We start from the raw sequence: 108,391 nt of genomic DNA on the forward strand, positions 1-108,391 counted from the left end.
TGGGGGCAATACAAAAATCTAACGACATACTTCTAGTTGAATTCCCTCAAATTCCAGGAGCTAATGGATGCGTACTGTGTTTTACAAATATTCCACCATTCATCTTGTTATTTTATCTCCTTTTTCCATTTTCTTTTAACATGTCAGGGACGGGAAAACTGGTCAGTAGGCGGGACTGGAGAGCAAAAATGTGGTCAGGGTCGGAAACGAGTCGTAAGCCAGAATGGGAAAGTAGACGTGGTTGGGATTGAAAACGGGTCGTAAGTCGGGACGGGAGAGCATACATGGTCGAGATGAAAAAAGGTCGTATCCGGAGACAAACGGGAGCAAAAACGGGACAGGCAGGAGTTAGGGGTCGAAAAAAGGGTTGCCTTGAAAAACAGAGGTTCGCAGACGGACTGAAGACCGGGCATTGACAGGACAGGGTTTAAATAGTGGAGAAGCCAATCTGTCAACAAGCTGCAGCTTGCGCCACACAGGCGGGGCCATTTGGGCGCCATGGTAACCGTGACATGAATTCTAATCTGTGGTCTAATTTGTGCAGCGTAAAAGTATTCCTCTAGGCTTAATTTCTTCAATTTTGTATAGATGACATCAAAAAACTCTTCCAAATGATACGGTATCTCTCTTTTAGTCCCTGAGATGGAACATAATTAATTGGAAGAACCTATGTTGTCATGACATAAATTTTGTCGCCCGAGTATGTCCCATAGATCTTTAGGAGTTCCATCAATCTCTGAAAAGTTTTGTCGGGTTGAGTTAAATACATCAATATGTCATCTGCAAACAACGCTATTTTATATTTTTCTCTTCTTATGACTACTATCTTTATACCTTCATCTTGTCTAATTAATTGTGCTAACGGTTCAATAAATAATGCCAAAAGGCTTGGAGAGAGTCCACACCCTTGCCTGGTCCCCCTTTCCAAATTAATTTGTCCAGTTAGACCATCACTTGATTTTCATCCTTATATGTAGGTCCTGGTATAGTGAATTGATGTATTTCACTGCTTCCTCACTGAAACCAAATCTTCTTACTGTCGTATAGAGAAATGTCCAGTTCAAACGATCGAAAGCCTTTTCTGCGTCTATACTGACGAAAATTGCACTCTCACCTGTGTTATGTAGTCTGTCAATGATGTACATGCTGCGTCTTATGTTGCCATGTATTTGTCTTTCTTTGATGAAGCTTGTCTGGTCCTCATCAATTAATTCCTGCACGTGTTTCTCCAACCTTTTGGCAATAATGGGCGTACAGCTTGTAGCCTACATTTGCAAGGAAAATTGGTATATAATTACTGCAATATTCGTTGTCTTTTACTTCCTTCGGGATAATGGTAATACTAGTTTCTTTCCGCGAGGGAGGAATCTTTCCAAATTTAAGAGTGTAGTTAGATGAATTCATCAGGAATTGTACTGGTTCACTTGCATTTTTGAATGTAAAATGATGCTCCAGACCAATCCATTCCTTGAGATTTTGTTCGCTTGATAGCTTCCTTTATGTCTTCGATAGAGATCTGCGTTCTGTTGGAGACTAAGCTTCGCGGGTCAAGGCTTTCTAAAAATATTGTAGTACTTTTTTCGTCTATAGAGGGGGGTTGTATAAATCACAATAATACTTCTGGAACGCTTTCTCAATTTCCAGCTCCTGGAACAAAATTTCCTTGGTTGCCAGGTCCTTTATTTCGTGTATGGCAGTTGGCGCCTGTTGACTCCTTTTATGTTTCGCTAAAGCTTTGGTATCTCTAAATCCCCCTTCGTAGTATGTTTGCTTTATAAATCTAATATTTTATCCACTCCTTCCAGAAAAAAAGCCATTGGTATTTTTCTAACTTTCTGGATTTTTGTAAGAGTTCTAGAGTTCTGGGACTGTTTGTGCCGCTGTTCAAGTTTTCTCAATATACTGTAACTTGTTTCTGGTTTTTTGTTTTGAACAATTTTATTGACACTATTAACAGCAAATAAACAATGTGAGGTTTGAACAATTTTTCTCGACAATCTTAACAGCAATTAAGCATATTCACAATTTCGTTATATCTGACAATATATTGTTTTAACAATTTTTTCGACATTTTCAACAGCAAATAAACACACAATTTCATTATATCATATTCTAACAATATGAGCTTTGAACAATTTTTATCGACACTTTTAACCGCAGTTAACCAATGTGTAAAGGGCAATACTATTGTGCAAGCGCATAGCTCTGTCTTCTCAAGTGGGATTCCATCCCACCCTCCCAAGCAGCATCCTCCAGTCCTCTGCCCGGGATACCCAGATGGGTCCTCTCCCTTCTTACTTCTACCATCCACCACCCGAATAACCAGGTAAAAGTGGAGCTACGGTTCCCTCCTCCGGGTGGGTGCAGATGATTCTTCTTTATGGCTGCGTCCTAGGCTTGCCGCTTGCAGATTGTATGGTATCTGCAGCCATGGGGGGGATCTGTTTGTTGTTTTTATTTTATTTGCAAACATAGTGCATGAAATCAGTTTGCCTCTAATCACTGCCTTGAGAGCACCCTATACAATTGTTGGGTTAGACTCCCCATAGTCGTTGTCCTCTTAATATTTTAGTTTGTCATAGTTTCACTCTTTGACCAATTTATCAACATTCAAAATGCCTTTGTTAAGCCTCCATGTAGTTGTTTTCTTTGTTGTATTTAGGTGAAGTTTTAGGTCAGTTGCATTATGGTCCGCCACGTCTGCAACCCCTATTTTACAATCCCTTACCCCATGTAATTCGCTTTTAGACATCAGGAAATAATCAATCCTTGACTATGCTGCAGCTATCTCCGGGCAGTGGGCACAGGACACCCTAAAACTACTTGCCAGCCAGTTGCAGGGCACAAAGAGACAGACAACTCACTTGTTCATTCACACCTAGGGACAATTTGGACCGGCCAATTAACGTGATATGCATGTTTTTGGAATGTGGGAGGAAACCAGAGTCTTTCTATCTATCTACCTTGGTCACATCCCTCAAGAGGGGCGACCGACAGCAAGACAAACACACACAATAACAAAGAAAGTAAAAGGGAAAAAATAGCAAAAAAAAAGTAAAAAACACACACAACCATGGCCAACCCAAATGCCCAAACACCTAAATAAGAAACCAGAGTGCCCGGAAAAAAACAACGCAAGCACGGGAAGAACATGCAAACAATGCACAGGGAAGCTGGTAGCAGGATTTGATCCGATGACCTCAGAACTGTGCCGCAGACACACTAACCACTCAGCCGCCGTGCTGCCCATTGTGGTCAACCATTTACATCAAATGAAAGGTATAACATATTTTGGGGCAGGATTAGAGCCTTAGTAATACGAATAAACTATACAATAATATGTACCCCCCTTAATGTCAGAAAAATAAATACATTAATCAATAAATTAAAAGAGAGGATTTCTTCCAATAACCCCCATCTATGCTCAGTCTTCAACTTAAATATGGGCACAACGAACCTTTACTGATTCACCGTGCTTCTCACCGTGTGCCAATCTTGTAACTGTGGCCCTGCTCCTCTTCTGAATTAGTGCAGTTTTTTCCCGTGGAGTTTGCAGCGTCCCGGGTTGGGTTCTCCGCGCCAATCCTGCGCCTCGGGCCAACTTTTTTCCATCCTGAAGTGCTGACCAGTTCCTCGAGTGATGGGTCGCCAACACTGGGCACTTTGTCCTGTCTGCCGATCTCCAGTCCTTTCCTCTTCGTGCCTCGGCTTGAATCGCCCGCGCTGTCATAGATTTGGCCAATGAATCCGGATTCTGGTCATCGCTGTTTGGTAAAGTATTTTCTTCTCTTTCACAAGTCTTTATTCTCAGAGAAGGATTTGCATTTTCTCAGCACTTGGGTTGAATAGTCATGGTCAAAGAAAATCGGCCTCCCTTCAATTTGTATCCTATTTTTCTATGCATTGATAAGAAAGTCTTCTTTGGTCTCGTATTTGAGAAAATTGACAATGATCGACGTCGGGGTGCACCTGGCAGGGGTTTCTCTCCCAAACTTTAGTGTGCTCTTTGGATGTTTCATTTTGTGTCGCCGGTTAGTTCGGGGCAGAGGAGTCTTTTCACCACCCATTTTCGTGTTCCACCACACCATACATTCTTAAATTGAACACCGACCATGTCCCTCAACTTTACTCAGGTTTTCTCGCTGTTTTTCTTGCCGTTTCAACAAAAGGGTGGATTCTTTTGTGTCACAGTGACACTCTTTCAGCTGAGCGAGTCGCGTGTGTGCTTCAGCCATATCCTTGCGCTGCACCCTCCCGTTAATTTCTCTCAAGAATTGAAATAATTCTCTTCTCATCTCATTTTAGAGTTCATTTTTGAAAGCTGATAGCACTTCTTCTATTTCCTTTTTCTGGTCGCGGATTTATTTATTATTGCTGGCGAATTCCGCAAGCATTAGGTGTTGTATATGCCCGCCGCCTCAATTGGCACCTGCCGACACACCATCTTCAATTTTGTCTTCTTTTCGGTCTCATCTTCAAACTTCTTTGCCCTTAAGCCCCACAAATTTTCTTGTTATTATTTTACGATTCATGTTTAAACATCATCGTAGTTTTGGGGGGGGGTGATTACTCGGTTAACTCGTGAGCTCAGCGTCTATGCTGCCAGTGCTCCAGAAGCATGTGAAGATCTTATGTCAATTTGTACTGTATAAAATTTGGGACTCCTGATTAAATGTTAAATTTTGCATTCACTAACAAACAAACAATTGCATCATCATAAAAGTTATTGTCCTTTAATAATGTTGAAATGCTAACTTGATAGCATGCTTTGAGTACCACACTTGTACAGTCCAGAACTCAGGTTCAAACCCAAAATGCCAGAACAATACAACATGTGTTCTCTCCACTTTTCTACTGCTTTTACATCCTTATTGAGTGTACTGAGAGACTGTCCCAAAAAACAGAAGTTTACTTTGTTAACTTCATGGTACCGGGCATGTCGTTATGACCTTGGTGCAGGATGCTCAAGGTCAGAGGAAGTGAGTTTTGTTTTGCAAAAAGGGAAGTACTAGATGCCTCCATGGCTATTTAAAGGAGCTTCGACATGTCGTGGTCACAACACAGAGCATCCTTCACACAGGTAAGATCCAGAACATTTGTGGACAATTGGTCCAGGACGAAAGCCACCTTGAATATTATCAAACAGAGGTATAGAAAAGTTCTTGTGTCTGTTTGTTTTGTCTCAGTTTGTGATTATCCACGCATCTTTCATTTTGGGCTGTTATGGACACCACAGGACGGTACAAAAACAAGGTGAGTGTGAAGTTCACACACTTTAAACTCAACAATTCGTATCTACCAAAGCTTCACACCAGCTAAAAACAAACAAAAATGTGAACGCAGCCCTCCGTCAGTAACCTGGGGAACGACGAAGATGATTTACCATTATTCGAAGCGTTCCAAGACCCACCTGAGGAATTTGACGACGAATTGGACCCGCGGAGCTGGTCGGGGTCACTGACTGTGGAGGACGTGAACATGTGCAAGGAAATCAACATGCCTAAGCACCGAACCCATGCCTACGAGATCGACCACTTGGTGATCCGCCGAGGGCAAGAGTTTGTCTTACACATCACTTTTTCCCGGCCTATCACCCCAAGGGACAGGTTCAGGCTGGAGTTTCTGATTGGTAGGTTGCGGGGCTGAACACTTTTGCTGAAGTCACCTAATTTTAAATCAGTCAAACTACAGTCACAAAATCTAAGCTTGCCAGTAAATGTTTTTTCATCTTTCTTCAATTTTCAGGTTCCAACCCATCAGTCCGTCTGCGTACTCTGGAGTATGCAACATTCGGAACGCGCCACAGGGGGCGCTGGCCAGCTCGTATCGTGGACTCGCAAGGTTCATGGCTGCTAGTGGGAATCACGCCACCAGCCGACACCATTGTGGGGAAGTTCCGTATGTACGTTGCTGCCGTGACCGGAAGAGGTTTGTATCGCACTCCGAGACGCCCTGCAAATGACTTCTACATCCTCTTCAACTGTTGGAATGCTGGTGGGTTAGCCTGACACACCAAACATTTGCCACGTTGTTCCTCGTTGTTGATTTTTTGGGTTGTCTGCAGAGGATATTGTGTATTATCCCGACGAACAAGGGCGACAAGAGTACATTCTAAATGAAACTGGTGCCATTTACATGGGCTCCAAGGAGACTTTGCTTAGTCGTGATTGGGTTTATGGACAGGTGCGTTACCGGATGAATCAAGTTTCACAAGCGAATAACACCTTGCATCATTACAGTTTGACCGGGGTGTCTTAGATGCGTGCATTTACCTCCTGGACGCCTGCCGCATGCCCATCAAAAACCGTGGCGACCCCATCAAAATGGTGCGGAAAGGTTCCGCTTTGGTGAGTTCCAACTCTCCAGCGAAATTGGCAATAATGACCGCCAGCTAGTTTAAGTTGCTGTATTTTGCAGTTGTATTTGTTCTGTCTGTCTGGAGTTAACGGATTTGCGCATGGCCTTTTGCAGTGTTTTTCTTCCATCAGTCCCTCTGCTATCAGCATTATGCTCCTGTGTCACAAGTCCTCTTGTTGATTGCTGGCGAATGCTAAGAATTCAATGTCTTGTCTCTTCACCCTGTTCTCAACCACAGATTAACTCCCAGGATGAAGACGGCGTCCTGGTGGGTAACTGGAGCGAGAACTTTTCAGGAGGCACAGCGCCAACCCTGTGGACGGGCAGCTCAAACATCCTGCTGCAGTATGCCAACACGGGACGGTCTGTGCGCTATGGCCAGTGCTGGGTGTTTGCTGGTGTCTTCAATACCTGTGAGGGCACTACTTTCAATACATTATTGTACTATTCCATTTTGTTGTTATCCCTGTTTTTCAGTCATGTAGGGCTCTATGATCTCAAGGCAGTCAAACTCTTGACTCTGTTGGTCACTGTAGCAATGACAAATATTGTCCTTTGGCAGTTCTGCGTTGCTTAGGCATCGCAGCCAGAATCATCTCCAATTTTAATTCGGCCCATGACAACAACGGCAACCTGAAAATAGAACTCATCTTCAAAGAAGATGGATCTGCAGATGAGCGCAACACACATGACTCCATCTGGTGGGTCCATGCACGTTCAAACTGCCATGTCAGAAATAGACCATCCCACTTAATGAGAAGTCTATCCATTGTCAATGGTCTGGGATATTTGTACAGGAACTACCATTGCTGGAATGAGGTATTCATGAAGCGGCGTGACCTGCCCCCCCGAATGAGTGGGTGGCAGGTGGTGGACGCCACCCCCCAGGAGACCAGCGACGGTATGTGGGGTGTGCATCAGTTTGGCAGGCCAGAACAAGATGTTTACACGCCAAGTCACAATCAGTTTAAGTAGGACTTTCGTTTGGTATTCAAGAGTCACATCTCAATTTCAACTCCATGACTTTCCATGTCTTCCCTATTCACAATGAAACAAGTTTTTCTGTGAGTAGTTCTGACCAAGTATCTGTGCACTTCCCGTCTTTATGATACTGTCCCATTCTGTGTAGGTCTTTACCGCTGCGGGCCTGCCTCAGTAATTGCCATCAAGGAGGGTTTGGTGGGTCACTCCTACGACGGCGGCTTCATTTATGCTGAGGTTTGCAACCAAATCTGGGCACATCTATTACCATGTCTTCTGCAATTAACATCTGTCTGTGCCTCTTTCAGGTGAACAGCGATGTCATTTACTTGACCCAGGACAAATACGGCAATGTGATTTCCACCTTTGTGGACAAGAGACTGGTTGGAAGGGGACTCTTCACCAAGCACATCTTGGCAGATGCCCCAGATGACGTTACCTACACGTACAAGTACCCTGAAGGTGAAATCGTCTAGATTTTGACCGAGACCGCCTTCTGAGCTCTACTCAAATAAATGTGTGCCTGCTTGAGTAGGGAGCCCTGATGAGGCCAAGGCCATGGTGACTGCCCAAGGCTTTGGTATGACAAGAGATGACGGCGATCCCGTCCCAGAAAATCCGATCACTTGCGCACTCTTAACTCAACAGGTCAAGTGCCTCTGTCGTATCCTTGTGCCTTTATATTTCAAAAAAGTCTTGATTGACTCTTAATCTGGGTCTTGACAACATCCATAGGACCAGCTTGAGCTAGGCAAGGATGTGGACCTGGTGGTGGAGTTCCAGAACAACACAGACACGGACCAAACGATCAAAGCATTGCTGACATGCGCTGTGGTGTTTTACACGGGCGTGATGTCAAATCGCTTTAAGGCTGAGCCCATCGAGATCACTCTGCCAGCTCACACAAGTGAGTCTCTAACTGGCCATGGACAAAGGGTACCGCTCTAGCCATTCGCAGTTCACAGAGTTTTATGGGATCATTTGACTTATATATATCAACCAGGCTAATTGCCCTCTAATGAAAGAACATTTTTTTTCGAAGGCAAGATAGGCCTACTTTTATCTCTTTATCACTTCCAGCTGAGCGTGTGGTAGTGAAGACAAAGGCTCAGGAGTACTTGAAGAACCTGGGCTTCCAGCGCTTCCTATGTTTTATTCTGGGTGGTCGTGGTGAGACAACATACCTCAGCACCATGAAAGTGGTCTACCTGAAGGCCCCCAAGCTCCAGCTCAAGGTAGGGAAGTTCAAGATTTCAGCAAGACATCTGGGCAAGACAGGAAGTCCAAGCCACAGTGGTGTTGCCTCACAGGTGAGCGGGATTCAAGCGGTTGGACAGGACATGTTCGTCAACGTCTCTTTCGTCAACACGTTCAGCTTCCCCATCTACAATGTTGCTTTGGCCATAGAGGGTCCTCGGGTCATGTCAAACCGGACACGGTTTTACAAGTATGTCGTTTAGCTGGTAAAATAGCTCTTCTGTATCTTCTCGTTCATGTGTGCTTTTGCGTGTGCTTCAGCATTCTCCAACCACAAAGTTCCTTTAACTGGAAGGAGTCCTTCATCCCACAAATAACAGGAACGCGCACCCTGGTAGCCGTGATGTCCAGTGCCAATCTGTGTGAGGTAAAATGTTTTCCTTCAGCGACTACAGCTACATTTTAACTTCACTTTGTTCTTCTGAAATTTATTTTACTGCATTCATCACTTCTGAATACACATCTTATGTCTTTTCTTGTTTTTTTTTCCTTACACAATTTGTATCATTAAATGGGTAAACTGGAGATGTCTTTTTCTTTGTTGTATGTGTTTTTCCATGTGATTCTTTGGCAGATTTGGGGAAAGATTGACTTCATAGTTGAGGACAAGCTTGAGGATCCAGATATTTGAGGCTGAGGTGGATGCAGACAACATTTTGCTTATTATGTGGATCACATGCTTTTCTCAAACACGAATCATTCATAATAAAAACATGAACAAAGATCAAAACATTTTTAATAATCAAGGTAGCAACATGATTAAGTCAGCCCAAAATTTGAGTTTGTTAAAATACAGTGTGGAACTCTGATGATTTTCTGAAAATTCAATATTCGGCTAAAAAAGCCTTTTCATGAATTGCTGGAAGCAATTCGCAATTGTTTGTCTCCAAAGTTCTTGTCCAACAACATATTTCAAGTTTCATCATCTACAGTACTTGTTTTTTTACTTCAAAAATGCATAAACCGTTTCATTTGTTAAAATTAATTTCAAAGTCCTTTGAGTGAAAACGTGATTTTTTAATGATAATTCCACAGACACGACATGTCATGTTGCAAATCCATTTGATTGTTTCTATTTTGATTTGTGTTCTGTAATGCATCACTTGATTATCTACTAATAATAAAGCAAAGTAAAAAGCACTCAAATGGTCTCTAAATATGATAATTTTGCTGATACCGATGTTGTATCAAGATGAATTTTAATTTTGGAAAACAACACTTTACAATTAATACACGATCCCGGTACATAAAAATGACTCTACAACATATTTTATTTTATTCATCTGTGTGGGTATTTTTTTTATTTACAGAGCAGTCGGAAAGCCAAACCCACATTTATAAAAACGACCAAAGCAATAAAATACTGTACAGTATGTGCCAAAATAAGCACATGGTGTAGGTCTCATTTTAGCCACTAGAGAGCACAACAATAATTTTTTCACCAGTGTCCACCCGTGTGTAGTAAGTTTTTACACAAACACATTAGTAAGTGGGTGTTATTTTGTGATTGTCTGTATAACAGAGCGAGAGATCAAGTATGAGAGTGTGAAGTTTAGAGATAGAGAATGGAATGGAGGGTATAAAGTGTCAAATTTTACAAGGAACTCAATTTTCCTTGTCCCTTAAAGAAAGCGTCACCAAGCTGCCCCCCAGACCCCAGGGCAAGCAGGTTGTCATGACAACTGTAACTAATGCACCAGCATCACAAAACCGGTTGATCCAGATAGCACACGGATGGGACAACCGCACAAATCCTTAAACATATAACATTGTGAGGACACCCATTAACATTTTCTTGCCATAACCACAATAATTGATTTAAAACCCAACTCCTTAAACAGTTCCTCACAATGCAGTAAGTAAAAGAAAACACCATTACACACTTTAGTGTAGTTGACAAATGATGTGTTGTTGCAGCATGTCAGTGTGGTCCCAGTCTGAAATGCAGTTTCAAAGATACGGTGAAAAATGGGACATCCTGTGTGGAGGTTAGCACTTAGCGTATTTCTTCTCAGATTGGCATGTGTCACTGGAGACTATAGTTGGAAAACAAACACCAACAAGTGGTCTTATCTATGACTGTTTCATTGACCGGTCCATAGTTTGTCTCATTTTGCATTGTCATTGAATGGGGACCAGTGTGTTGGTTGTTGTTAAGTGCTCCGCCATGGAATTGTTGCTAGTTCTTTGTTCTTTGTATTTGCCTGGTAACTAGTGCCTGGTTTGTTTATATGTAGCTTGACATTAATTACAAACAACACCAATATCTGACTTCAAGTACTGTAATCCCTTGCTTAATTGCGGTTTACTTTTGAAAGTTTCACTACTTCTCAGATTTTCATTGTGCATTGTGTTCTGCATTCTGATTGGCTAAATCTGTTGGAACACAAACTACACAATGAATAGATTAACACAGTATGTATTTCCTTCTCTATAAGGCCCATTTATGGCTTTTAAGTTTTTGCCTCGAAAGTAAGTTTTCCATAACGTATACATGATGGCGACAAGTATCATGTGCAGTAAAAACGTGGTCTCCTGAAATCAAAAGATTATTTTGAAAACTATAATTTGAAGATACAGAAGTGGTTTGAAAACATTTATAAAATAAAGTACTTTTATTTGTTAAACAAATGCTTGAGCATGTAAATAAGGTTTGTTCTTTGGTTTCAAAGTATAATAGAGTATTTGAAAAATGAATTTACTTTGCAGGTTTTGACTATTGCGGGACCTTTTTAAAACACAAGCCGTGCGAAAAAAACTGGTTTTCAATGAATGGGGCCGGCCCTCCTGGGGGGGGATCCGAGGCTACGTCAAGGGGGGGCGAGGGTGTGTTTGACATTGGGAAACTTTTTTAAAATCTTTGCTAGAATCAAGTGCAATTGCAACTCCACTACACTAGAGTGCAGTAGCGTTCTCATTGGCAGAGTGTTTTGTTTACACTTAGCCTACATGCAGTGCATTAAGCACTTAGTATAAGGATTAAGTATGAGGTGTAGACACAAACTGTAGCAGATCCTCAAGTGTCCCTACAAAAGAAAATGAACACGGATGTGGAGACAGGCGGTCGGAGCCTGGGTAAAGAGTCAAACAAAAGTCTCCTTCCGAAAGCGAAGAGGAGGAAGTTTATGATGGGTATATGGTACTTGTGACAGAAAATACTTTATTTTCGCGAACATAAGATGCACATAAAAGTCTCACATTTTCTTCAAATTATGAGGCGCGCCCTTCTTTGTGATGTAAAGCAGCGGACGTAAACCAGCTCGGTGGCCTTAGAGTTGGGCGCCCAACTGCGAGACAGGTTCGAGCCTTGGCCAAGTCACTGACTTACAACATTTTTTGGCTGAAATCCAATGTTTTTGTGATATTGTTCACATTTCCAACAAAATGGGACTTTTATGCCATCGCCTGTGACTTTTATACATCTCCTGTGTTCCGCTTGTGCAGAAGAGGACATGTGACGTCACACGAAATTTGCAGAAATACTTGTGGACGCTAACGCCATAGCAATTTTAGAGTTATTATTATCGTCTTGGCGCATTTGTTTCATAAAACTGTGTTATTGTTCCATCCGGACCAGGAATACAACTTCCAGCAGACTATAAGGTTTCTTCATTTTCCTCTTGGTGAGGTTTTTGAGTTTTTCCTTGCCCTCATGTTGGTTTCAGATCAGGGGATGGTGTAATAATAGTTTCTAATAATAGTCTGTGCAATAATCTGTGCAGTCCTTTGAGACTTTTTGTGATTAAGGGCTATACAAATAAAAATTACTTGACTATAATGAAAAGAATGGTTCGGCGACGCTTTGGCTAACGTGTCTGCCCGGACTGTTGTTTGCAAAAACTGGCATAATTTCCAAAGAGCTGCACGGCACGGAAAGCGACTCTGAAAGTAAAGAAAGTCAAACTTTTATTGGAGATTTAATTCAGCTGTTCTGGTCTGTTCTGGAACCGAGGACAAGGATTTTGAACCAATTTGTTGGTATTTGATTACCAGTAAAAAATGTTAGTTTAGCACCAGCTTTTTTTAAAATATTGTTTTACTTTGTAATCAAAACTTAAATAAACCACAACGAAGCTCAGTTTTGCTCATGTTGAGGTTTTTGAATATTTCCTTGCCCTCATGTAGGTTTTAGATCAGGGGTTGGTGTAATAATAATCTGTAGTTCGCAATAGTCTGTGGTCTGTGCAGCCCTTTGAGACTCCTTGTGATAAAGGGCAATACAAATAAACATGACTTGACTTAAATATGCGCACTTGTACACTTGTCTGTGTTGTTGTAACACGCCGCAAGCAAAGTGCTCTTGCGCCCTATTGTGCCCTATGTAGTGTTAAATACAGAAATAGAAGAAGCTACGGAGACTGCGCCTTTTAACATGGTGCACCCTAAAGTCGTGAAAATAAGGTGATTGAGAAGCACTGCTTAACTCTAAGACTAAGCGTTGGATGTAAAGTAACTTTTGGATGCAACTCAATGTTCCCTTGGCGCTCCACATGTCACTACATTCAGTTTTTATCCACGTTAGTCACTTTAAGTTAGACTCACTTCAAGCTGTGATGCAAAATGATTATCTTGCTCTAAATGAGGGTAATGCAGCAGAGGTTTCATTTTATGCGCAACTGGGGCGAAAGTCAAGACACCCTTGTCCGATACTGTTCCTTTAAGGAAAGCACAAGTGTCGACTGGCAGGCACACAACTGTTAGCTGCAAATCATCCGTCACTATTGGAAACCGGTTTTGCGGGGCCCTCCCCCTCTCGCTTGCTGCATCTTCTGACTGTGCTGGCGTGGCGCAGCTGGAGATGTTTTTTGCGGGGCTCAATTCCGTCATACCGATGCTGCCAACAGGTGTCGCTCTCATGTGACCTCTGTGCGCCAAGGTAAGCCAAGGAGAAGGAGCTGAGGGAGTGAACAGGGTTTTATTTCCACTTTTGTCAACTTTTCAATAGTAGGCAAAGTTACTTTATGGTCCGTAACCATATCACCGATATTTTAAATCTAAATGTTTTCCAAATGTTGCAACTGCTTGTTTGAAAGATAAAAGTCCGTCGTCATGCTTTTTCCTCCACTTGACGACAATTAAACCAGAAAGCTGGGGCCCTCAGACGTCAAGGTGGCTCCGGAGCCATTCCCAAAAGCAACAAGCTTCTCCATCCTAACCACGGTGTGAATGGATGAATCCAATCCATTGTGGCCGATGCTTGGCTCCTCGGCAACATCTCCATGGCGACTGGCCAATAAATAACATCACACACTTTGTGCTGTCCGAGACGCAACTCTGAGTCCCTGCCACTCCTTCCCAGATGCTTTCAGGATTTCACCTTCTTGTTCCAGAGGCCTTGTGGTATGGGGATGGAGAAGGAGTGGAGCAGAAGACTCAATATTTTACTGACCTTCTTATAAGCTGCACAACATAATCAAACTTTGCTGGTTTGCAAAGAGTCTGCTAAGCATTAGCGTTGTCGGGCCTGAAGAAGTTTTAGTACATCTTCCGTTTAATTGAATCCTTTGGAGTTGTTTTGTCAGGATGAATTATTTAAGGTTTTTAGTGGCTTCCATAATTAATTGCATGTTCTAACTTATGTGCACTGCTTGCACTGACAACAAGGCTGCGTAGAGACAAGAACAAAAAAGGGCACTGACAGTCATTGAAGTTCAGGACTTTTCTGACCGTTAAAAAAGAAAGAAAAAAATGAACCCAGGAAAAATAGTGAGGAAGTTTTTGCTTTGGTTTGCTGGATGGCAATCATATAAAATATTTCAAAGGTGTTACAATAATTGCAAATTGTATGTTAAGTTCAGCAATCTTGCCATATGAGTTTTTAAAAATAAAGTTGCCTAAATTTTATTGATGGGCAATTAAGTCTCAGCTTGCTTTTGTGATGGAAGTGCCATGTGACCTGACGTGTTGATACATTCGCCTCTCAGAGGAGCGGTTAGTATAGAAAAGCAAAGTGATGAGATTAGCAGCGTCAAACGGTTCCAAAGGTCGCAACAATGGCCTCATCACAATCAAATAGCTTAAGTGCTAGCACTTCAAAGCAAACGTATGCCAGGCAACTTTTCATGTTTGGAAATCAAATCCTACCTGATCATCATTGAATATAATATTTTACACAGTGTGTTGTACTACATATTTGAGATGTGTGTCCAACAAAAATAAAGGTGGAGGTGCCACAATTCAACAATTAATCAACACGTTATCATCGATTAAAAGAAACTATTTCAATTATCAAGGCATTTTGTGCAGCACAGCAGCTGAGTAGTTAGTGTGTCCAGTTCTGAGGTCATTGGTTCAAATCCAGCTACCCGACTTCCTGAGCAGAGTTTGTATGTTTTCCCTATGGTTGCGTGGGTTTCCACCGTTTTCCTCCCACATTCCCAAGGTTAATTGGCCGGTCCAAAAGGTCCCCAGGTGTGAATGAGGGAGTGAGTTGTCTGTTTCTGGATGCTAACAACCAGTTCAGGGTGTACCCTGCCCACTACCTGAAGAGAGCTGGGATGGGCTCCAGCACCTGTTTCATAAATTTGATCAAATCATTAAACGTCACACAGTGAAATAACAGTTGTGGAAAAATTTCCTTTTGTCAGGAGAGCGGGTTCGTCATTTTGTAGAATTTTGTCGTAAAATATTTGGTGTGGCTCTCTCAAAAAAAAAAAATCAAAATCTTTTTCTATTATGTCTCTTTGGATCGAAAAGGGTCTCGACAACTGGTCATTGTTAAGCCACAAGTTGTCCCGAAAAACTTGATTTCTACCCCCCTATAGGAATAATTATTCTTAGATTCTCATTATTGTCCAGTAATTCTGGGAAAAAAAAAAATCTAATTAGACTGCTGATTACAGTCTTAGTCAATTATATGGGGATTTTACATATTCATGAGCTGGCTCAATCTTTGTGTACAGCAAATAGAAGGGGTTCATTGTATTGCCAATGGAACCCCATGATGCATTGTTCTGTAGTTTTCGGGATGCACCGACAGAAGAAAAACAAGGGGATAAATACAAATCAATCTTAAAAAAATGGCCAACTCGCTTTTTTAAGAACCATGAATATAGAGTGACTGATATTAGCACTAAACTTTGACAAGAGCCACTTACCTTGACCATCATGGTCACTGTGGTATTCGTCAGCAGCAGCAGCAGTCGGTTATGATAAAGGGGCCGGGTCGGTGATGGACGCCTGGAGGGAAAGCGAAAGGGAACATGGCAACAGTGGACGTTTAAATTTAGCTGTCAGATATTTGTATCTCAAACATTCACACTGCAGTTTACACGAGACCACTGCCCCAGTGGCTAGGCTGGGAAATGCAAGTAAGAATACTATATTTTTTACTGAATTTATTCACTATTGTTCCCAAGGGTTACATTGATGCTAAAGGATAAATCAAAAGCATAATAACCTATAAAACAAAGCTTGTGATTATCAAAAAATGCGAAGAAGTTGTATTGCCTTAACCAATTGACACTTGGAGCTATTATGAAAAATAAGGAGGCAATTGCAGCAAGAAAATCTTCTAAGGGCATAATAATCATCGTTTTTTATTTGAATCCGCCATCTCCTCCCTCCTCCACATCCACCTACTAACTCCAGTGTAGCAGCTTGAGTCACAAAACACTTAAATAAAGTAACATTTTTCCTTTACATGTACACTTATTTATTAGAATCACATTTATTATCATTGTGTTTCTATAACAACATTACAGTTGAACTCCAGTTGGCAGAAAAATAAACAATACTAAAGACTGATGCATAGGGAAAAATGCATATATGTGTTCACCTTTAGTATAAAGTATTTACATCTGAAAAAAAGAACTTTCCACAAACGGGATATTTTATTGAACTAGGTGAAATTGCACTGAAAACTCTAACATTTAATCATATGCACATATATTAAACATAAATAAATATCTCATTGTATAGTATTTTATTATTTTAAATGGACACAGTGTAATATTTGACCACTAGATTTTGCTGTATTGTGTTGTGCAACTTAAAAGCACAACGAATACAAACTATGGACACTCAAACCAAAACTCACCATTTTTCTTCCCATTTTTTTAACCAGCCTTTCACAAGGTTTTTTTTTTATGGGGTACCTGTAGCAGCAACATGGGGGATAATCATATCAGCCCCCTATAGGTGGGTAAAATATGTAATAATAATAACATTTAAAACTATTTAATTACAATAATCATAATATGTAAAATGAATATAAATAAATTTTACTCATTGCATGAGTATATGATAATTCATGCATTTTTGCTTGTTATTCAAATCAATATTGTATTTTGTTTTTTTAACGAAATTACATTTTTTTACCAGTCGGAGGCACTAGATAATACACCCAAGTCCCTAAAAGGAATTGATCAGGGGAACTAGGGGTTCAGAAGGACTAAGGTAATTATCATAGGTTTTCGATTCCCGGCTAGTCAACAATTTCACTTTGCAACCCCCGCCTTAGTAGAGATTTATGTCGTATACTGAATATCCACTGTACAGGTGGCTTCCTAGTTGTCTTCATTCCATTACCATTAAGGTTAACAAAGTCACCACAATGCAATTTGTAAATATTTAAAACGTTTCACTTCATATTGATGGCCCAACTTGTTTTGAACCCGATAAATTCCATACAGGGTTCAGATCATTGATTTTCCTTCCCAACAACACAAATGACACAATATATGTAATGCAGTCTTGATTGGAAAAGACAAAAATAAAACGATTTTCTTAAATAGACTGTGTTATTTCATTAGTGCCTCTTTGTAGTAAAAAACCTAACTTATTAAAAAAAATATTTTTTTAAATATTCGTAGGTGGAGAAATGCTGTTATATTAGTCTTATTGCTAAGGGTACACAAAACACAGACACTCTGCAAGAGGCTGGGCAAAGAAATATGAAGACAAATGGTTTGGTCACTTTGAATCTCCTAAGTTTGAATTCTTCCTTGTGCTTTTTAGCGCTCGTTTTCAGTTGCACTACACCAGGAGTCAGTAACAAGTGGCTCTGGAGCCAGATGCGGCTCTTTGACCGTCCCTAGGGGCTCTCTGGCGCTTTTTCAAAAAGTGTTTCATAATGGAAAAGTATATGGCTTCTGTAGGGGACAACGAAATGACACAAATATTCTTAAAGCCACATTTGCCCACTACATGGCACTGTATTGTCTAATTCGAACAAAAACCAGTGCCAAGGGTACAGAGTAGCAGGAAGATGCCAAAACACATGGCGGTGACTTAAAGCTAGGGATTCCCTTAGGTAAAATAAATAATTTCCCAACCTATTATTTTTTTAATGAAAATTCACATTTTTGCCTAATATTCAAATAAATGTTTTTGTTACTGAAGGAAAGTTTTTTGTACCACAAGGGAAACTTAATATTACACACTACATTACTACTATCAGTATCAGAAATTATTTTCCCCCCATTTTATTAACACTCCACTTATTGAAACATGAATATTTTGTTTGTTTGTTTGTTTGTTTGTACATGATTCAATTGTTTGTTTGTTTGTACATGATTCAAATTGAATCTTTTCTTCCGGCGCCGTCACGAATGGCAGCCACTCCAGCAGCTCCCGTGTTATTTTCGATTGTTCTTCTCAGCTCAGGGATGCTGCTGGAAATGTGAATTTCCCTTCGGGGATGAACAAAGTATCTATCTATCTATCTATCTATCTATCTATCTATCTACTATACAGTATATACATATACAGGACATGTTTCCTTCCTTGTAAGGCTTATGGTAAATGGTCTGTATTTATAGAGCGCATTTCATGTCACTTAAGACCTTCCAAAATACTTTTTTTAATGTGCTTCACACTTACCCATTGGCATACACACTCACACGCCGATAGCAGCGACAGCCATGCAAGGTGTCTAGTCTACCTGCTCATTGGGGTCAAATCATGCACACTGTGCCTTTGAAACGGGGATGTCAAACTGGCTCTGGGGAGAAAATGAGACTTACTGTTCTGAGGAGGGATGGATCAGTAAAAGAATGTCAACTCAAAACTAACTTTGTTTTTCAGTATTATGTTTTATAATTCAGCCTACATTAGCAGCCTACCCTACATATAATCAAGGGATGTTCTTCTATCCCAAACACATTTATTCACAAACAATGGGGAAAAAAAGGTTTTATGTTTGGCATTGAATGAGTTCACTGGTTTATTCTAACAGTTAAGTTAATGCAGTTTTACACCTGTACCAATTCACCACGCTACCCATAATCAACACTGCCCTTTAACGGCCGGTGAGGATTTACACGTACAGACGCTGCCCGACCTACGAACGAGGTTCTGGAAGATCGTTTGGAAGTTGAATTTGTTCATAAGTTGCTCCAGTGCTATATTTTGTATGTTTATGGTTTATATATATATATATATATATATATATATATATATATATATATATATATATATATATATATATATATACTGGACTGTCTCAGAAAATTAGAATATTGTGATAAAGTTCTTTATTTTCTGTAATGCAATTGAAAAAACAAAAATGTCATACATTCTGGATTCATTACACATCAACTGAACTATTTCAAGCCTTTTAGCTTTTATTATTTGAATATTGCTGAATTTGGCTTACAGCTTAAGAAAACTCAAAAATCCTATCTCAAAATATTAGAATATCATGAAAAAGTATACAAGTAGGCTATTCAACTAATCACCTGAATCGTCTAATTAACTCGAAACACCTTGCGAGGGTTTCCTGAGCCTTAAAAACACTCAGCTTGGTTCAGTAAACTAAATCACAAGTATGGAGAAGACTGCTGATCTGTCTGCTGTAAAGAGGACCATCATTGATACCCTCCATCAGGAGGGTAAGACACAAAAAGAAATTTCTCAAAGAGCAGGCTGTTCACAGAGTGCAGTTTCAAAGCATATCCACAAAAAGTCTGTTGGAAGGGAAAAATGTGGCCGGAAACGCTGCACAACCAAGAGAGATGACCGCAGCCTTAACAAAATTGTGAAGAAGAGCCGCTTCCAGAATTTGGGGGAGCTTCAAAGACAGTGGGCTGAAGCTGGAGTCCAGGTATCAAAAGCCACAGTTCACAGACGTGTCCGGGAAATGGGCTACAATAGCCGTATTCCCATGGTCAAGCCACTTCTGAACTCAAGACAACGGAAGAAGCGTCTGACTTGGGCTATGGAGAAGAAGCACTGGACAGTTGCAGAGTGGTCCAAAGTCCTCTTTTCAGACGAAAGCAAGTTTTGCATTTCATTTGGAAGTCAAGGTGCCAGAGTCTGGAGAAAGGCTGGAGAGGAGCGAAATCCAAGTTGCTTGAATTCCAGTGTGAAGTTCCCACAGTCAGCAATGGTTTGGGGAGCCATGTCAGCTGCTGGTGTTGGTCCACTGTGTTTCATCAAGTCCAGAGTAAATGCAACTGTGTACCAAGAGATTTTAGAGCACTACATGCTTCCATCTGCTGAAAAGCTCCATGGAGATGAGGATTTCATTTTCCAGCATGATCTGGCACCTGCCCACAGTGCCAAAACCACCAGTAACTGGTGCACTGACCATGGCATCACTGTCCTTGATTGGCCTGCTAATTCCCCTGACCTGAACCCCATTGAGAATTTGTGGGGTATAGTTAAGAAGAAGATGAAAGACACCAGACCTACAAATGCAAATGAGCTGAAGGCCGCTATCGAAGCATCCTGGGCATCAATAACACCTCAGCAATGCCACAGGCTGATTGCCTCCATGCCACGCCGGATTGATGCAGTAATCCGTGCAAAAGGATTCCCAACCAAGTACTGAGTGCATCAATGGACATTTTCAAATGTTTGATTTAGTTTTGCTGTCATAAAATTATTTTTTTACTTGGTCTGAGGAAGTATTCTAATATTTTGAGATAGGATTTTTGAGTTTTTTTCAGCTGTAGGCCAAAATCAGCAATATTCAAATAATAAAAGGCTTGAAATAGTTCAGTTGATGTGTAATGAATCCAGAATGTATGACATTTTTGTTTTTTTAATTGCATTACAGAAAATAAAGAACTTTATCACAATATTCTAATTTTCTGAGACAGTCCAGTATATATAAGTATGTTTAAGGCTTGTATAGGTAACCTGTAGTGTTTTGTACTAAAAAAATAAACATTTGATAAAATAATACGCTCCATTAAGATAAATAAAGTGAGGTTTTACTTACTTTTGTGAATTCCGCGACGAGAGGTCCTCCATGGTAAAAAGTGGCTGAAAAAAAAGGTGCGCACAATACAAAATTTAACTTACAGCAATGTCCGGATATTTTTCGTCATCCCGAAAAAAATGATCGTAGCTACTGTTTTGCCTAAGTCGAATGTTCGTAAGTCGGGGAGCGTCTGTATTAAAAAAAATCATAACATTTGATAGAAATTACCTAAAGATTCGCTTTTTTCACACTTAAGCCACATGTTTGACATGCCTGCTTTAACGCCTACTGAAAAGGATTCTCTTTGATATTTGAAAATACTGAATTTTACAGTGGTTTGCTACAGTTTTATCATGAAATATTGTCTCTTTTGAGAACAGCAGAGACCCCTCGCTACTTTGCCCTTCATATATCACCAGTTCACTCCTTAGTGGAATTGTGGTCATTTATATAATCGTATCCTTTATTATGGTCGGACTTAGCACAGACTGCACGGGGCAGATCGCGTGTGTGTGTATTGGGTGGGCATGACTCTGATAGGCTGGTGTATGCTGTCATTCAAACAGCCAGGGTTGGCATGTGCAGTCTACGTCTCCGAATCAAAACAAGCCGGGAAGGGCCTCTAGCTTTAAGCGGCTTATTACAATGAAAATAAATTCATCAAATAAATCTGACTCAAAGAAAACTCAGAAAAACGCAAAGAAATGCTGATCACCAGGGGGTTCTTTGTGGGATTATTATCGGGTTCCAGAAGATACTAGTGCGGTGTCTAGGAGAAAGCAAGAGCAGTGCTGCTGGTTGGGCCTCCTGCTAGCAGCTAGGCTAGCAATTCTTCAAAGGCTACTCTGCAAACCCTGCATCTTGCCAAAGCCAGGTCCATTAGCCATGAAACAGACGACCAAGAGCAACAACACGGGTGAAACTGCTACATTAGGAACAATTTTATTTTAACCATCGCGGAGATCTGTCTCCGTTCGAGCAGCCCTGATGCTAGCGCGCAGCCCTCTCAATTGCTTTTGTACTCTGAAAGAGGAAACCCTCCAATTTCATTTTAGTTTTGTTTACAATAAAACCATGGGTCCAAGTGTTTGAATTTCTGCCCGGGGGTAAAGGGCTGATAAAGCCAGGACCACACAGGGGTGAACAGGGCGTGTGTGTTGAAGTAAGTGGGTGCTCTTCGCTCATACCTGAATAAATAAAACCCTTTGTTCAACTGCTATTACACGTTGTTATTATTTTTAGATCTAGAATTGTTTTTAGTTACAGTTTTATGCACTCAGTCAGTAATGGAATCTTCTCGAGGTAAGTTTAACACTTTGGGGGATTTAATGATGGTGTGACGCTACTTCGCGGATTTTCACTATTTGTGGGTGGTTCTTGTCCCCATTAACCACGAAAACCGAGGAATCTATATATTTCAAGTTACACAAGTTATTTTTAAAAGAAGAATTACTCTATGGGAAAGTCTGATGGGGCCCAAAAAGAGTGAAATATCAGTGTTCGTATCAAAGGACATTTCACCTATGTGTTTAATATTTCAAGTTTAAACTTATTTAACTTGTCCAAATACATCAAACACACAAATACAAAGTTGTTTTTTTAAACAGAAAAATGCATACAAAAAACCCACTAAGCTTGCAAAAGTCAACATTTTTTCAATTGAATGTTGATTTAAATTACTCACAGGTGCGAGAAACTCGCCAAACAGGAGAGGCTGGGCAATTTGTAGCTACTAGCCTTTAGCATCCTCCTTGCCCTCTCCTGTCGCGCGTATTCTCGCGAGATTTGCCATTCTTCGGATGCTGCGCTCGGCCGTTTGGGGGAAAAGTTACTCGACGAAAAGAAACAAGAGCCGGTGGGGGCGAGGCAACGCGCCGGGAGTCGGGTGGGGGAAGCCGCGAAGGTGTTTGACGAGGTTTCAAACTTTTTAGAAAGTTGCTCGGTTAAAGGAGGGAGAAGCTTCCCGTTTGTGGATGCGCGTGCACAGAGATGCTTGATGGCCACGTCCCCTTGGAGACTCACACACACACACAACACGTGATGGGCTTTAGTACGCGGCTTTAGAAACACACACGGAGGAGGAAGAGGAGAAGGAGGAGAGGCCGACAACTCAACTACACAAGTCTTCGAGTCTTTTTTGACTTGCGAGAGACTTCGAAAGAGAGTGAGAGAGAGAGAGGGAGGAAGAGGAGGGGAGGAAACAGAGGAGGAGGGGGAGGGAGGAGAAGCCGGAGTAAAGTTTGTCCAAGTTTGCACATCCCTTTCGGAAACGCCATTTTGATTCGTCTCCTCTTCGGATCAACTTTGCAGCCTCTCCGTCGTCACTGCTTTCATCCTCATCACCTTCGTCATCATCGGCCCGCCACGATGTCTCGGCCCGAACAACCCAACCCCGATAAAGTCCACCGTAAGTGTTGTTTTTATCGAAGTTGCGGAGTGAGGGTGTTTAATGTTCGATGGGTGTTTTATTTGTGACTTGTGGTTTGCTTGTTGACTTGTTGCCGTGAGTCGAAGTCAACTTTAAGATGGCGAGCGGGGAGTTTTGCTCCCTCCCCGTGTTGCTTCCTAGTTTGATGCGCATCCAAGCGGTGGAATTCAGAGCCTCTTACCCCCCTTCCTCTTTCCATTACAGCAATTTAAAGCGCATTCGATTGTTTTAGAAACTTTGCGTCGGATGGGAAGTCGTCGTGGTACGTTTTTAGCCTCAGGGGAAACCGTGCGGGTGGGGTCAAAGTGTGTTGGCTGCCGGAGGCGAGCATCCATATCTCGAGTGCACTTTGGTCGGAGCCTCGCTTGTTCGTCAGTTAGTTAGTGGCCATGTGTAAAGCTAGCATACGCCACCGTCAGGCCAGCGGCATGCAGAGCACCGGTTTCCTGTGGGCGCTTTCACAGTTAAACCACCTGTTGAGTTCGGTTCTGGATGATGAAACGAACCGGTTCTAGTTATTTATTTTTTTCGTGACTCTAATAGATCATTTTACACATTGTCGTTCTCGACGTTTGCGAAAGTGACTCGTGATGGTTGCTCATCGTTTGGCTTGAATGTGTGATGTGTCGATGGGTTACTATTCCCGCACATCATTATGCATCTACTGTAACCTAATTACAAATACTCGTTACTTATACAACACAATGACACAAGACACTTACTTTAAACCAGGTACAATTTCTCTATATATATTAACAACCGCAATGCCTCTTTCATGTGTTGTAATTTGGAGGGCAGTAGTCTTAATTTCCGGTTTCAGCACGGCTAACAGCTGTGAGCTGCACAGTGGTGCTGTGACCTTGCCCAGACAAATTTATGAAGAAAATGAGCCTTGTTGTTGTGTAAAATTCGCCGTTGCGTCGATCAACCGTCGAACATCTCAGACTGGGCGAAACATATCGGTTTTTATTATGTTTTTGCAACTTTTTCGACGACTCTTCGACACTTTTCCGTCACTCCGTTGACGTGACGCCTGTTGCATCCCCCCTCCCCCTGTCTCCCACTACCAACTTACTCGCGCGCACAACCTCCCACTTTGACTTTCCACGTTGATTCGCGCGTGCATGTCGCCCTTTAAAGCATCTTGGCTGTGGCAAGCCCGTTAGCCGCTTAGCTTAGCCCCGCGCGGAGGATGATGCGAGACGTTGTGACGTCACCAACGTGTCTTATCTGCCCGGGTCAATGATTGCGAGCTGGTAAAATTTGAGCACTTTTTTTTGCGATTGCCTTAGGTAACTTTGTTTCTTCAACTTGTTAGTACACGACACCGAAATGATGCTTGTGCTAGTGTGACGTCACGCGTTGTTTGAAAAACTTGCAAAAAGTTTTGTAATGAGTTTTATTGCGCAGCAGTAGCGAAAGGTTGCATGAACATTGTGTATCAGTGTGACTATTTTCTTGTGTCAAAGATGATTGTTGATCGGGATGATGTGTCCAGGTGAAGGTCAAATGACAATAAAAGGGATGTTTCAAAAAGCACATGACATCGAATAATCAATGTAATGGCCATACCTCCAGTTATTGTCCCTGTAGATTGTTGATTTTCCTTATGTGAAGAGACAAACAAAAATTGAATTATAACGTTGACAGCTCACCCACTGAGCCAATCATAGAAACCATTGGTTACGGTATTTGTTTTTCGGATGCTAACAGCATCCTCCGAGCCATGCTTCAAGAGTTGTTGTTTTTTTCCTTGATTTTGAGCACAAAAAACCCAACTCCATCAAGTATTCATCAAAATCACAAAATCTAAAGAAAATACACTTTTAGCAGTTTTTAACTTATATTAATACACATTAAAGCACTAGAGCAGGAGTGAGCAAACATAACATTTGGATTTACAGGCCACACTAGGTTGAAAAAAAAATGTCAGAAAGGGAACCTAATATATATATATATATATATATATATATATATATATATATATATATATATATATAATATTGTGTCTACCAGTACATTTTGCAATCCAATACCTCAGCTATACAGGAAAAAGATAATATAGGTGTATCAAGTTTGTCTCACATTCTCGCTACTCTTTTAAAACATTCATCTCATTTTTGGCCTTGTTCTGTAAACATTCTATTACTGCAAAAAATAATAAATGTCCAAAAGTAATTATTTTTAGAATAACTGCAAAAAATAAACACTCAGATATATACATCTTCATTTGGCCTCATTCTTTAATCATAGACAGTTTAGTCAAATTGTTTTCAAAACTCACAATCAAAGCAAAGTAATGTTATGTCCCTTTTTTAAGCACTCAGTTTGAAATAGTTGCATTTGAAAGTCAACATGCAATACAGCTAGCTCAGAAGTGTTTTTTTAAAGAAAATTATAAATATCTTAAAAGATAACATAAGTCTTCCGCCACTGATAAAAAAAAAAAGTATCTGTAGGAATTAATGAATAGTGAAGAAAGCTATTTGAATATGAGTGACACTGGGGACAAGAGTGGCACTAAATAAATAATAGTTGATCTTTTTTAAAATTCCATCCCCATTACTCAATTTAGTGTGTCATGTTGAAAGGTTCAAATGTCAATGAATTATTTTAAATTCAATTGTCTTAATTGTCATTGCAGTCAACTTTGTGAAACATTGTATACAATAAAAATAGACCTGGTACTCTAGGGTAAACAAGTAAAAAAGCCTTTAAAGTGAGAAAAAAGGTACAAGACTACCAGGATAGATGGACAAAATATTTACAACATAGTTAGAGACTGGTTTTAAGTTATAATAAATGTACAATAAAAGAATAGTGCATGGTAACAGTAGTAAAATTAAAAGTAGTGCAATTACATTTAGCCGCAACAAACATTTCCAAATAAGTCGCAAGATATATATTTTCAGTTTTTCGCATTGGTTTTGGGTGGCGATGGGCCTGAAGGAGAAACCGTCTCTGAGCCTGTTTATCCTCGTTTTAAGGGGCTTGTAGCAGACCAGAGGGCATCAGGTCAAAAAGGGGCTGGCCAGGGTAGAAAGAGTCCTTTTAATATTGATGGTTCTGCTGCAGTATCAAAAGCCAGCAGTGTCCACCAGACTGGGAAGAGAGCAGCCAATGCTCTTCTGTGCGGTGTTAATTACTATCTGTTTTTTTCTGTTCACTGCTATGCTCTCATATATGACAGAATTCTCTGAACTGAGGCGTTGTATGAGTTTGTCAAATGAATAAGTTTTGGATTATTTTAATTTAATCAATTACCTGTTGTTTGTTGCCCTTTTTCACGACTAGGTTTTGTTTTAAGCACAATGGGTCTTAATTTTGAAAATATATTCTGATACTGAAACCTATGGTCGTATAATTTTTATAGTAAAAAATGTCTCATAATATCTTAGTTTAAAGATTAAGGAGTCAGAAAAGATGAGAGATTCCTAAATCCTACTTTTTGTATCCTTATAAAAATGCATTTAACGATTAGCTGTCAATTAATTTTGAAATGAAAGTACACTCCACTAGGGCCCTCCTTGTGAGGAGTGGCTTGAAAGATTTAATATTCAACAGGAATGAAGATCCAACAAGCATTGTCATGATGATACATTGCCTCCTCTGGAGCTGTGGACTTCATTTAATTTACACTCCATTATTTATTTGTTACACTTCTTTGTATTGTGTGTGTGTGTGTCTGTGTGTGTGTGTCTGTGTGTGTGTGTGTGTGTGTTAATAAGAGTTCCAGTGGGATGTGTTTGTTTCAGTAGGGACTAAAGTCAAGCAGCTAATTAAGAGCTTTCATAGTCCCTTTGAGACGCTCGCTATCTCCACATTAACCTCATGTTAACACAACGCACTCACATACGCATTGATCCGTTTTGGGTCACGTGCCCTTGCAATGGCTTGCTCAACTTTTGCAGATCTTCTTTGAAAAGCTGTGACAAACAAACATAGGATGCAAGCCGCTGCTGGTGTCTTGTTGTGCGCGTGACGCTATTTATAGGGGAGCCTTTTTTAGATAAGATTAGGTTCCTTCCCACCCACTCTCCATGCCCCCAATGGGTGAGGGATGGTGAGGAGAGAGGGGGAGGAGAAAATGCAAGGTGCAGGCCAAAGTTGAAGAAATCAAAAATTGCTTTGTGACACTTGCCAGCCTGTGTGTAGACAACAAGCATTGGACACTGATGGGGTTAGGGTGTAAGGGAGACATATGTGGATAGGTAAAAAACCCACCCCACCACCCCGCGATGTTGACGCCTCGGAGCAAATGGCTCGGCAGCAGCATGCATTTTTTGGTTCAGTGTTTATTTCTTCTCTGACCCGTTGTGTTAGTCCCACATCATGGCAAAAGGTGATGCCATCATCCACTTGGAACACTCTAGAACAGGACTCTCTAACCCTTATCAAGCTGAGAGCTACATTTTGTTACTAATTAGTGCAAACGGTACCCAGTTTGATATGCTTTTTTTGAAATGACGTATTACCATGTTGTTACTATGTTGTTACCAGGTTAATTATTGGAAGTAGGGTTGCAAAGACTCAACCACTAAAATAATAACTTTCCCCTTAAATCACAGTGACCCAGCACTGGTAAGCTATTTTCAGAACAGGTCCGCGGGCACCTCAGCTGTCCTTAGACTGCACCCTAGTGCCGCATGCACCACGTCCAAGAGCGCTGCTCTAGAAGTCTAAAAGTCATCCTCTGTTGTAAATCAGATTCTAAACCTTTGTGCAAGTCAAAGAACAAATGTTTTGAAAACCTCTGAATGGTTGTGTTGCTATTAAGACTTATAAAAAACGTTTAAAAGTTCATTTGAGTGATCATAAATTGAGATGTTTTGTTTAAAAGATGTAGTCGAGTTATGTTTATTTGTATAGCCCCTAATCACAAAAAGTCTCAAAAGGCTGAATAGACCAGGGCAAGGAAAAACTCAAAGACCTCTATATAGTGACACTCTGGCACCAAGAAAAAAAAAACTAGAGAATTGAATGTACCTCAAGGCTGAAAAAAAACACATTTAATTTTTGTTACTGGCACATATTTTTTGTCTCAACTTTGATTGGTCCCAACACGAAGGAAAAAAAAAACACTAGCTCGGTAGCCTAGATGGTAGGGCGCCCGCTCCGAGACTGGGAGGTGCTGGTTCAAGCCTCGGCCAAGTCATACCTAAGACTTACAACATTGGTACCCATTGCCTCCCTGCTTGGCGCTCGGCATTAAGGGTTGGAATTGGGGGGGGGTTGTCACCTAATGACTCCCAACACAGCAGTTGGGTCTAAAAACCCGGCGCCGACCGAAGGCGACGAGTCACGTCGATAGCTTCGCGTGACAAAATGATTTCCGGTAGATATCATGTTGATGGTTGATACTGGCTGAATAATATTAAAATACAAATACAAATACAATCATGAAAGTTCAACCTTTAAATGCAAGCATAGTCTCTTCCCACCGCTGACCAATCATGGTTAACCTTGTGAGCATCACCTGACTTAACTCTCGGAAAAGGCTCGTCATGATTGGCCCTTACAACTGTGCATCTGTTGCTACTCAAGAGTAGGAGATAACATAGCCAACCCCTGACATGATTCAAACAAAGATTGATGCTCACTCCCTGATCCACTAATATAATTTAATTTAGGATGCTGTGTTTATTCTAACGTACACATTCATGTATGTTAATACACATCAAACAACAGCACTCATTCTTCTTTCCACACTCCTTAATCACTACAACGAGTCACTCTTTAAATGCTACAATAGTGTTGGGAAAGATTGCCTCAGGTAAATCTGAAATTGGCCATTATGGCAGCCATCCATAAAACAAACTAGGGTTGTCCCCCTCCCCCAAACATCCCTGCACTCCATCCACTCTGACATTCTTTCACAGCTCGGACTTTGTCCCGGTGGTAAATACATTTCGATTTGCCGCGCCGGGAGGCGGGCGGTCCTCTATTCGCGCTTATCAGCACCACTCTGGGACCACGCCCGAGTGCAGCGGGGCGAGCCACTGGCTCGCCAGGCATCCTGCGCAACAGGTCCAACCTCCACGCGGTGCCGCAACATGCCCGTTTCGGCATAGGGGGAAGATCCGCGCTGGTCGGCTGGGCTGCATAAGCAAAGAGTTAAAGCGCTGCTCAAGTAGCAGCCGGGCCTCCCTGCTCCTCCCCCGCCAGCCGCTGCTGACTAAACACTTTTGGCAGCTGGCTGCTGACGGACGAGGAGGAGGAGACGGGGAGACAAGTGAGATGGTTACTTGATTCCGAGTCAAGTTGTCCCAGCGGCAACATCGGCACACAAACACAACTGCAACATTTTGTCAAGTGAAACAGCATCCAATTGTGCAACAGGAGTTTGGGGTCTACCGTAAATTCCAGACTACAGAGCACCCCTGATCAAAAGCTGCATGCTCAAATTTTTAAAACTAAACTCAATTTTGTCGTTGCGCAAACCACCTGGATATAAAGCTGCAGGCTTTAACAGCCATAAAAATGAACTCATTCGAGTGCATTTCTGTTTTTCTAAGACCGGTACACACATGTTTTCAGATCATGTGACCATTAAAGATGGTGACCAGATATATACTGCTGTGCAAAAAGAAAACGCGAATGAGGGCTGCGTCATGTAAAATGTGAGCCTTTTATTTCTAGATAACAGCGCCAGTGCCACCATACTGTGGAGAACAGTGGCAGATTGCAACACAGACATGTCTTTTTGTGTTGTAGTCCCAGTAATGGACCAAATTGCTTTTGCTTTTTCCTCAAGGGTTGACGAAAACTTTAGATGACGCTGATGATACAGAAAGAGAACAGTTAACTTCCACTGCTGTTCAATTTGGATATATACATTAAGGACTTGATTTGTGGGTGCAAAAGATGAAATATATTGAATATACTGAATTAAGTTCGGTCAAACCTCCAATTTTTTTCATTTTATGTTTTACATGAAATAATTTGAGCCAAAACAGACTAATTTCTTTCGAAAGACATCATGAATGTTTTCAGACGTCACCAATATGTTTTTTATTCAGAGCGCATGCACTGCTTCAAAGAGCAACTCGCTGTTTTCCTGGGTGCCGCCACGAAGGAAAAAGATACGTTTTTCCGTATTTAAAGCCACAGTGTTTAAAATGTCATAGTGTTTAAAAAGTTGTGGTCTGAAATTTTCAAAATGTAAGTAGCTTTTTACTTGATTTTTCTTTAAATTTTCCAAGTTTTGTAAAAAAAATTAAATCAAAAGTGTCCAATATTTTTTTAAAAAAAGCTACTACAGTGTATAAAACATTTTTAAAGAGTAAGTATCCTTGTGAATACAAAAATAGTCAAATAGTTAAGATTAGCATTTTTAGCAGCCAAACTGAGATAAAACTGCTCGGACAATCAAGAGAATTGATGCAGGGAAATGTTGCTTCGTGTTATGACAAAAACGCTTTTACGATCAATTTTTCCAGCGATCTATTTTTTTTGTTTATTTTTGCACATGATAGTAAAGCGCCTATCACTTGTTGATTGCGTCGTCGTTTTCAGGTAGCCTAATCCTTATGCTAATCTGTCTTCACGTATGCAAGTGACGTCACAGATTAACGCTCACACAAGCACACAGGAGGAATGCATGTACATGCAGCCCCTCCCTCCAGTCAAAAGGTACCTTTTGTTTGCTCTACAAACACAGAACACACCTTGTTACCATGGAAACCTCAGTGAGGCACCAGCATGCCCCCACACTAGAAGCTGAGAATCATTATACAGCAGGACTAGTGAAAGAAGAAAAAGTTGTGCTCCAAACCAGTAAGTTGGGGCTGGGTGAGCAGTTATAATGACAACTAATTGATTTTGAATAAAAGATTGAATCAGAGTAAAAAAGATTGACAGGTGATGAGAACAAAACCAAAAGTTCACCATTTGAGTTGCGTTTCTATCGGTAAAAATCAGTAAACTAAGACGACATGGCAAATCGTGATTTAAAAAATATATAAAAATTAAGATCTAGATCAGAGGTCTCCAACCTTTTCCAGCTGAGCTCTACTTTTTGTTACTAATTAGCACAATGTGCACCTAGTTTGATTTGCACTTCTAAAATATCAACTCATCATGTGATCACTATGTTGCTACTTAGTTATTACCAGGTTAATTATTTCATTTCAGTTAATTATTGGAAGTAGGGTTAAATAGACTCAGTCAAACGCTAAAACTAAACATTTACAAAAAAATCACAATGACCCAGCACTGGTGAGCTTTTTTCAGAACAGGTCTGCGGGCACCTACGCGGGCAACTGGAGAAAATTGCAGTTAAATAGAACATTTCTGACCATCATCCTTTCATATTTGCTAAAAAAAAGAAAAATAGACTTTTAAGAAATGTTTCTACTTCCTGGAAAGTGTTAAATCTAAATGTTGCAATCTTTTGATCCAAATTTGCTCGATCTAACATTGAGTAATAATGCAGAGACATTAGCATTGGCCACGAGCAGTTGTGCCCACAATGTTGCATGTACAATAATAGTTAAGGTCTTTCAAACTGGCGTTAGCTGCTAAATTATTTAGCATTTACTATTTAAGTAGTTACTTTAGGAAATGTATCTTTTCTGGACATGATTTATTTACAATGTTTTAATTTTATAAAATCCTTATTTGCATGGTTTAATATTGAGCAGTAATGCAGAGATATTAGCATTAATAGCTAGAAGTTGTGTCCACAATGCTAGCATTACCATTTATAGTTGTGGCTGATTTATTTTGCATTAACTCTAAAAGTGATGCTAGCGGATAGAGAAAAACTAGTTGTCAGGGTTGCAATCTGCTAATGTGGCCCTGGACTTCTGGAACAAGAGAGTAAACTGACAATCTTTCAGCTTTTTTATATCATGATTTTGTTAAAGCCTTTTACGGTCTAATCTGTTTTCATCGTTCACCCTTGTTGCAAAGTAGAATGCACAATGATGTCCATCACCACGCACTCGTCTCATAATGACAAGCACACTTGCTGACATCGCCTCTTTCAAGCAAGTCATGTCACAAAGTCCGTGGAGATCTGTACATTCCCTTCCCCCTCCATAAACTTCTCAGCAAAATAACACCCCATTAGGGCTCTGCATAATTTCAATTTTAAAGAAAAGTACATTTTCTGTGCTAGTTTTGTTTTTGAGTAGAACTTAAACATAGTGACATGTAAACTTACCTCGAGATGACAATATTACAGACTAAGAGAATACAAATGTAACTAAATAACAACTATAAATCTACTAATAAAAACAGAATTTCAGTTGAATAAATGGTCTTTATTGTCATTATACAAAAGTACAACCGGAGAGCTTTTCCTTACAGTGTAAGGCAGCGATCTCAAGAGCAGCTGGCTAGCTACACGCTAGCGGCAAGTAACCGCAGTATAAGGTCTTTGTAATGATTAAAATACAAGAGTCACGAATGTAGCGGTTTTCCACGGTTATGGATTTGCCGTTGGTGACTAGACTGTTCGGCAGTGATGGCTTAAGTGGTGTTAGCTGTTAGCTTTCCCTTTCGACGCAGGCTCAGTTGATTCCCGGACGCGATAATAGTCCAGGGAGCACCCTCTGGTGATCAGCATTTCTTTGCGCTCTTCTGACTTTCCTCAGAGTCCAATATAATTGATGAATTTATTTTTAATGTAAAGAACCACTAAATCTATAAGCTGTCACATTTGTTTTGGTGGCCATTTGTGCAAGGGCTGTTTGATTGACAGCTTACACAAGCCTATCACAGTTACGCACACACTGCTTGCAAACTTTGCTTCACCTTTAAGTCTGATTGGCCGGAGCTTTTAAAATCCAAACTGTGACAACTCTTGTTGGCCAAACACTCCATCACTCAAATAACAAACTGGTACTATAAATCCTTGAAAAACGCAGTGTCTTGCGGTTACACTATCAAACTACATCACATTGTGATATTGATTAGATTTTGGTTAATTGTGTAGCCCTTCTGTGCATCTTGTGGAACCAAACTTATTGATTTCTTCCAGATCATGAATACATAAATCTCCCCATTGGCATAAGTAGGACAAAGGGGGTCATAATTTTTTGCCCGTGTCGAAGTAGGCGTGGCCTCAGGTGTGTATTGCTTCAGGTGGGGCCATCAAACCCTATTCAACTTTAACAATAAAGCTCCCCCAGGAAAGTCACGCAAACGCATGCAAACTTGACGTGTTGCCCGGGGGCGCAGACACAAAGAGGCTTTTACACTTAACTGAAACCTGGTCCGCGACCACGCCCGTGCATATACACACAAATTGAGGCCAGTTTCAATCGGCTCTTTTAAGATGGAGTCATCCTTCTTGGTAACTTCTTTTGAGCATCCTTTAGCAGCAAGGCATTGTGAAAGATGTAGTTGTTTTTTTTGTGACAGTGAGGTGAGGAAAGAGAATAAGAAAGCTCAATCCACAAAGAGACCCCTGGCCACATCCTGCTTTCTCTCCAGACAGGAAGTGATGGATCCGAGCTTGTTGTTTCAGCATCTCTGCTGTGCCGATAAGCAACGTCATCACTCTGACTTGGTCAACGTTTTTGCTTGTAAATTATACTTGTGCCCCCCCCCCCCCCCCCCCCTTTTTTTTTTTTTTTTTTTTTTTTTTTCTTTTTTTTTTCTTGTGGCTTATCCAGTCTTATATAGTCTAAGACCGAAGTTCTTAACTGGTCTGACTTCAGGATCCAGCATCCGACAAACTAATGACCAGTGATATGATAAGAGCGAATATATCAGTCTCAACCTGAAGTTGCCTCCCTAAAACAAAGTTAACTACACTTTTTACACTATGTCTTTGACATGGGCTTTTCTATCACGGCCATTTTCATTTTCAGCGTTCCTGATTCACAGGCATGTCCGGACGAGTTAGCAGAGCTGCCGCTCTAATGTTACTCTTCCTGTTTCAGTGGCTCTGCCCACAGTCGCTTAGCCAATCAGAAGGTGAGGATGGGTAGTATCAGAGTAGAGAGGAGCATGAGAGAGGAAGTGCAATGCTCGGCTGCATCTGAGCCTAAATAAGCCAGTTTTAAATATATTTAGCGGGCCCGTCGAATTAATAAAAAATGCCAATATCGATATCCGTCAAATTCCCAAATATTAGTGTGATGATCGGTCCACCTGATAATTAGACAAATTCGACTGTATATATTCATGTAGTTGTTGATTAATTGTTGCACAAATGAGATGGAAACATTGTTGCTTTTTCGTGAACCTTTTGGTCAACTTTAGAATAATCCATGTCCAGTTATTTAAGTGTTGGTAAATGATTGCTCTGCAATCAATCATTCACTGAATCTCGACACGTCCACTTTACAATTGGATAATTTTTTCGATTCACTACATAACCATCGCGGTGAAGGAATGAGTGAATGATTTGCAGTGGTGCCCCACACACACTTGCAGTGGCCTGATACGGGATGGGAGTGTAGCAGGAATCGGCTACGCGATTGGCCGATGGCGCAGCCTTGTACTTTGGCCTCTCGCTGGCTACTGAATTAAAAGACGGCGATCTGGTAGGGAAAAGTAAGAGAAGACGATGAAGTTGATGTCAGACCAATGATGCGTCCTCCATCTTGTTTTCACTTTTCAGTTAACACGTGCCGTTGTTGTGTGTTAGCAAATGTATGGCCGTGCGCACACTTGCCAATTGTGCTTGCAAATTCGCAGGCGGCGTGTTTTCTGGCAGCTGTTAAATGTGAATGTGTGCCTTGTTGTGCAGCTGTGCTGCGAGTGTGTTGCTTTGAATCATAAATTGGAGAGATGTCTTTGTCTTGGAGTTTGAAGATAATGGTGATGGAGATACTAGAGGTCAATTGATTACTGCGCAGGCTGATTATCAGCATATTTGGGAATTTGGGGAATATCGGTATAAGAGTTTTTTTTTTATTTGACGGGCTGCTTATTTAGGCTCAGATACAGCCAAGCCTTTTCTCTCCATTTCTCCTGCTTTCTGTCTCAGACGCTAACCGCCTTCTGATTGGATAAGTGATTTGGGGCACTAACTCCTGTGTTCCTACATGCCTGTGAGTCAAGACTGCTGGTAATATAGAGATTTTTCATTCAGTGTTAGAAAAGCTTGATTAAGAGATACTGTAAAAAGTGTAGTTAACTTGTTTTAGGGAAGCATGATCGAATGGAGACTGATATATTAGCTTTTATCATAACATAAGTTCGTCAATCAAGCGTGTGTGTTTGTGATTGAGAGAGAATAAAAAGCACCCTAAAGTGGAAGGGTGAGTGATTAGCTGTTACCATAACATTATTTCGTCAATCTGCCTCTAAAACAAGGGTGGCCACACCTTTCAATTTGCCATTTCCAATGAAATTTTGATGCAATTTTTGTTTTAAGTCAATTTAGGTCATCTTGGTTGTATTGATATTTTCATTTATTTATTGTAAAAAAAATGTGTATTTTAGGTTTTTATGTTGCCTACCTTTATTCAAGTAGCTGCTAAGCCTAATTTTATTTCCTGCATTGTTTGTTTTTGTTTTAATCAAATGATTAATCATGTTAGTTGTGTTGAAACTAAAGTAGAAGGCTTCAGAGAGCTACTTAATTTGTATTTGAATTTATAACAAATTATATATATATATATATATATATACTGCGATTGGCTGGCAACCAGTTCAGGGTGTCCCCTGCCCACTGCCCGATGATTGCTGGGATGGGCTCCAGCACCCCCCGCGACCCTACTGAGGATAAGCGGTGCAGCTAATGCATATATATATATATATATATATATATATATATATATAATAGAGTGATTATTAGCTGATGAAGAGTTCTAATTAAATATATTTTGATATTGTTTTTGTCTTTATATTTAAAATTCATTTCTTTCTTGTAAAATGTATGAAAGAGTTTACAAATGCATAAATTAAAAGACTAAGGACATTGTATAATATTTTTAAAATATATTGGAATTTCAATGCACAAATGTATCTGCATAATAAGTACTGGAAATTTAGAAGACTTATACTATTTTTAATTTTTTTTTATTTTTTTTTTGCAAAGCTTCAAAAAAAGGTTTATGTGTACCAAGCAAGATGGCTGACAATTATGTCAGCTCCCTCAAAGTGATGCTCATGTTATGGAGAATAAATGTACATATCTCAACATACGAATTTTTTTTTAAATGCACTTTTATATTATAGTTTATCATTGCTTATTATCCAAATCTTTTTTTTTTCCCGATGATGACTTTTTTTTTTAACCACTAGGAGGCGCTAAACAATACACCCTGGCCCTGTAAGCTTTTTCAATTCACCAAATTGCAGTTCCCTTGCAATTGCATCATTGGGCAAAAATAATGGCATGGAGAAAAGGACTGACTTAAATTGGGTCACAGTTTCGACACGTATTGCATTACGTACTTTTATTTTGATTAAAGGAACTCAATTGAGAAATATTGTCAATTAAATAAATCACAAAGTTGTTTTTTTTTATTGCTAGACTGTCCTTGAATCTTCATTCATTTTTTGACTGTACAAAGAATCTTAAAAACATTTGATAAAGTATGTTCTGCTTTTTTCGTGGCAATAGATCATTTTGACCTTTTGTAAGTTCACAGTTCACGGGTCGTTGGGGAACAACTTCCTGTGGTGTGCCTTGGGCAAGTACAGCCTGGTGGCGCCCCATCCCTCTCCAGGCTTGTTTTAAGGGTTGTGGTTTGTCCCCACATGAAACGGATTGTACCGGTTTCCATGGTTACCAGTAGCAGGAAAAGCCTCCGGATTTGATTTAGATACAGCACCTTCATCATCTCGTCGCTGTTTTTTTCTGTGAAAAGCGTACTCCTTTTCTTCAGAAATGTTCTGGGCCTCGGAATTGACTGGCGGCAGACCGAGCGAGTTCATGTTGGAGCCTATCATAGCACACACATTGCACTTAAAAGCCTTCTGATACAAGTTATACTAGAGCCTTAATCAAAACCTTTTTTTTTATAACATGTCAAGAAAAATATGCTGGATTCTGTTCAAAATTTCTAAGTAGGCCTGTTTTGTTCACATTCTTATAGTAATAGTAGTATGTGCAGCCATTTGAGACTGTTTGTGATTAAGCGATACACAAATAAATATAACTTGCACATCGGCTACGCAAATAAATGACTTGTGAATGTCTTTTTTTTGGTTGAAAACAAAATCTATGGTTATGTTTTTCAACCAATGTGCTGGGGTACACTAGTGTGCCGTGTGACCTTGTCTAGTGTGCCGTAGGAATTGGCCCTATTTTATCTTTGCAAAAGCATGCCGTTTGTCACTATCTTTGCTTTCATCCTATGATCAGCTGGGTAACTAAAATTAATCCATATCAGTAGGTGGCAGAAGACCAATCTTACTCTCTCTACATACAAATGATCTGCTCTTTAAGATTGCTCTGAAAAAAATATATATATAGTTAAGTAAAGATTTTAATGTTATTTTTACTTTTAAAAAAGTTGTAATGTAGTAAAGAAAATGTGCGTTTGTGGACCGTTTGTTCTTATAACAAATAACATAATAAAAAAAGATACAACTTATACTATATTTAATCTTACTTAATAAAACTTCCAAAACGGGTTATAAAACAGTCAAATCCAAGATTACAGCAAAAATAAGGCTAATTTAATAACATGTATTACCTCCTGAGCCGCGGTGACAACAAATTGTATAAAAAAAATATCCCTCATCAATTTAAGCAACATGATTATTTAAGTTTTTAAAAACGAACTTGAATTTTATTACTTAAATTTCTTTAAACATTTGCGCTCGGTGGTGTGCCTCTCGATTTTTTTTTTGATTTTTTTTTGATGAAAATAGTGTGCCTCGGCTCCAAAAAGTTTGGGAAACACTTCTCTTGGGGATATCTTTGCGTCCTTTGTTTTGTGACAGATTAAAGGCACTTTGTCCAGTAAAGGATTTTGTGTTTCAAATATTTTTGTATCTTTAGTCAAACTATATGTATCCATTACAGTAGCTCACATGGAAAAAGTGAGAGCAGCCCTGGAATAGGTTTATTTCAAATTTGATGGAGGGGGACCTGTTAGCATCCATTTACATCTGTTGGCCAGCTTTGTGCCTGTCCACGGCACCTGTCGGCGAGTGTGAGATGGTGACAGCTGCTCTGCATGTTGACGTTCCCCAAAACCCCCACACAAAACCTCTCTGGCGTCCAACCGCCTCGCCATGAGTGCAATGACAGAAAGCCGCACGGCGTCATACAGAAAGCGACACGTCTGCCGCTCCTTCATGATGCCGGGGCCGACATCATCGCTTGGTCTTTAATGACCAACAATTTGAGATGGCCTTTATCCGTTGGCCTACTTGAAAAGTTGACTTTGTGTGCACGGTGGCTTTGTTAGGGAAAGATGCATTGTGGGTAAGTGATCTTCACTGGTTTATAGAAAGCTGCATTTGAAAAGTTTAAAGCAGGGGTCCCCAGTTTTTTTCCTGTGAGGGCCACATAACCTTTACCTTGTCTGATGAGGGGGCCGTAGTCCATTTGTGACAAAAAAAATGGGTGACGATTGTAGGAGTGCCTAAATGTAAAAATGAATTGTCTTCCAGAAAAGCCACAAGCAAATAACCCTTTCTGGATTCTTCACAGAACTAATGTCAGAAAATAGATATTTACACGATTTATGGACAAAGTAACGACCAAATAACTCTCAGTAGGTTCTTCAGAGAAAAACAGTCTAGGAAACACAACTTTCTGTTATGCCATGTCTTGAAGGAGCTGTACGTAATTTAAAAAGATTTTTTTCACTGCCTCCGTCTCCCGGTCTGTGTCCTCATTGCATCCTTATTCAGCTCGTTATGATGCATGTGCAGGCGCTGGAATAAACTAACTTTGTCTATGCTTTTCCACTCTACTTGAAGCAGTCCTTTTCCTACTTTCATCATTTCCTACTCCAGCAATAGCCCTAATCCCCACTCCTCCTACGTGTCCCGCCCTGAACAGCTTTGCTAAAAGTGAGAAAACCAGATAGGTGCAGTGGGAAATACAGCATCAAGACTCTTTAAACTCAGTTTGGCATTGTTGAACCCTACTTAATGGAGAAAATATTTCACATTCAACTTTTATAAGGACACCTCAAACAACGCACCCCACCACGTTCAGCTTATTTGTCAGTGCACTGGACCAGCATTGGAATGGATGAAAAAGCAGTCGATTTTATGTCATTATCACACTATTTTTACTCTCGGTACCAGACATGAATGGTAACTTTGTTGTGATAATGAGATAAATGCCAATGCCCTCTAATATGTCATCTATATCAATAGCAGTCCAGTGGTAAGAGTTTGGCGCTCTCACCGCTGCGAACCAAGTTCGATTTCTGTTACAACCTGAAGTCACACCCAGACTTACTGTAAATTCCGGACTATAAGCCGCTACTTTTTTCCCAAACCTTCAACCCTGCGGCTTATTCAGTGATGCGGACAATTTATGCTCGAGTACGAAAGGTAAGATTTAGGCCGGTGGAATATATGCGCAGAGGAAGACTGCAACTTAGCTTGTGCACAAATTAAATTAGCGTAGACATATCCTCATCATGCAAATTGCAAAAAGGCACATGACGTAGCTTTCAAGCTAAAAGCAAACGAGCAGTCCGATAAAGAAGGAAATGGAGCTATTGCATGTATACTTTGTGAGCGTGTTGCTAGCGTGTTTTTGAATAAGGGAGCGTAGGACGAAGGAAGATGAGGACAGTTTACCATGGTTTCTACAAGTACGGTATGTTTTTTTTAACAGACCCGTTTACTGCGTTGCGAGCGTGTTGCTAGTAGGGTTTTGCTAATCTTCACAGGCACGGTTTGGGATGAAAGTTATAATATTATAATTAAAGCTTTGAAAACCCTCTCGGTGTACCGTCTTTCTTTGTAAATATGTGTAACAGATGTATAATATGTATTTGCACCTGTATATTTTTGTAATGTATTTATTTGAGACACTTATTCTGATATGTTTTGCGAATTAAAAAGGGGCGGAGCAAACGCGGGCTAACGGGAAGTGGGGTAAAGGTGAGTGAGACCTGTTGTCGCGGCGGACAATAGTGGATATATATTTTTCCCACCCTTACCTTTGGAAATATAGACGTTTTTTCCTTGGATTAGTTTCAACGGGTACCCGGACTCTGCAGGTCTGCATCAAACCTTAAGTATCGGTACCATTTTCTAATCATTTTGCCGGCTGTGGTTTTTGGACTGCATCGGTCCGGTATTGCAGTACCTCCGGGACCGGTGTACTCGCATTGATCGCTTCTTGGCCTTTTGGCTAGGATCTTGGCTTAGCCTCTTGGCTAGGAGCAAGTGTCTCGGTCTGTTGGCCTTGAAGCGTATCATGATTTGACTGATAATGGATAATGAAAAATGGATAATAAACTTATTAAAAATACCCCCGCCGCTTCCCCCCAGTTACAATCGCGGGACTCATGCCGGGTTTGGGCTAATTTTGTGATTGTGTTACATGTTTTAATGTGGGCGCATGCGGCTTATATACAGGTGCGGCTTGTGTAAGTACAAAAGCGTTTTTCCTCTTAAAATGTGGGTGCGGTTTATAATCAGGTGCGCTCTATAGTCCGGAATTTACGGTAGTTATTTTTTGAAAAAAATATCCGCATCAAAATGCTCTAATATTGTTCAGGGAGCAGGTTAAAAGGTTAAGTGCGTCCTAGTGATGCAAAAACATTCAGTAAAAAAATTCATTTAGATAGATAACAGGCAAAAATACATAAACTATCATAGAAATGTTATTTTCTTTGAATATTCATAGGTGAAGAAATGTGTATTTCTTTTACATAGCGGAATCCATACTTAGTGTTTGTCTGGCATGTTGATGCTTCGCTGTGCTCATTTGGTTTTCGTTTGCATTAGATAATACAGTGCCATCTAGTGGTCAAATATTACACATTGTTCCTTTATAGTGAGTTATACTGACAGGAAGGAATGCATTTTGTGCTAGTTTGTGCTATTAAGTGTAGGATGATCGGACATGTGGTTGCCAGCATCACCCACGGTTGTCAGCATTGCCGTGGGTGATGCCAAGACGTGCATGGGCCAATCACAGATTGGGTTGTGTTAGGCAGGGCGTCGTATCAGCCAACGGCTCCTGTGCTGCTCTTCTGGTTCAACTGGATTCTTTTTGTCAATTGTGGCGCTCTGCTCTACCCACCCATGATTCAGTCCACACTTGCAGCAAAAGATGATAATGATGAAGTGGAAAGGTTAAAAATTGCTTGTTTGATAACAAGTATTCTTGTTTTTTTTTTTTTATATCTTTTCTCCTTTACTCTCTACTAAGTTGGATGCCTGCCACACTTCTTGCGCCTCAACCCTGAAAAAAAAAATGAAATGTTAATTATTGGTCTTTCTCAATGCCGTGACTTGTATTCAAACGCTGCTCTGAACTTTGACAAATGTAATATCACCCAGAGTGACTCAGTTAAAAGGTGTCACATTTGACCTTAATCTGCTCTTTCAGTTACACATTAAGAATATTACCAGAACAGTTTTTTTTCCATCTCCATCTCCAAAATTCGCCCTATAATAATAATAATAATAATAATAATTTCCTTTGTATTGTCATTCTTTGTAACAATGTACACAGAACGAAATGTCGATACACCTGACCCGTTGTAGCGAGTCGATGCAGCCGCAGCCAACAGAGGGCACCGCCATTATATGCTGACCCAGTCTGATTCTGAGTTTATAATTTGTGTATTTACCTCTAGCCTCGATAACTGCAATGTACTACCATCAAAATCCTGTAGCTGGTACAAAATGCTGCAGCGAGGCTTTTAACTAAGACAAGAAAGTTTAAACACATTACCCAAATTTTGGCTGACCTGGACTGGCTCCCTGTCCGAATTTAAGGTGATTTTGGTATTATACAAAATTATGCATGGATTTGCCCCCTCATATCTTTCAGATTTAATATCCTCTTATTTTCCTGCTCAAAGTGTTCGCTCGGAAAACGCTGCTCTAATAGTGATCCCAATAGACAAGAAGTAATCTGCAGGTTCGAGAGCATTCTCCATTCGGGCCCCGGTGCTGTGGAATGCTCTGCACTCTGAGATTAGATCTGCAAAAGTCAGTGGAAGTGTTTGAATCTAGGCTTAAAACACAATTATATTCAATAGCTTCTAAATTATGTTGACCTCAGGAAGATGTCAACCAGACATTCTGTTTTTACCAATATTTCGTGTTGATGATGTATGTGTATTATCTGTTTATGCCCCTGCTACATCCTTGTAATCCTTGAAGGTGGGTAACTTCTTGTGTAGCTCCTTCTCAAGGTTTTTTTCATTACCTCATGCTAATGTTTTTGAATTTTTCCCTGCCCTCATGTAGGTTTTAGATCGGTGGATGGTGTAATAGTATTCTGTAGTCTGTACAACCCTCTGAGGGCTATACAAATAAACATGACTTGACCTTTTGTTTTTTCCTTGTCTTTGTTCTCTCTGTCATCATTATTCCCTATTTTTTCTTTATTTTTGTCTTTAATGCTTTTATCCTTCCTATCCTCTCTTTTTGTTTTGCCAACATTCTTCAATCCTTTTTTTGCACTTTCTTGCCAACACTTTGGATGCTCCCTTCCTTATCCCTGTGTTTAATTTATTTCCTCGGTCCTCTTTCCTCTGGTGCTTCCCGTCATTTGTGGCATGTCCGTGCTGGCCTTGTGAATCCTGAAAACATTCCTTATGTCATCCTGGTACTTCTTTCTTGTATCATCATCATGTGACCTGTGAGCATCTGAACACTCAGCAGAAGAACTGCAGGGGCCTCGTTTGGGCTTGGGGGGAGGGAGCTTTTCTACTCCTCATCAGACTTTTCCTTATTACAACTCTTGTAATTTTAAATGTCTGTTTTGCTGTTGGTGTCACATGCTGTGCAGTTTTAATAGTTGGGTAGCAAGAAGAATTCATTCTTTTTTGTTTTAGTAGCTCCGCTGCCACTTTGAATCAAGTTGAAACTTGTTACCAGCAATGGACTCTTTGCTGGCGGCAAGCTGCTTAGCTTACCGTACATACTCGAAGCATCACATTTCTTCAGCTAGCGGCTAGCCACTTACTTGAGCGTAAAGATGCTGCCTGTTTTTTTTTTTGTCCATCTTGACGTTCTGTAATTAGCCCAGCGCTAAGCTCTTAATCTAGCTCTCCTCCCCAAAGCCATCCTCTCCACTTGCCTTCATCCCTCCATCTTCCATCCCTCCATCCAGATTATCGTCTTTGGGTTGTCTCGACTGTCTCCTGTCTCCCATTTTCATGGATGCGGCTCTCATGCAGTTTTACTGTGCACAAGAAAATCATTCAAAACATCTTAGTATAAATATAGCCTGCATATAAAATAAGAATTTGCTGTTACTATTACTAATACTATTCCAAAAATTAAAATAAAATTTTAGACTGTTGTCAATACATAAAACATCATTCTTATGGAAACTGGTGTTAGGTATACTTATTAAATCAAATAAAATTTGATTTTAAAGCATTTTTCAGGTCCCCTCAAAGTGCTGTAGAAAATAAAGCATACAACAAGATAAATAAAATCCCCACTAATATAAAAATCAAGCCTAATCTACTCATTGGCTGGAACACTGATGATAAAAGTAAAATAACAGTATATAGGCGTGCTGATTTATTTATTTTTTTCATAAAGGCTCGCTGAACTCAGTTGGGCATTGTTAACACATACTTGAAAGAGAAAATATCAAATTTTTAAGTTTTTTATGGACATCTCAAACTACGCAACCCACCGTTAACTATATTTAATGTTGATGATGTCTGTATGTTGTTCTATGATGCCCTTGCATCACCCATTGCAGCCTGGTCATCCTGAAAGAGGGATTACCTAATGTGTGGCCCCTTCTCAAGGTTTCTTTATTTTCCTCATGCTGGGGTTTTTGAGTTTTTCTTTGCCCTCATGTAGGTTTTAGGGGATGGCGTAATGGGGGTCTGTGCAGCCCTTTAAGACTTTTTGTGATTAATGAGCGTCACAAATAAACATGACTCGACTTCATTCGGTTGTACTGACAAACTTGTGTGTTTTTCTTGCAGTTTGAGCAGCAGCTGCTGGCGCACATCTTTAAGAAGCAAGTGAGCATTCCTAAGCAGGTAATCCTTTTTTTTTTTTTAAATTGCGATATTTCCTTTGTAGTCTGCTGCTGAACTATTACTTGGAGATGCAATGAGAGTAAAATATCAGGATGGAAGGATGCGGCAATGGATTACTTGCTTTAAATTTGAATTTCTACTGTATTTTTTTTCTTGTATCTCCATCAGTCAGTGCTTTTCAAACTTTTTGTGGAAAAGCACTGTATTATGTCCTTTTATGGTGCGATAAATATAACAAAAGATGACAAAATGTACGCACACCGTTCCTTTTACAATAAATTGTAAGAAAAGCTGTCAGCGTCATGCGGTAGAAGTGAGACACTGTTTAAAGAGACAGGATGAGTGTGTGTGTGTGCAAAGTGAAGGAATCTGCGAGCTGATTGGCTGAAAGCTGGCAGACATTTTCCACACTGGTTGGCTTAATACCCCCATCCTTCTGGACCACCCCCTCACCCCTAATGTGGCACTGCCTAGTGGAGCTGACACACGTCTGATAATATCTCAACACTTAATCACAGCAGTTCCAAACTCCACCGCACACACTCAAATGTGAAACTTAGAAAAGAAAATGGAGGCAGAGAGGGAGGTGATGCAACGGGGAGGAGGGAAGGAGGAGTTGCAGAAGTTGAGAATGAGATGGTGCAAAAAAGATGAGCGTGCAGTTTGTGTTCTTACCAGTTTGTGTGTCAAGAGAGTGCGAGTGTGGAGGATGGTGACTTGCAGCTGAGTGTTAGGTGGAAGAAGCAAAACGATCTCCTGTGACTCCTCTTAGTGTCCACTTCCTGTTGCCAGGAGACACCAGCACTTTCATACATGTCCTCCGTTTACTCTTCTTACCACCTTTTTTAACTTAACCATCCTGGACTGGTTACCTCTAAGAGTCATTATTTTGAGTTTGTCTTTGTTGAAGATGAGCAAAATAAGTCTCTTTAGAAACTGACCACTGACGTTCATCCATTGCCAAGTGGGATAAAGAGCTTGCTGACCACTAAAAACGATCCAAAAATTAATTCACTTTTCTATCACTAAAGAGTTCATTTTAGAACATGGACATATTATATCCCTTAAAGCCCGAGTGTGTAATATTTGAACACAAGATGGCACTGTATTTACTAATACGACAGAAACCAGTGCCAAGAGCACAACATAGCAGCATGATGGTATAATAGTACATGTATTTCTGCCTAGTATTTAAATCAATGCCTTTTATACTGGGTGTACGTTTTTTGTAACACCATGAGGCACTAAATATTACACACTGTTCTCGGTGTGCATGTAATGCCCTTAGCAGCAAAATGCTGGCTGCCAGCTGACACGAGGTGAGCCTTGTGTTATGTAAAATAAATACAAATTTCTCCATCTACGATTTAAAAAAAGCGTGTTTATATGATTGGTCATTTATTTTTGCTTAGCTTACTATTCAAATCAATATTTTTTTCTTTTTTTTTTTCTTTTTTCAATTTTAGTATTTTACCCTTTAGGTGAAGCTTAATAATACACACTGTTTCCTTTAAACGTTTTCATTTCAATGAACTGCAGTACGGTGTTAGTTTTTGCAACTGCATCACAGGACAAACATATTGTCTAAGGAAATCAAATTTTGTTTCAATATTGTTTTTTTTTTAATGAAGTTTCAAGCTCTAGAAGGCACTTAATAATTCACATTGTCCCTTTAAGTCAGGAGTCTCCAATCTTTTTCAAGCTGAGAGCTACTTTTCTTTATTAAATAGTGCAAAGGGCGCCCAGTTGGATATTAATTTCTAAAATAAAAACTTAGTTATATGGCCTGCTAAATAGCTAGAAATGTAGCTTGATAGTTAGTTTGAAAGGTACCCAGGTAAGACACTTAAAAGGAGCTAGATAACTATATAAACTGAGTAAGAAAAAAATAATAAAGAAAGCAGATAGCTAACTAGAAAAGAGTCCTACATTTGGCTTGATAACTGGCAAAAAACTTAAAAAGCTAGCTAGATAGCTGTAAAGGTAAGACGATATCTATCTACAAAGCTAAAAAGGTACCAGTTAAGCTGGCTAAAAAAACTGCACATTTTTTGCTCATTAGTCAAGTCAAGTCAAGTCATTTTTATTTGTATAGCCCTAAATCACGAAGAGTCTCAAAGGGCTTCACAGATTGTTATCAAACAATGTTATATTGAACAGAGATGCTCCAAGTCCAATGGAGCTGTGCAAACAGTTGGAACCAGGCACTCTCCATGCTTCATCCCAGCCCGGGTGTTAACACTAGCGATACGAAAACAAAAATTTTAAAATTGGCTATTGACATTTAATTCTCAAAAGTCCAGGTAATTCGACCTTCAATAACAAAACATTGGGAGGGCTGCTGACATCTACACTGACATCACATATTTCACACAGCAGTCCCATCAGAAAAACAGGGATATGGTGTAAAAGGGCCCTGAAATTTGATAGAACATTTGAAAGTTTAAAATCTGATTCATCCCATTAAAACGGTGCTTGTGGTACTAGCTTGAAACCAAACACTAACTTGGGAACTGAAATTGTGCTGGGATTCTGATAAGCCATCTTGTAAAGCTTCTATGAACAAAGAGGGGGAGCTTTGACAAGGGAGAAAAAAAACAAACAAAAACAGATTCAACACAGCCCCCCAAAAAAAAAAAACAAGGACAGCAATGGCTCTAATCTCCAGTATTTCCTTACAAACCTTATAAAACCTATAAAGTGGCATTAAGTTTTTTTATTTCCTGTAAAATAAATCAATAAAAAATCCATAAATACATGAATAGATTGCCGTCACGCTTAGCTGAGTGGTTAGCACGTCCGCGGCACAGTTCTGAGGTCATGGGTTCAAATTCAGCTACTAGCTTTCCTGTGCGGAGTTTGCATGTCCTCTCTGTGGCTGTTTGGGTTCCCTCTAGGTACTCTGTTTTTCCTCCCACATTCCAAAAACACTCTTGTCAGGTCAATTGGGCAATCCAAATTGTCCCTTGTCGTGGATGATCGTATGAGTTGTCTGCCTCTGTGTGCCCTGCGACTGCCTTTCAACCAGTTTAGGGTGTCTCCTGCCCACTGCCTGAAGTCGGCTGGGATGGGCTCCAGCACCCACGCGACCCTACTGAGTATAAGTTGTGCAAAAAATGGATGGGTGGACATGAATATATTCTAATTCTATTCTCTTATTTAATTCCTTAAAATAATTATCAAATATATTTTTTCCATGAAGCCCATGAACTGGAATTTATATAATATTTGAAGTTCTAAACTACAGAGGCTGCCCTATTTATGAACGAGATACGTTTCGGACGATCGTTCGTAAGTTAAATTTGTTCGTTAAGTTGCTTCATATCTATATTTTGTATTGAATGTATGTTTAAGGTTTATATAACTGTTTAATGCTTGTATAAGTAACCTGTATTATTTTGTCCTAAACAAAAACATTTAATAAAATATGCTCTATAAAGATAGATAAAGTTAAGTTTAACTTACTTTTGGAAGATGAGCTTCAAGAGTTAGGCAACTTCCTCCTCCGTGGTCGAAAGTGGCCGAAAAAAAGCAATGCAACTTTTTTTAACCGCATCAAGCTTTCTTATTCCATGCCTCTTCTTTACACTTTCCACCAACCATATTAGATGGATGCACGAGGTATTAAACATTAAAAATGTCGAAATTCTTAGCACAGTGGAGATACAGTATCGTATGTTTACTCACAGCGCCACATGCCGGTAGCGGCGGAAAGAAGCACTACAGTACTCCCCTGTACTTGGAAAAGGTGCGCAATACAAAATCTAACTTACAGCAATGTCCAAGTATTTTTCGACATCCCGAAAAAACTGTTCGTATCTACCATTTTTTGTTACTCGAATGTTCATAAATAGGGGAGGGTATCAACTTATCATGTTATTACTATGTTGTTGATATGTTATTGCCCGGTTAATTATTTAAAATACGGGTTAAATAGACACTGTCAACCAATAGAATAATAATTGTATTAGAAAATCACAATGGCCCAGCATTGGTGAGATATTTTCATTAAATGTCCGTGGGTACATTAACTGTCCTCAGGGGGCACCACATTGGAGACCCCTGCTCTAAGTTGCATTTGTTCCTGCTAAACTTTGCTTGGGACCCCTATCAAATGAGCATCATATGTTCATGTGGTCAACCTGTTGCTGATGTGGTGCCTGACAACAGGAAGCTGAGCGTAAGCTACTCAGATTTGATGGAATACTTCAATGTGGAGCGCCGTGAGGCCCACAAGGCAGTTTTCCGGAATTCATGTGTGTTGAGGGTTGCCATGTTACCAAAGATGTGGTGCAAAAAAGGAGGAGGACAGTTAGGCAGTCATAAATAGTCAACATATGGTCACCGGATCCTCCCCTCCCCCACGTCTGATGCTAAACTCTGGCTGTTAGCTGACACCCAACATCACGCCCTGCACAGGCAACTCTTTTACATTGAGAAAAAATAAAAATAAAAATGCCGATACAGATATCCGTCAAATTCCCCAATATAGGTTCCTATAATCGGTCGACCTCTAATTTGAACTCAAATTGTGCAGCAACACGTGTAGACTGATGCATCACGTATATTCCTTGAGAATGACTAAAATTAAACAACACCTTTTTTCTATTTTAGGTCTTTTTTACGTGTTTATCCTGAAGTGCCACATCTAATCTGGTTGGAAACAATGTTTAATACGTTTTTATGAGTTACATTAAGAAAATTCTAATTTAATTATAAGATTACTGCTGCACTGATGACATGAGAAGGGTTGATAAACACTACCGTATTCTGGACTATCGGTCATACCAGCCAAAAAAAATGCATAATTAAGAACAATAAAATATATATGTGTCACACATGAGTATAAGTTTCATCCCGGCCAAAATTTGAGAACAGTTATGACTTATTGTCTGGAAAATATGGTATTAAAGACTTTAAAGAGAAAAAATATAAGACTATCAGGATCAATAGGTAAAAAATATTGTTACATGGTAGTGCTTAGAAAATTGTCCTAAGGTATAATAATAATAATGCAATGATAAAGATTAGTGCGTCGTAACTTTAGTGCAATTTAATTTAGCAGCAACAATTAAAAAAAAAAAAAAAATAAGTCACAAGGTCCCGTATTTTCCATACAATAAATCGCTCTGGATTATAAATTGCACCAGCCAAAAAATGCATAATTAAGAACGTAAAAACATATATGTATGTCGCACTAGCCAAAAATCACATAATTAAGAACATAAAAACGTATACAAGTTGCACCAGCCAAAAAATGCATAATTAAGAACATTAAAACATATGTAAGTCGCACCAGCCAAAAAAATGCAAAATTAAGAATGTAAAAAAATGAATATAAGTCGCACCCGAGCAATGTTCCCTGTAATTTTCCACGGGTCTGAGCGTTCACACAAAGTCGGTGAACAACGCTTGAAACAACAGTGAGCAACAGCAATCCCAAGTGTGGCAACTAAGTCATTATCAAACATGTCCAAAACTTGACATCACGTTACATTATGCTGAGTTTCCGGCAATGCTAAAATAAATTTCACTTTTGAATGAATTCAGTAATGTACGATTGCAAAGGTTGTGCGGCCTACAAGCGTCATTTGTTTTTACAACAATTCTTTCACAAGATTTCCATTTCTTTCTTTTTTTTCCTGGTATCTTTTGTCGCATAATACTAACATTTTTGGGGGGTTTTTTAGTCGGTTGCACGATACTCAACTGTATTTAATCACATTTTTTGTGGAAGTACAATGTTGGCAACAAGATTGACTTGGTATAATTGGAAATTATTTGAATGCAACACAAACTTTTTCTTTTTCCGTTTTTTTCTATTTTTTAAATTCCTTTAAAAAAAATCTCGTGTTTATTTCTTCCTAGCTGTTACTTTTTTCTTTTTGTTCTCTATTTACTTTTTTCTTTTGTTTCTCTTTTCTTTTTTTTCTGTTTTTTTTCCTTCTTTTTCTCTTGTTTTTTTTTTCAGCTTTTCACTACTTTTTCATTTTGGTATTTTTTTTCTTTTTTGTTCTATTCCCCCTTCCTTTAAGTCATTTTGTGCATAATTTTACATAATATTTGGTCATATAGGGATGAAAGAAGCAAAAACAACCTGAAGAGCCGTTTAGGACCCTTTTAGTGAGCCGAGCCGAAGAAGCCGGTTCTCGAAAAATTCTACTGACTTTACTCAACTTCGTTCTACTTCGACCTTAACTTCAAAATACCGCGTTTAGAACAATGTCAGGAGAACCCTTGTATTTTTACCTTCATGCACTGTAACTTTGACTTAATTCGCTTCTTAATTAGCAATTTCGAGCCCTGATTTTTGTGAACTAGCTAGATTTTCTTGTGCGCAGAAAAGCTCTGGGTAGTGCGCAATTGCACACACACGCAGCCTAGAGGGAACATTGCGCTGGATAGATTTTCTTGTGCGCTGAGAATGTGCGGGCAGTGCGCGATTGCGCGCGCGCAGCTTAAAGGGAACTTTGCACCAGAGTTTAAGTCGCACCGCTGGCCAAACTATAAAAGAAGAGGTAACTTGGAGTCCAGAAAATAGAGTACTTTCTATTACTGCCCTCATGTGGCAAAGTAAGTCACTACAGAAGGAGCTGCTCCCGATTGATTCAGCGTAGAGGTAAGATTTTGGGGCTAGGGCCCAGACCCGACCTAAAATGTCAATCATTAAATCATACCAAACCGGACCAGGCTTCTCTCTCTCTCGCAAGTTTTTTCCCCTTTTGTGGAGGATCTGCACAGCATACACATACTTACCCTTACTTACAAGCTTTACAAACTTTCTTTCTCCCTTTGGGCCAAATATTCCACTATTTGCATCTAGTAATCTGAAGAATATGATATTCTCTCTGGTGCCATTTCATTTAGTTTTATTTTCCTGCACTTCGCCGAAATGCGCACTTGGCCGCTAAACTGTTCATTTCGGAGCTGCACTTCGAAGTCCACACTTCGAAGTCCACACTTGATTTGAGGTGCTCAGTCCGGAATAAACTCCCTGGCACATCAGCTGAAACACGCACTTCGGCCGAAACGCGCTCTCCGGGTTAACTTCAGGCTCGGTCCCTCAAATCAAGTTCATCGGCCGGATTTGGGTTTATATGCCCGGGAAGGATTTTTTTTAGGCCCAATCTTACCTCTAATACAAGGTGACAAAGATTTTAGAATTCATTTCATATTCTTTTACTTTACTATATTATTATTAGCATCGGCTCGCTACAGTTTAACTGTACGGGTCAGGTGTACCGACATTTCGTTCTGTGGCAATGGTTACAAAGAATGACAATAAAAGTAAATTCTATTCTATTCTATTATTAAGGTATGTTTTATGGTTTCTCGTTTTGTTTTTGTTTTTGCTAAATAAAAAATAACAACCATTTTTTTTCCAACAACTTTTTGTACTGTAACACTTATGCAATGATGAATAATCAGGCTGCTAAATGCTAATAATTGTGATTAAAGGATGGGCTCCTTGAAAAAGGCGAACCCTCCTGGTGTAAAATCATTTAATTTGTTTAAATAAAACACTTGATTGAAAAAAAGCAAAAACTCTTGTACATAAACCTGATTTTAGGGGTTTGGGGATTTGTAACGATATCACAAAACCTGAAGAAGCTGAAGTATTTGGCTAATATCTTACTACTCTGGAAGCTCGGATGACCATTTAGAGAAGGTCGCTTCCTCCAGGGGTCCTTTTAGCACTTAGCAGCACCCAGCTGAGCCCTACATAGGAAGGTTAACATCTATGACTTTTTTCCACAGTTTCCTTATCTAGCCACTCATGTTAGCCACTTGGCTGCGGGCTCCAGTTTCTATAACCTCTAGTGGTGATTTATTACTCAATTTCAATTTAATGATGCTCCAAAATCCGTTTTTGTGAGTGACAGCTCATCTTCCACTTGATTGATTGCGGCACATGGACAAAAACATCCCGCATGCCTTCACCGTGTAAGCGCGTGAGCATCCTATTGCCTTTTAGTGCTTCTTCTCTAGTCTGCTCTCCATCCTTCTCCCCCTCTTTATCCTCCTCCTCCTCCTCTTGCAACCATCTGTTGCTGCTCGTTTTCCAAACTGCTGCCCGAGCACTTCATCAGCCAATAGTGACACTTTCGTGTGTGTGTGTGTGTGTGTGTGTGTGTGTGTGTGTCAGAAGATGAATGATGCTTATGTAAAAAACAATCCAGGGATGCTGATTTGTGTGTGCGTGTGTGCATGCGCACCTGTTACTGCCTTATCATGACAGAAAACAGGTCAGTGGAAATGCAACACTGACACACACACACATGCACACACACACGCACACACGCACACGGTTGTTGTAGTCGTCCTGATTCCACTTTCTAACTCTTAAAACATGAAGGCATCACCATAAATGCTTCAATTTTCTGTGTTTTTGTCTTTTTCACTATTTTGTGTTTGGGAAAACCTCAACTTTCGAGGTCATTGGTATAAAGCAGAGGTTGGGAGCCTAGGGCTCGTGAGTCACATATGGTTATTTTCATAGAATAGAAAGAATATAATGCCTCTATTGTCATTACTTAGTGTCATGAAAACCAACTGCCCCATATAGTGCACAAATGCACATAAAAAATCAAAGTATGTACAATCACCAATGTGCAAAGAAAAATATGTTTATGGTTACACAAGACAACAAAATATAAAAAACCAAATGTGAAAAGGTTGATCAATGACAAATATTGATTATTTACAGATTATCGGTTATTTACAGTGTGAATACAGTACATATGGCTCAGATAAAAAAATTCTGGACATGCAAGGTTTTTCTACAGGGTTCCAATTCTGATGAGTTCAGAGTTGAGATCGGTGCATCCACAGCTGACATAACACTAGTACAGGGGTGGCTAACCTGGTCCTGGAGAGCCGCACGTCCTGCATGTTTTGGAGGTTTCTCTGCTCCAATACAGGTGATTCCAATCACCTGGATTGTTACCAAGCTCACACATAAAGGGCACAATCCCAACTACAGTTTACAGTCAAGGTGTCACCAACAGAACCCATTTTCACGGTTCATCGCTAATGAATCCTTTATACTGAAGCTCACTAATCAATGTATGTTCACTGTTGAGACACTTTATGATAAACTCACAGAACCAACTTTATACGCCAAAAACACCAGCCAAGAGCACAGAGCAATCTGATTGGGTGAGCCGTTGGGGTTGGTGGAGCTATGCATAAAGCGCCGTCTACACTGAGGATAAATACGCCAGTATTCTTGTTTGCGGTATTTTGTTTGATTTTTCAAAAAAATAACTGTTTGATCCTTATTTTGAAACCATTATTAAGCCTCAATGATTTTAAGTAACTTTATGTAAGTTTAAAGTAGTATATTTGTTGATATGGGTTACAGGCTATGGCATTATTCTTATGTAATATTTCCTTTCAAATCATCTAATGTCACACAATAAAATTAATTGCGCTGGAAAATTAGATTTTGTTTGAAAAGAGGGTTTGATGGTTTTGCTGAAATTTGTCCTAAAATATATGGTACAGCTCTCTCAGAAAAAAAATTAAATATTTTGCTATGAAGGCTCTTTGGGTCAAAAAGGTTACCAAACCCTGGTATAAAGAATGCTCACGTGCACACTTAAACACAGAAGCAGAGCTGGAAGAGGAAGTGGCCGACTCTGGAGCGCGTCTTCCTGTGGGGGAAGCCAAACAGGAAATGGTCATCATTTCTTCTCCATTGCCTCCTCTTGTCTCTGAACTCTAAAAGTGAAGCCAGCCTGTGAGAGTTTTTATCCAACAGGTGTGCCAGGGGTCCGCTTGTAACTTTTCCCCTTTGGTCCAGTAGGCTCGGAGCCAAGCAACCATTTGCAGGGCTGCGAAAAAAAAGACTTCTTAATTGTTCTTGGTAACCTTTAATAACTTTTTTAAGGTCATCATCACCTGCTAGCCTGGAACAGACGGAATTTTTGTCAGTACTATTGGTTTCATGTGACGCGATTTTATGCGTGTGTTTGTTTTCAGACATGGAGAACTCCACAGAGAAGCAAGAAGTGGGAGGAGCCAACTCAGTGATGAACGGCGTAGAGGCGGAGCCAATGGAGGAGATTTTGCCCGATAACATTAAAGGTATTTTACATTTTGCCTTTTCATCAAAGAGAGGTTTTTTTGAAACTGCCATTGACAGTTTAACCATTAACCAATGCAACCATGCCCACCAGCCACACCTGAGAGTGCCAAAAACGAGGACGGTACGCCACAAAGTCTTCCAAACGGCGATCGAGGTGGCAGTGCTGGAGATTTGTCCTCCATCAATGCTATGATGTCCGCTGTGATGTCAGCAGCCGACAACATTAATGGCGACGGGGGAGATGCAGGAAGTGATGTTACTCCGGGACCTTCACCAAGGTTCATGCAGTCTTTGAACTTTATCTAGGTCGTTTTATTTATCTTTTCTTACACAGAGCCCCTAATTTCATAACCTCTTGGTTTAGATTTGTGGTGAGGGGGAAGAACATTTTAATTCCAATTTGGGAGGCAGACATTTTTTCCCCTTTTCCATTAACAGCTAGTGGTAAAATGGGACCCCTTGCAAAGCATTTTAGTACTTAATTCATATTGCATGTATGCAATTTTAATCAGAAAGATTTTCAAAGACGCATTCCACAAATATTTGGGTTTGAATCTAATCACATACAATTTGGTAATTCTTAGGCGTACCCGGGTCTTGACGGTAAGAGCACTAGACACTTATACAGATGATATATATATCATTATCACACTATTTTTACTTACAGTGCCAGAGACAAATGTTAGAGAATGGAGAAAACAAAGTCGTCCTGAAAGATATAAATAAACGCAAAAAAGCACAACGAGGGAAACAACTCTTTGGTGTATCTAATGATGAATCTGACGTTGTGTTTATTTACATCTACTGTTTTTTTCATCTGTATCCCTGCCTTTTTGTATATCTGTATTCCTTGCGGTCTAGTAGAGTATTTTTCAACCACTATGCTGTGGCACACTACCGTGCTGCAGGATATTTTACAAATTTGCAAAAAGAATGCCATTATTCTGTATATTTGCTTTCTTCCACCGATCAGCCTACTGTAACATGTCTGTTTTAGTAGATGGCAGCAAAATACTATTATTTTTTCTTTATGTATATATTCAGGATCTGCTCATAACATATTTGGAAATTGTTTAAGACTGTCCTTAAAAAAATAAATCAAATAAAACCTTGCACATTAATTAGCTGTTTTAAATTAACAGAAAAAGTTGGAACCTAGTAAAACATTTTTTGCACCATCCATCCATCCATTATCCTCAGTAGGGTCAAGGGGATGCTGGAGCACATCCCAGCCATCCTTGGGCAGTGGGCAGAGGACACCCTGAACTGGTTGCCAGCCAGTCGCAGGTTTTTGTACCACTTGAAGATATTTTTTGCTTATTTCAGTATTCTGTTGGCTATTTTTTCTAGAAAAACAAGACGAGATGAAAATTTAGTAAAACTTGAAAAACAGATTAGGAATATACTAAAATCCCATATTATAGAAAGATGTCTGAAACAAAATGAAAAACCTTTACTACCGTAAAATTCAGACTACAGGGTGCACCTGATTATAAGCTGCACCCAGTACTGTTTAAAGGAAAAAACATTTTGTACATATATAAGCCAGTGGGCTTTCGGACCTTTGACAAATTTACGATGTCACCAGTCACTGAAATACATCATACCAAATATAAATGGAAACCTTAAACTGTCGGGATTGAAGATATGAAAATTTTAAAATATTCTCATCAGAGAAACATCACGATTAGTCTGAAACAAGATACCCTCAAACTCACCTGTTCGTCCCCTGGCCATCTTCAGCTTCTTGGAAAATGGCTTTGTTACATTAAGAATCCAACAGAGTAAAATCTTTACTTCATAACACACAATAATGCCGACAGATAAATAGGAATCCGCCTTAAATATTTCTGCTTCGTTTACAAATAAACAGACTTGTCAAATTATTCCCCATGTGGTAGGAAGCGTGCCTTTTCGATTGACACCTTTTACATGATGAGGGTCTTTTCATGCTAGTTTTATTCATGCACAAAACGCGACGTTACATTAAACTTGCATCTTCCTCGACACATATATTCCACCTGTTTCACTCTTCCCTTTACTGCTCGGGCGCCTCTGGTGGCCGTTAGAAAGAATGCATAAATTAGCCGCATATTTGCATAAGCAGCAGGGTCGAAAGCTTGGGGGGGCGGGTTTTCTCTGCTCATAGTCCAAATTTTACAGTACTTATTTAGCAATCGTGACCACAACAACTTCACACTGTCAATTTAACGATCGTTTAAGCTTTAAAAACATGAAATAATTTTGAAAGAAAGTGTGCCATGAGATTTTTTTTGTGGGAAAAAGTGTGTTTTGGCTCAAAAAAGGTTGGGAAACCCTGCTCTGGTGGTTAAGTTCCGGCGCTTTCACTGCCGTGACTGGCGTCCCATTCTCGTTGCATACAATGTGTGGCGACTTTGATCAGCATTGTTTTTCAAATGATCAATCATTGCACAGATTCGTCAGTATTTAGTAGAAGCTCAAAATTCAATTTTATCCACCTGTATCTCTAAATATATAGCGTGCAACAGGTTATAAGGCCCCCCTTCAAATCTCTTGCCAATTTTAGGTTTTATGGTGTGCTTTATATTCCAGAAAATACGATAATCGGCCAAATTTTAATTGTGACTCATTTGCTTTACTTGAAGCCCCTCCCCAAACAAAACACCCGTGTCAGCTATGGCTTCGAGGGCGCCACCCAGCCGCAATGTACGACGCAGCCAGGTAAGCGCAAGTAGTGCCGCCATCTTGAGTGTAAGACTGACCTCTGTTGACCTTTTTGTTGTGCCCCTACCGCCAGGATGCTAAAGACGACCACGTGTGCCCGCTTTGCGACAAGAGCTGCCAGTCGCAGCATCAACTCACCATGCACATAAGACAGGTAAGCGCTTCCGCCTTCCCTAGCCGCTCTTGATTTAACCCTCACCGGGATGCTTTTACGGCAGCACAACGCGGACGCGGGCGCAACAGATCACTCGTGCAGCATTTGCGGCAAATGCTTGAGTTCGGCGTCCTCCTTGGATCGCCACATGTTGGTGCACAGCGGCGAAAGGCCCTACAAATGTAGCGTGTGCTCGCAGACCTTCACCACTAATGGCAACATGCACAGGTAGGCGGCAAGTAGGCCAACATGGGCGCCAGGAAGTTGCCCATTAACCCGTTCCACAGTTCTACTTCACTGCTGTGTGCACATTCAGGAAGTTTGACTTTAAACCATCCTCCCCCATTTTGCACACACACCCAGCAACGCCCATCATTTATCAGTCAAGTCCAGCCTTAAACACATCCCTGCAGCAATCTTGGCCTGTGGGGGGATGGTAGCGTCTTCAACACGTGCTTGAGAAAGTTGAGCTCAACTGTAGCTATGAATCGAAGAGAAAAAGGTTAAAAAGGACAAAGATGTTTTAAATTGGATTCTATGAGACAACAAGTTAGATGAAAGTTGTGGTAAACTTTTTATCCATCAGAAGTTTCATTCATTCAAGTCAAATTTCATTTTTTACTTTCAGTCCATCTGCATGTTTAACCTAGAAATCCTTTGCGTGTATGTGTTTTGTTTTTTTAACTAATAGTCACCAGTGTTGGGAATAACATTGTTATTATTTCTTCAGTGATGAAATAATCCAACTCATTTCCGTCACAACGCCGTTACCGTTACTGACGGTCAAAAGAGGTGCGTTATATACGTTTTTGGGCGTGTCTATACGTTTTTTGTTTTTAACGTAAGTTTTTGTGGGTGCATTTATGTACGTTTTGTGTGTGTTTACTTATATAAATGCAGACCATTTACATTTACAACGCTTTTCAGGCTAATGAAGACCTCCCAAAGCGCTTTACAATGTGCTTCACACATTCCCTTTTACACACACTAACTAACCGATAGCAGCGTCAGCCAAGGCGCAACTACCTGCTCATCGCGGGCATTAGGGATTTTGTGTCTTGCCCAAGGACACTTTGACATATAACACAGAGGAGCCAGTTACGTTTTATGTGTTTTTACGTACATTTTTGGCGTGCGTGTACGTACGTTTTGTCTTTGTTCACGTTGTTTTTCGTACGTATTTACGTATGCTTTTGTGCATGATTATCTACATGCTGATTGCTATGATATTGTGTACTTTGATTTTTGTTGCACTTCAAGTGTAGGATAAATCTCTTGCTGGTAAGGTGCAATACACATTACATGGTTCTATAACTGTTCTTCTCAATTCAACTGACTCAAACGCTGCTCAGAAAATGTTGAATTATTTGACATGCAATTTTTTTAAAGGAACAAAAATACTTACTTTCCCTGGTAAATAATTACTTTTACTAGCTCAGTAACTTTTTGCAAAAAGTATTTAGTAACTAGAACTAATTACCTTTTTAGAGTAACGAGCTGAACACTGCTAGTCGCACACCACAATCACACTTCCATCTCATTGGTAGATGGAGTCAATCTTCGAAATTTGGGGGAGTGCTCTCCTCCTCTTTCCATCCTCACACCTCATTGGTGGATAACGTTCTTCCTGTAAGCTGTGCTCTCAGGACCTCTTAAGGGTGTCAGGCTCACTGTCTGCCTGTCTCTTCCTATTAATAGAGCTTTTTTTGAAGCACCTTTTTTGCCATTTGTGCTTAACCTCTCTTGCCTTTTTCATCTGAACTCTTTTTTGTGTGTTTTTTAAAAGGACAGTGTGTAAGATTTAGTGCCTCTTAGTGGTACAAAAAACTTCTGTAAAAAACAATGATTTGAATACTAGGCAAAACACATGAACCATCTTAGCAATGGTAATTTTCGTAAGAGAATGGGTCGAAAAAATTACATTACAAATTTTACATAGTGGAATTCATACTTATAGTCGCAGCCATGTCTGTCTGATGCCTTTTGCTGCTACGCTGTGCTCCCTGCACTGGATTTCATTTGCTTTAGACAAGAGTGCCATCTTGTGTTCAAATATTACACACTGGGGATTTAACCATATATGCAACTAAAGCTGGGGTCGGGAACCTTTTTTGCTGAAAGAGCCGATAAAAACCCAAATTTTAAAATCTAATCCTAGGAGAGCCATATGTATATTTTAATATCAAAAACAGCTAAATGGAAGAGGAAAATCAACGAGTTTATAGTATAATAAGACAGAATTTATTTTGAACAACATTGTAAGTTAATAACAAAAACTAACAATTATTTATAATTATAACAATCAACTGGTCTGCAGGCTGAGGTTTTATTCATATCCGTCCATGTTTACTTGCCCGCTCTGCTTGTTCACCGCTGTCTGAGTCCCTCAGGTCAGCAATTTCTTATCTAAATCGAAGAAGACCAACAATATATATATTATAATAAGTCTCTGTTATAACATGTTGTTCAAAATAAAAGGTATTTATTAATAAGAAAAGTACTTCTGACTTACTATTAATGCGACTTTTGGTGTTGCATGGTTTTGCTGATGGCTTTGTAGTCCGGTTGATAGGTGGTGAGGTTCAGCTTCATGCAGGCGTTTAGGCTTCCATCTTTTAAACGTGATCGCAGGTTGGTTTTGATGTGTTTTAGGTGTGAGAACGACTGTTCGCATGCATACGTAGATCCAAACATGGTCAATACAGCAAGACTCACGCGCTGCAGTGTTTTGTACGTGACAGGAAGCGCGTTCCAGGTTTTGACAATCAGCTGGTCTGCGCGCTGAAGTCTGTCCATTTGTGTTTGCCTGCCAGCTCTGCTTGTTCTCGTGGAAGGTTTTCCAAATCTTCATTCAGTGACTTGAACTTATTGCCCCACATGTCTGTGGCCTTCAGGTCAGCAACTTGTACTTCAAAATCTCTGACAGAGACATTGGGGATGAAACTCAGGTTTACTTTGTCCAAATCACACTCGTGCGGATGAGTGATGAATTGAAAAAGACTAGTGTGCTCACGAAAGTCCCCAAAGCGTGCTTTGAATGACGTCAGTAGAGAAGATGTGAAAACTGCGAGCTGATGGAGATCAAAATGTTCAGGGGAGTCACTTGCTGTGCACTCATCTTTAAATACTTTCAGTTTTTCAAAGTGTAGTAAACGACCAGTCTCAATATCCGCAGTAAAGATTTCCAGCTTGTTTTGAAATGCAAAGACTGCCTGTTGAAGGGATAAGACTGTATTTCCAATGCCTTGCATTTTCACATTGAGATGGTTCAGATGTCCAGTCGTGTCCACAAGATAATAAAACTTGAGGAGCCACTCAGTGTCCGCTAGCTGGGGATACTCAATGCCTTTCATTTGAAGAAAAGTCCGTATTTCAAGCTGCAAAACGGCTAAGCACCTTCCCTCTTGACAGCCAACGCACATTACTGTGCAAAACAAGACCGGGATAATTATTCTCCACTTCATCCAACAGTGCTTTAAACTGGCGATCGTTTAAAGCTCGGGCAACAATAAAGTTGACCACCCGAATGACCAGTGACATCACGTCATCAAGCTGCTTGTCACACATTTGCGCACAAAGTGCCTCCTGATGTAGAATACAGTGGAAGCTGAGGATGGGTCTGTTCTCCTGCTCACGAAGCAGCGCTACAAATCCTCTGTTTTTCCCCACCATGCACGGAGCACCATCGGTACACACAGAAATAAGTTTATCCATTGGTAGATTCTTTTCATTTGCAAACTCCATGAAATACTTGAATAAATCCTCTCCTCTTGTTGTCCCTTTTAGTGGCAAAAGGGCAAGACTTTCCTCACGCAGCGAGTCACCGTCAACACAGCGTGCAATAATACTGAACTGGGATAAATGACTGACATCTGTTGATTCATCCAAAGCGAGGGAAAAAAACTCCGCTGCATTTATGTCATTCACTTGTTTTTTCTCCACTTGATTCGACATCGTGATGGCACGATCGTGCACAGTTCTTGCTGAAAGAGGCATATCTTTTATCCGTTTGATCATTTTATCTTTATCCTTAAAGTCGTCAAAAAGCTCGTTGGCCACATCAAGCATGAATGATTTGGCATAATCGCCATCTGTAAACGGCTTCCCGCTCCTCACAATTGCTAAAGAACCAGCAAAGCTAGCAGAGTTAAAATCACCTTGTTTGGCCCATACACGGAGCTGCTGCTGACTAGCCTGGACTGTGGAAAGTAGTTCTTGACAGGCCTTCTTTCTGTTGTCTCCCACTGGATATTTCGCTGAAAATGTGGCATGGCGTGTGTCGAAGTGTCTCTTTATACTTGACCGTTTCATCGAGGAAATTTTATCATTGCATATAAGACACATTGCACAACCTGCTCTCTCAATAAAGGCAAATTGGTCTGTCCATTCCTGCTGAAACGTACGGTAATCTTCATCTTTTTTCCTTTTCGTCATCTTCTTGATTAGAAGGGTTCACTCTGCATAAAAAAGCTAACCAAAAATGAGAAATTATTACTTCTTTGCTTCAAAATGACTTGTGCAGATTGTTGTAAATTATCCATTAAAATTAGACTTTCCGGGTAGCGGAACCTCCTGCTCACCGGAGAACAGATTGGCTCTTAGCTACGTGCCTGAACGAAAAGTTGCAGGTGAAAATATATATAAGTTAAAATGTGTGTATTTATTTATTTTTTTTATATGTTTTTTTCTGACATTATTATTTATTTTGCTAAAGTAAAATTATTAGTAAAATTATTGATTGATTTGTTTCGTTCAGAAATTTTCAGAGAGCCAGATGCGGTCATCAAAAAAGCCATATATGGCTCCCGAGCCATAGGCAGCAAGTAAAATGTGTGAACATTATACACATGACCTCCTGACATCTAATGGAATCAAAATTAGTTCTTCTGCTTATTGTAAAGAAATTTAAAACTGGAGTTTCACATGGATTCAAAGAGCCAGTTAAGAAATTGAAATTGTAAAAAGTTTTTGATAAATTATAGATATTGCATTTTTTGTCTCTTATACAAGGGAAGCAGTTTTTACTCATGATTTTATAACTTAGCCATTATTCTAGTTATGATATACAAAAGTCTTTTTTGTTGTGTTATGTTTAAGAAAAACATATTTGTTCAGTTGATTTACTTTTTTTACAGCTGTTTCACACATAAGTACTGAACCTTTGAATAGTCATCAATCCTGATGCCGATACAATATTGAAAATAGTTAAATTCAGTCCAAGTAGTGTTTTCTTTTTCAAATCTCACCTTTTTTTCCATCGTTGTGAGAAAAAAGCTTAACACAAATATTGCTACCACAAAAGTTAGGTTAGCGAAAGTAACGCACTTCCTTATATGCAGACACATGAAGATTCATGAAAAGGACCCCGCCAGCGGCCTCCTCCCTGTGAGCCCGCCCTCACCTTCCAAGCGGCGGCGTCCCTCCGTCAAGCGGCGCCAAGGCCTGGAGGATGAGGGTGTAGAAGAGCCACCCGCTAAGAAGGTAAGTGCGTTTTTCCGGTCCGGTAAACGCAGTGTGGGACTAAGTGGTTAGGTCATGCAGGTGTCCGAGGACTCCGCTTCCGAGGAGGCGGCGGCACCTGTACCGATGGCAAATACGGCGGCGGTCGGGTTGCGGGCTTCTGACGACCGTGCGCTTCCTTGCCCCATTTGCTTCAAGACATGCAGCGGTAGACTGGAGCTGGATGCACACATGGACACGCATCCTGACACCACACTCAGGTACCAAAATCATTGATGTATGCACTTATAATCCATAGCTAGCCATATTGATATCACATCAGAGTAGAGATAAGATCAGACCTAGAGGTAAGATCGGGGCTTGGTAAAATGCGGCTAAGGAGCCGCGTTTGGCTTTTTATCACTGCCGAGTGGCTCCCTGGCGCTTTCCCAAAATTTCTTTCACATTGAAAAAAATTGGGAATTTTTTTTTTTAAATTTTAATATGGTTTCTGATTAACAAGACACAAGCAATTTTAACATTTTCCAGTGATGTAAAAATGTGTGGAATACATATTACATTTCAACAAGGAGCTGATATGAGTTCATGAGTGGCACTCTGCTTTACTCTCCCCACTGTGCTGAGCTGTGTGGCCCAAACTCTGCCCCTTTTAAAGTGAAAGCATCACCAGGCAAGGCTGGTGGCTGTTTTCAACAAATCATCCACAGACCCCAAAGGTATAAAGAGAAATATAACAGAGGAAAACGGATAATTTAACATCGCTTGGACCAAATTATTTGCATTAATTGCCTGTGTGAATGCATTCCCCTACTGTTTGCTTTGTAGAGAAACGTGATCAAATAACAAAAAGAGTAATGTGGAAAGAAATTTCCTGGGAAAGGATGCTACATTTGTGACAGAGTACAAAGTTGGAAGTGAGAGAAAAAGTGTGATTACATAACTTCTGGAGAAAAAAGATTAGCGCAAAAAAAGACTACACTATTGCCCTGGGTTTTGTTGCAAAGCAGATGATAATAAAGCAGGGAAAAACATTTACAGGTGGTGACTAAATCAAGGAGTCATTCATCAAGGTATCAAAACACATTTTTCAGACTTCTAGAACAAAAGTGAAATAATGCAAAAAAAAATTAAGATATGCTTCCCTCCACTAAGACAGTAAAGGAAAAGGCCTTTAAAATAGCAAAAAACCTCACCGAATAGCATATCAAGGAATACTCAATTGCCTGTGATGTGGTGGATTTTTTTTTTCATTTTGTATTTTTTGTCAAAGCAGTAAAACATACTGTAATGTGATGGTAAAACCTGAGGCGGTATCCAACTACAGAGTAGTCACGTGGTGGATCATTCTCCAGAGAATGCGCTGCATCCAACATAGTCATTTTGATAATAGGGTAACATAGCTAATATAGATACATACAGCATGCGTTGCATTCATTACAAGGCTTATAAAAGGCTTTTAATGTTTTGCCGCTACAGACAAGTGTTTTTTGTTTGTTTTTTTGGGGGGGGGTTTTGTTTTGTTTTTTGGTCCAATATGGCTCTTCCATCATTTTGGGTTGCCTACCCCGGGGCAAGATTTTAAGACGGAGCCCAAACAGAAACTCGGGTTGGGCCTAAAATGTCAATCATAACTTTGGATTGGCGTCGGGCGGCGCCTCTCTCGTGACTCTTTTTAACTATCCGCGCTTAGCACATGTCAGTAATTGTTTTAAGTTTATTTTTCACAGTGGAGGATCCGTGTAGTGGCTTACGTCCCCCTTTCGCCCTTGTCCACGGGCTTTGGACGTGTCAATCATAGTTCTTAGTTTATTTTTTCCTGTGGAGGATCTGTGCGGTGGATTCTGTCCTGCTTTTGCATAATGCACCTCTCATTTGATTTGCACACTTGCCTCGGAAGCTATGCGGGCTTGGTGCGTCCCCATCTGCGGGCTGCGTTGCGCAAAACTGGGACGGAATCCATCCTGCAGATCCTAAACTAGTAACACTTATGTGTGGATGATTTAAAAAACGCAGCGGGAGAGATGCCCTCCTCACAAAATCAAAAGTCTTCACAAATAAGATATGAAAAATCAGGTTTACTCTTTGGGCTTGGTCCCTCTTATCAAATTCATTTGGCGGGCTTTGGCTGGGCTGGGCTTTAATACCTGGTGGGCCTGGTTGGGTTTGGCTAGATTTTTTTAGGCCTTATCTTGACCTGGCCCTGATCCGGACCGCGGGTATTGAAGCCCAAACCAGCCCGAGCCTGACAAATTAACTTGATTTTAGGGACCAAACCTGAAGGAAACCGGAATTATCCTGTTTTATTTTTGAGGACTTTTCTTGTTTGTGAGAAGAAAGAGGATTTCTCTCTCGCTGATGGCCGTGTGGATCCTCCACAAAGAAAAATAAACTAAGAAAAATGACTCGTGCCTGCCAAGAGCTAGCGCGGGCCACGTCGCGCTAACGGGTGATGGAATCCATCACATGATAAAGGTTGTATAATTCTTTAAAAGTCAGCGAGAAGCCCGGCCTGGCCTGTACCCTAGATAATGATTGTCATTTTAGGCTCGACCGGAAATTTTGGTTCAGCCTCGGATCACGTTTGGGCTTGGGCTTAAGATCGTCTACGTCATTTTCAAATGTTGTCGGGTCACTTTTTTGCGTACAGGTGCGACTTGTGTTGCCTTTCGTTCCGTACCCACCGCGGCTTGTTGCGTCACAATGCCGGTGTCCACAAGCTCCTCCCCACTGACCCTGACGGGCAACCGTTTATCCAGACCAATCCTTCCATACCGGCCGGCTTCAACGACCTTGCTTTCATGGACTTTTCCTGCAAGAAGTTTGCTCACGTGGCACAGGTAAGCTCATCCGGCCGCCATTTTGTCCGAGCTGCGTCTGACAATTGGTAATGATGCCCCAGGTGTGGTGCGAGACCAACCTCCGGCGCTGCATCAGCAGCTTTCACCGCTTTGTGTGCGAACGCTGCGACAAGGCTTTCCCACTGAGCTCTGCCTTAAAGCTCCACAAGGACGTCGCCCACCTGGAAGTGTCGGACAAGGAAGTGGCGTGCGCCACACAAAATGGCAAGCTGGGTGATACTGAGGACGTCCCTTTTTCACCGCAGTCCAACTTCATGGAGACCCTAGGACTGCGGCATGTTTCCAAGGTAACAGCCAAATGTGGATGGATTTCTCGTGTGCAATTTTGTTAACTTTCAGTGTCAGACGTTTAAATGTGAAGTGCCAGTGCCAGCAATTTTTGCCATTTTGACTCATTTTTGGAGTTCTACATAAAATTTAGCGTTGTAGCTATATAGGCACAGGACACATCAAAAGAAAGTTTGAATCTTCATCCTTCATTAAAAAACATTTTTTAGCTTTTACCATTGTTTCTTGTAAATACTTGTTTCCAAGAAAACTGAGAAAACGGCTCTTTATGAAAGGATGCATTTCAAGCAGAACTAAATTTCGGTCCCTTTTTTAATATAATTTTTGATATCTACAATATTTAAACAATGCTTTCCGTAAACAAAAGGGCACTTTGCTTGTAAAATAACATTTTATTTCAAGAACACTGAACTTATGCATGAACTTTTCAGCCCCCCTTATGTTTCCGTTGACGTGATCACATGATTTGGATAGTCATGGAGCCGCGGAGGTGCACGAAACGTAATACTCTCTGTCCTGGCAATTACGAAGGCACTTCGTCATATTTAAAAAAAAAAGACTAAAGCTTTGAAGCATTAACATTCTGTACTCATATCTTTGATTTTATCACCACACTGAGCTGACTTGGCATATGGGCCGGCGCCTACAAACTTCCATATGGTGTCATACGGTGGCTTATCAAGATCTGATCAAAGCCACTCCTGCTATCTAGAGGTGATTTATCATACTGATATAAATGCCAAAGGCTTTAAACCAAACTGAAAAGCTGTGCTAACGCCTTTAAAATATTATTTTTGAATATAGATTATATATACATAATATATAATGTGTATATATATATATCTATATCAGTGAGACCTCGGTTATCGCGGTTAATGAGGACCAAAACCACCCGCGATGAGTGAAAATCCGCGAAGTAGCGGCGCACCTTCAAAAAAAAACAATTTTTTTTTTTTAACCATTACAGACCGCGAAGCTCTGAAGCCGCGAACGTCGAACCGCGAAGTAGCGAGGTCCCACTGTATATGTTAATAAATTGTTTTATGTTCTGGCACGAGGAGACAATGCTTCTGAAAACGTATGGCACTTAAATGTGTTAAATCAGGTAAGTGATTAATTTCTGTGTACCCTTCTACTAACAGGTGAAGCGCACCCCTACTGAAGATGAGATCCACCAGGCGCACCTGGACAGCATCAAGGTGATCCACGTGGATCCCTTGAGCTGCAACCTTCCACTAGAGCCGGCCTTTTTGATGGGAGGTCCGACGGTGGGTGGTGCCAGAGTGACAGCCCTAAGCCTCCCCCAGCTAGAGCAGTCGGGGGCCGCCACTGCATCCACGCTTCAGGGCCTGTCACAGCGGGACGCCCTCAGCCTGCTGTCCCTGCAACCCTTTCAGGCAGGCTTCCTCCTGCAGCCGGAAGGTGCCGCCGCCACCGCTGCTGTTAAACCGGGCGATGTGGGAGGTGTGGTGGAGCTGGCCGATATCCAGCAGATCATTAAAGTGGCTGCCGCTGCACCTAATCAAATGGGGCTTGGCTTCCCCGCCCTGGCTAAAGGGGCAGGCCTCGTTCTGGGTCAAGGTAGATGCTTGCGCATGATTGATTTATTGTTATCCTGAATGACCATGTCACATAACGTTGATGAATTTTTTTTTTTTGTGACACAGGTCAAGTCCAGAACCAAAAGTCCATGCCGACCCTGAAACCCAAGCCCCCCGTCACGCCTCGCTCCAGCTTGACGGCGAGCACGCCACCACCGCTGCAGAGCTCTCAGCGGGCCTCGTTGGGCTGCATCAGTCCCAGCCTGCCGCCACCAGCACCTACCCTATTCAAGACTCCTTCATCGTCCTCACCGCCAGCAGCTGCCACGGCAGCACACGAGGGGGCAGGGCTCAGCGGGAAGAAAGTGGCTAACAAAATTGGCAGTTCTGACGCCGGCTCAGCCAAAGGCTCCTACCCATGCCGCTTCTGCGACCAGGTTTTCGCCTTCTCGGGCGTTTTGCAGGCCCACATGCGCTTCCACCTCGGCATCCTGTCCCACCAATGCAACATCTGCGACTACGTGGCACCCGACAAGGCCACACTCATACGCCACCTGCGCACCCACAGCGGCGAGAGACCGTACATTTGCCGCGTCTGCCACTACCCTTTCACCGTCAAGGCCAACTGCGAGCGCCACCTTCGCAAGAAACACGGCAAGACGTCCAGAAAAGACATTGAGAAGAACATCAAGTGCGTCTTTTCCTCAACGCCTAACAACCTAAGCAGCACAGTCCCCGCCCTCACAACCAATGCCGAAACGGGACACATTGGCGCCGTCGATGCCACCTGCCGCTTCTGCAGTGAGGACCTCAAGACGTACCGGGCGCTGCAGATCCACCTGCGCACGCACAATGGCTGCCGGAGGAAGCCTTTTGAGTGTCGCCGCTGCGGCGCAGCCTTCCTGGCTAAGCGCAACTGCATCCACCATCTTCTCAAGCAGCACCCCGAGGTCCAAGAGCGAGAAATTGAGGAGCACATTGCCATCATGCAGCCCGCGGGCATCACCCCAGCACCACCTGATGGGCCTGATCGGATTCAGCCCGTCAAGACGGAGAACGTGAGTGTCTACCAGCTAGATCCTGACCAGCCACTTGATTTCTCGGCCAAAGGGCGAGCTGCGCAAGCAGCAGCTACGGGTGTCAAGGTCGAGAACACATCTCCAACGCTGGATTGCCCCACCCTGGAACCCCCATCGGACCAACCGATGGACCTCTCCGTCCCCACCAAACGACTTAGGGGAGATCCGACCAAGTGGCACAAAATCAAGATGGAGCAAACGAACGTGATAGAAGAAGACAAGACTGCCGCAGCCTCACCCCTTGGGGGTTACCACTTCTCACCCGGCTCCACCCCTCCTCCTGCCCCCCTACCTCGCCCACAGCGCCTCAAACCTCTCCTCCCTAAGCCCGTCTCCATTAAAGAGCTCCCACCTCTGGCATCCATTGCACAGATTATCCACTCTGTGTCGGCTGCCCCGGACCTGTTGAAGAGAGAGGCGGAGTCCAAACCACAGCCGACATCAGAGTCAACACCTGATATGATGGGTGGCCCCGCCCATGCGGACAACCCAGGCGATGAGAGTGCCAGGTCACTACTTTTTTTTCCACTATGTAGCATTTTTCTATCTGATATCTAGAGCAACATGGAGGACAGAACAATTTTTTTACGCTGCTATTGATGTCACTCAAGTTTCCCGCTTGAGCTAACACGTCTTTGTGGAACTCGTGCTCGCGCAGGAAGAGGAACCGGAAGAAGATGGGCAAGGAGGCCAGTCTGCTCGACGTAGATTTGGAGTCCAGTGGCGAGTTGGCAAGCGTGGAGAAGATGCTGGCCAACACCGACGCTAACAAGTTCAGCAACTTCCTGCAGACTGGCGGCAACCACCTTGCACCAAAGAACGCACCCGGAGGTCAAAGTTCACTCATACACAAACAATAACACATTTAGCATGTAGTGAAATCCCACAATTTATTTATTTTTGATCTTATAAAATAACACTGTTGAAATACTTATACATTTGCTTTCACAGAACGCGAACAAGTGGGAGTTGGCGTGGAGAAGGAGGCGGGGCGGCGAGAGGAAACGAAGACGGCGGCATTGCTTCCTCAATCCAAAGGCAAGAAGAATGCCTACTCCAACTCAGTGCAGAAGATGACATGTCCCTACTGCCCTCGTGTCTTCCCGTGGGCCAGCTCGCTGCAGAGACACATGCTCACTCACACCGGTAAGTGGCCAAAAACTGCACCGTCTGACGCCATTGGCGCTCAACACGGCGTGTCCATCCACAGGCCAGAAACCTTTTCCGTGCCCACGCTGCGACGCCTTTTTCTCCACCAAATCAAACTGTGAGCGCCACTTGCTGAGGAAGCATGGCGTCACCAACCGCACGTTGAGGCGCAACGGCGTCCTTATAAAGAAAGAAAACGAGGAAGGCTCACACGAGAGTGGCGGTAAAACTCGCGCACAAATAACTCTGATAAAAGATTTTAAAAATTCACTTCAGATGTCAATGACTAAACAATTTTTGTGCGTTTTCCTTCAGAAAGCCAGTCTGACGCTGAGCAGTTGGTAAATGATTTGACACCGCTCGGCCAAGCAACTACTGCTGCCATCAAAAACACACCCGCTGAGCTGAAGGGCGATGAGCCCATGCCCCCCAGCCCCGTTCACAAAGCAAGCCAGGGTGAGTGCCAGACAAAGATATGCTAATTCAAAGTATTTCTAAATTCCTAAACATGTAAAATGTGAGGAAATTGTATATGGTTTTTGTATAAAATATATTTATACAGTATTTAATTGTATAGTCCTATTATTTTATGAGATGATGCATTTTGAAGACTGCACGTCTTGTCTTTTTAATACTGAGCAGTGACATTATTGAAGGAACACGAGCGGCTTAGCAAGCCATTCACCATATTTTATGTATCATTTAGTCGAACAAGTAGTTTTTTTAGGCCAAGTTTTGGTAATTTTTGTCAAGAATATCCCTAGGTGTTGTGTCACAAGGTGGATGCAGAAATGGTAAAACAAAGGGCGAGCAGCCAAAAGTGGGCCAATCGGCCAAAAAAAAAAAAATCACGGAGAAGCGCCAACTGGGGACTAACCAGGTACAATCAACAAAAGTTGGCTGCAGCCTCGGCAGAAAAAGCTCAAGCTAACCACCGCTAACCAGGCTAGCCGGCCAAACAATTCATGGTGGGGAACCAACGAGTGCCAACCAGGACAACAAACAGAAAAGTCATCGGCAGCCCCGAAGGGGGGCTGGAAAGACAAAATCATATCAAAAGCAATGCGCACAGTAAAAAACACATAAAGACACAATTGCCTACCTCCGAGTACAAATGAATGGTCGCAATTCCTGTTTACCACAATCATTGTCTGTTTTGTCAATCACCTCACATGTTAATTGGATTTGCAATTTTTAAAGAGGTGTGTTTCCTTAATTACGGTAAGTCACAGCTCCACAGCAAACAAGCCAGATGGGTCAACGTTGGGACTAAATTTCTGGAGTTACCCGGCGTGTGGAATACAACATATTTACATAATCTTGGGGAAGGACACTCTACGTTCTTTACCTTTATTAAGAAAAAGAATCATCTGTTTGGGAATAATATCAAGAAGGTGGATAATGTCATGACCAAAACAACTGTGTGCAGATGGTTCAAGTCCTGTGCAAACCGTTGAGATGACGCAGCACCCAGAAGAAGCAGAATCCAAGAAAGCCCCGCCTAACTCCAAGGTAATTTTGCTTGGAGCAGTTTGAAAGGTCAGATAAGTGACGTCGTCATTTGTTGATTTTCATGTCTATCTCTCAGTGCGATCGTGACGACGACGACTGTCACAGCAACAAAAGTTTGGATTTGAACTTTGGCTCGAAGCTGATTGACTTCAAACTGTCAAACTCAGCCGCCACGCCAAGCTCGGCCCCATCTGATCGTGCCGCCCCTCAGGAAGAAGCCACAGCCGCTCTCCCCGTGGAGCCCACTGACGCCAGCTCGGCCGCCTCCAAGCCTCAGCCAGACTGGAAGCACGTTTGCAGCGTGTGTCACAAAAGTTTCCGCTACTCCACCACCCTCGCACGCCACGAGAGAGCGCATTTAAACCAGGAGAAAACACCCGAGGAAAAGGAAACGACGGCGCCATCAGAGGTGGACGAGGAAGAGGCAGGATGCAAAGAGGACGAGGAAGACGAGCAAGGGGCAGCGAGGACCGGCGAAAGCGATGGCCCGGAGAGCGACGAGGAGGAGGACGAGGACGCCGATCGCACGGACGATGAGCGAGACGATGCAAAAAGTACAGAGGGAGGAGATTCGGCCAGTGGCGGCAGCACCGCGGTTGTGGACAAACGCAAAAAGAAAACGTGTGGCGTCTGCGCTAAGCGCTTCTGGTCGCTGCAGGACCTCACTAGACACATGCGCTCGCACACAGGTAGGTCATTCACCAGGCCTGCATCAAATATTATATTTTTAAAGTAATTATTCCCTGATTCTGTTGTTGATTCAATTCATCACATTAACTGCTTGTGAAAATGTTTATTTGGATCACTGTATTTTTGATATCAATATTTGACTAGTCTTAACTCATTTACTACCAGTTAAAGATTAAAAACTGAAATCTATGTCAGTGGGCGACAACCGACTCCTTACCACAGACCAGTTAATTTTCTGACAATATTATCGTGGCCTGGCCCTAGGGCGGCAATAAACATGTTTTTACTTTTTTTTTTAAATAATAGTGATTATAATCATAACGATTTTAACCTTTGAATACATAACATGAGGATAAATTCTCTATGTAGTAATGTGGAACATTCTGATATATATTCTCGTCACATCACACAAAAACAGATTCACTTCTTTTCCAAAGGGTGGCTGGAGGTACTGAACCATGTCTTTGTAATGTGTGAAGAAACCGTCGGTGCCCGAGGGCACGGGAAGAACATGCAAACGCCACTAAGGAGAATTTACCCCGGAACTCAGAAACTGCAATGCAGTCATGCTAAAAGCAACAGGCTTGGATCTTTATCGTAATTGTAATGTTTATGCAAAACGTCATGTCAATCCGCGTGCTAAGTCATTAAAACTACAAACTCACCATATGAAGCAACTTTGCATAAAGCCTGCTGGTGTTTTGTGGTCTCTGTGTCATGTTCTTAACTTAGGGATCCATGCATCCTCCAACTGTGCTGCCAAACGTTTAATCCATTGTGGCAATTTTGTTAATAATCGTTCTCGCATTACAGTTGACCAATTTCAACGCTGATTGTCTATAAGTACAAAAGTTTGGTTCTATTTATCTTTACTGTATCTCCGGCAGGCGGGAATCCTCGTTTCCAGCATACCCGACAGGCAACTGCAACCGCCCGTCCGAACCACACTGTTTTTAATTAAAAACCACCTCAAAGTTCCAAGTTCAAGTGCAGTCTGAAATGTAGCATGTCAGTAAAACAACAATTCAAAATAATGGAACTAGGTTTTCTTTCTGATAGGCCCAGTACCAAACTACCCACAGGCCGTTTCTAGTCCAAAGCCCGGTGTTTGCTGATCAATGAGTTAGATAGCTGATCAATTCTTGACTAATCAATTCAGGGTTGCACTTGCATTACTAGAATACACACAATTACAATGGTGATAACGTGTGCATTTCTGCCTTTGCAGGCGAGCGTCCTTACCGCTGCGCCACATGCGAGCGAACCTTCACTCTCAAGCACAGCCTGGTCCGCCACCAGCGCATTCACACCAAGACGCCTAGCGAGGACGGCGATCGCGACGCACCAGTGGCCCCCGAAACCCGGAACTTCTCCGAGAATGAGACAGAGTGCCCCAAAGACCCGGAGGACACTCGCGTTCCTGATCCGGTGCCGGCAGGAGACGCACCTGCCGTTATAGAGGAGAAACACAAACCTGGCATGACCCCGGAGGTTGCTACACTCAGCCAAACAGCTGGCGACACAGCGCCGGACTCGAAAGTTTCCAAAGAGCTCCCGGGGCAGGCTTTGATTGAAGGTCTGGTGGAGCTCCGAGCCCCGGCCCCTCTGGATGACACACTGGCCAATGGGGAGCCTCCACTGGTGGGCGTGGACTGAACATGCGCAAGACGCTGCGCCGCTAACAAGTGCCTTACTACTCCTAGTTTTATAGCTTTAACTTTTGCTCTGTCTGCAAGAAGATCAAGATGGCTGACACTTCTTGTAACTGGAAAAAACAATGGCAGACTGACAGAGAACTGCAGCTGCCCCTCAGCTTGTGTGCGAGGAATTCTCAATTCAATTTTGTGGTTTTGGTGTCGGGAGGGATTTTCTTTTTTGTTTTAGTTTGTAAGTGATCAAATGTTTTTGTTTTTCCGCGTGATCGCCCCATGTTGCAGTTGCCACGTCGGCGCTGACCCAGGTCTGCATTACCTCAACACTGTCAATCACGTCTTCCTGCTTGCTAGCGCGGTGGCTAACTGTTAGCCGGCTAGCGCACCTGCTCGCTAGCTTTGGCCGGCCTGTTATTGTGCAATCGGCCTCGCGGGATCCATTAGCTTTAGCGTTTAGCTCAACCTCAGATTCATAAGGGCTAACACTACTTCACCCGCGCCTTGTTAATACCGAACGGCTAAGACAGAGCGAGGTTGCTAACGTGCGCTGACGGTAGGCTAAGTTTTTGTGTTTTTGCAACAAAAACACTTCAAGCTAACATGCCTTCTCTTCTCTAAACTTTTAAGTTTGTGATCCATATGAGTCCTTTAATTATAATACATTTTATGTAAGTAGCGTCAAAGACAATCAAATGCATGTGGAAAAAACTTTCCTGATGAAAGTCAAACACTATTTTGTGTCACTGGATTCAACTTGACTTTTTGTTAAATGGGGGGTGCTTAAAAGTGGGGTCTGTTTCATCGTTGTCTGGTTAGCTTCGAATAAAACACACATGGTGACCTAATTTCTACTGGATGGACACTAATTAGTATTATGACTACTACTATTGTTTTTATTGGAGTGCAAGTACTCTCGCAGTCATGCTCGTGTTTGGACGCAGTCAACCTTTTTTCCATCTGCACATCTAAAGGACTGCTACAACAACAAGCTAAAGGAAGTAGCTCAAGGCTAGCTGGATTATTTCATGAAATATGTGCAAGCTAGTTAGGCCGAAATGTCAGCGCATTTAGTGTGAGTTTGTCCATCTTGCTTTTTGTTTTGAGTTAGCAACTGCTGATGACAATTAGCAAATAATCAATGGTTTATTTTAATGTGAAAGGGACTTTTCAACTTCTCTTTTAACTTGACGGCCCTTTTAGCCCTCCACCCCCAGCCCAACAACAACGTGTGTCTTGCCATGTGAATTTTTGGGGGCAAAAGTATTTATTTGGCACCTCAGTGTGCATGCATCCCCTTGGATCAAAAATGCCAAGTTTGAAATAAATCAAAGGCAAGTTTTGACGATTTGCGGGAGCACTTTGATGGCAAACGAGCAATAGAATTAACAAAGAAAAAAGCTTTAATCATCAAATCTTTTGTTCTGTCAAACTGTGAACATTTATTATTTGATGTTTTTTTTCTCTTCTGGGTGACTGTTAGGATATGTATTCTTTTGTTGTTTTTTGCATGTTTAATCAAATGTGCTTGATGATTTCCACACACAGGTCATAAATAAAAATAAATGTTGCTCTCAGGGTTCTCCTCAACCTTTGTTTTGCTTCCTAAATTGCAAACTTTTGATTTCTGAGTTCCATGTCAACTATTAATCATGCCAGCACTTGATTGTGAACATGCATTAAGCGAAATAAGTCATTAGTGGAAAGACAAAAATAAAGATTGGAAATGTTTTTTGTTAGTCCTTTTTAGGGATCATTTTATTGAACAGTAAGAAATATTTATGTACACGGGATATGCGCCTGCTGGTCGCCATGGTGATGACTCAAGCGGTGGCTGCTTTCAACAGAGCTTGCTCACCAAAGACTCGCGTGAAATGAAGAACGTGCTCTTCACAGTGCTCGCCTGTAGAAAAGACAACGAGGGATATGTCATTGCTGTAATTTTCTTCAGTTTATTCTAAACAATAATTTAGTCATTAGTCAATATCTGACGTCACCACAAGATGGCGCCCGAAACTGATCCCGTGAGCCTCCTCCGTTGTGAACTCTCCAGGTGAGAAAAAAAATACACCAAGCGACAATTAAAAATCACTATCAATTGTATTGCCTGGTCGGTAAAAGCTGTGAACATATACTATGATCCGTTACAATTATATTTATAAGCGTCCCAACATAAGCTTAGTCAGCCAAACAAACAATTTTCCAAACATGCTAATGCTATCAAATGTATTACCGTAATTTACAAAATATATGTATTACAATTATTTTGCTACACTCTACCGTGTTAGAGAGTAAAATCAACATTTAATCGGTTATATGTTCTTTTAACAATGCGTTTTGGTAACACTTTCACTTTCTTATATTAGTAAAGTTTGCTATAAATTGATGTTAAAGACGTGACGTGATCATTTGTCTACAACAATCGGAAGGCGTGGCCACTTTGGTTAGTGAAAAAAAAACTGAAAATAAGTAACTTATTTTCAATGAATTTCACGCTATACGTTTTATGTTACTGATACATGACATAAAATTTCTAAATTTGACTAAATCTGTCATAGACTAAAATACTAGACTCCTGTCAAGGCTTTTTCTTTTTTTAAAACGGGGTAGGCCTTTTTAGGGGGTAAAAAGGGGTAGTCTAATGCATAATGCGGTAGTGTTGGCAGATATGGCATTATTAGCTCGTGCTGACCAGGGTTGAAAGCCGGGTTCCCCCTTATGCGCTGGTTTCTCTGCTGGAACGACCTGAAAACGGTGAAGAACAACATGTCGTCTCCTGTCTGACGGGCAGCATCCAGAAACTTCCTGGCGGACATGTTGTCGTGGGCGCCTGTGGTCACATACATAAATTTTCTTGCTGTTATAATGGAGATTCAACCTCGGATGCTGTGCGGCGTTACCCACCAACACTTCGTATAAATCTTAGAGCTCCGAGAACCTGCTGCTTGGACAGCAGGACCTCCACGATCTCATCGTTGGCCGTGGACAGACGCTGTGACATGAACGAATGAGGTGTATAGTTACTACATTTTTCAATAAGTAACCAAGTTCATAACTGAATTACCCTATAGTCGAAGTTACTAGGATCACAGAGCTAGCATTGCTGCTGACTTTAAAACCACGTTTCCTGCGGTGGAAGCCAAACTCCACAACATGCAGTCAACATACTTTGACTCTCTAAGATGGATCAGCGCAAAACCTACAGCAAATCCAAGCATTCAAGTAGAAATGTGTGTTGCTACTGGATAGCTGTGCTAGGCTAGGATCTGGAGGGGAGGAGTCATCGGCCTCCCAGAGTCGGTGGATGGCCCCAATTTTGACAGCATTTTTCTCCGGCTTCCTCTTGGAAGTGTTTGACGAATCAACGCTCCAATTGCCACCGGAGTTGTACCGGGCACACCGATCACACATTGCCAAACCGAAACATTGATCATGCCACTGCCCGGTGGCAGGTCGCCTCCACCGCTACCAAATTGAGGAGCTGATCACAAGTGAAGCACGCTAAAGGCAAGACACGCTGCAATATCCTGGATTTCCTATCCAAATCTACAGGGATTTCACTCCGGAGGTGGCTCTGGAACGTGCCAAATATCAAAAGGTCATGTCAAAAGTTGTATAAACTTAATTTGAGACCTCCTCTACTGTTCCCCGCTTGTCCGCACATAACGCTGGACGGCGGTTTGAGGAGGACGTTCTCATCTCCAGCTGAGGCTGACAACTTTACGGCTAACTACCTGCGTGCTCCGAGCCCCACATCACTCAACGCCTTTCTCCATTTTGGACTAAAGTTGGCTTACAGGCCACATCGGCTGGGCAATATCAACGTTCAATTTCAAGCATTGACGTTGCCCGGTAAGGCTGTTCAGAATGTTCAAGTCCATTTCTGGTTTTGACGCCCTTTTGAAATATACTAAGATGTGATGGTAGAAAAATATCATAACATTTGTTTATTTCACACACATTATTGGTCTCCTGCAGTATGCCTCATTAAATACCGGCTATATTTTGGTGTAGCAACTTACATCAGTGCTGTTACATAGCATTGACGGTTGGCTGATGACTGGCACTTTAGTCTCATTTTGTTTATCAGGTTGTTTATGTATTATTATTACTACTTCTACTTTGACTATTGGTTGCTAAGGCTTATGGCAGTGTTTGTGATTCTTTTTCGAAATAACCTAATTCACAAAAATCATATCTTTTATGATTTATCGTTATTAGATAACCAATATGTGTTGATATTTGTGATGGTTGCAATAAGTCTATTTGCTAAGTGACATACAAATTTGTGGGATTTTTTGGGGGAGGCTTATTAATTTATTTTTTTCTAATTTTCTTTTCTTCACGAGTTGCGGGACTAGAGATAAAGAATTAGAAGGTAGATTATGATAGGGAAGTAAACATACAGTAAAGAAAATAAGTATTTGAACGCCCTGCTATTTTGCCATTTCTCCTACTTAAAAATCATGGAAGGATCTGAATTTTTTATTGGAGGTGCATGTCCACTGTGAGAGAGATACACTAAAAATGGATCTTTCTTTTTAGTGCAGTCACAATGCATGATTTTTTTAACAATTTATTTGTGTGATACAGCTGCAAATAAGTATTTGAACACCTGTGTATCATCTTTAGTTCTGAAGATGAAGACCTGTTAGTCCGCCCATTAGAAGCCCACCTGCACTCCATGTATCATCCTGAATCAGATGCACCCGTTTGAGGTCATAAGCTGCATAAAAACCCCTGTCCACCCCACACAATCAGTAAGACTTGAACTTGTAACATGGCATAGACCAAAGAGCTGTCCAAAGACACCAGAGACAAAATTGTACACCTCCACGGGATTGGAAAGGGCTACGGAGCGATTGCAAAGCAGCTTGGTGGAAAAAAGGTCCACTGCTGGAGCAATCATTAGAAAATGGAAGAAGCTAAACATGACAGTCAATCATATTTAGAGTGTAGGCCCATGCAAGATATCACCTCGTGGGGTCTCAATGAATCGAAGAAAGGAGAGGAATCAGCCTGGAATTAAACGACAGGAGCTGGCCAATGACCTGAAAAGAGCTGGGACCGTTTCCAAGGTTACTGTCGGTAATACGCTAAGACGTCATGGTTTGAAATCATGCATGGCACGAAAGGTTGCTCTGCCTAAACCAGCACATTTCAAGGCCCGTCTTTAGTTTGCATATGACCATTTGGATGATACAGAGGAGTCATGGGAGAAAGTTTTGTGGTCAGATGAGACCAAAATAGAACTTTTTGGTCATAATTCCACTAACTGTGTTTGGAGGAAGAAGAATGAAGAATGGAATCCGAAGAACACCATCCCTACTGTGAAGCACGGGGGTCCTTTGGGGGTGTTCTTCTGCACATGGGACAGGACGAGTGCACTGTATTCAAGAAAGGATGACTGAGAGCCGTATGTTTGTGAGATTTTGGGGAACAACCTCCTTCTCTCAGTCAAGAGCATTAAGATGGGTCGTAGCTGGGTCTTCAAACACAACAACGTCCCGAAGCACACAGCCAGGAAAACCAAGGAGTGGCCCCATAAGAAGCATATCAAGGTTCTAGCATGGCCCAGCCAGTCTCCAGACCTGAACCCAATCGAAAATCTTTGGAGGGAGCTCAAACTCTGTTTCTCAGCGACAGCCCAGAAACCTGACTGATCTAGAGAAGATCTGTGTGGAGGCCAAGATCCCTCCTGCAGTGTGTGCAAAACTGGTGAAGGAATACAGGAAACGTTTGACCTCTGTAATAGCAAACAAAGGCTACTGTACCAAATATTAACATTCATTTTCTCAGGTGTTCAAATACTTATTTTCAGCTATATCACACAAATTAATCGTGAAAAAAAATCATGCATTGTGATTTCTGGATTTTTCTTTTTAGTTTATCTCTCACAGTGGACATGCACCTACGATGAAAAGTTCAGACCCTCCATGATTTCAAAGTGGGAGAATTAGCAAAATAGAAGGGTGTTCAAATACTTATTTTCTTCACTTTTGTATTTATTTGTATAGTTTTCAAATACCTAGACTATCAAGGGATCGTCAAGATTAGTAAAGGTAATGAGGGAGTGGAAAAACATTTCATATCTGGAAAGGATTTTTTTTTCTGTTGTTGCTGGTATGTTTTACCAGCGGCGTTGAGGGAACTGTTACAGGCCCCAGAAATTTATGAGATTCATTAGCCATCCCAAACCTGAATTTTCATCTTTTGATAATGGCTAGGTGACATGAATTGTCTTTTAAATCAGTCACTGGACAGTTCTAGTGCTCGTTCTGTATCAAAATCTAAAAACAGCTCAGACACTCAATGACTTAATGGAACAATATGGTTTTGTCAACCCATTGAGGTTCTTAAATCCCTCAGCTCAACAGTACTCCTTTTCGCATCCCTACCGATCATTTTCTCAAATAGATTATCTTTTTGGTTAAGAAAGCACTAATTTTCTGAATACTATCCATTTAAAATATTAGATCATACTAGAGTAATTTTACAGTTACGTTTTGACCTTAAACCAAGAGTATAGGCCTTGGATCATTGACCCTCATTTACTGGCTGAAATAAATTTCTGCCAATACGTGGCGGAAACAATTACATTTTTCTGTGAGGCCAACAAAAGTGACAATATTTCTTCCTCATTTCGTTGGAAAACTCTGAGGGTATATGTTAGATGAAGAATTATCTCATATTCATCACATCTAAACAACCACAGTAGAATCCGTCAGAGTGAACTGGTGGAAGCTATAGGTAAACTGAATGTTGTACTGTCTACCACTCATTCATCTGCTTTACATAAAGATAAGTTAAAACTCGGCAGAACTTGATCCCCTAATGACCACAGAAGCAGAACACTTTCTTCTCTGCTCTCGTGGGGTATAATATGAATATGGTGATAAAGCTGGTGTCTTGTGGCACACCAGCTGAAAGCCAGATTGGCCTCCAACCGAATCCTCCAACTTTGCGATACCTCAGGTTCTCTAAAATCTGATCCAGTAGAGATAAACGAAACATTCAGGTCATATTATGTTAATTTATACACGTCTGAATTTACTAACGATAAAATAAATATTTGTTGTTGAGTTATTGTTTTTGTTCTGTTTTTTTATTTTGATGTCCGTATAAAGTTTTCATTCATTCATTCATTCATAAAGGGAAGGCATTCTTTTGCTCATGTAAGACGGCGCTCGATATCATTCACACTTCCTCAGTCTGGTCTGAGCCGGAGGTTCTTGTCTTTCTTCTTTGACAGGGCAGAGCTGAAATATGTATTTTATGTTTTGTAACAGTTTGGTTTTAGTACTGGTTCTGTCTCTTGGGTTATATTACTTTATCGTCTCCCATGCACTTCTGTTTGAACAAACACTGTGCGCTCTCGACAGTTCGCTTTCTCTCGCGTGTTACTAGGCAGTGTTGACGTTTTCCCTGTTGCTGTTCACACTTGCTATTGAACCTCTGCCGTTTGCTTTTAAGTCAATGAGTGGATTCAAAGGCATAAAAAGGGCGGGGGTAGAACATCGCCTCTCTTTGTATGCCAATGATCAGCTCTAACCAGCTCGGTAGCCTAGATGGTAGGGCGCCCGCTCCAAGACTGGGAGGTCGCTGGTTCAAGCCTCGGCCGAGTCATACCTAAGACTTACAACATTGGTACTCGTTGCCTCCCTGGTTGGCGCTCGTCCTTAAGGGTTGGAATTGTGGGGTTTGGTTACCTAATGACTCCCAACACAGCCGTTTGGTCTAAAATGGCGGCGCCCTGTTTGGCTGCGGCTTCATTGGCTCGCTACAGTTTAACTGTACGGGTCAGGTGTATCGACATTTCGTTCTGTGTGCATGGTTACAAAGAATGACAATAAAAGTAAATTCTAGTAAATTCTCAATTATATTTGTGATCCCCTTACTTGCATCCCAAATATTTTCAATGTATTGGTATCATTTGGTGACATTTCAGGATACAGGCATAACATTTCTAAAAGGGAATTTATGCCAGTTAATCACTTGGCCAGGGAGATGTCTCATAATCTAATATCTTTCCAGATTTCTCTTCATAGCCTGTGATACCAGGTTGTAGTCATTACACGTTCCGTACAAAGCCTTCGTGGAAAAAAACGTGTAATTTTAGCATCTGCATTTAAGTCAGTAAGGCCAGCTCAATGGATTTGGGGGTATGGCGCCCGCCCCGAGACTGGGAGGTTGTGGTTCAAGCCTCGGCCGAGTCACACCTAAGACTTAAACATTGGTACCCGTTGCCTCCCTGCTTGGCGTTCAGCATTAGGGGTTGGAATTGGGGGGTTTGGTCACCTAATGACTCCCAACACCTCAGTTGGGTTGAGCGAGGGGGCTGGGAATCCCCTCCTCTGAATCAGTCTCCCAAAAAGAGTCAGAAATGACTCTAGCCACCTCCCACTAGGGAGATATGGCAGTGGTATATATATATATATATATATATATATATATAGATAGATAAAGTCAGACCGACAAAGATAGAATTCCTTGCCGCTTTAAGGTACAGACCATAAAAATAAACGTGTTACCCAGGTACTTATATATATTCCAATGTCTTCCAGTATTTTGTCTGAGATGTTATTTTACTTCTATTGATAGCATGGTTTCAACATTTGTTGGGCGGCAAATGAGCCAGAGCAAGGAAAACTTTACTGCAACGAAACAAGTCAGCAGGCGGGCTGGGTCTTCCTAATTTCATCAGTTACTATTGTCCCGCTAATACATATAAAATAACACTCTAGTTCAGGGGTGCCAAACAAGTTTGACGTAAAGAGCCGGAATTTTTAATTGTGCATGTTGAAGAGCCACACCACGCACTGACCGGTATTAGATGTAACCTACGCAGATGATTGGCAGTCAGTTATGTGTCCGGAGCAGCATAAAAACAACAAATCTGCCAAATTAATTTCAAAATATTATTTATCTTTTGTTATTAACTCTGATGAATTTAATTGTGTTTTAAGAGGGGAACAAATACTAAACCTGAAACGAAGCAAAGAGCCACATTATATAGAAAATATGATGAGGCAAAGAGCGGCATGGGGCTCTAGAGCCGCGTGTTCACCACCCCTGCTCTAGTTGGTTCACCGCTTCGCGAACAAACTGTGGCTGGGTTCGTTTGGAGGCTGATTCTTGCTCTACATCGCTCACATCGTGGGCATGTGGTGATGTATCGGTCCCTTATTCCAAGTTCACCACTAGTAGAGTGGTAGTACACACATTAAAAATATGGTCTCAATCTGGCTATACTTGGGTGGTTGTCACTGCCCATCTGCAATAATTACCTTTTCACACCAGCTATGATAGACAAACAGTTCTAAACACTGGAGCAGCAAAGCATGTGCTTTCTTAGGGACTTGGATTTAGAGAATGTATTCGCAAATTTTGATCAACTATGCACAGCATTTGGTTTGAGTGACACTGATTTTTTGTTTTTGTTTTTTAAGCTACAGGACTTTGCTAGAACAAATAGATTATCCTTCCCACAGAGCCCAAATCCCTCAGGGATTGACTTGGCCCTTTAGGCAACTCTTCTACATGGAAGTCCAGTCTCCACTCTCTATATTCTTTTGTGTGAAAACATGAAATGCACCTTAATGAAGATAAAAGATGACGAGGAGCATGAATTACACGTGAACCTATCACAAGAGTTTTGGAAAAAAAGGCCCTCTTAGCCATTTATTCCTCCACTATCTGTGCAAGAATGGCTCTTATTCAATTCAAGTGCTCCACAAGCTCTATTATAGAAAACATTGACTCCATAAGGTTTTTCACAATTCAAGTGATGAACATTACAACAGGCGGTCTCAAAGTCTGTGTCACCTAATTCACAAGTTTTGGTCATGTCCTAAACTGTTTGCTTCGTTAAGAATATTAAGTACATTGTATAATTGAGCATATTGAATACTATAAGTTTTTATTTTCTATTCTTTGCAACAGGGCAAAAAACAAAACCATGTAGGATTGTCTGCTATGTTGAATTATTTTGTCAATCAATTAAAAAAAAAGGCGCATACACGCATAAGAAAGTATGCAAACACATACATAAACAAACGAGATATACACACAAAACGTATGTAAACGCACGCACAAAATACCTACGTAAAAAACAAAAAAAATTATGTAAAAACACTCAAAAATGTATGTAAACACACACAAAAACGTACGTAAACACATGCACACGAACGTATAAACACACAAAATGTGCATTAACGCACACACAAAAACGTAAAAACAAACCAAAACATCCGTAAACACATAAAATGTAGGTGAAGAAACCTGAAACCCACATATACGGACGCGAGAAAACGTATGTAAAATCTCACAAAATCATATGTAATACACTGCTTTTGACTGTCAGTAACATAAATTGCAGAAGAAATAATATGATTACCCAGTCACAGAAAAAACAACACTGTTATTTATAATGCAGCATTCCCAACACTGACAAGGATGATTATGATGCAAAAGGAGTACCTTCAACATATCGAGAGACAGCTGATGGGCGGGGGGGTAGGTGCTCTCCAGGGACAGAAGCAGACAGGCCTGAAAGAGTTCCACAAGTCACTTGTTGGTCAAAAGGAGGGGACAGGTGACCGAGTGTGACCCACCAGAGGTTTGGAATCAGTGAGGACGTGATACTGCAGGAACTGATGCAACATATAGAAGAGGTTGTGCTGCACCAGGGTCTTGATCACCAGTTCGTACAGGTAATGCTGCCATGACGGCGGAAGAACCTCAGTTAGTCGGACAGAATACACAGAGGTAGGCCTGCCACTATTGACTATTTAGGTCGACTAGTCACTGACTATTGAAACGATTAGTCAAATGATCAAGAAATTATGAATATTTTCCTAAATTTAGCATGAAATTGATTTAAATAATAATGAACACAAGATAAATGGGTACAATGAAAAATACATCTTGTATTGATTACTTCTCAAACCATTTAAATCCAATTAGGCGCAGTGCTCGGTCAGTAGAGACATAAATCCATAAATGAACTGCTGTCCATTAATTAGGGAAAGGCAAAATAACAATAAATTAAAAATCAAGTCCTATATATTCCGGACTAGAAGTTGCATATTTTTTTCATAGTTGGGCAACTTATACTCCGGCTTTTATGTGAAATTATTAACACATTATTATATTGTTGAGTTTTAGATTCTTATCGATGGTTAGTACAGTTGCCTATCACAGTTCCCGGTTCGAGGCCGGGGGGAAAAATATGTTGGCCTGGGATGGGCGCCACCAGACTGTACTTTGCCAAAGATACACCGCAGGAAATGGTGCCCCTACCACCCTCATGGTTAGGGGATCCAACCAACAGTATATCACTTCCTATGTTATTTTCACACTAAACCGCAAGTGGGCGCTATAGCCCAGTGTTGTTAATGTCAACCTTGACGCAACATAAAAGCGGAAAGAGGAAGCAGCGCATCGTCTACCTCTAGGACCTAATGGGATTGTTTACCAGTAAAAGTGACAAAAAGGATGAATAATTCTTTGGATTTAGTGAATTTGAGTGAAACTGATAGTTTGGTGAGCATGTTCTTTATACTAGAGTTATCTGAATAACTCCTTATATGTTAAGTTGTTACTGACGTATTGAAGCGTGTTCAAGATATACACGTATGTGTAAAGTTAGTATACCTTGTTCAATTCTATTTTAATTTTATATTGCCTTTCAAGATGACATCTATGTTTTTGGTGTTTTATCAAAAAATTACCCTCCAAAATGCGACTTAGGCCTATACTCCAGTGAAACTTATATATGTTTTTTTCTTTTTAATTATGCATTTTTAGGCTGGTGTGACTTATACTCCGGGCAGATTTGTAAGCTCAAAAATACTCTAAATATGTGTTTCCCTTTAAATTAAGAACACACCAATAAGAAGCAATTGAACAGTAAATAAAACAAACAAGCGTTTGGTTATGTACATTCAGTGGTCAACTGCAAAGTCTGTAACAAAATAACTTCTGAACATGTTAAAATTGAACGGTTTTAACAATTGACATTTGTTGTTTTTAGTGTTTCAACTACTGATATTTGTTCTTCGAACTGCACGCACCTAATTTTCGTCGGATGAAGTTTAACTTTTGGCTCTTTTCTTATAAATTTATTAAACACCAATTTAAAACACAGTCAAAAATGAGGGGGAGCTGTCAGGGCAAAAAGATTAAAAGAGTCAATGAAATAAAAAGAAAAAAGAAATAAATTATATCCATTCAAATAACCCCCTCGGATGGGTCTGGCCTTGATGCGGCGAGGGGGCTTGCGTGTTCCAGTGACCCTGGAGAGCGATACCGTCGGGAGCTTGCTCCTGGTAGGGTCACCCATGGCAGGCCGGTCTCCGGGGTAGGTTCCAGACAAACAAAGACCCCAGCGTGTCGGTACGCTGTGAGGTGGCAGCCCCACCAACCGACTATCCTGCGGAGGGCTAACAACTCACCCAGGAGAAACCCCCTTTGTTACGAAACTGACCAGAGAAAGAAGCCGGACTGACCAACACGGTAACGGACCCCAGCCTGCCCCCGACCAACGAGTACGGATCGACCTTCGTCGTAAGACCCGTGTCGCCACCTGGAATGTTCAGACACTCCTTCGCCCCGGAGCTGCCACCCTGCTGTCCCGAGAGCTCTGTCGCTATAACATCACCTTGGCAGGGCTCCGTGAAGTACGATGGCAAGGCAATGGTGAAACAACAGCTGGCAACCATTGCTACATCTGGAGTGGCCCCGAGAGTAGGACCGGCCATTACGGTGTGGCTCTCGCCATTCCAAAAGCCCTCCGGAGGTCCCTCATCAGCTGGACACCAATAAGCGACAGACTACTGTCTGCCCGCTTCCTCCACCATCACGGCAAGATGACAGTGATCGTCGCCTACGCCCCCACCGATGTCGCTGATGAGGATGCGAAGGACGCGTTCTTTGACCAACTCCACCAGGCTGTCGACCAAGCCCCACCACACGACGTCACCATCATCCTCACTGATGCCAATGCCACTCTATCCAGCAATGATCGGTCCCCCGGCTCACCTGTCGGCACCACCTTCGTTGACAGCACAACAAACGACAATGGCAACCGCCTCCTTCTCCTCTGCCACCAAAACAACCTTTGTGTTGCTGACACCTGGTTTCCCCGGAAATGCATCCATCACTGGACGTGGTACAGCCCAGATGGCAGAACCAGAAAGGCATTGGACCACATCCTGATATCACAACGCTGGAAGTCGTTTGTAACCAACTGCCGGGTGTTCAGAGGAGCACAGCTTGGCAACACAGACCATCGTCTGCTGGTGGCCCAGCTCAAGCTAAAGCTCCGAGCCAACCAGCACAAGACTCTGCCTCGCCCCGACTCCTCCCGACTCAGTGACCCCAACATCGCCAGAGACTTCAGTTGCTCCATCCGCCGCACTCTCGATGCCCTGGCTCCTGACAAGCTGACAGACTGGGCGGCCTTCAAGGAAAGTGTCCTCCAGTCTGCTCACAATGTCCTCGGACGCCCGCGATGCTCCCCGAGAAAGCCCTGGATATCAGAGAGGACACTAAACATCATAGACCAGCGGCGTGAGGCCCGGCTCCGAGGCGACCTCACGGAGTATCGGAGACTGAACCGCCTGCGCAATGTGGCCATTGCTGAAGATAGGGAGAGGTTTTGGCAGGCAGAAGCCCAACAGCTTGAGTCCGCGGCCAACAACAACAACATGAGCCGCGTATTCAGTCTACTACGCCAAGCCCGTAGCGGCCCACACATAAAAACAGCGCTGGTAAAAGACTCAGACGGCAACCTCATCATGACAGAAGCCAACTGTCTCGCGCTTGAAGGAGCACTTTAGCCTCCTCTTGCAGCACAGCACCATCCCGGCTGATCCCACCCTCCTAGTGGCTGCAAACACAGCACCTCCTAGCGACGCCTGCTGCACAGACCCTGTAACACCCGAGGAAGTGAGAGCTGCTCTGAAGAAACTGAACACAAAGAAAGCCCCCGGCATCTGTGCCATTACCGGCGAGATGCTCAAGGCCGGCGGTGATGGCATGGTGGAGTGGCTAACCTGCCTATTCAACCAGGTGTGGGAATCGGAGCAGCTGCCCACCGACTGGACCAGAGGAGTCATCATGCCCTTCTGGAAATGCAAGGGTGACAGGCTTGTCTGTGGAAATCACAGAGGTATAACCTTACTCTCCATCCCGGGCAAGGTCTTTACCAGGATCTTGCTCAGCCGTGCCCTTCCAGCAATCAGAAGCTGCCGCCGTCCCCAGCAGGCTGGCTTTATGCCCAACCGCTCCACAACGGACCACATCTCTGCCGTCCGTTTGCTGATAGAGAAGACCCGTGAATTCCGTAAAGATCGCCATCTATATATCGGATTCATTGATCTGAAGGCCGCCTTTGACACCGTCTGCCACTCTTCACTGTGGAACATCCTCCAAGCTCTCGGAGCACCACCCAAGATCATAGCCCTGTTCAAGCTACTCTACAGCAACGCAGAGAGCTGTGTCCGTATCAACGGCATTGACTCCGACTGGTTTACTATCTCCAGCGGCGTTCGTCAAGGCTGCGTGGCTGCTCCCGACCTTTTTAATTGCATCATCGACCATCTGATGTTCAGGGTTAGTGAGCGCATCCCCGGAGTGTCTTTCGGCAACTACCACCTGACTGACCTGGAGTATGCTGACGACACAATCATGCTCAGCACTTCCTACAGCCAGCTGAGAGACGCTCTGGGCATTTACAGCGAAGAGGCAGCGCGGCTTGGCCTCCAAGTGAGTTGGACAAAAACCAAGTTCATGTATGTCGGTGATGGACCAGATCCACCTCCCATCCAAATTGGTAGCGACATCGTAGAGCCTGTCAAGAGCTTTGTGTATCTGGGGTCCATGGTGACACACAATGGGGACCTAAAACCAGAGATTCTCCGCAGAAGAGCCCTGGCAGCATCTGCTCTGCAGTCTCTCTGGAAACCACTCTGGCGGCACCAGACCATCGCACGCAAGACGAAGCTCCGCATTTATAACCTCGCCGTACTCTCTATCCTGCTTTATGGCTCAGAAACATGGCCCCTGAACGACACCCTGGCCACAAGAATCGACGGTTTTGATAGCAGGGCTCTCAGAACCGTCGGGAACATCAGGTGGCCCCAGCGAGTCTCCAATAAAGAGCTCAGAGCCCGCACGTGCCAGCCCCGAGCATCTTCCTTGGTCGCACAACGCCGCACCCGCTGGTTTGGCCATGTCCTTCGTCTACCACCAGACCATCCGACACGAGCCATTCTCCAGTTTGACCCAAAGGCAGCAGGCTGGAGACGACCACGAGGGAAACCCCGCACTCGATGGCTCGACGTCGTTGCGGGCGACCTCCAACAACACGGAGTTGCTGTAGAGGATGCAGAACAGCTGGCACAAGACCGCCAGCATTGGAAAAACCTGGTTCATCTGGTCGGCTCAACGCACAGGGACGGGACCCCCCGACCTTCGCAGGAGCAATAATCAATCAATCAATCATTCAAATAAAATGTACATGTTATGCTACACATGATTATGCTAAATTTTGATTTTTTGTTTTTCTTGTTGCATATGTGATTATTTATTTTGTGTTATGATGAGATGTGATATATTAAGACACAAATTGCCTTGTTATAAAAATCTGATTACACGACATAATTAACGTGAAAAGGTTGTCAAAGGGACAGGACCAAAATAAGCTGTCAGACCCCTTTTTCCTTCTGTTTGTCAATATTTCATCAAAGTTGTCGATTTTAAACTCATTATAATAATGTATATGATGACCGGTAAAAAAATATATATATATACGAATTTCAAATATGTGCTTAAGGATCTATTTTAAAGCAAAATATAGTATACGCATATAAAATGTGCAATGCATGTCATCAAAACTGTATTTACTTGAATGTTACTTGAATCTTACTAAGGCGAGTCAGACTCTTTTGTTCAACTGTGACGTGATCTTCAAATGTTCAAGCGTCACGTAGCTACTGCCAGGATACGCAATGTCTGCTTTGCAAACTTTGCAAGAAGTCATTTTAATGGCTTTATCCAGGCTAAAATGCCTCCAAACTTTGGAAGTGTTTGTAAGCGTACTTGATGTTGATGCCGCCATTTCTGTATGTTTCTGTTACCGCTGCAGACAGACACTATTGCACATGTGCAACTCTCAGTGGAGATTATATTCATGTAGAGATGCTTCACTCAGTTGGAAAAACATGTCTGGTGACAATAGTCAACAATGGAATTCTTGAATTTTTTCAACAGCATTGACTAATCGTTGCAGCCCTACACGGAAGCGGCTTGGCTTTGTCTAACCTGCACACTGATCTGGTAGTGGTTGAGCGAGCGTATGTACTCCATCAGCACGGCAATGGTCAATTTATGGGAGGCGTCCTGAACGCAACACAGGGAAAAAATATCAAAATGGCCGCCTTGGATCTTTACTATTATTTTTATTATTAAGTACCTTCCTTTCCGTAAACGCCGACAAGACGTGTGTGTACATGTCAGACTGGTCGATGACCGCCTGGCTTCTGACGGGGCGCTTGTGAGCGGCGCCCCCTCTTGAAGGCCCCGCCTCCACAGCCTGCAGAGACGCAACCAAGTTAGCTAACTCCGCCCTCTCACGTGTCATCCCTCACCTACCGCGCTGTAGCTTTGCTCCGCCTCCAGGAAGTCCTTGTACACCTGGTTGAGTTTGTCAAAGACACTCGCCACCACCGGAAGGCTTTCTCGTTGCTCGCCTTCCACCACTGTATGATAGTAGCATTAACATCCACTTAGCTTCTAGCATGCTAACACAAACACTTACGCTGCGAGCAGACGGACAGGATGACCATTTTGCAGTCGTTGCGTCGTAGCAAGAAGTCCATCAGTCTGCTTTTGTCTTGAAGCATGTTGACAATCGGAGTTAGCTTGATGCGAAGGCACCAGAGGTAACCTGTCAATCAAATCACCCATCACTTCTTGTGTACCTGTGCAGGTTGTGCGCTGGCGTACCTTCGCTGGCGCTTATAATGATGTCAGGCTGGAAGACGCTCCACGAAGAAGAATCTGTGTGACCGTCAAGTCGGGTAACGAGAATAAACGCGCAGCGCACACACACACACACACACAAGGCTTCTTAGTGGCTTAAAATTCTTGTAAATGCTTGAATTTTAATGTGTTTTCAAGGATTGAAAAGTTATTGAAGTTTTGGTAGTAAATGCTTGAAATTGTTGCCATTTTTCTCAAAAAGTATGCTTAAAAATGACAGCGACAATACTCTGGTGGCTTAGCTTTGCCATTGCGTTTCTTACCACTGATTAACGGCAGCTTTTATTAGTTTGTTCGCCATTGTCCAATGAAGTGTCATCGCCCATACAGGTCCAAGAGGACAAGTGCATGCTACACCTAAACAGGGCACTATGAAATGTGTATTAGTACAAGCAATTAATATCAATTATGGACATTTATTATTGAGCATGCAAAAAAAGATAAGGTAGCCTTTCCCAGTGGTAAATTGTAATTGGGAGAACTTACTGCAACTAAAAATGAAAGGTACAAACTACTTATTTTATTATTGGTCATTTTTACCCAAAAACAAATATATTCACGATTTACTCAAGATCTAAAATCATAGGTCTTGATAAATACACATGCAAGATTAGAAACCGCATATTTAAATCACAAATATATTTGTAGTTTTTCAAAAAACATGACTCACACTGGATTTTTTCTTTTAACGGTACTGGAGGAATCAGAAAATTGGCTTTGAAAGCTCTTAAAGGTACAATGCATAATATTTCGTGCCTCTTAGGCTCAAATTGATTTAACTAGGAAAAAATGCATGAACTATCATACCAATGTTATTTTATATAAAAAAGAAATTAAAGAAAGAAAAAAAACTCGGTTGAGAAATTTGCATTTCTTTTACACACTGGAATCGCACTTAGGTCCCCGCCATGTTTGTCCGGCAGGATGTCGACACGCTGTGCTCTGAAGCACTGGCCATCGCTCCCACCAGACAACACAGTGCCATCTAGTGGTCAAATATTACACATTAGGACTCTAAAAAGAGCTTGAATTTGGCAATGAAAAGGGTGTATGAACCCTGAAACACACAATACAAGGATACACAGCTGACACGGGACAGGAAGTTGTGAGGGAACCACTGCAGGACCTGCAAACATAATAAAATAACGACAATGCTAATCAGCTACTAACGCATGCTCATGACCTACCTGAGAGCTGAATTTGACATGGCTCAATGGAACGAGCGGGTAGCACGGGCTGGTGCGTGCTGACGGCGCCGTCCGACTCCTTCAACTTGATGTCGAAAATCAGCGAGGTCTGAAACACGCGCATGCCGTGTCTGTTGCATGCCTGATACGTGTATCACGTCCACACGCACTCACCTGGGAGCTCTGATGATGGACAACCACCAGGTTATCAACAGTGTTAAGAGCAAATTTCCCTGTTGTGTTCAGTTTCAACACATGTGTCTTCTTGCACATGCCCTCCCTGTGGACACATTTTTGATGTTAACACTAATGAAGCTGCGTGTGTGTTTAGAATAGAATAGAATATTGTATTGAGGTGAGTGTTTGTGTGCTTGTACCTTGGTAAGTGGTACAGAACCACCTCAGCACTGGAACTGTTTGCACTCCGGGAGTGATGCTTCAGGTACATCACATACAATTGACCATAACTATGCACAAAATGATCATTTTAGAGATTTTGAATGTTTCTTTGGTGTTGTTTAAGTTTTAGCTCCGAGTTAAATCTGCTTTATTCTCCCTTAGCCCTCCTGTTGTCCTCCTTCAAATCTACAAAAAAAAAGGAACTCTTATCTGCGAGAACCCCACCTCTTGTTTATGTCTGTTACTGTAGGGTAGTAAACGTAGTAAACTGTTATTTGATCTGAGAGTGATCCAAGGCACAGCAATCCACACAAAGAACACCTGATCTGTAGAGCTGCACAATTTTGGACCAAAAAAAACAATTGTGATTTTTCAGACCAATTTCAATGCAATTTTTAATTTTAAAAGAAAGGGGATTTTCTGTGCTAGGTTTTATATCTAAGTGCCTAATTATAGGGACATGCTTTAACTTTTAAGAAAACAGCACCCTCTTCTGCTTTGTTAGGTTTGCTGGCTTGACCATGATTTACTTTTTGATTACTCAATTGATGTAAGTACCTAGTAGGTACAAAGGTCAAACTTACCTTGAGAGGACAATATTACTGACTGTGAGAATACGACTGTGACAAAATAACAACTAAAGAGCTAAAAGTGAAAACAGAATAGAGAATTGCAGTTGAATAAATGGTCTTTATCGTCATTATACAAAAGTACAACAAAATTGGAGGGCTTCTCCTTTCAGAGTGAGAAAGCGATTTAGAGAGCGGCTGGGTGGCTACACGCTAGTGATGGGTAACGCAAATTAAAATAACCATCCACGTAGCACCAGCTAGTGATTACCGTTTCTTCTGACTTTTCTCAGATTCAGATCAAATTGATGAATTGAAGCTACTAACTTTAACATGATTTTTTTTAAGCAAAGCGTTAACAATAAAAGTTAAATCAATTAATTTCAGAAGGCTGATGCGCCAGCAGCTAAGAATACAATTCAGGTCTTTATATCAGTGTATGTATTAGAAGTACAGCTATGATTTAGTTTACTTTACCTTTATTCTGTATTTTTTTTTTTTCACTTGTTTTTTTTCATCCGTGTGGGAACTTAACTCCCAAGGCAAGGACTGTTGTGGAATGTGGAAAATAACTAATGATAAGTATGTAGGCATCTGGTGAAGGATGTGGGATGACGTTCTTGCAAGAGGTCACAGGCCAATATGCTGAGGGAGTTTGAGCAGACGACCTTCACGAGATATCTTAACTTTATTTGAGAACACTATAAAAGCCAATGTTGAACATCTGGAACTTTGAACATGTCTCGAATGCAATAAAGCGCGTTCCCTTTTGTTTTCATATCTCCTCTCTTCGCATTTTTTGGGGCGACGCCCAACGACGGTCTCTCCAAAAAACGTTGCTCCACCGTTTGTTTGCCTCAGATTGACTGGCGACGTTAAAACCTGCATTGTGACAATTCTGGTTGGCCAAACACTCCATCACTCAAATAACAAAAGGGAAAACATGGAACTACACAAATCATTGAAAAAAACGAAGTTTCTTCCGATTACACAATCGCACTACGTCACAGCGCAATATCGGTTACATTTCGGTTAATCGTGCAGCCTTACTGATGTGCCCTATTTACTTTTTTTCTGAGACACAACTGAAACAATTTAACATTGTGTGGTGTGTAAACAACTCTGTCGCCTTGATTTCAACTTTTTATGCCTCACGGGTCACTTCTACTCAAAGACGATCTTTGTAACTTTTATGTGTCCAGCTTACGTGGAAATGTAAAAATACAAAAAAAGGCACTTTTCTACTGTTAGGGCGAATGTAGGAAAAGTCAGAAAATTTAAAGTTGAATTAATATCATTTAGGGGATTTTGTCTTTTTTTTTTTAAACACAGTGGCGGGTCATTTTGACCTGAAGACAACAGGAGGGTTGGCTGAGTATCTGAAGCAGCTTTAAAGTGTTAACTTTGATTTGAAGATTTAACTTTGGTTTAAAACTGCTTTATCCTCCTTTAATTGGGAGCTAAATTGGCTTTAAAGCCTTAACTCAAAGTTGAATTCAAGGTTAAAGTTTAATTTTGAGTTAAACTGTTTTAACCTCCTTTTAGTAAAAGCGAAACCAGCTTTAAAGCTTTAATCAGGTTTAAGTGAAGTTAAAACAGTCCTAACTTTGATTTAAAACTGGTTTATTGTCCTTTACAGCTGCTTTAACTCTGAGGTAGAAAGTTGATGCCATGTTACAGCTTTAACTCAGAGTTTCAACCTTTAATTTTGACTTCTATACCTTTTTTCAGCAACTTACATGATCGCCATGGCAACGTCCCTCTCCGACAAGCTGAGCTTAGCTGGTTTTGGGACAACAGGCAGTTCGATCTCAAACTTGGACATCTTGGAAATGCTCCCGCTCTGTTTTGTACAGACACAGTTTAAGGCAGTTACAAAGGGTTGGCATGTTCGTTCTTGAAAATTCTCACCCGAAAAGCAAAGGGCTGAAGGACGTTTGCCTGCACGGTGGTGGACAGCAGCATAACAGCAGTCTCAGGGCAGTACTGGTACCAGTTGACATTGAGGCTGTGACTCTTGAGTAGCTTGACGCTGCGTTTGTCGGGAAACACCTGGACGCAAGAACAGTGTCTGTCAGGTCCTGCATTGAAAGCGTTAGCAACAAAGCTACCTGGTAGAGCTACCTGGTAGAACTCAATGCCCTGGTCTGTGACAAATACAATCTCGTTCCAGTTGGTCCAACAAAAGCCCAGAAGGGTGGCGTTCTTCATCTGAAGCATAAGAGCACATTCAGGCGTCCATCAGAAAGTAGGATTAGTCCCTTTGTGTGAGAGGCTCACCTTGCATTCATGGGTGAACTCTGTGTGAGGATAGTCAGGGATGAAGTTGATAAAGTCCTAAAAGACAGTGTAGTACACATTATAGTACACGGATGTCCAATTCAGTTTGGCTTTGAGGCCAGATCCAGACTTTCTGTTCTCAAGCGAGCTGAATCAGTAAAAAAAATGTCAACTCCAAATGTTTAGCCTTGTTTTTCCAGTATGGTGCTTTATCATTCAGCCCACATTAACCCACCCTACATATTATGATAACAATTTACAAGGGATATTTTCTAAACACAGCACATTTATTCACAGGGCATTTAATCTGTTAAATGGTTTAAAATAACATTTGAGTGAATAGAGTTTTACACCCGAACCAACTCGACAGGCTACACAAACTCAACACTGCTCTCTTGTGGCCAGAGAGAGCATTTGATATGCATTTATTTAAAAAAAAAATGTAACTTATGAAAGAAATGACCCAGAGTGTTGCTTTTTTTTTTTTACATACTAGCGGACCAGATCAAATCATCCAACGGGCCAGATCTGCCCCGCGGGCCGTATGTTTGACATTCCAAGTATACATACCTGTCAACCTGTACGTTTTTGCCGTACAAAGTATGTTTATTATGCATTTTAAGACGTGTAAGACGTACAAGAAAATCTGTTCAAAAAAACGCAAATTTGTCAATTATGGGTACCATCCGGTATACACGACTACCATGAAACGGCAAATCAATCAAGTAAAACGAGTTCGAGTTGTGTAGCGAAAAGAAGTCCGTCTCTTTTGGGAAAATCGGCTTTTTCGGCTCAACTAATTAAAGAGAGCCGGCTCTCAAACGGCTCACTTGCTTTGATTCATTTTATTACGAATTATTATGTTGTATAAAGAAGTTAAGAAAAAAGGAAGTATAAAAAGATAAAATGGAAAAAGACAGGTTTGTGGTTATCCCTTTAATCAGTATATTACCAACAATAATTTAATCCATAAAATGAATTAATAATTTGAATAAGAAAATGTATTATTCTACTTAATTCTATTTGCATGTACATGTACAATAACATATTAAACTACATAAATATACACGTTTGGAAAAAAATATGGTGTAAGATTATTTTGTAAGGGAAAATACGACAGTTTGTAAGGGCATGGAGCCGTCGAGCTTGACAGGTATGAGTATAGTACAGGAATTTATTCATAAACAACTTGCTTCGTTGTTATTAGGTCGTAGCAACCACCAAAGTACAGACGGTCTACAAACTCACCACAGACTTCGACGTTCTCTGCACAGCCAAAATTTTATTCGCAATTGAGAATTTGATGCACTTCACGTCTCCTTTATCCTCCATTCTGAAAAACAAACACAAACAGCTTGTCTCGTGATATTAAAAATAAATTATCAATTTGTTCGAGGGCGTGGGACACACCTGAACGCCACAGAACTCTTATCATCCGGACCTTTGACGACAACCCCAGTTGCGCCCCCTGAACGCACCGCGAACACCTGAATGCATCACCAGACAAGCATCAGCATCAAGTTACATCATGCATTGGAAAAGGCTATGAATTGAATTGTTTTCTTTTTTTTCTGCTGTTAATCAGCTGACTCTGCTAACTCAAAAGCTAGCGGAAGCTGACCTGTTTGTTGGCTTCGTCGAAGAAAACATTGTTGACGCTCGAAGCATTTTCAAAGTGGACAACACTGTCGCAAAGTTGTAAATAGTGCTCCTCGCTCATTGCATCAAACCATCCGATTTTTTTTTAATTAGTATTGCATGCTCTCACGTAGAACACGATGAAACAACATTAAGTGAAGTTTGGCCGTGACTATAATGACTTCCTGTTAACGGTTTCACAATAAAAGTTAATAAACCCGGAAGTAATATATGTTATTTTGTCCACCTATCAACCTTGTTCGCCCTGTGCTTTTTCCTTTTCCCCCAGCTTCTAAATGTCGCTAACGGTGCTCACGAGATTGACATTAACTCGCCGGTGAGTTGTTTTTTTATTCTTGTCGATTCTCTAAAAGTAAAATGTGAACCACTTTCTCAAAGAAAATCAAATAAGTGTAGCCTTGTTCATAGGGAATGAGAACGTCACGCTGAAATCACGCTATTCCTTGTAAATCGGTCAAATTTGAGCGCAAACTCCCATTATTTGCAAACGCTTTTGCAAATAATACGCAAAGGGGGAGGTTTATTTGGACTTCGTCCGTCTTTAGCGGTGACCTGCAGGCAGGCAAGTGTGCAAACAAATTGCTTTCGGTGTGTCTAATCCGTTAAAACACTATAATCTTTCAATTTAAATAAGCTAGTGCATTGGAATGCGACGTTAATTCGTTCTTAGAGTGTGCCGAAAATTGACCTCCCACCCACACCCCCATTTCAGTGACAAGTGACGTGGTGGTGTCATAAATCAGGGCAATGTCATTTCGCCAAAGTCAATCTTTTCAACTTGCCCAAAAGTGATTTTTACAAGGTATGGTTGGATCCAATGTTCCCTCTAATTTTCCACGGGTCTGAGCGTTCACACAAAGTCGGTGAGCAACGCTTGAAACAACAGTGAGCAACAGCAATCCCAAGTATGGCAACTAAATTAGTATCAAACATGTTTAAAACTTGACATCAAGTTACATTTTGCTGATTTTCCGGCAATGCAAAATTATTTTTCACTTTTAAATGAATTGACTAAAGTACTATTGCAGAGGTTGTAGGGCTTACAAACATAATTTATCTTAACAATTCTTTCACAAGATTTCCATTTTTTGCCTGGTATCTTTTGTCGCATAATACTAACATTTTGGGGGGCTTATTTAGTCGGTTGCACGATACAGAACTGTATTTGATCACATTTTGTAGTGGAAGTACAATGGTAGCAACAAGATAGAATTAATAGAATTGAAAATTATTTAAATGCAACACAAACCTTATTTTATTTTTACCTGTTTTTTCTCCTTTTTGAAAATTCCTTAAAAAAAATCTCATTGTGTTTATTTTTTCCCAACTGTTTCTTTTTTTTGCTTTTTTTGTTCTCTATTACCTTTTTTCCATTATCTGTTTTTTTCTTTTTTTCTGGCTTTTCTCTGAATTTTTCTTGCTCTTTTTTTCCCTTTTCTCTCCTTTTGTTTCTTCTTAGCTTTTCACTACTTTTTCATTTTGTAATTTTTTTTCTTTTTTGCTCTATCCTCCCCCCTTCCTTTGTCATTTTGTGCATCATTTTTACATATTATTTGGTCATGTAGGGATTAAAAAAGTAAAAACAACCTCAAGAGCCGTTTGTGACCCGAAAGAGCCGGTCTTTTTTAGTGAGCCGAGCCGAAGAAGTCGGTTCTCGAAAAACTGACTTTACTCAACTTCGATCTACTTCGACATTAACTTCAAAATACCACATTTGGAACAAAGCGTCAGGGGAACCCGTGTATTTTTACCTACTTGCACCGTAACTTTGACTTAATTAGCAATTTCGAGCCCTGATTTTTGTGAGCAGGCAAGATTTTTTTGTTCGCGGAAAAGCTCTGGGTAGTGCGCAATTGCCCACACACGCAGCTTAGAGGGAACATTGGTTGGATCTTTCAACAACCAGGGACGTTGTAGAACCAGTTCCTGTGGTGTCTTGGGCAAGTACAGCCTGGGGGCGCCAATCCCTATCCAGGCCAACACATTTTTCCACCTGGTCTCGAATCGGGTACCTTTCGCGTTCTGGGCGAAAGTGCTATTCATTGCATTACGGAAACACCATACTCTGTGAGGTTTGCGCGGTGTGGGTGGGGTACTTTATGTCGGGCAGACGATTTTCGAGACACCGGGGTGATATTGCCGTAATGCGATTAACAGAAACCTAGCTAATGTGTTCACCGGATAAAAAACACACTAGAATAACAAAATAGTATAGTGGTCTAAATCCCTCTTTTTTCAAACAAAACATTTTTAATTCATGCAATAAGCGTAGGGTACATTGACTTTTTCATTACGGTATTTTAGGTTTAATGCTAAATCTATTTCACCCTGGTCATCCTGGAAGGGGGATTACCACTTGTGAGGCCCCTTCTCAAGGTTTCTTTTTTCCTCACGCTGAGGTTTTGAGTTTTTCCTCGCCCGCATGTTGGTTTAAGATAAGGAAATGGTGTAATTGTAATCCTGTGCAGTCCTTTGAGAGATTTTTGTGATTAAGGGCTATATAAATAAATGTGACTTGACTTGACTTGAATTGTTTAGAAATGTTATCATTCTATTACACCAGCCATGTTCAAAGTTCGTCCCATCTCCCTTACCCTAACCTAACTGCCAATAGACTGTGGCTTTTTTTTAAAGAATATAATATCAAGAGGCACTGTCAGACAAAACATGCTGACTACATAAAGCTGACTGGAAAGGACCACTGAAAAGGTGAAGCAACTGAAAGCTGTTTTATCAGCACAGCAGCGCTTTTTTCCAAGACCCTGCAACTCAAATAAAAATACATCAAAGACTCTCTACGAGGTGCAAAGCCCTGCAAACCTTTCATGGAGGGTGAATTTGTTAACAACTATTCAAAGAATAGTACCACGGCAGCTGAGTGGTTAGCGTGTCAGCGGCACATTTCTCAGGTCATGAGATCGAACCCTCCTGTGTGGAGTTTGCATGTTCTCCTCGTGGTGTACTCCGGGCACTCCGGTTTCTTCCCACATTCCAAAAACATCCATGTTTGGTTAATTGGCCGGTCCAAATTGTCCCTAGGTGTAAATGAGCGAGTGAGTTGTCTGTCTCTGTGTGCCCCTGTACATTTTCAGCTTACCAAATTTGGTCTGCTTTCTGTAAGGTTTGGACACCCCTGTAATACACAATTTAAAGCTTACTTGTTTGGCCGCCATTTTACTACTACGGAAGCATATTGTTGTGGGCCTTTCAGCACTTCTTACCGCAAACAGCTGAGCCCTGCATGCGAAGGTTTTCAAATCCATTCAGGTGCCTTTTTCCATTTTTTCCTTCTCCAGCCCCCTACGTTAGCCACTAGTGTGTCTTTTCCAAATACATATGCTTCAGCTCCATTCTAAGCTACAACTCTCTCAATGAATTATTACACTCTGTCATTTAAATTTACAGTAAATTCCGGACTATAAGCCGCTACTTTTTTCCCTAACTTTCAACCCTGCGGCTTATTCAGTGATGCGGCCAATTTATGTAATTTTTCTAACGGCCGCCAGCGGCGCTCGAGTGTTGCTACCATTAACTGCCCTGTCAAAGCTATATTATTATTTTAAAGCTTTGAAAACTCTCTCGGTGTACCGTCTTTCTTTGTAAATATGTGTAACCCATGTATAATATGTATTTGCAACTGTATATTTTTGTAATATATTTATTTTGTATTTATTTTAGACACTTATTCTCATATATTTTGCACGTGTGAATGAAAAATGAGGGCCGAGTTTAAGTGGGGACCGCTAAAGGTGAGGGACAGACAAGGAAAGAAGAGGGGGTAAAAAGTTGGTTAAAGGAAAAGGAGTTTCGTCAGTAAATGTGTTCATCTGATATATTTTTCCCACCCTTACCTTTGGAAATATACACTTTTTTCCTTGGATTACTTTCAACGGGACCCGGACTCTGCAGGTCTGCATCAAACCCTTAGTACCGGTATTATTTTCCATTCATTTTGCCGGCTGTGATTTTTGGACTGTGGACTTTAATGAAGGTCATTTAGTTTCAATCGCGGGACTTGAAGTCGGGTTTGGGTAATTTTGTGTTAGTGTTACACGTTTAAATGTGGGTGCAGGCGGCTTATATATAGGTGCGGCTTGGGTATGTACAAAATCAGTTTGCCTCTTAAAATGTGGTGGGTGCGGCTTATAATCAGGTGCGCTCTATAGTCCGGAAATTACGGTAATGTACTCAGCTGGAAAATAACGCATGGAATTAACAATGAAAAATCTAAGATTTAGAGTCCAATGTCATTTTCTTGCAAGCTTTACCAGAGTCCGCTAATTATGTACATCATTTTTTACAGTTGTTAACATTTTGTTTTTGTCAGATTGTGGCAATTATCCGGCTTTCCCACTGCGAGCTTTCACAAGACCTCTATGATGGGTGAGGCACCATTTTAAGCGCCTCCTACTTCAATGTCGGCTCACTATTCTGTTCCAGCTAAAGTTAATGTGTTGCATTCAGGTGCCACCAAGGAACACTTTGAGAAGGCAAAGAGCGAACTTTCCACCTTAAAGAACGATCCTGGCAATGACGTCAAGCTGAAGATTTACGCTCTTTTCAAACAGGTTAGCAAGACAACACCTTTTCATTTCTTTACATTGAGTATTTATCAACAGGATTTTTTTTCTGACAGGCCACACACGGTCCTTGTGACACCCCCAAGCCTGGAATGTTGGACTTCATCAACAAGGCTAAGTGGGACTCCTGGAAGTCCTTAGGAACAATCTCGCAGGTGAACCTCCTCACTGGGTCTTTTCCTTTTTGTCATCACATCCTGGATCTAAAATGTGATTGACAGGATGAAGCCCGCCAGCAATACTGCGACCTGATTGGCTCCCTGGTGGCAGCGGAAGGTGGGAGCGCAGTCCATGCGCCTGCTCAGGCAGCTGCCGGAGGCCGCGTGTTCGAGTCCCTCCTGGTTAGCACTCAGGATAACATAACCACTATCACGTTCAACAGACCTGCTAAGAAGAACGCCATCACCACCCAGGTGACCTCGACAGTTGAAAGGGTCCGCTTAGCATTTTAGCTGACTTGTCGAGTGTTGTTTTTTCAGATGTATGATGAGATTATTGAAGCTCTGCAACTAGCAGCCAAGGACCAATCCGTGATCACCGTTTTTACAGGTAAGGCATGTGCGCACACCTCAGTTGGGAGTGGTAACATACACATGTGTGTGTGTTTGTGTGTCAGGAGCTGGAGATTTCTACTGCAGCGGCAACGACCTCAGCAACTTCACCAAAATTCCTGAGGCAGGGGTGGAGCAGATGGCTAAAGATGCCGGGGAGCTTCTCAGGTGATTTCTTGCTCGCAGGAGGAATAAACTGTCTCTGAGCCTGTTAGTCCTTGTTTTTGAGGAATCTCTAGCATATGCTAGAGGGTTGTAGGTCAAATAGGTGATTGCTGGGGTAAAATGAGTCCTGTATAATGCAGGAAAAGAATGAATGGTCTTTATGTCATTATAACAACGAAATTTGAGGCCTCATCCTGTCAGTGCAAGAAGCAATATAGAGAGCGACCGGCTAGCTGCAGGATCCTTGGGTGAGCACGGTCTCCGTAATGATTAAAATACAAGTCATGATTGTAGCAATTTCCCAAGAATTTTAGCTCCAGATCATCAGCTTCATGGGTAAATACTCTGGTGTGAGTGAGGATAGAATCAAATACAAACATATATTACGTACACAAAAGAACACTGAATGGGACAGCCAAGAGTCGATTCATCCGTGCTATATTGGATCACTAGGATCCTTAGCTTGGGCAGAGATCAGCCAATCATTTTCTGGCCTGTGACTCTCTCTAAGGTTTTCTGCAGCCATACTCAGAATACCACATTATGATGCCATGTTTATGTGAACAGGAAGTACGTAAAGGCCTTCATTGACTTTCCCAAACCACTGGTGGCAGTGGTGAATGGACCAGCTGTGGGGATCTCTGTCACCGTCATGGGAATGTTCGACCTGGTCTATGCTACCGAAAGCGTAAGTAGCAAGATGATGATGTCAAATCAAACTGCTGACTTTAATACTTACATTTTCAGGCCACATTCCACACTCCCTTCAGCCATCTTGGTCAGAGTCCGGAAGGATGCTCTTCATACACGTTCCCTCGCATCATGGGCTCGGGCAAGGTAGACACGTGCGCTTAATATTCACATGGTTGACACTATCACGTTCAACAGACCTGCTAAGAAGAACGCCATCACCACCCATGCACACACACAAACACAGCTGTGTGTGTGTTTGTGTGTGTGCATGTGGCAACCCCTGGCTCTGGAGTTGTAGGTTTAGCACTGCCTATGTTTACAATTTGAAAAAAAATGGGGGAGCAACATTTATTTTTTGTTTTGCTCTCTCAATAGTTTCATGTTGTAAAAACACAGGAACGCAGCAAAGTCATATTTTGATGTGATGTTGCGCGCCTCAGGCTTGGACTCCTGCCTGGAGAACTTTGCTGCAATGCAAATTCTGGAGCATCTCTCCTTCCCGTTTTTTTTTTCTCTCTCCCCGGTTTCCCTGCAGAGCTGTGCAAGCCTAAGCACCTTCCCTCAAAGGGGCTGTGTCACAATGTAACTCTTCCTACGCCTCTAATTTCAAAAGAGAGAGAAAAGGGGGATACTGCTGTCTTTTACTTCTTTGATATTTGCATAAATATCTAAATTGTATGAATTGGAATTTTTGTTTACCTTTTTAAAAGCCTGCTGTTGATAAAAGCATGATGCGTTTCATGACACTCTTTTTGTTGCTCAGAAAAGGGGCACGTTCCCTTTTCCGGTTGTCCCCATCTTTAATTTTATCAAAAGCAATAAAACATTCTGTAATTGATTTGATATTGTAATAAATTTAAAATTGAGGCAGTATCCGAGAGAGTACAGTTAGTCACATGTGCATCATTCTCCACAGGTTGCGCTGCATCCAACATAGTAGTTCTGATAGCAGGCTAATATACTGTAAATACTGTACATACAGCATGTGTTGCATGCATTATAAGGCCCATATAAGAATTTTAATTTTATGCAGCTCCAGATATTTATTTTTTTGGGGTGGAAAAAGAATCAACATTTTGGTTTCCCGAACCCTGAACTAGGCCAATGAGATGTTGCTGTTCAACAAGAAGCTGACAGCTGTCCAAGCATGCCAGCAGGGTCTGGTCACAGAAGTGTTCCCTGACAGCAGCTTCCAATCAGAGGTTTGGAAACGACTGAAGAACTACGCCAGGCTACCTCCAAATGTAAAGACACGCTTACAAAATTCAGAGCTGGTGTTAAATATAACATCTAACATTGTCGGCACTTGCTCAGTCCCTGGCGCTGTCCAAGCAGCTGATCCGTTCAGCGGAGAAGGAGCAACTCCACGCCGTCAACGATGCAGAAGTGGAACGTCTGACTGAGCGATGGACGTCGGAGGAGTGCTTTAATGCTGTCATGAGTTTCTTCCAGGCCAAAGCAAAGTTGTGAGGAAGAGTCACCAGGACTGATCGACAGCTGACGATTCATTGAACAGGAGGATTCAAGTGCCTGAATTTGAATGTGCACAAAGATGGGAAAGTTATCAGATAAAGGTTTTTAGGTTTGACGTGTAGTCAGCTGATGTTGTTAGCATTACCTCCTAAGCAGGAGAAAGAGCTTGAAGGAAGATTAGTGTATGTATTGTAGCAGATAAAATCTAATAATTTGTATTTTCCTCTCCTTAAAATTTTGACATTATTCTTCAAAGGTCCTCTAACTTGGATTAAAATGAATTATATTCCTTAAAGATAGATAGATAGATAGATAATTTATTCATCCCCGAATGATGACTCCAAACAAAGTCTCACTATAAAGGTGGTGTCTATAACTTCAAAATATTCTAATTGCTGAAGCCATCTTTTGGCTGATGATATCATTGCAGCCTCTGTCATGGCCTTTTGTTGCACGTGCAAGTACTGTGACTTTCTTAGACACGCTTAAATAAACTTATTTTCTTCCATCTTTTTCGGGGTTGGCATTTGGACTGTATTTTAACTGCCTGGGTCATCGAGGAATCACTTCCTGTGGTGTGTCTTGGGCAAGTACAGCCCAGCTGCACCCATCCCTCTTCAGGCTGTTCTTATCGGTCAGGGTTTCCTTCTCCACATGAAAATGTTAGTTCTGCTCTCTAGTGTTATTTAGCTCAGTAGCCAGAGAAGCCTTCTGATTGGACTCGAATACGGCAACTCTATCATCTGGCCGCCATTTTCTTTTCAGTGTAAAGCGTCATACTGCTCTTCAGCGGCGGCAATGTGTGACAATACAGATACAGTAATACAAAGGTTTTATACAAACAATCATTTCTTAGATATAAAAAACGTTTCACTTGTGACATTAAATTTGTTCGGCATTTTAATTAAGAGGATAACTACAACTAAATATAGCACGTGCTTGGGTTAAAAGGGGTAACTTGGTCGCGTCGTGATGACGTCACATGGCTCACAAGTATGGCAAACTAGGTTTTTCTCCGGGGCTTAAACTTTACTCAGTTAAATAAAAACTTTATTTGTAAGACAACACCCAGAAAAAAACAATTTTTTAAAAGGTTTATGAGATTTCAGCTGGTGCTTTTATGCCCTCAAAAATACAATTAAACCCAAAACTTACTCGTCAGAATAAACAATTCCTAAATAAATGCGCAATATTGTTTGTGTCCCAAAGCTTTTGTTAAAATATAAAAGTTCGGATGGATATAAATGATCTTTATATTTAGATAAAAACAAAATAATATTATTTGGTAATCGCAAGGCAAATCAAGATTTAGAAGTAAAAATGGATGGTTCTGCAATAGACACTGTATCAGAAATTAAGTTTTTAGGGGTCATAACGGACAGTAAATTAAGCTGGACAACACACATCAGACACATACAAACTAAGGTATCTTAATGAATTTCAATGATTAATAAAGCCAAATTCCTTTTAAACTATAATTGTATTTATTAAATTGTTCTCTCGTTCTGGCATACTTAACATGTTGTGCAGAAGTCTGGGGCAATAATTACAAAAGTTAACTAAAGACCCTTTTTATCCTCCAAAACGTGCAATTAGAACCATACACAGGGTAGGAGATCGGGATCATACTAATACTTTATTCCTGCAATCCAAATCATCAAAATTAGATGATTTAGAATTTTTTTTTTACTGCACAAGAGCTTGCTCTGTCCACTCCACGCATCGGCCCGGTATTGCAGTACCTCCGGGAACGGTGCATTCGCAATGATTGCAGCAAGGCTTTAGTGCTAGGACCTTAGCTTGGCCTTTTGGCTGAGAGTAAGTGTCCCGGCTCCTAGGCTTTGTAGCGTATTATGAACTGACGGATAATGAGTAACGAAGATAGAACAATAACCCTTAAAAAACCCCACAACTGCTATTTAAGGTCAAGTCATGTTTATTTGTATAGCCCTTAATCACAAAGAGTCTCAAGGGGCTGCACGGATCAAAGATTGCAAACTACGGACTATTATGACACCATCCCCTCATCTAAAACCTACATGAGGGCAAATAATACACATATATATGTTATATTATAGAAGTGTGTTTTAAGCTTAGATTCAAACATTTCCACTGAGGTTGCAGATCGAATCTCAGGGGGAAGAGCATTCCACTGTAGTAAATTCAAAATCCCAAAGGTAAGAACTACCAGAAAGTATGTGTATGTCTTTGTGTGGAGTCAAACTTTGGAACAATTTACAAGACGAGATCAAACAATGTCCAACTATTCACGTGTTCAAATTCAAACAAAAAAAGCATTACTGGCGGAATACAGAGATGAAAAAAATGGGGTATGAGTGATACTATAGATTGGAAATACTGCGTTTACAACTATAGTTAACCTTGTTGTTATTGTTACGATTATTATATCGTAACTGTTATTATTGCTATTGTTATTATCATTGGTGTCACAATGTCACACAGTTCTTTTCAAACAGGTTATTATTATGCAGTAGCTCAGGAGGTAGAGTGCTCGTCTTGGGATCAAGAGATCGCAGGTTCGATTCTCCTCTGTGTTATATGTCAAAGTGTCCTTGAGCAAGACACTGAATCCCCAATGCCCCCAATAAGCAGGTTGGCGCCTTGCATGGCTGCACGGCTGCTGTGAGTGTGTGTGTGTCTGTGTGTCTGTGTGTGAGCGTGTAAAGCGCTTTGGGAAGTGTTAATTGACTTGAAAAGCGCTACATTAATGCAGACCTTTTACCATTATAATTATTGATATCCGACCTATGTAATATGTATATCCGTGAGATTTTGTTATAGACACAAAAGAGGAGCTATCTGTAAAACGTAATTAATTGGGAAGATGAAGGGGTAGGGAAAATAAGCGTCTGCTTCTTACTACCCCTTTTAGAACATGTTATGTTAACATTATTTTTGTTGTTGAGTCATTGTTTTTGTCCTGTTTTTATTTTATAATGTTCAAAATAAAGTTTTCATTCATTCATTCCCTAAGCTATATGCCTTCTTAAGATAAGAATCGAATTTAATTGTGAAAAATGAGAAGTGTTGACCTTTGAGAGATTAGAACAAAACAATCGCTTATTGTGTGTGTTTGGCCATCATCGGCGGGAGTCACCCAACAAGTCCAGATCAGAAGCCCCGCCTCCTGACGTCGACAATAGTGAGAGAACGCCACAGGATGTCGCTATTCAATTTTGGAAGGAATTGGAACATGAAAGTTTTCACGTGAAGACTGCAATAAAAACGATTCATTTTGGGAAACATTCACTCGCAATGTATACAAATTATTGTGGGGTTTATTTCGGTTTATTACATTTCACTGCTTTTATGCCATCCAAAATAATAAACGAGAATTTACTCGTCTGAATAAACAACTCCTAATTATATACGCAGCCTCTTGTCTGTGCCCCAAAGCTCAAGACAAGAATCTAATTGAATTGTAAAAAACGAGCAATGTTGACCTTTGAGGGATCAAAACAAAACAATCGCCTAATTGTGATACGCTGTCGCCACAGATGGCAGAGTCACGCAACAAGTCCAAATCTGAAGCCCCGCCCCCGACGTCGACAACAGTTAGATGACGTCACCGAATGTCGCTATGAATTTTTTGCAGGACTCACGTAAAGGCTGCAATAAAAACAATGCATCGTGGGAAATATTCACTGTGTAGCAAACTATAAAAAGACAAATTCACGTGGGCTTTTATTTCCCTGCGATTTATGGTTTGTTTTTTTCTGAGCAAAACATGTTTTATATCAAGGGCAGCGAGAAAAACAACCTCGGGTGACTTGATGAGAACAGCAGAGGCAATTTAAGACTTTTTTCTTTTTTTTTGACACAAGCCAAGTCAAGCATACTGTAGCTGCAAAGCAAGATCACAATTCCAAAAATTTCAATACAAATAAAACATTCTTGTATTAACATATTGTTTGTTTTTAAACCGACCAGTTTTTTAACCCCGTCCGGAGAAAATCCAGCAACTGTTAAGGATTTTTTAAATTGTTATCAATTTTTAGAAAAGTAATTTGCACACAGGGACAAACAACACCTAGGGACAATTTGGACCGGCCAATCCACCTGTAATGCATGTCCTTGGAATGTGGGAGGAAACCGGAGTGCCCGGAGGAAACCCACGCAAGCACGGGGAGAACATACAAACTCCGCACAGTAAGTCCGGTAGCTGGATTTGAACCCGCACAGGAGGTTCCCAAGACCTTAGAACTGTGCCGCACACGCACTAACCACAGCGCCGCCGTGCTGCCTGACTTTGATATATTTAATATTTTTTGTCTGTTTACGTATTTTACGTATCTACTCACTTTACTAACTTTACTTACCTTACTTACTTTACTTATTATTTTT

General features: G+C 41.3%; 4 protein-coding genes and 2 long non-coding RNA genes across 13 annotated transcripts; 3 read left to right on the forward strand and 3 right to left on the reverse strand.

The window, feature by feature from the left end:
- Positions 1 to 4,932: 4,932 nt before the first annotated feature.
- LOC148348227 (coagulation factor XIII A chain-like) lies at positions 4,933 to 9,705 on the forward strand. The gene is made up of 17 exons (XM_088322430.1): positions 4,933 to 5,080; positions 5,187 to 5,253; positions 5,344 to 5,629; positions 5,746 to 5,994; positions 6,065 to 6,183; positions 6,240 to 6,347; positions 6,596 to 6,770; positions 6,920 to 7,058; positions 7,155 to 7,258; positions 7,487 to 7,575; positions 7,647 to 7,800; positions 7,874 to 7,986; positions 8,074 to 8,245; positions 8,419 to 8,573; positions 8,649 to 8,785; positions 8,857 to 8,962; positions 9,170 to 9,705. Exons 2-17 carry the CDS (start codon positions 5,224 to 5,226, stop codon positions 9,224 to 9,226), a joined length of 2,193 nt encoding a protein of 730 aa, XP_088178556.1. The 5' UTR covers positions 4,933 to 5,080; positions 5,187 to 5,223; the 3' UTR covers positions 9,227 to 9,705.
- A 72-nt stretch (positions 9,706 to 9,777) lies between these two features.
- On the reverse strand, positions 9,778 to 22,783 carry LOC148348228 (uncharacterized). Its single transcript, XR_015847648.1, has 4 exons — positions 22,428 to 22,783; positions 20,762 to 20,805; positions 15,693 to 15,774; positions 9,778 to 13,490 (listed from the first exon to the last, which is right to left on the reverse strand). It is a non-coding gene; the product is annotated as an uncharacterized LOC148348228 (long non-coding RNA).
- rreb1a (ras responsive element binding protein 1a) lies at positions 22,641 to 75,014 on the forward strand. Of its 2 annotated transcripts, none has more exons than XM_088322428.1 (20): positions 22,641 to 23,150; positions 44,192 to 44,248; positions 54,233 to 54,337; positions 54,430 to 54,616; positions 56,966 to 57,041; positions 57,118 to 57,198; positions 57,263 to 57,426; positions 62,538 to 62,679; positions 62,740 to 62,918; positions 65,306 to 65,495; positions 65,558 to 65,803; positions 66,947 to 67,385; positions 67,472 to 68,933; positions 69,083 to 69,255; positions 69,376 to 69,570; positions 69,635 to 69,796; positions 69,889 to 70,029; positions 71,003 to 71,085; positions 71,162 to 71,774; positions 73,004 to 75,014. In XM_088322428.1, exons 3-20 carry the CDS (start codon positions 54,235 to 54,237, stop codon positions 73,429 to 73,431), a joined length of 5,064 nt encoding a protein of 1,687 aa, XP_088178554.1. In that variant the 5' UTR covers positions 22,641 to 23,150; positions 44,192 to 44,248; positions 54,233 to 54,234; the 3' UTR covers positions 73,432 to 75,014. The 2 variants fall into 2 exon arrangements, with proteins under 2 accessions (XP_088178554.1, XP_088178555.1); XM_088322429.1 differs by lacking the exon at positions 22,641 to 23,150 and adding an exon at positions 38,481 to 38,514.
- Positions 36,500 to 38,310, reverse strand: LOC148348230 (uncharacterized). Of its 2 annotated transcripts, none has more exons than XR_015847659.1 (2): positions 38,176 to 38,310; positions 36,500 to 37,021 (listed from the first exon to the last, which is right to left on the reverse strand). It is a non-coding gene; the product is annotated as an uncharacterized LOC148348230 (long non-coding RNA). The 2 variants fall into 2 exon arrangements; XR_015847658.1 differs by having other exon boundaries at positions 38,118 to 38,310.
- A 137-nt stretch (positions 75,015 to 75,151) lies between the features above and the next one.
- rmc1 (regulator of MON1-CCZ1) lies at positions 75,152 to 97,153 on the reverse strand. 3 transcript variants are annotated; one of them, XM_088322432.1, is made up of 21 exons: positions 96,527 to 97,133; positions 96,316 to 96,392; positions 96,154 to 96,238; positions 94,906 to 94,962; positions 94,750 to 94,836; positions 94,537 to 94,677; positions 94,365 to 94,468; positions 92,035 to 92,124; positions 91,832 to 91,937; positions 91,658 to 91,766; positions 91,552 to 91,596; positions 90,435 to 90,488; positions 90,247 to 90,375; positions 90,081 to 90,187; positions 89,902 to 90,021; positions 89,751 to 89,828; positions 84,038 to 84,142; positions 83,904 to 83,972; positions 76,329 to 76,416; positions 76,117 to 76,254; positions 75,152 to 75,327 (listed from the first exon to the last, which is right to left on the reverse strand). In XM_088322432.1, exons 1-21 carry the CDS (start codon positions 96,623 to 96,625, stop codon positions 75,248 to 75,250), a joined length of 1,968 nt encoding a protein of 655 aa, XP_088178558.1. In that variant the 5' UTR covers positions 96,626 to 97,133; the 3' UTR covers positions 75,152 to 75,247. The 3 variants fall into 3 exon arrangements, with proteins under 3 accessions (XP_088178558.1, XP_088178559.1, XP_088178557.1); XM_088322433.1 differs by having other exon boundaries at positions 90,435 to 90,554; positions 91,537 to 91,596; positions 94,537 to 94,836; positions 96,527 to 97,153; XM_088322431.1 differs by having other exon boundaries at positions 94,537 to 94,836; positions 96,527 to 97,147.
- Positions 75,341 to 104,539, forward strand: eci2 (enoyl-CoA delta isomerase 2). Of its 4 annotated transcripts, XM_088322436.1 has the most exons (12): positions 75,341 to 75,477; positions 90,418 to 90,508; positions 100,892 to 100,947; positions 101,029 to 101,132; positions 101,201 to 101,299; positions 101,366 to 101,557; positions 101,624 to 101,693; positions 101,761 to 101,863; positions 102,428 to 102,548; positions 102,608 to 102,697; positions 103,654 to 103,797; positions 103,868 to 104,539. In XM_088322436.1, the coding sequence occupies exons 3-12, from the start codon at positions 100,941 to 100,943 to the stop codon at positions 104,021 to 104,023; spliced, it is 1,086 nt and encodes a 361-aa protein (XP_088178562.1). In that variant the 5' UTR covers positions 75,341 to 75,477; positions 90,418 to 90,508; positions 100,892 to 100,940; the 3' UTR covers positions 104,024 to 104,539. The 4 variants fall into 4 exon arrangements, with proteins under 4 accessions (XP_088178562.1, XP_088178561.1, XP_088178560.1 ...); XM_088322435.1 differs by lacking the exon at positions 75,341 to 75,477 and having other exon boundaries at positions 90,150 to 90,508; XM_088322434.1 differs by lacking the exons at positions 75,341 to 75,477; positions 90,418 to 90,508 and adding an exon at positions 96,757 to 96,880.
- Positions 104,540 to 108,391: the final 3,852 nt, after the last annotated feature.

Source organism: Urocampus carinirostris, chromosome 18, assembly GCF_059441175.1.
Source record: "Urocampus carinirostris isolate Australia breed hairy pipefish chromosome 18, RoL_Ucar_1.0, whole genome shotgun sequence".
Lineage (NCBI taxonomy): Eukaryota > Metazoa > Chordata > Actinopteri > Syngnathiformes > Syngnathidae > Urocampus > Urocampus carinirostris.

Coding starts and splice junctions, on each gene's coding strand:
- LOC148348227 (XM_088322430.1), top strand. CDS start 5,224: ATGGACACCACAGGACGGTACAAAAACAAG. Junction 7,059..7,154: donor AACACACATGACTCCATCTG/GTGGGTCCATGC, acceptor ATATTTGTACAG/GAACTACCATTGCTGGAATG. Junction 7,259..7,486: donor CCCCCAGGAGACCAGCGACG/GTATGTGGGGTG, acceptor CATTCTGTGTAG/GTCTTTACCGCTGCGGGCCT.
- rreb1a (XM_088322428.1), top strand. CDS start 54,235: ATGGAGAACTCCACAGAGAAGCAAGAAGTGGGAGGAGCCAACTCAGTG. Junction 62,680..62,739: donor AAGAGCCACCCGCTAAGAAG/GTAAGTGCGTTT, acceptor TAGGTCATGCAG/GTGTCCGAGGACTCCGCTTC. Junction 67,386..67,471: donor AGGCCTCGTTCTGGGTCAAG/GTAGATGCTTGC, acceptor TTTGTGACACAG/GTCAAGTCCAGAACCAAAAG.
- rmc1 (XM_088322433.1), bottom strand. CDS start 96,625: ATGAGCGAGGAGCACTATTTACAACTTTGCGACAGTGTTGTCCACTTT. Junction 92,125..94,364: donor GACGTTGCCATGGCGATCAT/GTAAGTTGCTGA, acceptor TTTTGTGCATAG/TTATGGTCAATTGTATGTGA. Junction 84,143..89,750: donor ACTACCAGATCAGTGTGCAG/GTTAGACAAAGC, acceptor CCGTCATGGCAG/CATTACCTGTACGAACTGGT.
- eci2 (XM_088322434.1), top strand. CDS start 96,840: ATGTCGCTAACGGTGCTCACGAGATTGACATTAACTCGCCG. Junction 96,881..100,891: donor AGATTGACATTAACTCGCCG/GTGAGTTGTTTT, acceptor TGTTTTTGTCAG/ATTGTGGCAATTATCCGGCT. Junction 101,133..101,200: donor TTTACGCTCTTTTCAAACAG/GTTAGCAAGACA, acceptor TTTTTCTGACAG/GCCACACACGGTCCTTGTGA.